The sequence below is a fragment of the Melospiza melodia genome, chromosome 25 (genome assembly GCF_035770615.1).
Source record: "Melospiza melodia melodia isolate bMelMel2 chromosome 25, bMelMel2.pri, whole genome shotgun sequence".
NCBI lineage: Eukaryota > Metazoa > Chordata > Aves > Passeriformes > Passerellidae > Melospiza > Melospiza melodia.
The window spans coordinates 12,099,730-12,220,939 of NC_086218.1; the positions used below are offsets into that span (position 1 = coordinate 12,099,730).

General features: G+C 55.5%; 9 protein-coding genes across 12 annotated transcripts; 4 read left to right on the forward strand and 5 right to left on the reverse strand.

Moving 5' to 3' along the window:
- Positions 1 to 2,395: 2,395 nt before the first annotated feature.
- On the reverse strand, positions 2,396 to 11,301 carry LOC134429305 (SLAM family member 8-like). The gene is given in 9 exon segments (XM_063176437.1): positions 2,396 to 2,611; positions 2,665 to 2,724; positions 3,312 to 3,334; positions 3,337 to 3,405; positions 3,990 to 4,108; positions 5,029 to 5,326; positions 5,967 to 6,308; positions 7,830 to 7,921; positions 10,968 to 11,301. Coding segments are annotated over 9 exon segments (1,173 nt in total). The 5' UTR covers positions 11,045 to 11,301; the 3' UTR covers positions 2,396 to 2,518.
- Positions 11,302 to 17,711: 6,410 nt separating this feature from the next.
- On the reverse strand, positions 17,712 to 45,136 carry LOC134429193 (kin of IRRE-like protein 1). Its single transcript, XM_063176308.1, has 15 exons — positions 45,051 to 45,136; positions 28,680 to 28,829; positions 27,978 to 28,127; positions 27,118 to 27,275; positions 26,681 to 26,831; positions 25,969 to 26,074; positions 24,709 to 24,857; positions 24,010 to 24,137; positions 22,981 to 23,107; positions 21,532 to 21,632; positions 20,248 to 20,446; positions 19,350 to 19,457; positions 18,929 to 19,068; positions 18,400 to 18,477; positions 17,712 to 18,306 (listed from the first exon to the last, which is right to left on the reverse strand). The coding sequence occupies exons 1-15, from the start codon at positions 45,100 to 45,102 to the stop codon at positions 17,842 to 17,844; spliced, it is 2,262 nt and encodes a 753-aa protein (XP_063032378.1). The 5' UTR covers positions 45,103 to 45,136; the 3' UTR covers positions 17,712 to 17,841.
- Positions 45,137 to 56,207: 11,071 nt separating this feature from the next.
- Positions 56,208 to 57,565, forward strand: LOC134429234 (CD48 antigen-like). Of its 2 annotated transcripts, XM_063176355.1 has the most exons (3): positions 56,208 to 56,503; positions 56,642 to 56,721; positions 56,817 to 57,565. In XM_063176355.1, exons 1-3 carry the CDS (start codon positions 56,490 to 56,492, stop codon positions 57,140 to 57,142), a joined length of 420 nt encoding a protein of 139 aa, XP_063032425.1. In that variant the 5' UTR covers positions 56,208 to 56,489; the 3' UTR covers positions 57,143 to 57,565. The 2 variants fall into 2 exon arrangements, with proteins under 2 accessions (XP_063032425.1, XP_063032424.1); XM_063176354.1 differs by having other exon boundaries at positions 56,208 to 56,721.
- An 8,657-nt stretch (positions 57,566 to 66,222) lies between these two features.
- Positions 66,223 to 69,388, forward strand: LOC134429214 (CD48 antigen-like). Of its 2 annotated transcripts, none has more exons than XM_063176331.1 (4): positions 66,223 to 66,341; positions 66,720 to 67,040; positions 67,842 to 68,093; positions 68,977 to 69,388. In XM_063176331.1, exons 1-4 carry the CDS (start codon positions 66,266 to 66,268, stop codon positions 69,069 to 69,071), a joined length of 744 nt encoding a protein of 247 aa, XP_063032401.1. In that variant the 5' UTR covers positions 66,223 to 66,265; the 3' UTR covers positions 69,072 to 69,388. The 2 variants fall into 2 exon arrangements, with proteins under 2 accessions (XP_063032401.1, XP_063032402.1); XM_063176332.1 differs by having other exon boundaries at positions 68,980 to 69,388.
- A 2,758-nt stretch (positions 69,389 to 72,146) lies between these two features.
- On the forward strand, positions 72,147 to 78,125 carry LOC134429343 (signaling lymphocytic activation molecule-like). Its single transcript, XM_063176477.1, has 7 exons — positions 72,147 to 72,225; positions 73,761 to 74,078; positions 74,546 to 74,848; positions 76,054 to 76,164; positions 77,373 to 77,461; positions 77,791 to 77,937; positions 78,081 to 78,125. Exons 1-7 carry the CDS (start codon positions 72,147 to 72,149, stop codon positions 78,123 to 78,125), a joined length of 1,092 nt encoding a protein of 363 aa, XP_063032547.1.
- A 1,591-nt stretch (positions 78,126 to 79,716) lies between these two features.
- On the reverse strand, positions 79,717 to 81,986 carry LOC134429344 (CD48 antigen-like). Its single transcript, XM_063176478.1, has 5 exons — positions 81,914 to 81,986; positions 81,307 to 81,690; positions 80,865 to 81,194; positions 80,175 to 80,285; positions 79,717 to 80,038 (listed from the first exon to the last, which is right to left on the reverse strand). Exons 1-5 carry the CDS (start codon positions 81,984 to 81,986, stop codon positions 80,034 to 80,036), a joined length of 903 nt encoding a protein of 300 aa, XP_063032548.1. The 3' UTR covers positions 79,717 to 80,033.
- Positions 81,987 to 83,262: 1,276 nt separating this feature from the next.
- LOC134429345 (SLAM family member 5-like) lies at positions 83,263 to 87,670 on the forward strand. Its single transcript, XM_063176479.1, has 5 exons — positions 83,263 to 83,369; positions 85,116 to 85,409; positions 85,618 to 85,878; positions 86,367 to 86,477; positions 87,564 to 87,670. The coding sequence occupies exons 1-5, from the start codon at positions 83,315 to 83,317 to the stop codon at positions 87,668 to 87,670; spliced, it is 828 nt and encodes a 275-aa protein (XP_063032549.1). The 5' UTR covers positions 83,263 to 83,314.
- Positions 87,671 to 94,133: 6,463 nt separating this feature from the next.
- Positions 94,134 to 103,723, reverse strand: LOC134429252 (vang-like protein 2). 2 transcript variants are annotated; one of them, XM_063176374.1, is made up of 8 exons: positions 103,704 to 103,723; positions 101,535 to 101,796; positions 100,900 to 101,020; positions 98,368 to 98,975; positions 97,892 to 98,028; positions 97,219 to 97,354; positions 96,598 to 96,829; positions 94,134 to 95,942 (listed from the first exon to the last, which is right to left on the reverse strand). In XM_063176374.1, the coding sequence occupies exons 2-8, from the start codon at positions 101,603 to 101,605 to the stop codon at positions 95,682 to 95,684; spliced, it is 1,566 nt and encodes a 521-aa protein (XP_063032444.1). In that variant the 5' UTR covers positions 101,606 to 101,796; positions 103,704 to 103,723; the 3' UTR covers positions 94,134 to 95,681. The 2 variants fall into 2 exon arrangements, with proteins under 2 accessions (XP_063032444.1, XP_063032445.1); XM_063176375.1 differs by lacking the exons at positions 100,900 to 101,020; positions 101,535 to 101,796; positions 103,704 to 103,723 and adding an exon at positions 99,548 to 99,725.
- A 9,284-nt stretch (positions 103,724 to 113,007) lies between these two features.
- LOC134429292 (helix-loop-helix protein 1-like) lies at positions 113,008 to 113,391 on the reverse strand. The gene has a single exon (XM_063176422.1). The coding sequence runs from the start codon at positions 113,389 to 113,391 to the stop codon at positions 113,008 to 113,010; it is 384 nt and encodes a 127-aa protein (XP_063032492.1).
- Between the last annotated feature and the right edge of the window lie 7,819 nt (positions 113,392 to 121,210).

Genomic DNA, 121,210 nt, shown 5'->3' on the forward strand with positions numbered 1-121,210 from the left:
TCAGTCCCAAAACACCCCCCAAAAAAATAAAAAAACCCAAAATAGAACCAAAACCAGCCCCAAATACCCTAAAACCAGGCCCCAAACCACCCCAAAAAACCTCAAAAAAACCCAAAATAGAACCAACCCCAGGGCGAAAACCAGGCCCCAATACACCCCAAAAACCCCAAGCCACCCCAAAATCCCCCCCAAAACAAAACACGCAGCCCAAACGTCACCAACATTTATTTGCTGATATTTACACGGCGGGTGTGGGGGGTGGGGGGGGGGGTCCCCAATGTCCCTCCCGGGTTTTTGGGGTCCCCCAGGTGTCCCCAGTGTCCCTCCCCAGAACCATCTCAGGCAGGGAATTGGGGACAAACCCGGAGATTTTGGGGTCAGAAATAGGGAAATCTGTCAGTTGTGGGGTCAGGGGGATCCTCCCACCCCAAATCCCCCTGGGGACCCCCCAAAAACCCCTCTGGGACCCCCCCCAAAAATCCATCTGGGACCTCCATCTTGTGTCCCCCTCCCCAGCACAGCCCCAGGCAGGGAATTGGGGTCAAACCCGAGGATTTTGGGGTCAGAAAAGAGGAAATCCATCCAGTTGTGGGGTCAGGGGATCATTCCACCCCAAAACATGCGGGGACCCCAAAACGCCCCGGGGACCCCCCAAATTCAGGCTCCACCAGCCCTGATTGGGATCCCCCTCCCCAGCACAGCCCCAGGCAGGGAACTGGGGACAAACCTGAGGGTTTTTGGGGTCAGAAACGGGGAAATGCGTCCAGTTGTGGGGTCAGGGGATTGTCCCACCCAAAACATGCGGGGAGCACCCAGGGACCCCCAAAACCCCCCAGGGACCCCCCCGGGCTTGGAGCCCCCTCCCCAGAACAGTCTCAGGGATGGAATCGGGGTCGGCCCCGCGGGTTTTGGGGTCAGAATCGGGGGAATCCGTCCATGGTGGGTGTTTTGGGTCGGGGTTTGGCACACGACGCTCTCAGCCCTTCCAGGGGTGCCGGCGCTGGGGGGCCCTGCGGGGACACCCCAAAGTTTTGTGGGGTCCCCAAAGCGGGGGAGACCCCAAAGTTTGTGGGGTTCTGGGTCCTGTGGGGACACCCCAAAGTTTGTGGGGTCCCCAAAGCGGGGGAGACCCCAATGTTTGTGGGGTCCCCAAAGTGGGGGAGACCCCAATGTTTGTGGGGTTGGGGTTCCTGTGGGGACACCCCAAAGTTTGTGGGGTCCCCAAAAGGGGACACCCCGATGTTTTTGGGGTTGGGGTTCCTCTGGGACACCCCAAAGATTGTGGGGTCCCAAAAGGGGAGGAGACCCCAATGTTTGTGGGGTCCCCAAAAGGGAGGAGACCCCGGGATCGGGACTGGGGTTAGGGCAGCCCCCTCCCCAACCCTTTAATGCCCTTTTTGGGGTCCCCCAAATGTCCCTTTTTGGGGTCAGTCCCTCCCCAGAAACCCCCTCTAACCCCGGCTCCTTTGGGGTCCGAGGTGTCACCAAATGTCCCCTTTTGGGGACACCCCAAATCCTTTAAGCCCGGCTCTTTTGGGGTCCCCTTTTTGGGGGTCAGTTCCCCCTCCCCAACCCTTCATCCCCAGCTCTTTCAGGGTCCCCCAAATGTCCATTTTTGGGACCCCCAACCCTTTTACCCCCACCCTTTTTTGGGACACCCCAAACCCTTCGTCCCTCCCTCTTTTGGGTGCCCCAAATGTCCCTTTTTGGGGACACCCCCTCCCCAAAAAAAACCCTTTAACCCTTTAATCCCAGGTTTTTTTGGGGTCCCCCAAGTGTCCCTTTTTGGGGACACCCCCAACCCTGTAATCCCAGGTCTTTTTTGGGACACCTCCAACCGTTAACCCCAGGTCTTTCTGGGGCCCCCCAAATGTCCCTGAACATCCCCATTTTTGCTGATTTTGGGGGTGGTTTTGGGTTGGTTTTGGGGTTGGGTTTGGGGTGGTGTTTGGGGTGGGTTTGGGGTGGTTTTGGGGTTGGTTTTTGGGGTGGGTTTTGGGAGGTTTTTGGGTGGTTTTGGGGGTGGTTTTGGGATGGTTTTGGGGTGGTTTTGGGGTGGTTTTTGGAGGGGTTTTTTGGGGGTTTTGGGGGGGGTTTTGGGGGGCTTTTGGGGTTGGTTTTTGGGGTGTTTTTGGGGTGGTTTTTGGGGTTGGTTTTGGGGGGGGTTTTGGGGGGCTTTTGGGGTTGGTTTTGAGGTTGCTTTGGGGTGTTCTTGGGGTTGTTTTTGGGTGGTTTTTGGGTGGTTTTTGGGGTGGTTTTTGGGGGGTTTTTGGGGTTGGTTTTGGGGTGGTTTTGGGGTGGTTTTTGGGGGTGTTTTGGGGGTGGTTTTTGGGGGGGTTTTTGGGGTGGTTTTGGGGTTGGTTTTGGGGTGTTTCTGGCGTGTTTTTTGGGGTGTTTTTGGGGTTGGTTTTGGGGTGTTTTTGGCGTTGGTTTTGGGGTGGTTTTGGGGTTGGTTTTGGGGTGTTTCTGGCGTGTTTTTGGGGTGTTTTTGGGATGTTTTGGGGTCGCTCACCTGGCCCTATGTCACCTCCTCGGCCGTGTCCTCGGGCCCTTTCTGCTCGGTGCCCCCCGGGGGCGATTTCGGGGCCTCGGGTTGGGTTTTTGGGGTGCGCTGGGTTCCTCTGGGGCCTCGGGTTTTTGGGGTTCGCTGGGTTCCTTTGGGGCCTCGGGTTTGGGTTTTTGGGGTTCGCTGGGTTCCTGCGGGGCCTCGGGGGGGCTGGGGCCCTGCGGGGCGACAACGGGGGGCCCCTGAGGTTTCTGGGGTCCCCCCACGGTTTTTGGGGTCTCTCCGAGTTTTTGGGATCCCCCTCCAAGGTTTTTTTGGGGTTTTTATGGGTTTTGAGATTTCCACAGTTTGGGCTCCCCACAGTTTTTGGGATTTCCAAGGTTTTGGGTTTTTTTATGGTTTTTGGGACTCCCGCGGTTTTGGGGTTTCACTCCTGGTTTTTTAGGACCCCTCCCATGGTTTTTCGGGTTTCTGAGGCTTTTTGGGACTCTGATGTTTCCTTGGGGACTCTCCCCGGTTTTGGGGAACTCTCCCCGTTTCTGGGGACTCTCCCCGTTTTTTGGGGCTCCCCACAGTTTTTTGGGATTTCTTTTGGGGTTTTTCTTGGGGGGCTCCCACTGTTTTTCGGGACTCCCGTGGCTTTTGGGATTCCTGCAGTTTTTTAAGGACTCCTGCAGGTTTCTTTGGGGATTCCTGCGATTTTTAGGATTTACCGTGGTTTTTTTTGGGGGGTTCTCGCAGTTTTGGGGATTCCCGTGGGTTTTTGGGATTTTGGGGTCCCTCTCGGTGTTTTTGGGGTCCGTACCTGGTCGTTGCCCTCGGGGGGCTCCTGCAGACGATGTCGCTGAAGGGCGGCGCCTCCGCCGGGCTCTCCTCGGGCGGCGCCGTGGGCGTGGCGGCTGAGGGGAAATGGGGGAAAAATGGGGAAATGGGAAAACCGGAAAAAAACCAGAAAAACGGGGGAAAATGGGGAAAAATCTCAGGGAAAGTGGAGAAAAATGGGAAAAAAAAAAAAACACGGGGAAATGGGGGAAATGGGAAAAACCGGGAAAAAAAACCCAGGAAAACGGGGGAAAATGGGGAAAAATCTCAGGGAAAGTGGAGAAAAATGGGGAAAAAAAAACACGGGGAAATGGGGGAAATGGGAAAAAAAGCCAGGGAAAATGGGAAAAAATTGGGAAATTGGGAAAAACAGGGCAACAAGAAAATGGGTAAATGGGAAAACGAGAAAAAATTGAGAATGAGAAATGGGAAAACCAGGAAAGCAGGAAAATAGGAAAAATGGGGAAACGGGAAAACTGGGGAAAGCAGGGAATCGGGGAATTGGGAATTTGGGATTGGGGATTTGGGAGTTGAGGAGTTGGGGATTCGGGAATTGGAAACTGGGAGTTGAGAGTTGGGAACTGGGGAATCGGGAATCGGGGGAATCGGGAAATCAGGGATTTGGGGAATCAGGAATTTGGGATTTGGGATTAGTGCCCACCTGCCTCGGCCGCCTTCTCACTGTTGACCCTCCAGCACCAGAAGGCGCCGCCGAGGCTCACGGCCACCAGGATGAGGGACAGCACCACATAGCCCGAGGTGGAGAACGCCGAGGGACCCCCCTGAGGGCACAGGGTGACACCCAGTGACACCGGGGCTGTGACACCGGGGCTGTGACACCCTGTGTGACACCCTGTGTGTGTGACACCCTGTGTGTGTGACACCCTGTGTGACACCGGGGCTGTGACACCGGGGCTGTGACACTGGGGCTGTGACACCCTGTGTGTGTGACACCCAGTGTGACACCCAGTGTGACACCCAGTGTGACACCCCCAGGTGTGACAAACACCCCAGTGTGACACCGGGGCAGGGTCACCCCGGGTGTGTCACCTTGGCCATGCCACCTCAGGCGTGCCACCCCAGCCGTGTCACCTCAGCTGTGTCCCCCCTGTCCCTGTGTCCCCATGTCCCCTCGGTGTCCCCAGCTCACCTCCGCCCTGGCACAGGCTCTGCAGGTCGAACACGGCCTGTCCCCATGTCCCCATGTCCCCTGTCCCCCATGTGTCCCCATGTCCCCCCCGTGTCCCCATGTCCCCCCCGTGTCCCCAGCTCACCTCCGCCCTGGCACAGGCTCTGCAGGTCGAACAGGGCAATCTGTCCCTGTGTCCCCCAGCCCTGTCCCCATGTCCCCTGTCCCCCCTGTGTCCCCATGTCCCCCCCGTGTCCCATGTCCCCCCGTGTCCCCAGCTCACCTCCGCCCTGGCACAGGCTCTGCAGGTCGAACAGGGCAATCTGTCCCTGTGTCCCCATGTCCCCTCGGTGTCCCCATGTCCCCCCGTGTCCCCAGCTCACCTCCGCCCTGGCACAGGCTCTGCAGGTCGAACACGGCCTGTCCCCATGTCCCCTGTCCCCCCTGTGTCCCCATGTCCCCCCGTGTCCCCATGTCCCCCCGTGTCCCCATGTCCCCCCGTGTCCCCATGTCCCCCACCTGTGTCCCCATGTCCCCACGTGTCCCCACGTCCCCCCGTGTCCCCCTCTCACCTCCGCCCTGGCACAGGCTCTGCAGGTCGAACACGGCCACCTTCTGGTCCGCGGGGTTGCTGACGGTGCAGGCGTAGGTGACGTTGGTGGCGGCGGGCGGCAGCGCCACCCTCAGGGTGGTGCCGTCGGGGGACAGCTGGTGGCGCCCGGGCCCCAGGTGGCCCCAGGTGAGGCTGTCGCGCCGCCAGGTGACGTTGACGGCGCCGCGCCCGCTGCCCTGGCACTGCAGGGTCAGGTTGCACCACTCGAGCGTGCTGGCCAGGAGCTGGCTGCGGGTGCGGGGGCTGGGCACGGCCTCTGCAACGGGGGTGGCACCGAAAACACCAAAAATATCCCCAAAAATCCCCTCAAAAATCCCCCGAAAATCCCCCACAAAAAAAAATCCAAAAATCCCCCCCAAAATCCTCCCAAATATCCCCCCAAAAAACTCCCCAAGGCACGGCCTCTGCAACGGAGGTCATGTGGATGGTACCAAAACCACCAAAAATATCCCCAAAAGTCCCCCCAAATCCCCCCAAAAACCTCCCCAAAATTCCCACCAAAACATCCCACCTTAACGAACGAATAATTAAATGAACGATTAAAGGAGTAATTAAATGAGTGAATTAAATTAATTAACTGTTCCCCCTCACCGTAGACGGACAGGTTGAAGGCCTGATCACCCACCAGCGTCACCTGAAACCCCACTTCCGCTCCGTGCCTCAGTTTCCCCACCCAAACCCAACTGAATCAAATGAATCATTAACCGATTAATTATTAATTAATTAATTAACCGTGTCCCCTCACCGTGGACGGACAGGTTGAAGGCCGATCACCCACCAGCGTCACCTGAAACCCCACTTCCGCTCCGTGCCTCAGTTTCCCCACGCAACCCCGAGTTCACCATACCAATAACGAAATCGTTGAATTAATTAACCAACTAACGATCTCCCCTCACCGTAGACGGACAGGTTGAAGGTCTGGTCATCCACCAGGGCGGGCTGCAGCTTGATCCTGGCCCCGAAGACGCCGCTGTCGCCCCTCTGCAGCGCCCGCAGCCGCAGCGCGGTGCCGTTCACCAGCTCCAGGCGCCGCCCGAAGCGGTCGCGCGGGTCCGGCCGCTCCAGCCCCGCCGGGCCCACCTCGGCCACCTGGATGGTGGCGCCGGAGCCCCCCGAGAAGCTCCACTCGATCTCCTTCACCGTCTGGTTGGGCAGCAGCCACGGGGACAGCAGCACGGAGCCGCCCAGGACGCCGTTCACCTGCCGCGGCGGGGACCGCGACTGCCCAAAGAGCAGCTCTGGGAGAGAAAATGGGACATTGGGGACATTGGGGACAGTTAGAGACACCTGGGGACATCTAGAGACACCTGGGGACAGCTGGGGACAGCTAGAGACATGTGGGGACAGCAGGCAGAGCCGCCCAGGACGCCGTTCACCTGCCGCGGCAGGGACCGCGACTGCCCAAAGAGCAGCTCTGTGTGACAGAAAATGGGACATTGGGGACACTGGGGACAGTTAGGGACACCTGGGGACAGCTGGGGACATCTAGAGACACCTGGGGACAGCTGGGGACAGCTAGAGACATGTGGGGACGGCAGGCAGAGCCGCCCAGGACGCCGTTCACCTGCCCAGGACTGCCTGAACAGCAGCTCTGGGACACAGGAATGTCACCTGAGAGCATCTGGGGACAATTGGGGACATCCGGGGTGCTTTGGGGACATCTGGGGACATTTTGGGGACATCTGGGGACCTCCTTGTTGGAGGGTGACAGCAGCCCAGAGCCACCCAGGGCAGCGTTCGTCTGCCCAGGACTGGCCCAAGAGCAGCTCTGGGACAGAAAAATGTCACCAGGGAGGGTTGGGGACGATTGAGGACACGTGGGGACATTCGGGGACACTTTGAGAGCATTTTGAAGATGTTTGGGGATGTTTTGGGGACACTTGAGGCCATTTTGGGAACACTTGGGGACATTTTGGAGACGTTTTTAGGATGCTTGTGGACATTTGGGGCCATTTGAGGCATTTTGGGGTCATTTGGGGACATTTGGGGACATTTGAGGATGTTTGGAGAGCATTTTTGGGGATGTTTGGAGAAGTTTCGGGTTTTTCGGATGTTTGGGGACATTTGAGGCCATTTTGGGGTCATTTGGGGACATTTGGGGATGTTTTCAGGATGTTTGGAGAAGTTTTGGGGACATTTGGGGACACTTGGGGACATTTTGGGGTCATTTGGGGAGGAAGAGGAGGAAGAGGAGGAAGAGGAGGCAGCGGCCTTGGCTGGGTCCGGAGCCGTCGGTGTCACCACAAAAAGAGGGAAAAGCAGAAATTTTGGGGTGAAAGCAGCCAAAAAGGTGAACCAATCCCAGGAGAGGGGGAATTCCCTTCAAAAAGAGAAGGAAAAAAGGAAATTTTGGGGTGAAAGCAGCCGAAAAGGTGAATCAGTCCCAGGAGAGGAAATTCCTTCAAAAAGAGAAGGAAAAAAGGAAAATTTGGGGTGAAAAGCAGCCGAAAAGGTGAACCAATCCCAGGAGGGGAATTCCCTTCAAAAAGAGAAGGAAAAAAGGAAATTTTGGGGTGAAAGCGGCTGAAAAGGGAAATATTGCAGGTCTGGAGCGGAGTGCGAGCGGGTGTGCTGAAAAAAGAGAGGGAAAAGCAGAAATTTTGGGGGGAAAATCAGCGAAAAAGGCGAATGAACAAACACGGGGGCCCTGAGCCTCCGAAGAGAGGGGAGGGCAGAGATTTGGGGGTAAAATCGGCCCAAAAGGTGAAAACAGAAACCGCCAGGTTCAGATGCGGCCCCATCTGAGCCGGGGCTCTCACCAGAACAGCGCTCCAGCAGGGACTGGGTGGAATTCCCAGCCAGAATTTCCAAAACCTCATTTTCTGCCTCAAAACGCGCTCCTGCAACAGCCCTGCGGAAAACCGAGAACGGGGGGGTTCTTTTTGGGTGGGATTTCTGCAAAAGTGGGGATTTTGGTGGAAATTCTGCAAAATTGGGGATTTTTGGGGGTAGAACTTATACAAAATTGGGGGTTTTGGGGTGGAATTTCTGCAAAATTGGGATTTTGGAGTGGAATTTCTGCAAAATTGGGGATTTTGGGTAGAACTTCTGCAAAATTGGGGATTTTTGGGGGTAGAACTTAAACAAAATTGGGGGTTTTTGGGTGGAATGTCTGCAAAATTGGGGTTTTGGGGTGGAATTTCTGCAAAAGTGGGGATTTTGGGGTAGAACTTCTGCAAAATTGGGGATTTTGGGGTAGAATTTCTGCAAAAATGGGATTTGGGGGTAGAATTTCTGCAAAATTGGGGATGTTGGGGTGGAGGAATTTCTGCAAAATTGGGGATTTTGGGGTAGAACTTGTACAAAATCGGGGATTTTGGGGTGGAATTCTGCAAAATTGGGGCTTTTTTGGGGTAGAATGCCTGAAAACTTGGTGGTTTTCTGGGGAGTAAATTTCCACAGAAAATGGAGTTTATTGGGGTGGAATTTCTGCAACATTGCGGTTTTGGGGTAGAAATTCTGTAACATTGGTTTTATGGGGCAGAATTTCTGCAGAATTGGCGGTTTTCTGGGCAGTCGAATTTCCACAAAAGTGTGGTTTATTTGGGGTAAGAATTCCTGCAAAATTGGGAGTTTTTTGGGGCAGAATTTCTGGAAAATTTGGGGGTTTTTTGGGGAGTAAAATTTCCACAAAAATTGTGTTTATTTGGGGTAAGAATTCCTGCAAATTGGGGTTTTTTTGGGGGGCTGGGCAGCTCCAGGCAGGGACAAAACCCCCAAATTTTGGGATTGGCGATTCCTGATCCCAGCCCCAGGCGAAGGCTCTGAGATTCCATTCGGGATTTTTTTGGGTTTATTTTCCCTTTTTTTTTGGCATTTCCCCGGATAAATCCCCGCCCGGTGCTGCAGCGCCTCCCCCCGCGGCCCCGGCACCGGGACCTCGGAATTATTCCGGGATTTCGGGAATTTCAGGGGTTGTCCCGGGATTTCGGGGATTTCGGGAGTTATCCCGGGGATTTCGGAAGTTATTTCGGATTTTGGGAGTTATCCCGGGGATTCCGGGAGTTATTTCGGGAATTATTTCGGGATTTCGGGAGCAGCGGCTCCACCCGCCGGGGTCGGGCCGGCCCCTGTCCGGGGTAAAGCGGGGTTAAACCCGGGCGGCTGCGAGTCCTGTTTGGGCCGGGTTTCACTCCCGCTTTTCCCTGGTTAATCCCCGCTTTTCCGGGTTTTATTCCCGCTTTTCCCTGGTTTAATCCCGCTTTTCCCTGGTTTAATCCCCGCTTTTCCGGGGTTTTATTCCCGCTTTTCCGGGTTTTATTCCCGCTTTTCCCTGGTTTAATCCCCGCTTTTCCCGGGTTTAATCCCCGCTTTTCCGGGGTTTTATTCCCGCTTTTCCGGGGTTTTATTCCCGCTTTTCCCACAGCCTCCCCGGGTTTTATTCCTGCTTTCCCCATGTTTAATCCCTGCTTTTCCCATGTTCAATTCCTGCTTTTCCCAGGATTTGATTTCCGCTTTTTTCCCCGCTTTGATTCCCGAGTTTCATTCCTGCTCATCCCAGGGTTTGATTCCCGCTTTTCCAGGATTTGATTGCCGCTCATCCCGGCATCCGATTCCCGCTTTTTCCCGGGATTGATTCCTGCTTTTCCCGAGTTTCATTCCCGCTTTTCCCGGGTCCCATTCCCGCTTTTCCGACCCGACTTCAAAGGGAATTTTCGAGCTCTCGGTGAAGTTTTTCGGGGGCCTGAAGCCCCCCCAGAGCCCAGGGGAGGATGCTGAGGGCGAGGAGGGGCCGGGAAGGGGCTTTCCCAAATCCCCCCGGGATCCAAAAACCCCTCGGGAATTCCAAAACCTTCCAGAATTCCAAAAATCCCTCAGGAATTCCAAAACCTTCCAGAATTCCAAAACCCCCCCGGAATTCCGAGATCCTCTCCCAAATTCCAAAATCCCCCGGAATTCCAAGGTCCTCTCCCGAATCCAGGATCCGCTCCCCCTCCCCAGGGTTCGCAGCCCCCCAGGGTTTCCCGGAGCTTTTCCCCGGGATTTTTCCCCGTTTTTTCCCGGGATTTCCTCCGTTTTTTTTCCCGGGATTTCCCCGTTTTTTCCCCGGGATTTTCCCCGTTTTTTCCCGGGATTCTTCCCGTTTTTTCCCGGGATTTTCCCCCGTTTTTTCCCGGGATTTTTCCCCGTTTTCCATCCCGGTCGGACGCTCGGCCCCTCCCGCGCCAAGCGCCGCCCCGGCCCTGCCTGTTTATCCCAGATTTCGGGATTTTTTGGGAGCACGCCGCTCTCCCGCAGCGCCGACAGGAGGGAGAGGGAGGAGCGGGATCCGTCCCTGCTCCCGATCCGCCCCAAAATCCCCGAAAATTCCCCCAAAATCCAACTCCAGCCTCGCCTTTACCCCCGCGTCTCTTCCCACGCTGCGCTCCCGAATCCCGGGAATTCGGGATTTTCCCGAGAATTCGGGTTTTCCCACCTTTCCCGGGAATTATTCGGGTTTCTCCCACCTTTCCGGAATTCGGGTTTTTTTCCCACCTGTCCCGGGAATTCGAGTTTTTCTTTCCCTGGAACTCAGGTTTTCCCACATTTCCCGGGAATTCTGGTTTTCCCCACCTTTCCCGGGAATTCGGGTTTTTTTTGGGGCATCACCTGTCGGCACCATCCCCAGCCAGGGCCAATTAATCACGGAGGCAAATTAACGCCGCAATTAACCTGCCCGCGCGGCCGGAGCGGATTTTCGGGAATTCTGGAATCTTTGGGAATTCCGGGGGGGATCCCTCGCTCCCCGCGGCTTTACGTAAGGAGCCGGAGAGGAGAGGGGGGGAAATAATTTTTTTAAAAAATCGCAGCGCCCCCAAATCCACATAACCCCCCCCCCCAAAATCGGGCGTGGGGGGGGGGGTCCGGGGGACATTCCAGAGCTTTCCATGGGGATGGGGGGTCCCGGGGGTCCCGACTCACCTGGGCCGAGCCCCAGCAGCGCCAGCAGCAGCGAGGGCAGGCGCGCTTTGCCCCGCGGCCATTCCCGCTCCATCCCGGCGCCTCCGGGCTCCTTATCCCGGGATGTTGCTATCGCGGCTCGCCTCGGCTCGGCTCGGCTCGGCTCGGCTCGGCTCGGCTCGGCTCGGAGCGGGATCAGCGGCTCCGAGCAGCAGCGGGAGGAGGAGGAGGAGGGGGGAGGAAGGAGGAGCGACCACCCCGGCGCCGCAGCCCGAGGGCGCGGAGCATCGCGGGCTCAGCGAGCGGGGAGCGCCATGGGGGGAGAAACAGCGGGGTTTGGGGGGAAAATGCGGGATTTGGGGAAAAACGGGATTGGGGGGGGGGGGGGGAAAGGGGAAAAAAGGGGATGGGGGGAGTGCGGGAATGGGGGGAAAATCACCGGGATTGGGGGGAAAACAAACACCGAGAATGGGGGAAAATCACCGGGATTGGGGGGAAAAACGGAGATGGAGGGAGTGCGGGAATGGGGGAAAAACAGCGGGAATGGGGGGGGGGGGGGGGGGGAAATCACCGGGAATGGGGGAAAAAAACAGGGATGGAGGAAAAACGGGGATGGAGGAAAAACGAGGATGAGGGGAAAATGCAGGAATGGGGAAAAATAAATCCGGGAATGGGGGAAAAACGGGAATGGAGGGAGTGCGGGAACGAGGGAAATGCGGGAAGGGGGGGGGGAAACACCGGGAGTGGGTGGGGAGGGAAAAACGGGAGCGGGGGTAAAAAAACCGGGAATGGGGGGGAAAACGGGAATGGGGGAGAATATGCGGGAACGGGGGGAAAATGCGGGAACCCGAAATCGGGAACGGGCAGAAGCCGGAGCGCTGCGGAGCGGGCGGAGCGCGCAGAATGGCGGGGGCTGCGCTGACCCCCGACCCTGCGGCGGCCGCGGAGCCCGGATCAGGCCCGGATCAGGCCCGGATTAGCGGCGGGCACGGCCCGGCAGGGGAAAAACGCCGGGAAAAGGGGATGCAGGGGATGCCGGGGGCGCCCCGACATTCAGGGGGGGCTCCCTCCAAAATTCCAGAGGCGCTCCCCGAAATTACGGAGCGCTCCCCCCGAAATTCCAGAGGTGCTCTCGGCCCCTCTGAGGGGTTTTGGGGTTTGAGGGGTTTTGGGGTTTGAGGGATTTGGGGTTTGAGGGATTTGGGGTTTGGGGGTATTTGGGGTTTGGGGAATTTGGAGTTTGGGGATTGGGGTTTGGAGATTTGGGGTTTGGGGTATTTGAGGTTTGGGGATTGGGGTTTGGAGATTTGGAGTTTGGGGTATTTGAGGTTTGGGGTATTTGGGGTTTGGAGATTTGGGGTTTGGGGTATTTGAGGTTTGGGGATTGGGGTTTGGAGATTTGGGGTTTGGGGTATTTGGGGTTTGGGGATTTGGGGTTTGGGGTATTTGAGGTTTGGGGTATTTGGGGTTTGGAGATTTGGGGTTTGGGGTATTTGAGGTTTGGGGTATTTGGGGTTTGGAGATTTGGGGTTTGGGGTATTTGAGGTTTGGGGATTGGGGTTTGGGGATTTGGGGTTTGGGGGTATTTGGGGTTTGGGGATTTGGGGTTTGGGGATTGGGGAATTTGGGGGTTTGGAGATTCGGGGGTTTAGGGGATTTAGGGTTTGGGGGTTTGGGGTTTGGGGGTTTGGGGAATTTGGAGGTTTGGGGGATTTAGAGGTTTGGGGGTTTGAGGTTTGGAGTTTGGGAGATTTAGGGGTTTGGATTTTCAGGGTTGGGGTTTGGGATTTGGAGTTTGGGAGTTTGGGGTTTTGGGGGTTTGGGGAATTTGGGGGTTTTGGGAATTTGGAGTTTGGGGATTGGGGAATTTGGAGGTTTGGGCGATTTGGGGTTTGGGGCTTTGGAGGTTTTTTGATTTGGGGGATTGGAGGTTTGGGAGTTTCGGGTTTTGAGGGTTGGGGAATTTGGAGGTTTGGGGATTTGAGGGATTTGGGTTTGGGGTTTGGGGAATTTGGAGTTTGGGGAATTTGGGGTTTGGGATTTGAGGGTTTGGGGAATTTGGAGGTTTGGGGGTTTTGGGGTTGGAGGTTTGGGGGTTTTGGGGCTTTGAGGTTTGGGGTTTGCAGATTTTGGGGTTTGAGGATTTGGGGGCTCGGGGATTTGGAGATTTGGGCATTTTGGGGGTTTGGGGAAGGAGATGCCGGAATTTCTCCGGGAATTCCAGCAGGAAAAGCTCTCCCAGCCGGGAATTTGGGATTCCGATTTATTGTGGGTGGAATTCCCGGCGGGAAAATCGGGAATGTGGGGAGAGGGAGCCCGCGGAGGACTCGGCATCCAAGGGGTTAATCCCAGCTTTGTTTTTCCGGGATTTTTGGGTTTTTTTTGAGGAATTCCCCAAGTGGACAGGGAAGCAGCCAGGTGTCCCAAAAAATCGAATTTTGGGACGCTCGGCGGTTTTTGGGTGCCCCAAATCCCTCCAGGATTCCCTTTTTCAGCCTCTCATCCCAGAAAAACTCCTGGAAATACAGAACGGGGCGTCCTGGCCTGGGTTAATGAACAGCAATTAAGGGTTAATGAAGGGCTGGAGGGGCGATAAAACCTCTGGAATTCCGCTGGAATTCCTGGGGCACAAAGGGAAGGGCTTGGAGCAAAGCCCAGCCCGGGATGCAGAGAATTCCTGGAAGGAAAATTGAAATTATTCCAAATCTGTCCAGGGATCCCAAGGTGAAACAGCCCAGGAAATTTGGAACGGGGAGTTTTTTGGATTTTATTGGGATCGGAGCCAGGAAAACCAGGTAAAAAAAAAAAGCAAGAAAAGCCATTCCCAGGGCCAGGAACATCCTGCATTTTTAGGGAATCCTGGAACAATTTGGCTTGGAAAGAGCTGACACGTCCCAACTCCATTGGCAGGGACACTCACATTATCCCAAGCTGGAGTTTTGAGGAATTTAAAGGAACTTTAAAGAATCGTTTTAAGGAATTAATGTTTTTTTCCCAGCCCCATTTCCTTGGATCATCCTGGCAGGCGATCTTTTCATGTGGAAATGAAGGAATCCTCAGGAATTTTAGGAAATTTTCAGGTTTTTTTTCAGGGATTTTAAAGGCCTTCCAGGAATTTTCAGGATTTTTCAGTCATTTTAAGGGATTTTAAGGAAATTTCAGTATTTTAAAGGATTTTCAGTAATTTTAAGACATTTTAAGGCTTTTTCAGGATTTTTTTCCCCACGTTAATCCCAAAATCCGGAGTTTTCTGGGATGTGGCTGTGGGGAAGGCCTCGATCCACTGGGATCCATCCCAAACCCACGTAACAGAGAAATAAATCCAGGGTTTGGGAACCCCAAATCCAGGGAAAGAGACCCCAAATTCAGGAATGGGAGCTAAAATTTAGGGATGTGGGCCCGAATTCAGGAGTTGGGGACCCCAAACCCCACAGAACTGGGGGAGGCCCCTCAAAACCCCCTTTGGGATCCTTCCAGGCCCCGGGGCTGCTCCCCGAGGATCCAGGCGTGGAAAAAAAGAGGATTTTTGGGGATTTTTTGGTTTTTTTCCCTCATGGGGTGCCCAAATCCCCTCAGGGACCCCCACATCCCCTCAGGGGACAGCGATGACGTCACGGGGAAACCACGCCCACGACAGTATGGTGGGACGGCAAATCTCGCGAGAGCTCGCGTGTTTCCCGAGGTCATAAATAGCGCCGCCTGAGGGACGCGGCTCTCAGAGCCCGCCCAGCCGGGGGCGGGCACAGAGGGGCGGGACGTGTGCTGCTCTGTGGGCGCCGCTAGGCCGCGTCATGGCGGAGTTGTGAGGGGAGAGGGGACAAACCTCGGGAATTCTCCTCGGGAATTCTTCCCTGGAATGGCTCCCCAGCCTTGGAATGGCACCCCAGCCGTGCAATGGCAGTGCTGTCCCGCTCTCCCCTGGCTGAGGGGTCTGCAAGAGCCGTGAGGGGAAACTGAGGCACGATGGGTCCCGCGTTTCCAACATTTTTATATTTTTTCCACATAAAATCCAGGACAATCCCTCCCGAGTCCTTCTTTTCTTCTTCCAGCTGCTCCCGGTTTAAAGAGAATTTCAATAAAATTAATTTATTTGAGGTGTTTTGTCACCAGGCCGGGGAGGGGAAGGAATGGAAGGTGAAATTCCGGCGCGATGGGGAATAAAAAGGGAATTTTCCTTCTAAAAGCCAAATTCCGGATTCCGTGAGGGAATCCTGATTTAATTATTGGATTAAAATCGCTTTTTTATAAAGGGAAGGATGAGGTGAGAGATTTGTGATGAAAATTCCTGGGGAGTAAATGGGGATAAAGCCAGGAATAAATCAGATAAATCCCTGGAATAAATTCGTCTGGAAGTTTTGTTCTTTTGGAATTGTGGTTGCCACGAAAATCCCTCCAGGGATTTGGGAACGCGGGAATTGCAGGAATTATGGATGGAAAAGGAAAATATTCCTCTCTCCATCCATTCGTTCCTCAATTCTCCCAGAAAAAACCATTGAGGAATGATGAAAATCCCCCCAAAAATAAAAGGAAAACTCAGAGCCGCTTTAATTTTTTTTAACCATTTATATTTATATATATATATATAAAAAAATTAAATATATATAATATATCGTGTTTAAGACTAAAAATATAGTACAGAATATTTAAAAAAAAAAGGAAAATGCAACGTAAAAAAAAAAAAAAGGGAAACGGGGAGAGATTTCGGAATTTCGGGAGGAAAAAAGAGGAAACGGGGAAGGGTCTCTAAACGAACCTGTGCTAAAAAAAAAAAGGGGGAAATTCCATGTTCCAGCCCCAAAGTGGGGTTGGAATTTTAAAGCTTCCCGGTGGCCGGGGCGGGCTCCCCCTCTTCCCGTGGGATATTGCTCTGGAGTTTGGGGTGCAGCACCTGGAGCGGGAATTCCCTCCCCCCTCTGGCGTTTTGGGGTGAATTCAGGCACCTTTGGGATCCCCGGGGGGTTCGGGCCCGTCCTGACGGGACCTTTTTGGGTGGTTTTGGGGAATTTCGGGAGGGGGAAACGGGAGGGGAGGGTCCCGCGGCTCGTACCGGGATTGGGAATTTGGGGGAATTTAAGGGATTTTGGGAATTTGGGAAGATTCCAACCCCGGGGAGGGCCCTTGAGGGGTGGGGAGGGGTCTCGTACCTAATCCCGGGGTTTTTTGGGAATCAGCTGGGAATTCCTTCCAAAATTCACTCCCCAAATCCCAAATTGGGGCTGGGAATTAACCAGGAATTCCCTCCAAAAGTCACTCCCCAAATCCCAAATTGGGGCTGGGAATCAACGAGGAAAATTCCCCTCAAAATTCATCCCACCAATTCCTCCATCCCAAATCAGGATCCCTTTGGGAATTTGGGAACTGGGGCTCGGAATTCCCTCCAAAACTCATCCCCAAAATCCCCAGTCCTAAATTGGGATCCCTTTGGGAATTTGGAAATTCAGGCTGGGAATTCCCTCCAAAATTCACCTCCAAGTTCCCCCATCCCAAACTGGGGTCCCTTTAGGAGTTCAGGAGTTGGGGCTGGGAATTCCTTCCAAAACTCATCCCCAAAATCCCCAATCCCAAATCGGGGCTGGGAATCAACTGGGAATTCCCTCCAAAATTTATCCCCCAAAATTCCCCCACCTTAAATTGGGGTCCCTTGGGGAATTGGGGCCGGGAATTCTCTCCAAAACTCCCAAATTCCCCCATCCCAAACTGGGGCCCTTTGGGAATTCCCTCCCAAACTCACCCCCCAAATCCCCAGTCCCAACCCGGGGTCCCCAGAGCCCCCCAGTCCCCGGCCGAGCTCCCAGTCCGGAAGTTCTGGCTGCTCCCGATTCCCGGGAACGCGATTCCTGCTGGATTTACATTCACAGGAGGGATCCAGGGGGATCCAGGGGGATCCCATGGAACGATGTGCGTATGGAAACCCCAAATTCCCCCCAGTCCGGGGGGATTTGGGATGGGGGAGAGCGGGGGCAGCCAGCCCCGAGGGAGGGCGGCCCCGAAATCAAGGCACAGGGAATGGGAATGGTTTGGAAGGATTTTTTTGGGATTTGTGTGTCCCCTCTGGATTTGGGGACACGTGGATCCCGACTGGAATGGGAACGGTTTGAGGAATGGGAATGGTTTGGGATGGGAATTGTTTGGATGGGGCTGTTTTTTGGGATTTGTGTGTTCCCTCTGGATTCGGGGACACGCAGAACCCTCCCACTGATCCGAATGGGAATGGGAATGGCTTGGGATGGGACTGTTTTGGGATTTGTGTGTTCCCTCTGGATTCGGGGACACGCAGAACTCCCCTGCTGATCCTGGTGGGATTGGGGAATGGAATGATTTGGATGGCATTTTTTTGGGATTTGTGTGTCCCCCTGGATTTGGGAACATGCTGATCCCAACGGGAATGGTCGGAACAGGGCTCTTTTTGGGATTTACACATCCCCCTGGATTTAGGGACACGCAGATCCCAATGGGAATGGTTTTGGACGGGGCTGTTTTTGGGATTTACACATCCCCCTGGATTTAGGGACACGCAGATCCCAATGGGAATGGTTGGGATGGGGTTTTTTTCTGGGATTTACACATCCCCCTGGATTTAGGGACACGCAGATCCCAATGGGAATGGTTTTGGACGGGGCTGTTTTTGGGATTTACACATCCCCCTGGATTTGGGAACACACCAAGCTGCTCCCTGTGAAATCTCCGGGACCAACCACAGGGCTCCAACCCCGGCAGCGGGTGGCGGTGACACCGAGGGGACAACGCGGCCTCAACCCCTCCCCTCCACCCACCGGCGGGGCTGGAAAGTACCGGCAAAACCAACGGAATGAACGGAAGCTCCAAGGAACCCGCGGGGACGGGGTCGATCGGGGCGGGCAAAGCCCTGAATATCAGGGAGCCCCGCCCGCCCTAGACGTGCGTCTGCATGCGCTGCTGGAAGCGCTGCCCGTAGTCCGAGTGCTGCGACGTGTACGAGAACCGCGTGGCGCCGCCGCCGAACTTGCCCACGGCCTCGTAGGGCTCGTAGGCGCCGCCGAAACCCAGCCGGTACGGCGGGAAAGCCGCCGTGGGGCCGGGGAACCCGACGCCGACGCCGACGCCCGCGTAGTTCTCGTAGGACAGCTGGCTGCTCGTGTCCCCCGCCGGCACCGCCGTGCCCGGGGGCGCCGCCGCCGCCTCGGCGGGGAACTCGGGGCCGCCGCGGGGGTACGAGCTGAGCTGGGCGTAGCCGCTGGAGTGCGAGAGGCGCGAGGGCGGCCGCGGCTCGAAGCGGGGCCCGCCGGGGCCGGGCGCGCGGTAATCGCCGTAGAGCACCGAGCGCGAGGCCGGGCGCTCCTCGTGGGCGCGCACGTTGTAGTAGCCGTTGGTGGGGTCCTGGAAGGGGAAAAGCGGGAGATCGGTGGGTTTTGGGGAGTGCTGGTGGGTGGGAAGGGCAGGGTTGGGGTTGAGAGGGGCGTGGGGCCGGACCTTGAGCTCGTACTCCTCGCGGGTGTCGATGGTGTCGCAGCGCAGGTCCTGCTTCAAGTCCACGTCGTCCTTGAACGACTGGAAAAGCCGCGGGAATAATTGTGGGGTTGTGGAATTGTGGGATTGTGGGGTTATGGGATTATGGAAGGGGATGGGCGGCGAGGAACCCTGAGACCCATCCCATGGTGGGAAGGGGCGGCTCCTGATAGCCCAGGTGGACCCGAGGTGGAGCCGGGAACTTCCAGGGATGGAGAATCCATGGGATCCATGGGATCATGGATGGATCCAGGACCGATCCCTAAAATCCCATTAAACTGGCCCAGGGAACGCTGGAATTCTTTGGGATGGAAAAGACCCCAAAGATCATCAAGACCTTGGGACCTTCCACCATCGCAGGTGTCTCCAGCCTGGCCTTGGGCTGGGGACACTGCCAGGTCTGGGGACACTCCTGGGCTGGGGACACTCCCAGCCCTCCCGCCATCCCAGGTGCCAGTCCCTGTCCCCACGGTGTCCCCACGTCCCCCCTCACCGAGTAGATGGCCTTCATGACGCGCGTGGCCGTGGACACGCTGGCCGTGTCCTCCTCCCGGTCCGCGTGCAGCGTCAGCGGCTCCCGGTTCACCGTCTCCACCTTGATGTCCAGCTTGCGCAGCGTGACGTCCTTGCGGCCTGACGAGTGACCACAGAGTGACCACGGAGTGACCACAGATTGACCACGGAGTGACCACGGAGTGACCACGGGGTGGCCGCTGAGTGACCCCCCCAAAGAGATCCCCATAAAGACACCCAGAGTGACCACTGAGTGACCACTGAGTCACCATGAATTGATCTCCATAGACACCCCCATGGATACACCCAGAGTGACCACTGAGTGACCACAAAGTGACCCCTGAATGACCCCTCAGTGACCCCAGAGTGACCCCGAGTGACCCCAGAGTGACCCCACTCACTTCCTTTGCGGCGCCGGTAGAGGAAGCAGGCCAGGGCCAGCAGGCAGCTGATGAGGAGGATGCTGGCGCCGATGGTGGCCCCGGCGATGATGCCCACGGGCAGCACCTCTGTGGGGACACCAGGGGACAGTTGGGGACACCAGGGGACAAGGACAGTGCCACAGCCACGGCTCCCATCCCAAAATCCCAATAACTCAGCTCGGGGTCCCATGTCACCTTTCTTCTCGAGCTGGATGATGGCCATGCCAGGCCCATCTCAATGCCACCCAGATTGTCCCCAAGGTCGCTGCCATTGTCACCTTTCTCCTGGAGCTGGATGATGGCCGTGCCCAACCCAATGCCACCCAAAGGTGTCCCTGCCATTGTCACCTTTCTCCTCGAGCTGGATGATGGCCATGCCAGGCCCATCTCAATGTCACCCCAAGCTGTCCCCAGACTGTCCCCCAGTGTCACCTTTCTCCTCGAGCTGGATGATGGCCGTGCCCAACCCAGGGCCACCCAAAGGTGTCCCTGCCATTGTCACCTTTCTCCTCGAGCTGGATGATGGCCGTGCCCAACCCAGGGCCACCCAAAGATGTCCCTGCCATTGTCACCTTTCTCCTCGAGCTGGATGATGGCCGTGCCAGGCCCATCTCAATGCCACCCAGATTGTCCCCAGGTCCCTGCCATTGTCACCTTTCTCCTGGAGCTGGATGATGGCCGTGCCCAACCCAATGCCACCCAAAGATGTCCCTGCCATTGTCACCTTTCTCCTCGAGCTGGATGATGGCCGTGCCAGGCCCATCTCAATGCCACCCAGATTGTCCCCAAGTGCGCTGCCATTGTCACCTTTCTCCTCGAGCTGGATGATGGCCGTGCCCAACCCAAGGCCACCCAAAGATGTCGCTGCCATTGTCACCTTTCTCCTCGAGCTGGATGATGGCCGTGCCGGGCCCGAAGCTGTTCCAGGCCGTGCAGTTGTAGCGCGTCTGGAAGTCGGCGTCCATGACGTTGTTGATGGTCAGCGTGGACAGGACCCCGCTGCCCGTGTTGCTCCTCTCCACCGTGTAGCGCTCCAGCGTCCCCGCTTCCAGAATGTTCTCCTTCCACGCCCACGCCTGCGGGCAGCGGCAGAAATGGTTCTGTGCGTTTTGGTTTTTGCTGTTTTGTACTGGGGTTTGTCAATTGTCTTGATAGTAATGTGGTTATCGTTATTTAATTCTGTATTATTTTATTATTTATATATTATTAGTCTTATATTATTATTTACATGTTATTAATTTCACATTATTATTTATATAATATTCATTTCCTGTTCATTTATATTTATGTGTATATATTATTATATATTTATACTATTATTCTGCTTATACATTTATATATATTTATTTATATATATTATAAATGTATATACATTTATTATATATTTATGTTATTATTCTGTTTATATCTATTTACATATATTTTTATTATAAGCCTATATTAATATATATATTACTTACAATATTTTCATTGTAAAATAATCTATTTTATATTTATAAATAATTCTATGAATATAGAGACTTATTAATATTATTTTAAATTTTATACTTATTTATTATATAAAATATATTTATCTATATTTATTTTTATTTATTATAAATTTAAATAAACATTATTACATTTTATATTTATTTATTTTGTATTTAATTTGTTTGATATTAATAAATTACATTTAATTATAAATGCATATTAACACATATTAATTGTAATGCATCTTTGTAAAATGATTTGTCTTATAAATAATTTTGTAAATGTCTTAAATATTTATTTGCATATTTATTTTACGTTATTTTATATTACTAATTTTATATGTACAGGTAATACTTAATATATAAAGATAACCCTAGGATGTACTTAATTAAAATATATATAAAAATATGTATCTATATATATTAATATTATTATATAAATATACAATTTAATAGCTAAATATCTATAAATAGAAATATATATTAATATATATTAATATCTAAAAATATATATCAACATATATTAATTCTAATGTATATTTAATGATAAAATTTGATAATATAAAACAATAATAACATTAAGATTTATTAAATTAAAATAAATAAATAACAAATAAAATAAATATTAAATGTTGCTGATATTTTGAAACGGAATAATATTTTTTTCAATTCCGGGGTGCGGCGGGACTCACGATGCGGTCGGGGGGCGGCGTGCTGCCGATGAAGCACTCGACCTTGCCGCGGTCGCCGCGCACGGCGAACTGCACGGGCTCGCTGGAGATGATCGGGGGGCCTGCGGGGAAATTTGGGGTGTCTGGGGGGGAAATTGGGATATTTGGGGTGTTCCAGGGGGGAAAATGGGGAATTTGGGGTGTTCCAGGGGATAAAATGGGGAATTTGGGGTGTTCCGGGGGGAAATGGGGAATTTGGGGTGTTCTGGGGGGAAAAATGGGGAATTTGGGTTGTTCCACAGGGGGAAATTGGGATATTTGGAGTGTTCAGGGGGGGAAAGTGGGGAATTTGGGGTGTTACAGGGGGGAAATTGGGATATTTGGGGTGTTCCACAGGGGGAAATTGGGAATTTGGGATGTTCCTGGAAGGAAATGGGAATTTGGGGTGTTCAAGAAGGGAAATGGGAATTTGGGCTGATCTGGGGGGGAAATTGGGAATTTAGGGTGTTCTGAGGGGGAAATTTGGATATTTGGGGTGTTCAAGGGGGGGAAATGGGGAATTTGGGGTGTTCCTGGAAGGAAATGGGAATTTGGGTGTTCAAGAAGGGAAATGGGAATTTGGGGTGATCTGGGGGGAGGGAATTGGGAATTTAGGGTGTTCTGAGGGGGAAATTGGGATATTTGGGGTGTTCAAGGGGGAAATTTGGATATTTGGGGTGTTCAAGGGGGAAATTGGGGATATTTGGGGTGTTCCGGGGGGGGAGAAATGGGGAATTTGGGGTGTTCCACAGGGGGAAATGGGGGATTTGGGGTGTTCCAGGAAGGCAGCTGGGGATTTGGGATGGTTTGGGGGAAATTTAGGATATTTGGGGTGTTCCAGGGGGGAAATTGGCGATCTGGGGTGTTATAAGGGGAAAATGGGAATTTGGGGTGGCCCAGGTGGGAAATGAGAGGAGGAAATTCCTGGAGCTGTGTCCAGGCCAGGCCAGGAATGAGGGATTTGGGATAAAATTCCGTGTTTTGGGTGGAATTGGGGGAACGGCTCAGGATCAGGGATTTAAGAGGGATAAAATTCCTTGTTTTAGGTGGAATTGAGGAAACCCCCCACAGGAAATTCCAGCTTGAAATTCCTGCAATTCCTGACCCCCGTTCCCATCTCCCCGGGTGTGGAAAAATCTCTCTTCAGGATTTACTCCCTTCCCACCATCCCCCTTTGCCTTTCCCCTTAAATTTTCCCGTCCCAAACCCAACAAAAAAACCCCAAATCCCGTTTTCCCCATCACAGCCTCCCCAGCCAAATTTAAAACGCAAAATTTAAAATTCCCCCTGCTTCACCCCACCAGAAGCCAACCAAAACCAGAGAATTTTTGGGACACCCGGATCCGCCCCGTTCCCATGGAACCCCAGGAGGTGTTTTTGGGTTTTTTTGGATTTTTTGGGGTTTTTTTGGGTTGTTTTGGGGTGGCTGACCGTTGACGAAGAGGGTGACCTCCCTCTCGCCCACGCCGATGCGGGGCACGATGGCCTTGCAGACGTACTGGCCGGCGTCGGCCTGCGTCACCGACTTGAGGTACAGCTGGTTGCTGTTGCTCAGCACCTGCGGGGACACCGGGGACATTTGGGGACACGTGGGGACACTCGGGAACGTCCCCCAAAAAGCTCGGCAGCCCGGCCGTAAATTGTTCCCGAGGGAATCCCAGCCAAAATTCCAGTTTTTGGGATGTTTTGGGGTGTGGAGGGGGCACGCAGGGATGGTGGGGATGTTCAGGGGACACGTTTGATGCCAATCCCAAACCTGAATCCCAAACTGAATCCCAACCCCAATCCAAACCCCAAACCCATTCCCGAATCCCAAACCCATTCCCAAATCCCAAATCCCAAATCCCAAATCCCAAATCCCAAATCCCAAATCCCAAATCCCAAACTCCAAACTCAATCCCAAACCCAAACTCAATCCAAATCCCAATTTCCCTCTCTAGGGAATTTTAGGGAGGGGACACAAAACCACAGCGGGGGCATCCAGGGTTTCTGTTTGACCCCAATTCCAAACCTGATCCCGAATCCCAAATCCAATCCCAACTCCAATCCCGAATCCCAAACCCAATCCCCAACCCAAATCCCAATCCCAGTTTCCATTTTTTTGTGGTTTTTTTGGGGGATTTTTTTGGGGATCTTTTTTGGGGAGATTTTTTTGGGGAGAATTTTTGAGATTTTTTTGGGGATTTTTTTTTTTTTTTTTGGAATTTTTCTTGGGATTTTTTTGGAAGATTTTTTTTTAGGATTTTGTTTTGAGACGAAATGTAGGATTTTGTTTTGAGATTTTTTTTTTTTTTTTTGGGGGGGGGATTGTTTTTTGGGATTTTTTGGGGGGATTTTTTTGGGGGGGATTTTTCCTGGGATTTTTTGGGGATTTTTTTGGGGGTTTTTGACACACACGGAGCCCCCCCCGACCCCAAGGGCACAAAGAACATTCCGGAACCCCCTTGGAGGCGCTCCTACCATGTTGGATTCCTTCTTGGTCCAGGTGAGGGTCAGCGGGGGGTTCCCCGACCACACGCAGGTCAGGGTGACGTCGGAGCCGATGTCGGTCACCGTGGGCTTGGGGTCCACCACGATCCGGGGGGCGACTGGGGGGACACAGAACCGGGAGGGGAAGTGTGGGGGGGGGGGGGGCTCTGGGCTTAATTTGGGGCCGTTTTGGGGTTTTGGGCCGTTTTGGAGCAGTTTTGGGGCCATTTTGGAGCCTTTTTGTGGCGGTTTTGGGGCAGTTTTGGGGCCATTTTGGGGTGGTTTTGGGACCGTTTTGTGGTGGATTTGGGACCGTTTTGATGTTTTGAGGCAGTTTTGGGGTGGTTTTGGGGTGGTTTTGGGGCCATTTTGGGGTTTTACGGTGGTTTTAGGGTGGTTTTGGGGCCATTTTGGGGCTGTTCTGGGATGGTTTTGGGGTTTAGGGGCCGTTTCGGGTTTTGGGGCAGTTTTGGGGCCATTTTGGGGTGGTTTTGGAGCGGTTTTGAGGTGGTTTTGGGGCTGTTTTGGGGTAATTTTGGGGTTTTGGGGCTGGTTTTGGGGCCATTCTATGGCTGTTTTGGGGCCGTTTCAGGGCCGTTCTGGGGCCATTTTGGGGCCGCTTTGGGACCCCTTTGGGGCAGTTTTGGGGTCATTTCGAGGCCGTTTTGGGGCCGCTCTGGAGTCACTCACAGTGCACGTCCACCAGGGTGCTGACGTTGGTGCTGCCGATGTCGTTGTGCACCTCGCAGCTGACGGGCTCCGTGAAGAAGGTGTAATCCACCTGCGTGTCGTACCTGTTCTCCTTGGCCTCCTCGATGATCACCCCGCCCTTGGCCCACCTGGGGACAGCGGGGGCACCCTGGGATCCTGATCCCAAATCCCGGTCCCCATCCCAAATCCTTGTCCTCGTCCGAAATCCCAATCCCCACCCTAAATCCTAATTTCAAATCCCCATCCTAAATCCTTATCCCCATCCTAAATCGTAATTCCAAGTCCTAAATCCCAATCCCCACCCTAAATCCTAATTTCAAATCCCCATCCTAAATCCTTATCCCCATCCTAAATCGTAATTCCAAGTCCTAAGTCCCAATCCCCATCCCAATTCCCAATCCCCATCCTAAATCCCAATCCCAAAGGTTTCCAAAGGGTTCTGGGGAGCGGACACAGAGCCATGCTGGGGACATTCAGGGACACTTTGGGACCCCAATCTCCATCCTAAATCCCCATCCTAATTCCCAGTCCCCATCCGAAATCCCAATCCCTGTCCTAAATCCTAATTCTCATCCTAAATCCTAATTTCCCAATCCTAATTCCCAATCCCACTCGCCATTTCCAAAGGTGTTTGGGGAGGGGGCACAGAGCCATGGTGGGGACATTCAGGGACACTTTGGGACCCCGATCCCCATCCTAATCCCAATCCCAATCCCCATCCCAATCCCAATCCCAATCCCCATCCCAATCCCAATCCCAATCCCAATCCCAATCCCCATTCCAAATCCCAATCCCAATCACCATTTCCAAAGGGTTTTGGGGAGGGGGCACAGAGCCATGGTGGGGACATTCAGGGACACTTTGGGACCCCGATCCCCATCCCAATCCCAATCCCCATCCCAATCCCAATCCCAATCCCAATCCCAATCCCAATCCCAATCCCAATCCCAATCCCCATTCCAATCCCCATCCCAATCCCAATCCCAATCCCAATCCCCATCCCAATCCCAATCCCAATCCCAATCCCAATCCCAATCCCAATCCCCATTCCAAATCCCAATCCCAATCACCATTTCCAAAGGGTTTTGGGGAGGGGGCACAGAGCCATGGTGGGGATGTTTGACCCCAATCCCAATCCCAATCCCGATTTCCAATCCCTGGGGGTTTTGGGAAGAAGGCTGGGGACATTGGGTGCCCCCAAATGACCCCCCCAGCCCCGTCCCGGGTTTTGGGGCTCACCTGTAGCCTTTGATCTCGGGGTTGGCCGTGGCCATGCAGGTGAACACGACCCTCTCGCCCTCCTGCACCGTCTGCGGCTGGATGGACAGGGTCACCGTCGGGGGGTCTGCGGGGACAGCGACGGCTCAGGGGGGACACCGGGGGACCCCAAAGCTCTGCGGTGGCCACCGGAGGGTCGGTGTTGGCCACCGAGTCCCGGCCCTGCCTCCCCCTCCTCTTCCTCCTCCTCCTCGTCCCTCCAGCAAATCCCGCCCACAGACACCGCTCCCACCTGCGACACCCCAAAAATCCCACAAAAATACCCCCCAAATCCCCATCCATGTCCCCATCCCTCCCACCCCTGGTGTCCCCAGTGTCCCCAGTGTCCCCAGTCCTTGTCCCTGTGTCCCTGTCCCCAGTGTCCCCAGTGTCACCCACGGAGCCGCACGGAGCTCTCCTTGCCCGCGGGCACGGCCTCGTTGGAGCTGCGGCAGGAGAAGCTGTCCCTGTGTCCCTCTGTCCCTCTGTCCCAGTGTCCCCATGACCCTGTCCATGTCCCCAGTGCCCCCAGTGTCACCCACGGTGCACGTTGAGGCGCACGGAGCTCTCCTTGCCCGCGGGCACGGCCTCGTTGGAGCTGCGGCAGGAGAAGCTGTCCCTGTGTCCCTCTGTCCCTCTGTCCCAGTGTCCCCATGACCCTGTCCATGTCCCCAGTGCCCCCAGTGTCACCCACGGTGCACGTTGAGGCGCACGGAGCTCTCCTTGCCCGCGGGCACGGCCTCGTTGGAGCTGCGGCAGGAGAAGACGCGGCCGATGTCCAGCTCCGAGGGCGTGATGGGCAGCAGGCTCGTGGTGCTCTCGCGCTTCCCGTCGGCCAGGAGCTCCTGGGGGGACACAAGGACATGGCACACGGGACATGGGGACATAGGGACAGCTCCTGAGGGGACACGGGGACAGGGGACAGCTCCAGCAGGGCTGGGGACACTGGGAGGGGACGGCCACCACGCTGCAGTGTCCCCATACCGTGCTGGTGACAGCCCCGTCCTGCTCCAGCCCGTCGCGGAACCAGGCAAAGGTGGTGACAGTGGGACAGAGGGCACAGGGGGCACACAGAGGGCACACAGGGGGCACACAGCGACAGTTTTGGTGACAGTTTGGTGACATCCATACCGTGCTGGTGACAGCCCCGTCCTGCTCCAGCCCGTCGCGGAACCAGGCCAGCGTGGCCGCGGGTTTGGCGCTCCGCGCCCGGCACGTCAGGTTGTAGGGGGTCCCCGCCCTGAGCAGGATCTCGGGGGCGCCGTCGATCGTGGGGTCCTCGGGGGGGACTGCGGGGGGACAGAGGGGACAGCGGCTCGGGGGGACGCCCTGGGACACCGGGGATGGGGAGGGGACACTGGGGATGGGGACACAGGGGTTGGGGACACGGGGACATGGGGACAGCTGGGAATGCGGAGGGGACACTTGGGATGGTGTGGGGCACAGGGAATGAGGAGGGGACACTGGGGATGGGGACACAGGGACACGGGGACATGGGGACAGCTGGGAATGGGGAGGGGACACTGGGGACGGTGTGGGGCACAGGGAATGGGGAGGGGACACTGGGGAGGGGACACTGGGGAGGGGACACAGGGGATGGGGACACGGATGTGGAGAGGGTGCACAGGGGACTGTGTGTGACACTGGGGACTGTGTAGGGCACAGGGGATGGGGAGGGGACATGAGAGGCCCTGGAGGACACAGGGGTGGGACATGGGGGACACTGGGGACCGTGTGGGACACTGGGGACCGTGTGGGGCACAGGGAATGGTGAGGGGACACAGGGAATGGGGAAGGGGACGGCGGGAATGGGCAGGGGACACTGGGGACAGCTGGGACATTGGGGGCTGCGTGGGGCACAGGGAATGGGGAGGGGACACTGGGGACGGTGTGTGACTCTGGGGACACTGGGGACGGTGTGTGACACTGGGGACACTGGGGACGGTGTGTGACAGACACTGGGGACACAGGGGACGGCGCGTGGCCCTCACTGAGCACGGTGAGCCGTGCGCGGCGCGAGCGCAGCGCGGCCTCGGTGGCCTGGCACTCGTAGACGGCGTCATCGGAGAGCTCGGCGTCGCGGATCTCCAGGTTGTACTGGCCCGAGTCGGCCGTGCCCACGATGCGGTACCGGGGCCAGGCTGGGGACAGGGGACAGGGCGGGGTCACACGGGGACAGCCACATCCCACAGGGACACCGCGATGACACAGGGACACCCCAATCCCATGGGGTCACCCCTGCCCACCCAGCGCCGCCTCTGTCCCTGGGGCACCTTTGAGGCCCTGCCCCATGCCCAATGCCAGCCCTTGCCACTCAGTGTCACCCCCAGTGCCACCCCAGGGCACCTTTAAGACCTTGCCCCATGCCCAATGCCAGCCCTCCTGACCCAGTGCCACCCCCAGTGTCCCCCCTGTCCCCGGGCACCTTTGAGGCCCCGCCCCATACCCGGGGCCAGCTCTGCCCACCCAGTGCCACCCCCAGTGTTCCCCCCTGTCCCCGAGCACCTTTCAGTCCCTGCCCCATGCCCAGTGCCACCCATCCCTGGCCAGTGCCACCCCCAGTGTCCCTCAGTGTCCCCCCTGTCCCCGGGCACCTTTCAGTCCCTGCCCCATGCCCAGTGCCACCCATCCCTGGCCAGTGCCACCCCCAGTGTCCCCCAGTGTCCCCCCCTGTCCCCCCTGTCCCCGGGCACCTTTGAGGCCCTGCCCCATGCCCAGGGCCAGCCCGTCCTTGGTCCATTGCACGATGCCGGAGTAGTTGAGCACCACGCAGGACAGGACGATTCTCTGCCCGGCCACCACCGTCTGGTCCTCGGGCTCCTCCACGAAGCGCGTCTGCACGGCTGCGGCCACGGCGCCGCGGTCAGTGCCGGACACGGCGCCACGGTCACCGGACACGGCGCCACGGTCACGGCGCAGTGCCCGGCACCACGGCACCGGGTGTGCTGCCATCCCAGAATGTCCCGAGATCGCCCTGAGATCCCCCCAGGATCCTCCTGGGATCCCCTGAGATCCCCTGGGATCCTCCGGAGATCCCCTGGAGATCCCCCTGAGATTTCCTCCAAGATCACCTCAGGAGTCTCCTGGGATCCCCCCTAAGATCCCCCCTGAGATCCCCCTGAGATCCCTCAGGATCCCCCCGGAGCTCCCCACGAGCCCCGGAGCTCCCGGGGTCCCCCAAATGCCCCCACCCCGTTCCCAATCCCGATCCCGATCCCACTCCCACTCCCGATCCCGGTTCCCGTTCCCGGTTCCCGTTCTCGATCCCGGTTCCCGTTCCCGTTGTTCCCGATCCCGGTTCCCGTTGTTCGCGGCTGTTCGGGATCGATCCCGGGGTCACGCGGCCCGCGGGAATCGAGCGGGATGTGACGGGAACGGGGACAGGGACAGGGACAGGGACAGGGACAGGGACAGGGACAGGGACGCGGCCGTGCCCTGGAGCGGGGAAGGGGCAGCGCGACCCCCCCGCCTCTCCCGGCTGCAATCCCGGGGGTTTTATCCCGGACTGTGGCACGGAATGGCACGGAACGGAACGGAACGGCGCCGAAGAGCACAGAATGGCACAGTCCCGGTCCCGCTCCTCTCCTTCCGAACCCCCCAAATCCGCGGGCTCCCGCATTTCATCCCGAAAATAAAACGCCCGGCGGGTCCAAACATCTCCAAAAATCCACACAAAAATCCCCAAAAATCCCCCCCCAAAATCACCCCAAAAATATCCACGTTTGGGGGTGATCTGCTCCCAGGATCCCCGGGATGGGGAATCCAGGGATCCACCGGATCCCCCGGTGCCAGCCCCGATGCCAGCCCCGGTGCCAGCCCCGCCCCGGGGCCGCGGGGTTTTGGGGCAAGATGAAGGAAAATCGGGATCGGGAGATCAAAGAGGGGAAGGTGCCGGGAGAGGGAGGAGGAGGAGGAAGAAAATCAGAGCGGGGAACGGGGGAGGGAGCGGCGGGGGGGACCCGCAGCCTCGGGCACCGGTGGAGGGACGGGATTTTGGGGGAAATTGAGAGGAAAACGGGCACTGGGATGGCACCGGGATTATGGGGAAAATGGGCACTGGGATTTTGGGGGAAATTGAGAGGAAAACGGGCACTGGGATGGCACCGGGATTATGGGGAAAATGGGCACTGGGATTTTGGGGGAAATTGAGAGGAAAACGGGCACTGGGATGGCACCGGGATTATGGGGAAAATGGGCACTGGGATTTTGGGGGAGATCAAGGGGAAAACGGGTCCTAGGATGGCGCTGGGAGTTTGGGGGAGGTTGAGGAGAAAACGGGCACCGGGCTGGAACCAGGCTGGCACTGGCACGGCCGGGGGTGGCTCGGGTTTTGGGGGAGATTGAGGGGAAAATGGGTACTGAGATGGCACCGGAATTTTGGGGGAGACCGAGGGAAAATGGGCACTAGGATGGCACTGGGATTTTGGGGAGATTAAGGGGAAAATGGGTACCGGGAAGGCCCCGGGATTTTGGGGAAAAAGAGCACCAGGATGGCACCGGCCCAGCTGGGAACGGTCCCGGATTTTGGGGAGATTGAGGGGAAAATGGGCCCTGGGATTTTGGGGAAAACGGGCACCAGGATGGCACCGAGATTTTGGGGGGAGATTGAGGGAAAACGGGCACCGGGATGGCACCGGCCCTGCTGGGAACGGTTTGGGATTTTCTGCCGCCATCCCGGTGTCCCCACACATTGTCCCCAACCCCGAAAGGCCAGCGCCGGCTCCCTGCAGTGCCAGTGCCACCTCCTTGGTGCCACCTCCTCGGTGCCACCTCCCCCTGTGTCACCTCCCCGGTGCCACCTCCCCGCAGTGCCAGCCGCGGTGCCAGACCTGTCACCGCCAGCGGGGCGATTGTCGCAGCCGGAGCCACCTCCTGTCACCTTCCCCTGGCAGGGACCGGGACTGGGGGGGGAGAGGTGGCGGTGCCACCCCTGCGGTGTCGCCCGGTGGTGGCGCGGGGGTGGCACGGCCCGGCTCGCTCCGGCGACAGCGCCGCGGGGCTTGTGTCGCTCGGGCGGCCGGGGTGACACCGCGCCGAGGTGACAGCGGTGGCCGCGGGCACGGGCGCGAGGTGGCGCCTCCCTCGCTCGCTGCCGTGTCCCCTCCGCGTCCGTGCCACCCCTTGTCACCGCGTCCCCTTTGCCGCTGGGACCCCCCCCCCCCCCCCGTGTCGCTCTGCTCCCCCCCTTTGTCACCACGGTCCCCTCCCGCGTGGCAGCACGTGCCTGTGCCCGCGGGAATGTCCCCTTGTCCCCAAACGAGGCACGGCAATGTCCCCAAACCCGGCTGTGCCCACGGCAATGTCCCCACGGCAATGTCCCTCTGTCCCCAAACCTGCCACGGCAATGTCCCCACGGCAATGTCCCCACGGCAATGTCCCCATGGCAATGTCCCTCTGTCCCCAAACCCGGCTGTGCCCATGGCAATGTCCCCACGGCAATGTCCCTCTGTCCCCAAACCTGCCTCGGCAATGTCCCCAAACCCGGCCGTCCCCCCTTTTTTCCTTATTCTTCCCATTTTTTCCCCATTTTCCCTTTCCTCCCCCCCCATTTTCCCCATTTTCATCCCCTTTCCCCCCGCATTTCCCCCCCCTTTTTCCCCTTTTCCCCCAATTCTCCCCCATTTTCCCCTTTTTCCCCCCTTTTTCCACTATTTTCCCCCCTTTTATCCAATTTTCCCCCTCTTTTTTCCCCCCATTTCCCCCATTTTCCAATTTTCTTCCCCATTTTCCTCCTTTCCCCCCCATTTCCCCTTTTTTTTTTTCTCATTTTCCCCATTTTCTCTCCAATTTCCCCCCTTTTCTGCCCCATTTTCCCCCATTTTCCCCACTTTCCCCCATTTTTCCCAATTTGCCCCATTTCCCCCCCTTTTATCCCAAATTTTCCCCATTTTTTTCCCAATTTCGCCCCTTCTTTTCCTCCCTCCTTATTTAATCTCTCCCTCCTCCCCTCCCTTCTCCTCCCGGCTTTTAAATTTGAAGCCTTTCCCCTCTTCCCGAGCTGCTCGCTGCTATTTTTATGTGAAACACAAAAAAAAAAAAAAAAAAAAAGAAAAAAAAAAAAAGAAAAAAAATTAAAATTAAATAAATAAAAACACCAAACCCAAAACAGGCGAGGAGGAGGGAGGAGAATTTCTAAAAAAAAAAAAAAAAAGAAATAATAAAAAAATAAATAAATTAAATAACTGAAAGCCAAACCCAAAACAGGCAAGAAGGAGGGAGGAGAATTTCTAAAATAAAAAAGAAATAATAAAAAAATAAATAAATTAAATAACTGAAAGCCAAACCCAAAACAGGCGAGAAGGAGGGAGGAGAGTTCTATAAAAATGAGATAATTATAAAATAAAAAAAATCTCTTGCCCGGGTTGGGATTTTTCTTTCTTCCTTTGGGGAAGAAAAGAGGATTTGGGGGTTTTTGGAGCGGAAAGGAGAGGCCGGGGCAGGTCCTGGGGTCGCTGCTGTCCCCTCTGTCCCCATTGTCACGGCTGTCCCCAGAGCTGGGGGTGGCACCGCAGGGTGGGGACAGCGAGGGGACCCATGGGATCCATGGGATTTATGGGATTGGATCGAATTTATGGGGTTTATGGGACCCATGGGATCAATGGAACAGGATTTACGGGATCCATGGGATTTATGGGACCCATGGGATCGAATTTATGGGGTTTATGGGACCCATGGGACCCACGGGATCCATGGAACGGGATTGATGGGATCCATGGGATTTATGGGATCCATGGGATGGGATTTATGGGATGGGATCGAATTTGTGGGGTTTATTTATGGGACCCATGGGACCCACGGGATCAATGGAATGGGATTTATGGGGTGGGATCGAATTTATGGGGTTTATTTATGGGACCCATGGGACCCACGGGATCCATGGAACGGGATTTACGGGATCCATGGGATTTATGGGACCCATGGGATCAAATTTATGGGGTTTGTTTATGGGACCCATGGGACCCACGGGATCCATGGAACGGGATTGATGGGATCCATGGGATTTATGGGACCCATGGGATGGGATTTATGGGATGGGATCGAATTTGTGGGGTTTATGGGACCCATGGGACCCACGGGATCAATGGAACGGGATTTACGGGATCCATGGGATTTATGGGACCCATGGGATCGAATTTATGGGGTTTGTTTATGGGACCCATGGGACCCACGGGATCAATGGAACGGGATTGATGGGATCCATGGGATTTATGGGATCCATGGGATGGGATTTATGGGGTGGGATCGAATTTGTGGGGTTTATTTATGGGACCCATGGGACCCACAGGATCAATGGAACGGGATTTATGGGATCCATGGGATGGGATTTATGGGGTGGGATCGAATTTATGGGGTTTATGGGACCCATGGGACCCACGGGATCAATGGGACGGGATTGATGGGATCCATGGGATTTATGGGACCCATGGGATGGGATTTATGGGATGGGATCGAATTTATGGGGTTTGTTTATGGGACCCATGGGACCCACGGGATCAATGGGACGGGATTTATGGGATCCATGGGATTTATGGGACCCATGGGATGGGATTTATGGGGTTTGTTTATGGGACCCATGGGACCCACGGGATCAATGGGACGGGACTGATAGGATCCATGGGATGGGCTGGGAGGGGATTTGTGGGACCCATCAAATGGGATTTGTGTCATTTGTGGGATGGGATGGGATGGGATGGGGCAGGATTTCTGGGGGATCCATGGGATGGGATTCATGGGATCCATGCGATTTGTGGGATTCATGCGATTTGTGGGATCCATGGGATGGGATTTATGGGATCCATGGGATGGGATTTATGGGATCCATGCAATTTATGGGATCCATGGGATGGGATTTGTGGGATCCATGGGATGGGATTTATGGGATTCATGCGATTTGTGGGATCCATGGGATGGGTTGGGATTTACAGGACGGGACGGGGTGGGATCATTGGGATCCATGGGATGGGATTGATGATGGGATTTATGGGACCCATGGGATGGGGAGGGGTCCCAAGCTGGAGACCCCGGCAGCGCCGGGAATGTGGGGTCTGATCCCAATGGGATTTGGGATTTGGGATCACGTCCTGCCGGGAATGTGGGGTCTCACCCTGCCTGGGATTTGGGATCCCATCCTGACAGGGACCGATCCCATCCCGATGGGGATTTGGGATCCCATTTCACCGGGGATCGATCCCATTTTCCCGGGAATCCCAGCCCCGTTTCCAGCCCAGCGCCGCTCCCGGCCGAGCCGAGCCGAGCCAGGCCAGGCCCTGCCCCGTCCCCGCCTCCTCCCGCTCCCGGAGCTATTTTGGGATCGGGAATTTGGGACTCTGGATTGGGAATTTGGGACTCTGGATTGGGAATTTGGGAAATTTGGGACTCTGAGATCTGGGAATTTGGGACTCTGGGATCTGGAATTTGGGAAATTTGGGACTCTGGGCTCTGGAATTTGGGACTCTGGGCTCTGGAATTTGGGACGGTGCCCCCGTGTCCCCACGGGTGACCCCGAGATCCCCCGGGTTTGGTATTCCCGAGCCCGGGTTTGGGATCCCGGCGCTGACCGAGATTTCGCGATGCCCGGAGAACATTTCCCCGCTTCCCTCCCCCCTTGCCAGAAATCCCAGCGCGGGAAATTCCCGGGACAATCCCGGGACAATCCCGGGACATTCTCCGCCCGCGGCTCTGGGAAAGCGGGAGCAGCTCTGGAGGCTCACGGGGGATCTGTGGGGAGATTCGGGGTCCTGGGGGAGCTGTGGGGTCACGGGCAGCTCTGGGGTCCCCCCATGCCATTGTCCCCCCATGCCATTGTCCCCCCATGCCATTGTCCCCCATCCCGGCGTCCCCAGCCCGGTCCCCGTTGTCCCCCCCGGCGTCCCCGGCCCCACCCCGGCCCCAATCCCGCTCTAATCCCGCAGTAATTAAACCCGGCCCTCGTTAATTCCCCGTTAATTGCGGCCCCGGCCCCCGCCCCCGCAAGGCGATGGCCCCGAGAGAGAGATGGCACTGCCACCGTGTCACCGTCACCGTCCCCCGTGTGCCACCGAGAGCTGGCACTGCCACCGTGTCACCGTCACTGTCCCCTGGCACTGCCACCGTCCCTGTGTCCCCATCCCTGTCCCTGCCATGCCACCGAGAGCTGGCACTGCCCCTGTGTCACCGTCCCTGTCACCGTGTCCCCATCCCTGTCCCCACGGTGCCACCGAGAGCTGGCACTGCCACTGTCACCGTCCCTGTGTCCCTGTCATGCCACCGGCCTGGCCGAGAGCTGGCACTGCCACCGTCCCTGTCCCTGGCGCTGTCCCCACGATGCCACCGGCCTGGCTGACGGTTGGCACTGCCACTGTCCCTGTGTCCCCTGTCCCCACGATGCCACCGGCCTGGCTGAGGGTTGGCACTGCCACTGTCCCTGTGTCCCCATCCCTGCCACGCCACCATGCCCGGTGTCCCCTGTCCCCATCCGTGTCCTTGACCCCATCCCTGTCCCCTGTCCCTTGGCTTTGTCCCTGGGCTGTCCCCGCGCTGGTGGCACCGGGCTCGGGGGTTGGTGGCACTGGGCTGTCCCCAGGGTGGTGGCACCGGGGGTCAGGGATGGCGTCCCACGGGCACGGCAACCCTGGGACATCGAACTGCCGTGGGGAAACTGAGGCACGGGTGGGGAAACTGAGGCACGGACGGGGAAACTGAGGCACGGATGGGGTTAACCCATAGGGAAACTGAGGCACGGGTGGGGAAACTGAGGCACGGGTGGGTTATTCCTTGGGGAAACTGAGGAACAGACGGGTTATTCCATAGGGAAACTGAGGCACAGGTGGGGAAACTGAGGCACGGGTGGGGAAACTGAGGCACGGGTGGGGTTAACCCGTAGGGAAACTGAGGCACGGGTGGGGAAACTGAGGCATGGACGGGGAAACTGAGGCACGGATGGGGGAAACTGAGGCATGGACGGGGAAACTGAGGCACGGATGGGGGAAACTGAGGCACGGGTGGGTAATTCCTTGGGGAAACTGAGGCACGGGTGGGGAAACTGAGGCACGGGTCCCTGGATTTCCATGGGGGAAACTGAGGCACAGATCAATGGATTGCCTTGGACGCTGAATTTCCATGGGGAAACTGAGGCACAGGTGGGTTATTCCTTGGGGAAACTGAGGCACGAGTGGGTTATTCCATGGGGAAACTGAGGCACGGGTGGGGAAACTGAGGCACGAGTGGGTTATTCCTTGGGGAAACTGAGGCACGGGTGGGGAAACTGAGGTACGGGTGGGTTATTCCGCGGGGAAACTGAGGCACGGGTGGGTTATTCCGCGGGGAAACTGAGGCACGGGTGGGTTATTCCATGGGGAAACTGAGGCACGGGTGGGTTATTCCATGGGGAAACTGAGGCACGGGTGGGTTATTCCGCGGGGAAACTGAGGCACGGGTGGGTTATTCCATGGGGAAACTGAGGCACGGGTCGGTTATTCCATGGGGAAACTGAGGCACGGGCACTTTCCCGCCCCGCTCCCCAGGGCCGGGACTGGGGCGCCTCTCCCGGGGCCGCTCACATCCATTAATTAGCGAAGTCTCATTAAGACATCTGTTAACGAGGCCGCAGCTCCGGGCGGGGGGGGATGAAACCATTCCAGTTTTTCCCCCGTTTTTTAACATTTTCCCCCCATTTTTAAACACTTTTCCCCATTTTTTGACACTTTCCCCCCATTTTTTAACATTCCTCCCCCATTCTTTTCCATTTCCCCCCATTTTTTAACATTTATTCCCCATTTTTAACATTTTCCCCCCATTTCCCTCTCGCTAAATTCACGATTTTTATTCCTTTTTTTTTTTCCCCTCGAATTTCCCAAAAAAATCCTCCCCCCCCCTTCAGCGCCCGAGCAAACAAACAAAAGTCCTAATTAGGCATTAATTAGACATTGTTCCCGCGCTAATTAACGAGCGCCGCGCCAATCGGGGCCGGGGGGAGGCAGGGGAGGATTGGGGGCGATTTTTGGGGGACCAGAAGTGAAATTTGGGAAGTTTGGGATTTTTCTGGGTTTTTTTTTGGGGAGTATTTGGGATTTTCTTGGGGACATTTGGAGGTTTTTTTTTGGGGGGAGGTTTGGGATTTTTTTGGGGTGATTCTGGATTTTTTATGGGCGGGGATTTGGGGTTTTTTTTAGGGTGGAATTCGGGATTTTTTTAGGCGGAATTATGGACTTTTTTTGGGGAGGAAATTCGGGATTTTTTTAGGGTATAATTCTGGATTTTTTGGGAACATTCTGAGGTTTTTTTTGGGGTAGATTCCGGGTTTTTTGGGGTGTCCCGGCCCTGCCGCTCCCGCTCCCCCCTGTTTGCGGCCGGGCCGCCGATGATCCCACTCTCCTGGAATTTGAGGAATTTCCTGCCAAGGCTCCCTCTGGAAAGGCGAGGAAAGGCAAAAACGCGGAGATTTTAACCCTCTGCTCCCCGGCCCGCCTCGCTTTTGGGGGATAATTCCTGATTTTTTTTATAATTTCCGATTTTTGGGACAATTTCTGATTTTTTTCCTGATTTTTCCCGGGATGGGAATCGCTGCTTTTCGCGGAAAAACCGATTTTTCGTGCCTCAGTTTCCCTCCTTGCTCCTCTCCCTGACCCCGAGGGTTCCATCCCTGCCCTAAACCCCCTAAAAACCCCAAAACCGCCCCAAAATTCCCCAAAAATCCGCCCATCCCAAACTCCCTTTTCCCCCAACTTGATTCAATCAAATCCTCCCGGAATTTTCCTTTTTTTAAAATAAAATTTCACCAAAATGGGGAAAGGAGCAGGAAAAAGGGGCCCCAAAAGCGGCCCCAGCTCCGGGATGTTCCCAATTCCAGCCCCAAGGAGGGGAAAAACGGGGAAAAATGGGAATTTTGGGGAAAATCCACCTGAAAAAAAGGGAAAATGTGGATTTTGGGGGGAAATCCAACTGGGGAAGGGGGAAAGTTTGGATTTTAGGGAAAGTTCATGAGAAGAAAGGAGGAAAAAGTGGAATTTGGGAAAAATCCACGTGGGGAAGGGGAAAAGTGTGGATTTTAGGGAAAATCCACGTAAAGAAAGGGGGGAAGTGTGGATTTTGGGAAAAATATACCTGAGAAAAAGGGGAAAAATGTGGATTTTGGGAAAATCCACGTGGGGAAGGGAGGGAAAAAGTGACAATTGGGAAAAGTCCACCTAGGGAAGGAGGGAAAACATGAATTTTGAGGGAAAAATGTGGATTTTGGGAGGAAAATGTGAATTTTGGGGGGGAAATGTGAATCTGGGGGGGAAACGTGGATTTTGGTAAAACCCTCACGTGGCTAAAGGGGGAAAATGTGAATTTTGGAGGGAAAATGTGAATTTTGAGGGGAAAAATGTGGATTTGCGGGAGAAAAATGTGGATTTTGGTACAACCCCCACGTGGCTAAAGGGGAGAAAATGTGAATTTTGGGGGGAAAAATGTGAATTTTGGGTGTGAAATCCCCCTGGGCACGGCTCCCACGGGACACCCCGAGGCTTTGGGGTGGTGCCGGCCCCGGAGCCTTCATCCCGCTCCTCCTCCTCCTCCTCCCCGATTCCCGTTTAATTAAAAAAAAATAAAAAAAAAAAAAAAAAAGAAAAAAAGAATAAAAAAATGAAATTTTCCCCCCGTTGCCACGGCAACGCCCGCAGCCGCTCTCGCCTTGGAAATAAAAGTTGTTTTTTCCTTCCCCCTCCTCCTCCTCCTCCTCCTCCTTTTCCTCCTTCCCTTCCCATCCCCATCCCGAGCCCCCCCCCCGGATTTTGATTTCCATTTGGATCATAATCCGCCCGTTGCCATGGCAACGCCGCCAGCCCTTTCTGGCCCGGCCCTTGCAGAAAAGGCTCCTTCCCCTTTTCCCCTTTTCCCCCTTTTTCTTCCCCTCTTCTCCCCGGTTTTCCCCCCATTTTCCCTCTTTTTCCCCCTTTTTCTTCCATTTTTAGTTTTTTTTCCCATTTCCCCCCTTTTGCCCCCCATTTTTCCCGTTCCTCCCTCCCATCCGGAGGTCCCTGGATGCTCCTCTGGATGCATCCCGGAGATCCCAAATCCTGAACCCCACGCCCCTGATCGCAGATCAGATCCAAACCCTAAATCCCAGATCCAAAATCCCAAAATCCCAGATCCCAAATTCCAAACCCAAAATGCCAAATCCCTGATCTCAAATCTAAAATCTCAAATCCCTGATCCCAAATCCCAAACCCTAAATCCCAGATCCAAAATCCCAAAATCCCAAATCCCAGATCTCAAACCCAAAATCCCAAAATCCCAGATCTCAAACCCAAAATCCCAGATCTCAAATCCCCAATCAGTGATCCCAAATCCCAAACCTCAAATCCCTGATCTCAAATGCCACATCCCAAACCCAAATCCTAAATCCCAAACCCTAAATCTCAGATCCAGAACCCAAAATCCCCACATCTCAAACACCAAAATCCCAAACCCCAGATCTCAAACCCCCGATCCCAAATCCCAGATCTTAAATCCAAAATCCTTGACCCCAACCCCAAAATCCCAGATCCCAAATCCCCAATCCCCATCCCCAAATCCCAAAATCCCAAAATCCCAAAATCCCAAAATCCCAAATCTCAGATCCCAGATCCCAAAATCCGAAATCCCAAAATCCGAAACCCCAAAACCCCAAAATCCCAAACCCCAACCCCAAATCCCAAATCCCGACCCTTTTCCCGCTGTTCCCTCTGGATCTGCCCCGGTTCCGTGGGGTCTCTCTGGGCTTTTGGGGGGGATTTTGGGGGGTTCTGACCCAATGGGGAGATTTTTGGGGGGGTTCCGTCCCCCCCTGTCCCGGATCCGGGTTTATGCAAATGAGCCGCGTGCCCCGGAGAGCGCAATTAGCGCCGAGCGGAGCCGGAGCGATTAATTAAGAGATAATGAAGGGAAGAGGAGCTGGGGGGAGGGGGGAAAGGCCTGGGGGGAATGGGGGGAAATTGTGGGGAGGGGGCGGAACTGCCAAGAGACCCCAAAATCACCGAGAGACCCCAAAATCACCGAGAATTCCCCCAAATTATCGAGAATTCCCGATAAAATTCCCGATAAATCCCGAAAATCCCAGAGAATTGTTGAGAATTTCCGAAAATCCCCGAGAACTGCCGAGAATTGCCGAAAATCCCCGAGAATTGCCGAGAATTGCCGAGAATTGCCGGAAATTGCCGAAAAATGCCCGAAAATCCCCGAGAACTGCAGAGAACTCCCAATAATCCCCAATAATTCTCAAAATTTCCCCCAAATACCCCAAAATCCACGATAATTCCCAAGAATTCCCAATAATTCAGGATATTATCTCCTGATAATTCCCCTAAACTCCCAATAATTCCTGATAATTCCCCAAAATCCACAATAATCCCTGAGAATTCCCAATAATTCTTGATAATTCCCAAAAACTTGGATATTAATTCCCGATAATTCCCGTAAATTCCCAAAGATTCTCAAAAATTCCCCAAAATTCCTGAGAATGCCCCAAAACTGCTGAAAGTCCCCGAGAATCCCCGAGGGCCAACCCAAGCTGGGCATTCCCAGGGTTTGTCCAGGTGGGCAAAACTCGGGATTAAATCAAGCCTGGATTAAAGGAGAGGGGATTAAATCAATAAATCATGAATGAATGAATAAATTAATGCATTATTGAATAAATTAATGGATTAATTAATGAGCTGGGACAGAGGTCACCTCAGGGACACAAAGGGAACCAGGAGGAGGTTCTGAGGGCTCTGGGGTTGGGGTTTCCCACCCCAAATCACCCCAAAATCACAGAAAATCACCCCAAAATCCACCTGAAATCACCCCAAATCCCATTCCTGGCCCTGGCCCTGGCCCTGACCCTGCCACGAAATTTGGGGTCAAGGGGTAAAATCCCATGGGATCCCAAATCCTTCAGGACCCCAAATTCCTTGGGGTCACGTCCCTGCTGCTGTCACCTCTCCCATATGAGGGAAGGAAGGGAATAAAAATATAAAATAAAATAAAAATTAAAATAAAAATATTTAAAAATATATAAAATAAAATAAAATAAAATAATAAATATAAAACAAAATAAAACCAAAAAATATATTTAAAATATACACAATAAAAGAAAAAATTAAAACATATAATAAAATTTAAAATATAATACAATATAAAATTAAAAAAGAAAATGACATAAAGCATAAAATAAAATAAAGAAAAAGCCCCGCAGAGAGGAGAAGAAGGGCCCAGAAAATGAATAAATATTTCAATTTGAGGCGCAATCACGGCGAGTGATTGAAACGGGGAAGAATAATGGCTTTCATTTAGATAAGATACAGAAAATTATTTAGTGAGAAATGAAGAGTGATGAGCCCCATTCAGCGCCAGGCCCGAGCGCCCCCCACGGCGGGAGGGACCACAAAACCGCCCAGAATTACCCCAAATCCCAGCCTGCTCCAGGGTGAAACCCCACGTTTTATAGAGAACCCCATGTTTTACAGAAAAAACCCCACATTTTCCTGAGAACCCCCCACGTTTTCCAAAAAAACACCCCAAATTTTCCATAAAAGCCCCAAATTTTGACCTGGCATTGGGGGCAAGGCTCTTCTGGGAGGTGACGGTGGAGGAATGGAATGGGATTGGGATGGGATGGATTTGGGATGGGATTGATGTGATTGGATTGGGGCGGATTTGGGATGGGATTGGGAGTGATGGGATGGATTTGGGGTGGGTTTGGGGTCACTGGGATTGTCACAGGGATGTGAGCCTTGATCCCAAACTGGAGCCATTGATCCCAAACTGGAAACATCCCAACCAGAGCCATCCTAAACCGGAGCCATTGATCACAAACCAGAGCCATCAATCCCAAACTGGAACCATCCCATCCCAAACTGGAGCTGCCCCATCCCAAACTGGAGCCATCCCATCCCAAATGAACCATCGATCCCAAACCGGAGCCATTGACCCCAAAATGGAACCATCCCAAAACGGACCTGTCCCATCCCAAACAGAGCCATTGATTCCCAACTGGAACCATCCCAAACTGGAGCTGCCCCATTCCAAACTGGAGCCATTGATCCCAAATCAGAGCCATCCCAAACTGGAGCTGCCCCATTCCAAACTGGAGCCATTGATCCCAAATCAGAGCCATTGATCCCAAATCAGAGCCATCCCAAACTGGAGCTGTTCCATCCCAAAATGGAGCCATTGATCCCAAATCAGAGCCATTGATCCCAAATCAGAGCCATCCCAAACTGGAGCTGCCCCATCCCAAACAGAGCCATCAAACTGATACTGGAGCCATTGATCCCAAAATGGACCCGTCCCATCCCAAAATGGACCTGCCCCATCCCAAACTGGAGCTGTCCCATCCCAAAACGGAGCCACCAATCCCAAACTGGATCCTTCCCATCCAAAACTGGAACTGCCCCATCCCAAACTGGAACCATCCTAACCTGGAACTGCCCCACCCCAAACTGGAGCCATTGATCCCAAACTGGAGCCATTGAACCCAAAATGGAACCATCCCAAGACAGACTTGTCCCATCCCAAACTGGAACCATCCCAAACAGAGCCATCGGTCCCAAATGAGCCATCAATCCCAAACTGGAACCATCCCAAAATGGAGCTGTCCCATTCCAAACTGGAGCCATTGATCCCAAAATGGAACCATCCCATCCCAAACAGAATTGTCCCGTCCCAAACAGAGCCATTGATCCCAAACCGGAGCCCTTGATCCCAAACTGGAGCCATTGATCCCAAACCGGAGCCATTGACACCAAACTGGAGCCATTGATCCCAAACCGGAGCCCTTGATCCCAAACTGGAGCCATTGACACCAAACTGGAGCCATTGATCCCAAACAGAACCATCCCGTCCCAAACAGAACCATCCCGTCCAAACTGGAGCTGTCCCATCCCAAAACGGAGCCACCAATCCCAAACCGGATCCCTGCCATCCTAAACTGGAACCGTCCCGCCCCAAACCGGAGCCGTTTCACCCCAAACCGGGAACATCCCACTCCACGCCGGGGCCATCCCACCCCAAACTGGGACCAGCCCATCCCAAAGCGGGTCCCTCCCGCCCCAAACCGGGACCGTCCCGCCCCGCACCGGAGTCCACCCATCCTAAACCAGAGCCATCCCAAACCGGGTCCATCCCATCCCAAATCGGATCCTTCCCGCCCCACACCGGAGCCGTTTCACCCCACACCGGAGCCATCCCATCCCACACCGGAGCCGTTTCACCCCACACCGGAGCCACTGAATCCCAAACCAGATCTCTCCCATCTCAAACCGGATCCCTCCCGCCCCACACCGGGGCCGTTCCTCCCCGTTTCACCGGGACCGTTTCCCCCCGTTCCACCGGTTCCCTCCCGCCCCACACCGGGGCCGTTTCTCCCCGTTTCACCGGGACCGTTTCCCCCCGTTCCCCCGGTCCCTCCCGCCCCACACCGGGGCCGTTTCTCCCCGTTTCACCGGGACCGTTTCCCCCCGTTCCCCCGGTCCCTCCCGCCGCTCCCCGCGTGGCCCCGGGCGGCAGCGCGGCCGCTTTTGTTCCCGGGGGACGCAGAGCCCCCGGCGCTGCCCCGGAGCTGCCCCGGCCCCGCGGGGGTCCCGGGGGTCCCGGAGCTGCCCCGGGGGTCGCGGCCCCACCGGCGCCTTCCTCCCGCTCCTCTCAATCCCCCGCGCTCCAGGCGCGTTTTTTGGTTTTATTTTTGGGGCTTTTTTTTTTTTTTTTTGGTTTTTCCTTTTTTTACCTTTCCCTTCCCCTCTCTCCTCTCGGCATCTTAGCAACGCCGCCCCCTTAATTAAAAATTAGATTGGATTTTGCAGCTGGGAAGCGCCGGAGGCCGCGCTGGGGCAGAGCCCGGCCCCGGCCCCCCCCCCCCAAAATTCCTGGGGCGATGGGGGCGCCCCCTCCCCTCCCCCCGAGGGTTTTTGGGGGGTTTTGGGGACCCCCAGCCCCCCCCCCCGGCTTTTCCTCAGCGTGACCTTGGCACAGCAGCTCCCCCCGTGCCTCAGTTTCCCCCGGGAGGGTTTTGGGGGGTCCCGGGGGGGGGGGGGGTCGGGATGTTCCCCACCCCGAGAGGCGGCTCTGGAGGGGGTGGGGGTGGGAAAAGGGGGGGGAAAAGGGGGGAAAATGTGGGAAAAGGGGGGTCCGGGCTCCCCCAGCCCCTTCCCCAAGCAATGCCGGGATTGGGGTCCTGGGGTGCCCCCGGAGGCGGCCCCTGCGCTCCCCACGGACGGACGGACGGACGGACGGACGGACACACGGACAGACCCCCCCAGGCCGGGTCAAGCCCCCCCATCACCCTCAGCCCTGACCCCCCCCCAGCCCCTCCCGGGGATCCCGTTTGACCCCAGGGCCCCCGAACCCCCCGAACCGGGACCGGGACCGGGACCCACATGGGGGGGGAGGGCAAAACCTCGGTCCCGGGGCTCCAACAGGACCGGAACCGGGGGAACGGAGCGGCGCCGGGGAGGCAGAACCGGGCCCGGTTCCGTCGGGACAGCCCCGGTACCGGAGGGGGGTCCAGGAGAACCGGGCCCGGTTCCATCAGGAGCCCCCGGTACCCAGGGGGGGTGCACGAGGAGCAGTCCCGGGACCGAGGAGAACCGAGCCCGGTCCCACCGGGATCCCCCCGGTACCGAACGGGGGATCCACGAGAACCAGCCCGGGGGTTCGGGCGAACCGGGCCCGGTCCCACCGCGATTCCCCGGTACCGAACGAGGGATCCACGAGAACCAGCCCTGGGGGGTTCGGGAGAACCGGGCCCGGTCCCACCGCGATCCCCCGGTACCGGGAATCCACGCGAACCCACGGCGGGATTTGGTCAAACCGGGCCCGGCATTGAGCAGAACCGGCCGCGATTCCATCCGAACCCTCCGGTACCGCCGGCGCCGAGCGCGGGCCCGCCAGCCCCGCCAGAACCCCGCGGGACCCCTCGGAACCGCCGGTACCGGCCGGAGCCGGCTCTCATCCCTCCGGGAACGGGCGGCGCGAGCGGGGCTGGAGCGCTGCCCGCGGAGTTGGGAACGGCGCTCCGGGGCGGCCGCGCTGCCCGCTCCCGGTGCCCCCGAGCCGCCCGCTCCCGGCGCCCCCGGCGCGGCGCCCACCTTGCCCGCGGGTCCCGGCGAGAGTCAGCAGGCACAGGAGCAGGATCCGCATCTCCCGTCCCGTGGCGGCGGCCGCGCTCCGGGGCCGGGCCCGCCGGGGGGCTCCGCTTCGGGGGCTCCGCTCCGCGATCGCCGCCCCGCTCGGCCCCGCGCCGCCCCCCGAGCCGAGCCGAGCCGAGCCGAGCCGAGCCGAGCCGAGCCGAGCCTGGCCCGGCCGGGCCGGCGCCGGGCAGGGGCCGGGAAGGGCCACGGAGCTCCGGCGGCTCCGCTGCGAGCCCCGAGCGAGAGCGGCGGCGGCGGGGGCGGGGCGGGGGGCGGAGGGGGCGCCGGGAGGGGGAGCGGGAGCGGCGGCGGCGGGGGGGGGCGGGAGGAGGAGGAGGAGGAGGAGGAGGAGGGAAAGGAGGGAGGGGGAGAGCGGGGACGTGCGCGCGTGTCACGCGTGGGGCTGCGCGGGGGAGCGCGGGGTTTGGGGCGGGAGAGCGGGATTCGAAGGGAATTTGGGGTGTGCGAGAGGGATTTGGGGCGGGAGAGCGGGGTTTGGGGAGTAAATGTGCGTGGTTTGGGGTGAACAATGGGGATTTGGGGCGTGCGAGCGGGATTTGGGGCCGGAGAGCGGGACTGGGACGAGAGAGGGGGATTGGAAGGGGATTTGGGGCGTGCGAGAGGGATTTGGGGCGGGAGAGGGGGATTCGAAGGGAATTTGGGGTGTGCGAGAGGGATTTGGGGCGGGAGAGCGGGGTTTGGGGCGGGAAGGAGGGATTTGGGGAGTAAATGTGAGGTTTGGGGTGTCCGAGAGGGATTTGGGGCTGGAGAGGGGGATTCGAAGGAGATTTGGGGCGGGAAGGGGGGATTTGGGGAGTAAATGTGAGGTTTGGGGTGTGCGAGAGGGATTTGGGGCGGGAGAGGGGGATTCGAAGGGAATTTGGGGTGTGAGAGACGGATTTGGGGAGGCAGAGGGGGATTTTGGTATGGGAGAGGGTGATTTGGGGTGTACGAGATGCACTTGGGGCCAGAGAGCGGGATTTTGGGGTGGGAGAGCAGGGTTTGGGGCGGGAGAGGGGGGATTTGGGGTGTGGCAGTGGGTTTTGGGGTGTAAATGTTTGGTTTGGGGGTGTGCACACGTGTTTTGGGGTGTAAACGTGTGGTGTTTTGGGGGTAAATGTGTATTTTGGGGGGTAAACGTATGTTTTGGGGTTTCCACACACACGTTTGGGGTGGAAATGTGTGTTTTGGGGGGTAAATGTGTGTTTTGGGAGGTAAATGTGTGTTTCGGGGTGTGCACAGCTGTCTGTGTGTTTTGGGGTGTTCGTGCACCCCTGTTCTCACACCTCGCCCATGTTTGCACACGTGTCGGGTGCACATCTGCCTTTTGGGGCTCACATCTGCATTTTGGGGCTCACATCTGCCTTTTGGGGCTCACATCTGCATTTTGGGGGTCACCTCTGCATTTCGGGGCTGTGCTCCCCTGTGTGCACACCTGGCCCAGCCCGGGACCCCCGGGCACACCTGGCTGTGCCCACCTGGCGCTGCCGGCGCGCACATCTGGCCCGGCCCGCGCACATCTGGCCCCGCGCGTGTCTCCCTCCTGTGTGTGTGTGTGCCCACACCCGCGTGCGTGGGAGCTCCTCCATTTCCCGGGATTCTTCTTTTCCTCAGGGCTGGAATTTTTTTTTTTTTACTCTTTTTTTGAGCTTTTGCTTTTTTCTCCCTCTCTCCTCCTTTTTTTTTTTTTTTTTCCCCTTTAATCTTAAATAGAATTTTCTTTTTTTTTAAATTTTTTTTTTCTCCCGCCTGGAGGGATTTGGAGGAAACCTGGGAAAAACGGAGCTGGGCCAAGGGGGTCGGGGAGCACGGGGACCAGAGGCCGCCCAGCCCCTCCTTCTCCTTACCAGAGTTTTTTCCATGGAAAACGCAATTTTTTTCCCATTTTTTCCCTTTCTCCCGGGGATTTCCAAGCTTTTTTTTCCCTTTCCTGGCAGCGATCCCGGGCCTTGTCCCATACCGGGACACACCAGGGGCTCCCTCCTTTTTCCATGGATCCCCCAGCCCAGGAATTCCCAGATTCCAGGAGGAACCAGAAGATTCCAGTTCCAAGGCGCCCGAGCTGGGCCGCAGCAAAAAGGGGTGAAAAAAAAATCGGATTTTTGTTAAAACCGATCACGCGAGCTGGGACGGCGCTCCCGGACACCGCCAGGCCCGTGCGGATTTTGGGGTTTTTTGGGGTTTTCTCCCGAATCGGCCCGAATTCTCCGCTCGGTGCCGGAGGGTCCCGAGAGCGGGGGAGGCCCCGGAGGTGGCAGGAATTTGAGGAGGAGGAGGAGGAGGAGCCGGGAATTCGCTGACGGGCCGGGAAAAGCCGCAGTGTCCACACTCGGGAGCCGGGCAGGGGCACCGGGGGGACGGGAGAGGCAGCGGGGACCCCAAAATCTGGGAGGGCGAGGAGGAGGAGGAGGAGGCGTCAGGGCCTGGACAGCTTGGCTGCAGCTTTAACCCGGAGGTTGGTCCGTTATCCTGGAGTTTGGTTTGTTATCCTGGGTTTTTGGTCTGTTATCCTGGAGTTTCATTTGTTATCCTGGAGTTTGCTCAATTATCCCAGAGTTTGATCTGTTATCCTGGTGTTTGGGCCATTATCCCGGGTTCTGTCTGCTATTCTGGTGTTTGGGCCATAATCCCAATGTTTGGCTCGTTATCCCGGTGTTTGGTCCATAATCCCAGTTTTGGGCCATTTGCCCAGTATTTGGTCGATTATCCCGGTGTTTGCTGTGTTATCCTGGGGTTTGATCCATTATCCCGGAGTTCAGTCTTTTATCCCAATGTTTGGTCTGTTATCCCAGAGTTTGACCCATAATCCCAATGTTTGGCTCATTATTCCAGTTTTGGGCCATTTTCCCAGTATTTGGTCCATTATCCCGGTGTTTGCTCCGTTGTCCTGGGGTTTGGTCCATTATCCCAATGTTTGGCCCATTATTCCAGTTCTGGGTCCATTTTTCCCAGTATTTGGTCCATTATCCCGGTGTTTGGCCCATTATCCCCGCCTTGGCTCCCAAATCCCATCACTGGATCCCAAATCCCAGCCTTGGATCACAAATCCCAGCCTTGGATCCCAAATTCTGACATTGGGAAGTGTCCCCCAGCCCAAAATTGGGGATCCCCAATTGGGAATTTCTCCCCAGTCCCAAAATCCCGGAGCAGCTGGGAGGGCATGGGCCCAGAAGAGACAGACCCAGGACTGACACCCCAAATTCTGGGATGGGCGCCTGGAATTCAGGATTGGCACCCAAATTCTGGGATGGGCACCCCAAATTCTGGGATGGGCACCTGGAATTCCGAGATTGGCACCCTGAATTCGGGATTGTGACCCTGAATTCCGGGACTGGCACCGTGAGCTCCGGGCCTGGCACTGGCCCCGCGTTCCTCGCGCCGCGGCGCCAGGAGCAGATGGGGTCTCCGCTGGGCCGTGAAATCCCAATCTGTGCCGGAATTCCCGGGATATCCATCCTCAGCTCGGGGCTGTGAAATCCCAATCTGTGCCAGAATTCCCGGGATATCCATCCTCAGCCCGGGGCTGTGAAATCCCAATTTGTGCCAGAATTCCTGGGATATCCATCCGGGGCCGTGAAATCCCAATCTGTGCCGGAATTCCCAGGATATCCCAATCTGTGCTGGAATTCCTGGGATATCCATCCGGGGCCGTGAAATCCCAATCTGTGCCGGAATTCCCGGGATATCCATCCGGGGCCGTGAAATCCCAATCTGTGCCGGAATTCCCGGGATATCCATCCAGAGCCCGCGGCTCCTGGCCGATCCCAGAGCCGGCTTCACCCATTCCCGGTGCCCGGAAATGTTTGGGATGGACCAGGAGGATCCTTGGGGTGGATGGGGAAAATATTTGGGTGGGCGAGGAAGATCTTTGGGATGGCCAAAAGGATCTTTGGGGTGGATGAGGAAAATATTTGGGGTGACCAAAAAGATTTTTGGGGTGGCCAAGGAAGATATTTGGGATGGATGAGGAAGATTCTTGGGATGAATGCGGGAAAGGTTTGGGGTGGCCAAGGAGGATCTTTGGGGTGGATGAGGAAAATATTGGGATGGACCAGGAAGATCCTTGGGATGGATGAGGAAGATATTTGGGATGGCCAAGGAGGATCTTTGGGGTGGCCAAAGGATTTTTGGGGTGGCCAAAGGGATCTTTGGGGTGGCCAAGGAAAACCATCCTGGTCAGCCCCAGGACGTCCCTCGGGATTCCCTGGGTAGCTGCTGTCCTGCAATTGGGATAAAAAGGAGAAATTTCACCATGTCCATGGATTTTTATATTTTGGGAAGCGTTTCCACAGGGGAAACGAGCTGCCAGGCCGGGGGCTCCAGCCCTTCCCATCAAAATGTGCTCTTTATGATCCCTTTTTAAATACCTTTCATTTTTTTTTTCCCCCCAGAAATCAATTCCCAAATCCCTCCCTCCATCCCGCGGGAATTATCTCCCTGCCGGGGATTTGCAGGAATTCCATTTCCCAGGAAAAGCCACTCCAGCCCCAAAATAACTCCTGAGCTCCGCGGGGATCGCGGCCAAACCCCGGCACTGGGCAAGGGCTGGGGGGGACTGGGGGGCACTGGGGGGTACTGGGGGGCACTGAGAGGTGCTGGGGGACACTGGGGGACACTGGGGGGGCACTGAGAGGTGCTGGGGGACACTGGGGGACACTGGGGGGCACTGGGAGATACTGGGGGGCACTGAGAGGTGCCGGGGGACATTGAGGGGCACTGGAAGATGCTGGACGAGACTGGGGGACGGGGTGCTGGACACTGGAGGACACTGGGGGGTTCTGGTACATACTGGACACTCGTGGTCACTAGTGGTCATCGGTGGGTGCTGGACACTGGTGGACACTGGTCACTCTCTGCTGGTCACTGCTGGACACTGGTTGTCACTGCGGGTGCTGGACACTGGTGGGAGCTGGACACTGGTGGACACTCGGGGGTGCTGGTGGACCCTGGTCACTGTGGGTGCTGGACATTGGTGATCACTGTGGTACCTGGGGGTCATTGCTAGGTGCTGGACACTGGTTGTCACTGTGGGTGCTGGACACTGGTGGACACTGGGGGTGCTGGTGGACCCTGGTCACTGTGGGTGCTGGACACTGGTGGACACTGGGGGTGCTGGACACTGGTGGACACTGGTCCTCTGTTTGCTGGTCACTGCTGGACACTGGTCACTGTGAGTGCTGGACACTGGTGGTCACTGGTGGTCACTGGTCACTGTGAGTGCTGGACACTGGTGGTCACTGCTGCACACTGGTCACCATGAGTGCTGGACACTGGTGGTCACTGCTGCACACTGGTCACCGTGAGTGCTGGACACTGGTGGTCACTGGTGGTCACTGGTGCCCCATCATTCCCACTCCCACCCCATCCCATCCCCCCATCCCAGAGCTCCTCCTCAGCCTGATCCCGAGCCAGGGTGAAATCCCCAATCCCAAATCCCCAGTCCCAAATCCCCAATCCCAAATCCCCAGACAGCTCCTGGCCCCAATCCCGGCTGCTCCGGTGATCCCGGCACTCCCGGTCCTGCGGAGCTCCCTGGGTGCCGCCAGTGGGGCCCTCCGTGCCTCAGTTTCCCCAGCTCCAACCTGAATCCTGCTGCCCTGTGGCCAAGGGGTCTCTGAATTCCAGAACCCCAGAATACTGGAATCCCAGAATCACAAAATCCCAGAACCTCAGAAACCCAGAACTCCAGAGTTCCAGAACGCCAAACTACCAGAATTCCGAAATCCCGGATCCAAGAATCCCAGAATCTCAGAATCCCAGAATCCCAGAACTCCAGAACACCAGGAATCCAGAATCCTGGAAGCCCAGAATTCTTGAATTCCTGAGCCCCAAAATCCCAGAATTCCAGAATCCCAGGATCCAAGAATCCAAAGATCCCAGGAACCCAGAATTCCGGAATCCCAGCAAGCCTGACTTCCAGAACCTCAGGAATCCAGAAACCTGGAATCTCAGAATCTCAGAATTCCTGAATTCCAGAACCCCAGGATCCCATAATTCCAGAATCCAAGGATCCCACAATTCCAGAACCTCAGGAATCCAGAATCCTGGAACCCCAGAACTCCTGAATTCCAGGGCCCCAAAATCCCAGAATTCCAAAATCCCAGGACCCCAAAACCCCAGGATCCCATAGTTAAAGGATCCCACAATTCCAGAATCCCAGAATTTACGAGGTTGGAAAAGCCCACCAAGCCCAACCAGAATTCCAGGAACTCCTGGGACCTCTCCCAGGGCGGCCCCTCCAACCCCCCTGAGACCCTTCCCACAAAATTTGGGAATTTTGTGCCACAATTCCCTAAATTGCTCTCCAGAGTCAGGAATTCCTCCGAAATCCCCTGAAATTCTGGAATTCTGGGATTTTGGAGAGAAAATTTAGGAATTGTGGCACAAAAAGGGACACAAAGCCCCTTTGTGGAGCAGCTCCGGGGTGTGGCTGTGCCTCGGGATGTTCCTCCCCTCCATTCCCTAATTAATCCCTGATTAATCCCCTAATTAATTCCCTAATTCCCCAAATCTCCCGCCTTTGTCTGGGGCTTTGTTCTGGGGACAGAGGGGGCACCCCGGGGGACATCTGCCACCGCCACCGGGATTAGGGCACGCCCTCATCACCAATAATCAATCGAAATTAATTAATTAATTAATGAAACCGCCTTAATGAATCCCCGGATCGACAATTAACCCGAACATCCCTGGCGGGGTGGACGGAGCCGTCCCAGACTGGAAAAATTTGGATTTCCGCCCCCCCCCCATCCCCCATCAAACCCCTCCAAGTTTGGAATTCGCGTTTTCCAAAATCCCTTCCCAAAATTCCCATTCTGGAATCCTGGAATTCTGGGATTTTTGGGGTTCTGGCATCCTGGGATTCTGGGATTTTGTGGGTCCAGAATTCTGGGATTCTGGCATTCAGGAATTTTGGGATTTTTGGGTTCTGGGATTCTGGGATTTTGTGGTTCTGGGTCCCGGGATCTTTGGATTCTTGGATCCTGGGATTCTGGAATTCTGAAATCTTGGCGTTCAAAAATCCATGAATCCTGGAATTCTGAGATTCTGGGATTTTGGGGTTCCAGAATTCCAGAATTCTGATATTCAGGAATTCTGGGATTCTGAGATTTCGTGGTTCTGGGGTCCGGGGATCTTTGGGTTCTTGGATTTTGGGATTCTGGAATTCTGGGATTTTGGTGTTCCAAAATTCAGGAATTCTGGGATGTGGGGTTCTGGATTTCAGGAATTCTGGAATTCTGGATTTTCGGCTTCTGGAATTCTGGGATTTTGGGATTCCGGAATTCTGAGATTCTGAGATTTCATGATTCTGGGGTCCGGGGATCTTTGAGTTCTTGGATCTCGGGATTCTGGAATTCTGGGATTCTGGGATTTTGGTGTTCTGGAATTCAGGAATTCTGGGATTTGGGATTCTGGAATTCTGGGATTCTGGGATTTTGCTGTTCCGGAATTCTGGGATTTTGGGATTCTGGAGTTCAGGAATTCTGGGATTTTGGGGTCCCATCCCGACCCTTTTCCCAGCCCGGACACGGCTCCAGGATTTTATTTGGGGCTGGGGGAGGCGCAGCCGGGTCCCGGTTCCTCTGTTCCCCGGAGGGATTCGGGATTTTGGGGGGCGGTTCGGGGACCCCCCGGCCGCCCGCGGTCTCCTGCTGCCACCTCCCGGCCCCGGGATCGAACGGAATTCCCGGGAATTTCGCTCCCTGCCGGCTCGGGAGGGCGGGATGGGGCTGCAAATCCCATAAAAACCGCGAGTCCAGAAAGCGGGGAGGGTTTGGGGCTGGAACGGGGATTTTGGGGCTGAAACGGGGAGGATTTTGGGACTAGAATGATGAGAATTTGGGGGCTGGAATTAGATGGATTTTGGAGGTGGAACGGGATGGATTTTGGAGGTGGAACGGGCTGGATTTTGGGGTTGGAACGAGAAGGATTTTTTGGGGATGGAACTGGGAGGATTTTGGGGCTGGAACAGGATGGATTTTGGGGTTGGAACCGGGAGGATTTTGAGGTTGAAACCGGGAAGATTTTGGGGTTGGAACCGGGAAGATTTTGGGGTTGAAACCGGGAGGATTTTGGGGTTGAAACCGGGAGGATTTTGGGGTTGAAACCGGGAGGATTTTGGAGTTGGAACCGGGAGGATTTTGGGGTTGGAACGAGAAGGATTTTTTTGGAGTTGGAACAGGGATTTTGAGATTGGAAAGTTCATTTTGGGGTTGGATATTCCTCCCCAAAGCTCCCGACCCTGCGGCTGCACGGCTGCCGGAGCTGGGGACAGCGGAGCCACCGCGATGTCCCCAAGCGTCCCCGGCGCTCGCTGCAAAGGGAAAGCAAAACCCCCCAAAACACCCCAAAATTGCCCTCCCGGGGCGACTCAAATCAGTTCCCTGCGAGCTTTGGGGCTGAGAGCGCCGCGCTCCGGACACGTCCTTGTCCCATCTGCCACAGGGGCGGCCGCAGGAGGAGGAGGAGGAAGGAAGGAGCCGGGGCAGAGGAAGGAGCAGGAAGGAGCCGGGGCAGAGGAAGTCCCCGGCGGGCGCTCGCAGCCCCGAGGGGTCCCCGCTCCGCTCCGCGATGTCCCCGCTCGGGGGTCGCCGCTGTCCCCCCGCGCTGCTGGCGCTGCTGCTGGGCCTGGCCGGGAGCCGAGGTGAGGAGGGGGCGCGGGGGACCGGGGGGGCTGCGGGAATTGGGGAATTGCTGCGGGGATTGGGGAATTGCTGCGGGGATTGGGGAATTGCTGCGGGGATTGGGGAATTGCTGCGGGAGATTCGGGAATTGCTGCGGGGAAAAGCCGGAGCGGCGCTCGGGGGGATGGAGAGGGGCTGGCTGCGGCTTTGGGGGGATTCTCCTCGCTCCTCTCAAACCCCCATTGTCCGGGCAGAGCCGAGCCGGGCCGGGCCGTGACGCGGGGCCGGTTCCCCTTCCTGGGCAGCGTTTCGGATGTGGACTTTGCCTGAAAGTCACGACTTCTCTGTTCCCACAGTTTCTGAACCGCGGAGCCGGGACCTTTCCCCGTTCCCAAACTCTGATCCCTCTGCCGAACCAGCCCCGTTCGCTCTCCCGGGGTTTTGGGGCAGCTGGGGGTGACCCAGGGTCTTTTTTCCCCTGAAAGCGGTGATTTTGGGGTGTGGGGAGCAGAAAACCAGCGGGATTTGGGGGATGGATTGACCGTGGAGCATCTCCAGGTGCCTGGAGCATCTCCTGGCCACACCTTGGCAGATTTTGGTGTCATTTTCCTGACAGCTCCAGGGTTCGCAGAATCCCAGGATTTTTGAGGCTGGAAAAGAGCTCCGAGGTCACCAGGCTGGCACCAACCCCCTCCTGGTCCCTCCAAAGTTCCAGAGATTCCCCGAATACCTCCAAGGATGGAGATCCAACCCTCCCCGAGCCCCTTCCACGGCCTTTTCACTTTTCCAGGCAGAATTTTCCCCAAAATTTCCAGCCCTGGTCCTGCCCCATTCCCGGGGATCAGATCCTAAATCCCCCCTGGGATCAGACCCCAAATCCCCCCTGGCAGACCCCAAATCCCCCCTGGACCCCCCTTTCTCCAGGCTGACCCCCTGAACCCCCCTGGCAGCTCCGGAGCATCAGGAAAAGACAATTCCTGAGTCCTGCAGGAATTCGGGCACCTGGAGCAGGGGGAAATCCCTTCCCAATCGCTCCCGCTGCCCCAGGGAAGGATTTCCTGCATTTCCCGAATTTTCCGAATTTCCCGAGCCCCGGGGGTGCCCCCGCACCTGCAGCTCTGCCCTGGAGCTCCCAGAAAAACTCTGGATGCAGAAAAACCCCCGGGATGGCTGGGATCCGCTCAGGAGGGTGGAAAGGGGGGATTTAGGGCGGATTTTGGGCGGATTTAGGGCAGATTTAGGGGAGCTGGGCCGTGCACAGGAGCCCCCCAGAGCCGCCCTGACCACACGGGGCCGCAGGAAGCGCCGTCGGCCCTCCGGATGTTCCGCGGGTTTTATTTTGGGGGCCTCCGGCATCCGGGGCTGCTCTGAGGAGAGAAAACCGAAATTGAGGGGAGAGGGGGCTGGGGGGGGGAAATTCACCGGGGTTGGGGAGGGGGAACGGGCGCTGGGAGGGTGTGGGGAGAGGGGAACCCATGGAAGGGGGAACGGACCCTGACCAGTGTGGGATAATGGAAATTTGGGATGGGGAATGGACACAGAACCAGTTTGGGATAATGGGGAGAGAGAGGAACCCATGGAAGGGGGAACGGACCCTGACCAGTGTGGGAAACTGAGAGAAGAGGGGAAATTTGGGATAAAAAAGGGAACTTGACCAGTTTGGGATAATGAAAATTTGGGATGGGATGGGGAATGGACGCAGAACCAGGTTGGGATAATGGGGAGAAAATGGAACTTTTGGGATGAGGAATGGACACAGAACCAGTTTGGGATAACAGGGAGAGGGGAACCCATGGAAAGGGCAACGGACCCTGACCACTGTGGGAAACTGAGAAAAGACGGGAAATTTGGGATAAAAAAGGGAACTTGACCAGTTTGGGATAATGGGGAGAGAGAGGAACCCATGGAAAGGGGAATGGATCTTGATCAGTCTGGGATAATGGAAATTTGGGATGGGGAATGGACACAGAGCCAGTTTGGGATAATGGGGAGAGAGGGGAAATTTTGGAACGGGGATGGGGAATGGACATAGAATCAGTCTGGAATAATGTGGAGAAAATTGAACTTTTGGGATGGGGAATAGACACAGAACCAATCTGGGAAAACGGGGAGAGAGGGAAATTTGGGATAAGAAATGGACCTTGACTAGTCTGGGAAAATGAGGAGAAAATTGAACTTTTGGGATGGGGAATGGACACTTGGCCAGTTTGGGATAATGAGGAGAGAGGGGAAATTTGGGAATGGGGAATGGACACACAACTTGTTTGGGAAAACGGGGAGAGAAGGGAAATTTTGGGAACGAGATGGGGAATAGACAGAACCAGTTTGGGATAATGGGGAGAGGGGAAATTTGGGGTGGGGAATGGACACAGAACCAGTTTGGGACAATGTGGAGAAAATTGAAATTTTGGGATGGGGAATAGATGCAGAACCAATTTGCGATAATGGGGAGAGAAGGGAAATTTGGGGAATGGGATGGGAAACAGATGCAAAACCAGTTTGGCGTGTGTGGAGAAAATGGAATTTTTGGGATGGGGACGGGGAATGGGCCCTGGGGCCAGGAGTGGACGCTGCAGGTGCGGCCCAGGGGTGGCCCCAGCAGTGACCGTGTCACCTCCAGACTGCAGAGCCCCTCCTGGTGTCACAGCCTCACTGGGGCTCCCCTGGCTCTGGTTTAGGATCCCCGGAATGCCAAAATCCGGCTGTGTCCCGCCCCGTGACCGCGGGAGCATCGCTGTGCCTGGTGCCGGAGAAACCCCCGCGGGAGTGGACAGAGATGCAGTGGAAATGGTACATTAATTCAGGAGAGCGGCAGAAGATCCTGACAGCCCGCAGGGATGGAAGTGTCTCCTATCCCAGAGGTCCTTTCCATGGGAGAGTGAAATTCCATCCAGGAAACCTCTCCCTGTGCATCTTCCCGGTTCGCAGGGAGGATAACGGGGTCTATTGGGCCGAGTTTGAGAATTCGCGAGTGATTCCATCCCGGTGCATCCGAGTGTCCGTGTGGGGTGAGTGGCTGGGTCCTTGTGTCCTTCTGTCCCTCTTTCCCCATGTCCCCCTGTCCCTGTGTCCTCTGTCCCCTCTCACCCCGCTGTCCCCGCAGACCCCGTCCCGCAGCCGGAGCTGAAATCCCAAATCCTGCAGCGGGATCGGGGCCGGTGCCACCTGTCCCTGCTCTGCTCCAGCCCCGGGAACGTCTCCTACAGCTGGGCCTGTGCCGAGGATGGCCCGGAGCCGGTCCCGGGGCAGATCCCGGGGCAGATCCCGGGGCAGATCCCGGGCAGCTCCTCCCGGCTGCTCCGGAGCCTCCCCGAGGGCGCGGATCCCCAAATCTGCCTCTGCAACGTCAGCAACCCCGCGGGGTGGAGCGCGGCCCGCGCCGCCCTCACCTGCCCAGGTGAGCTCCCCATGGGACCGGGGTGCGGCTGAGCATGCCGGGGTTTACAGGCCATAAATGGGGATAAATGGGGGAAAATACTAGGTAAAAATCGTTTATGGAGGTGGAAAATACTGGGTAAAAGCCTGCTGGAATATACTAGGTGAAAACGGAAAATATGGAAAATATTAGCTGGAAAATATTAGGTAAAAACCTGCTGAAATATATTAGGTGAAAATCGAAAATATGGAAAAGATTAGCTGGAAAATATTGGGTAAAAACATGCTGGGCAATATTAGGTAAAAATAAAAAATATGGAAAATGTTAGGCAAAAACCTGCTGGAAAATATTAGGTAAAAATAGAAAATATGGAAAATGTTAGCTGGAAAATAATAGGTAAAATCTGCTGGAAAATAATAGATAAAAATCAAAAATATGGAAATTATTAGCTGGAAAATCTGCTGGAAAATATTAGGTAGAAATAATGAATAAAGACATAAATTATATAGTTTCTAATTTAATTGTTATGTGTAAGATACGCAATTTTTGTGTATGTGTTCAATGTAAAATCTATACTTATATATATATAAAATAAATTCATAAAATATATACTTACATATATAATGTATACTGTTTATATAGTACACTTATTTATATATAAAATTTATGCTTATTTTTATCTATAGAAATATACTTTATATAGATATAAAATATACTTATTTTTACATATAAAATCCATACTTATTTTCTCATATAGCACACTTATTTATCTGTAAAAAATGGACCTTTATCTGTATAAAATCTACATGTATTTTTATATAAAATATGTAATTATCTATATATATAGATATAATTGTACTTATTATTATTTTTTATACCTACTGAATGTTATTTTTAAAGATGTAATTGTTTACATATAAAACATAAAGGTATTAACCTTTAATCCATATTTTTTTATACATTTTTTTATTCCATATAAGTGAAAAATATAAATTTTTATGATTAAGGGAATCCTGGGATGTTTTGGGTGGGAAGGGACCTCAAACCCCAGCCCGGTTCCAGGATTCCGGGATCCTTTTCCAGAAATTTCAGGGAATTTCAGCCTCTGGACACTGCTGGCCGGGGTCGGGGCCGGGGCCGTGGGGCTGATCCTGCTCCTCGTGGGCTTCTGCTGCTGGTGGAGGAAGAGGAGGAAAAATCCCCGGGAAGGTTTGTCTGGAATGTCGGGGCAGGAACCCGAATTTGGGGGGTCTGACCCCAAACCGGCCCTTGGAACCCCAAAATCTGGGAGTTCTGACCCCAAACTGACCCTTGGAGCCCCAAAATCTGTGAGTTCTGATCCTGCATTTACTCTTGGAACCCGAATTTAGGAATTCTGATCCCAACTGACCCTTGGAACCCCAAATTTTGGAATTCGGACCCCACACTGGCTCTTTGAACCCAAATTTGGGAATTCTGACCCCAAACTCTCGGAACCCCAAAATCTGGGATTTCTGACCCCACACTGACCCTTGGAACCGCAAATTTGGGAATTCAGATCCCAAACTGACCCTTGGAACTCAAATTTGGGAATTCTGACCCCAAACTGACCCTTGGACCCCCAATTTGAGAATTCTGACCCTTGGAACCCAAGTTTGGGAATTCTGACCCCGCAGGGACCCCCAGAACCGCCCCGGAGCAGGCGCTGACCGTCTACGCCACGGTGGGAGAGAAGAAACGCCGCCAGGACCCCGTGAGTGCCGGGATTGTCCCTTCCCACCCCAAATCCGGGAATTTTGGGGTCGGACAAACCCCCCAAGGTCACCGAGTCCGCCCTGGGGCCGACCCCAGCCTGGTCACTCGGCGTCCGGTCACTCCTCGGACACTCCCCGGGCTGGGAACCCAAACCTTGGGCAGTTCCACGGCCTAACCACACTCCCTGTGGGGAAATCCACTCCGGGTGGGAATTTTGGGAGCCCCAAGCTGATACTTTTAACCATTTCTGCCCTTTTTTTGTGTCCCCAGGCCAGGACGGGCGAGGCCACCCAGGAAGGAGCCACCATCTACGCTGTGGTCACTCCCAGGACAGTGGTAGGGTCATTCCCATGGGATCCCCAGGCTGGATCCACTTTTAATCCCAAAATTTCCCGTTTTTTTTATCCCCAAAATTTCCCAGTTTTTATCCCCAAAATTTCCCAATTTTATCCCCAAAATTTCCCATTTTTAATCCCTAAACTTTCCCATTTTTATCCCTGAAATTTCCCAGTTTTTATCCCCAATATTTTCCTTTTTTTTATATCCAAACTTTCCCTTTTTTATCCCTGAAATTTCCCATTTTTTATCCCCAAAATTTCCCATTTTTTGCACATCCTGACCCTTTTTCCCCGCAGGAGCACCCCAGGCACCACGAGGAACCCGTGAATTTCACCATTTACTCCACGGTCCAGTTCGACCACGGGGTGAGGCTGCCCTGGAGTGTCCCCAAGCCTTGGGGACACCAAATCCGTGTCCTCTTGAGGACACCAAATCCGTGCCCCCCGAGGTTTTGGGATCCCGCTTTTTCCAACAGGAATTTTCCCCCTTTTTTCCCCACAGCCTTCATCCATCAAGAGGAAGAGGCTGGACCGATCTTTGGTCTCCACCGCCTACCTGGAGGTAATGGAGAATCCATCGGGTTTTTAGGGATCAAAAGAATCCCCAAAATGCCCCAAAATGTCCCAAATCCCACCCATTTCCTTGCAGGATAACGGGGGTTACAGGCGCTTGGGGTTCCCAAATCCCGCCGACCACCAGCGCCCCTGAAACCCCGGAATTCCCATCCCGGTGGAATTCTCCTCCTGGAAACTCCAGCGGCCACTGGGACCCATGGAATAGAAATATCCAGAAATATCCAGAAATTCGGGGTTTTCCACCCAAGATTCAACCCCCGGCTGCGCCTCGGAGCGAAGATTTGGGGATGGAAAATTCTGGAAGGGATGGATTTGGGATTGGGCAGGCGGGATGGGCAGGGTGGGAATTCTGTGGGGTTTTTAGCGTTTGGAAATTTGAGAATTCTTTATTTTTTATTTTTCTTGATGAAGAGCGTGAAGAGGTTTGGGTTCACCAATCCGAGTTTTTGGCCAACGCACCAATTTTGGGGTGGGTTTGGTGCTGGCGCTCACTTGTTTGCTCGTTTCCCGCTGAGGGATTTTGATTGGGAGGAGGAGGAGGGCAAAAAAAGGCTCAAAACTTTAAAAGGTTATTAAAAAAATCTTTATTTACTGAGCTAAAAATAAAATAATAAGAAAATCACAATAAACCTTTGGATTGCTTATTCCCCAGCCCCTCACCACCGTTTTTTATTTCCCACTGTCAATGTAAAGAGTCCCAAAAGGTGGGACTTTCAGTCAATTTATAAACTCAAAATATCCTTTCTTCATTCTCTTGGGTAGACAAGTCTCTCCTGCCATGCCATGGAGACGTCTCCCCAAGAAACCATTATTTCCTGGCTTTTAATTTTAATTTTAATTTTAATTTCCATGAAACGAACAAAGTCGTGGTTGCATGGTCCGGCCGTGAGGATTTTGGCCGGACAATCTCGGCCTCGTGGTCACTCTGGATTTTGGGGCCACCTCCAATGCTGGCCCCATGGACAGTCCTGGTGGCCCCATGCCAACCTGGCCGCATGGGGCTGGTCAGTAACCCGTCCCCAGGCCGGAGGAAAAAGAGATTTTCTTGGGCTTTGTTGGTTTTTCAAAAATCTGCTTTTCCACAGAGGCGTGGTCAGCTCCTCCCTGTGGTGTCAATCTGCAAACCTAGCAAGATGATTGGCTCTTCGGACCTCGCCAGTGGATTGGCTCCGCCCCACAGGGAACCAACCCCGCAGCTCTCCTCCAGCTAAAAACCTGTCAAGATAAAGTCAGGAGAACCCCAAATATACCCCAAATCCACCCCAAATCAGCCTCAAATCCAGCCTCAAATCCACCCCAAATCAGAACCCCAAATCCACCCCAAATCCACCCAAATCTGCCCAAATCCACCCCACCCTGGCTCTGTCCCCCTCCCAGGTCCCACCTCCTGCTCCTCAGGGCTCCAGGGATGGTTTTCCACGCTCACCTCTGGATTTACAGTAGGCCACGAGGAAAATCGATAAAAGCGACGTGATTTCAACCCCGGCCACGACGCTGATCCTGATCCAGCTGCCGGAGCGGGCGCCTGGGAAAGGAAGAAGATCCCGAAATAAATCTGGCTCTTCCTGGCATTGGGGCAGAGGGGATTTGGCCTCAAATCCCGCCCTGATCCCTCATTCCAGGGGATCTCACCCCAAGGCAGGGCAGAGGCGGCGCTCTCAGGGGATCGGGATCAGCCCATCCCAACCCCAAATCCCAGCTTTTCCTGCTCTCAAGGATCGGGATCAGACCATCCCAACCCCAACATTCCCGCGTTCCTCAGGGGATCCGAATCAGCCCATTGGGATCTGTCCCCAGCTCTCACCTGCGCAGAGCTCCCCAAGGTTGGTGACGGTGACGTTCCTGCTGCTGACGGGGTTCCGTGCCGTGCACGTCACCGGCTCCAGCCCATCCTGGGATGTTTTCTTCACCAACAGCACCACGAAGCTCCCCTCCATGTTCTGATCCCCCACCCTCCAGGTGTAGGAGACGTTCCCGAGGCCGGTGCCGGGCGCGGAGCAGCGCAGGGAGGAGCTGCAGCTCCCATCCAAGCAGTTCTGGTCCTCGCAGGTCACCGTGGGCTCTGCCAGCTCCTCTGCGGTCACAGCGGTGTCACAAACGTCTCATTTAGTGTGAAAAACCCCAAAACAGCACTGAAAGCACCCCCAAAACGGCACTAAAAGCACCTACTGAACACCTGCAGGGTGAAGGTGGATGTTTCATACAGAATGGTTACAGAGTAGGTCCCGGCATCCTCCATCCTCAGCTGGGAGATGGTGAGCGCACGGCCGTTCTCGGAGACAGAAAAACGGGTTTTGAATTCCTCTTTGTGAAATAAGGGTCGAGGAGGATTCTCAAACGCCACAGTCAGTATGGGTTCATTCCCAAAATTCCAGAATGCAGGATTTCCATCTGGGTTGTGGGTGCGGAAGGTCACGGACTTGCCCAGGACCCCAATCACCTCCGTGGGGTCGCTGGCACTCACTGGGGAGAGAAAATGGGGAGAGAACTTGAGATGGGGGTGGGAGCTCAGGGTGGGATGGAGACAGGATGAAGGTGGGCTCAGGGTGGGATGGAGGTGGGACGGAGGTCGGTTGAAGGAGGGTTGAACGGTTCAAGGAATAAGGGTGCGATGAAAAGCTGGAACGAAGGAGGGATCAAGGTGGGATGGAGAGATGAAGGTATGCTGAAGGTGGGCTGGAGGTGGGAGGAAGCTGGAATGAAGGAGTGCTGAGCATGGGCTGGAGATAGGATGAAAGGGGGAAATGAAGGTGGCATGAAAAGCTGGGATCAAGGTGGGACCAAGGATGGATGAAGTTGCAGAACCCAGAGCATGAAGCCCATCAGGGCTGGGGGTGCTTGAGGGCTCATGGAAGGGTCCCTGGGTGAAGGAAGAGCACGAGGGCACCCCCAGGCCGAGCCCGGAGGGGAACTGAAAGGGAAAGGAGAACGAGGAGTTGGAGACAGCCTGGCCCTGGACACTGCCAGGGGTGCGTGGGGCAGCTCCAGCACGGCTTCTCCTGGCTGAGCACTCTCTGTGGCCACAGGGAACGGCCTCTGTGAAACGTGGACTGGCTCCAACAGTTCCATGAACTTCTCATGCTGGGAGCACCAGACCTGATGGGATCTGGAGATTCCAGACTGGATCTCACCACTCCAGGTGGACTCCCACCATTCCAGGTAGGATCTCACCATTCCAGAGGTGAGACCCCTTCCACACTCCTGGACAAGGTCCAGGATCCCTCTGGACCCATCCGTTCCCTTCAGTGGCCATACCATGGTGTGTGACCTTGGCTCACCAATTTGAGGAGGAAGGAGCTGTTCTTGTTATTTTCGCAACTTCCCATTTCCAATGAACCGTGCCACCCCATTTATACCGGGAATGGAGTTCTCCTTCCCAGTTTTCCCAGCAGGGAACTGATCCTGGCCCAGCCCTGAGGTCAGGCTTGGCATCAGCCTCAGCCACCCCTGTGACATGGACAGAGGAGCCCGTGGAAGGAAAAAGCTGCTGGAGGAGATAAACTCGCAGGAATAACGAAACCGAGGGATGGTTCACATGATAAACCCCCCTCAGAGCGGGCAAGGGCTGAACCTTGCCCAATTTCCCTCTTTTCAGCCAAAAAACACCCCAAGATGAGACCCCCAAAACCAGGGAGACAACGTGGAGAGGAGCAGGAACTGAAGGCAGAGCAGGATGTCTGGAGAACATCTGGAGCAGAGGTTGGATCAGAGATGGACACCAGGGATGGACACAGAGATGGACACCAGACATGGGCATTAGAGATGGACCCCAGAGATGGACACTAGAGATGGACACCAGAGATGGACACAGAGATGGACACAGAGATGGGTACCAGAGATGGACACCAGGGATGGGCACAGAGATGGACACCAGAGATGGACACCAGAGATGGACACCAGAGATGGACACAGAGATGGGCACAGAGATGAGCACCAGAGATGGACACAGAGATGGGCATCAGCCCGCTACCAGCAGGAGCTCCACGGCAGCCTTGGATTCCAACACTGGGCACGAACCCACCCCATGGAGCTGCTCTGGTGCTCCCAGCCATCCCTTGAACCCAAAAACCCCAAAAACCCCAAAACCACCCCAAGATCTCCTTCCCAGGGGACCTGGCACTCACTGGTTTGGTGGAGCAGCATGAAGGTGACGAGATGAGGGATCCAAAACACGTCCATGGATGTCCAGAAATTGAGCGGATTTTGGGGCACCAACAGGCAAAAATTCGAGCCAGAAAGAGGAAGAAGAAGGAAGAAGTGCCCTTGTGGCTTTTCAGCATAGAGGTGGAGGGGAGGTGGCTTTGGATGTGGTTTGGGACAAAAATAAAACATCAAGGAGGGACAATTCACGCTCACACGGAAACCTGAGGTGTTTAAAAGAAAACCACTCTGTTTTCAAGGAAAAAGGAGGAAACTCGAGGCGTTTAAAACAGAGCCCAACTCTGTTCCCGAGGAAAGATGAGGGTGGGACCAAGAGTGTCACCGTGGCCGTGTGTGACAAATGACTCAGGTTCTCCATGGGGACCAGCCTGGAGAGCGTTATCCCAGAGAATGTCATGGTGCCCATGGAATTGGTGCCCATGGACTGGGGCCTTCAGGGCATCCCTGAGGAGTGAGGCTGAGCCCAAATCATGGAATGGTTTGGGTGGGAAGGGGCCTTGAAGCTGATCCTGTGGGCAGGGACAGCTCCCACCAGCCCAGGCTGCTCCGAGCCCTGTCCAGCCTGGACTTGGGCACTCCCAGGGATGGAGAATCCATGGAACAACCTCAGTGAGGGAAAGATTGATCCCTGAAATCCCATCTAAACCAGCCCAGGGAATCCTGGAATGGTTTAGGGTGGAAAGGAACTTGAAATCCCAAAAAATCCCACCCCAATTCCATGGGCAGGGTCCTCCCCCTATGCCAGGTGGGTCCAGCCTGGCCTTGGACACTCCCAGGGGTGGGGAATCCATGGAATCACCTGGGACCCTCACAGGGAACAATTCCACCCCAAAATCCCACCCAAATCCCCCCTCCCCATTCCCCCTGACCCCATTCCCCCTTTTCTGGGGAAAATTCTTGGGAAAATTCTCCTTCCATTTGTCCTGAAGCCCCCCCAGGTCCTGCAAGGCCACAGTGAGGTCACCCCAGAACTTCCCCTCTCCAGCTGAACAGCGGAACATTTGGGGCTGGAAACTGCACAGCCCCGTTTTCCCAGGATTTTGGGGCAGCTGGTGGTGACCCGGGGTCTTTTTTCCCCTAAAAGCAGCGATTTTGGGGTGTGGGGAGCAGAAAACCAGCGGGGTTTGGGAGATGGATGGCAGCTCCAGCCCCTCCTCATCCCAAAGGACGAGCGCGGATGCCTCCGTCGGCGCGCTCTAATTTATTCTAACGACCCTCATTTGCATGCCGGGGTTAATTCGCAGCCCTCCAATCGCCCTTCCCGTCCCTCCCCTCTCGGTTTCGGCGTCACCGCAGCCAAGGCGACACCGGAGGGGACGGGGACAGCCCCGGGCCGGCCCCAAGTGGGTCAGGGCGCAGCGGGGGTCGCGGGGGTCCCTTTGTTCCCCTTTGCTCGCAGACCCCCGCCCGTGGGAAGACGCCGAGGGCCGTTTGTCCCCAGCCAGGGGACAGCGAGGGGACAGCGGGGGTGGCCCGAGTGTGGCCGGGCGGGGGAGGGAAGAATCGGGGCTGGAATTGTGGAATAGTGGAAGAGCGGCGACCCCGGGAAATCCCGTGGGGATGGGGGAGAATCCCCGGAGGGAGCTGGGGTCGAGCGCGCCTGGACATCCGGTGGTCATCTGGTGTCCATCTGGTGTCCATCCAGTGGTCATCCAGTGGTCTTCCAAGGATTCCCCTGGGATCGGATCCCAAATCCCCCTGGGTTCAGATCCCAAATACCCCTCTGGAAGATCCCAAATCCCCCTTGGCTGCCCCCAGGCTTTGGGGTCACTCTGGTCACTCACAGTGACCCTTGGGGTCGGTGTCCCATTGACCATCAGGTCATTGGGGTGGTCCTGGATGGATTTGGGGAGATTTGAGGCATTTTGGGGAACCTGGGTAGATTTTAGGGTGATTTTATGGATTTGGGGGGATCTGGGTAAGTTTTGGAGGGGATTTGAGGGACTTTGAGGGGTCCCAGGTGGTTTTTGTTGAGGATTTGATGGATTTGGGGGGTCTGGGTAGCTTTTGTTGAGGATTTGAGGGGCTTTGGGGTCCCTGTGGTGGGGATTTGGGGGATCCATGGGGCGCTGCGTTTCTGTGAGTCTCAGGGGCCGTTCGTAGCGCCCTGATGACCTCATGTCCCACCCCAAACTGCGGCTGTGGGCCCGGAAGAGGAACAGGAACCTCCATCAGGCAGTTTCTCCGCCTGCTTTCAGAACCCCCCCAGCCCCAGGTTTTGGGGAGTCTGGGGGGTTCCAGCCTTGGGGGTCCTTGGGGAGCAGCTGCCCCGTGAGGGGGGTCCCAACTCGAGGGGTGTCCCGCCCTGGGTGCGGCCATGTCCCACCCTGTGAGGTGACGCGGGTGAGGTGACGCGGGTGACAGAAAATGGCGCCAGTGCTGGAGCTGAACCTCATCCACTTCCTCCTCTTCTTCCTCCTCTCCCTCCTCTTCGCCACGCCAGGTACGGGGCTGGATGAGGGGCTGGGGTGGGCACGTGGCTTTGGGGACATTTGGGGACCTTGTGGTGAACCCGCCCAGTCCCCACAAGGTGCCACCACCGGGTCCCTCCAACGGGAGCCACCGCGCCCTGGGGGGATGGACTGTCCCCACATGGAGTCCCAAAAAAATTTTAAATTTTTGGGGATTTGGGGCGGGAAAATTCAAAATTCTGGTCCTGCCCCCTCTTCATGCAAAGGGCTCCAGAAAGGGCGGAGTTATTTCAAGTTTATTTTTAGTATTTGAGTTATTTCCGTTTGGAACGTGTCTGGAATTCCAAGTGGGATGAGACCTGGGGAAGGACGACCAACCCAACTCCACCATCCCCAATTTTTTTTGGCAGCCCGGGCACAAGAACCCCAACCCTCGGAGGTGGCCGGAGCCGTGGGCGGGGTGGCACTTCTGACTCCCCAAACGCCCCAAAATCCCTCAGAATACTCCCAAATCCACTGGCGATGGCAAACCCAGCTGAGGATCGCCATCCTGAAGAGGGGGGAGACGGCCAGTTACCCCCACACCCGCTTTGAGGGACGCCTGGAGCTCATGGAGAACGGCACCCTCAGAATGAGCAACCTGAACCTCGAGGACAGCGGCGAGTTCCGGCTGTACCGGGAGGATGACACGGGCAGGGAGAGCGTCCAGAGGGTCCTGCTGACGGTCTACGGTGAGTCTGGGGACAGGGGATTGTCCCAGGGGGTGTTGGGGACATTGTGATGGCCTGGGGATTGTCCCAGAACTCCAGAGGGTTTGGGGATCGTCCCAGAGTGTCCAGAAAGTTCTGCTGAGCATCTACGGTGAGTCTGGGGACAGGGGATTGTCCCAGAGTGCCACGAAGGGTTTGAGGATTGTCCCAGAGCATCCAGAGGGTCCTGCTGACGGTCTACGGTGAGTCTGGGGACAGGGAATTGTCCCAGGGGGTTCTGGGGACGTTGTGATGGCCTGGGCATTATCTCGGAGCTCCAGGAGGATGTTGTGACATCCTGGGGGTTGTCCCAGAGCCCCACAAGCGGGTTGGGGATGTTGTGACATCCCGGGTGTTGTCCCACTGCCCCACAGGGACACTGTGAGACCCTGGGGTTGTCCAAGAGCCTCATGGGGGCATCGTGACTTCCTGGGGGTTGTCCCAGAGCTCCACAGGGGTTTGGGCACATTGTGGTGTCCTGGGGGATGTCCCACTGCCCCACAGGGACTTTGTGACTTCCTGGTTGTCCAAGAGCCTCATGGGGGCATCGTGACATCTTGGGGGTTGTCTCAGAGCTCCAGGGGGACTTTGTGCCACCCTGGGCACTGTCCCACAGCTCCAGGAGGACCTGGTGCCATCCTGGTTGTCCAAGAACCTCATGAGGACAGTGTGACATCCTGGGGGTGGTCCCAGAGCTCCACAGGGGTTTGGGGACGTTGTGCCACCCTGGGCACTGTCCCAGAGCTCCATGGGGACTCTGCGCCACCCTGGCCTCTCCTGCAGACCTGGTCTCCAAGCCCCGCGTGACGGCCACCCCCAACGGTGACCCCCAGGTGTGCAACAGCACCCTGAACTGCTCCGTGGCCCTCCAAGGGGTCACCTACGAGTGGATCCTGCCCCAGAAGGCCCCGATGAAGCAGGGCCCCATCCTGGAGGTCTCCAACCCCGCGGCGGACACCTACGTGTGCAAGGTCAGCAACCCCGTGTCCTCCAGCAACGCCTCGCTGACCTTGCGGCGGCCCTGCAGCTGGACAGGTACGGCCACGGCCGGACACGGCCCCGGCCAGGGCTGGCCTGGCCTTTGGGGGGTCCCCAGAGGGGTTTGGGGGGGATCTGGGGACTTTCAGAGCGATCCCATGGAACTGTTGGGGTTGGGAAGGAGCTCTGAGGTCGTCGGTCCAATGTGGGGCTGACCCCTCATCCAGGGGGATCTCCAGGGGTTCCTCAGACACCTCCAGGGGTGGACACCACAAACCTCCCTGGGGCTGACCCCATCCAACGTGAGACTGACCCCTTCTGGCCATCCAGAGGGATCTCCAGGGGTTCCTCAGACACCTCCAGGGATGGACACCCCGAACTTCCCTGAGCCCCTTCCAAAGCCTTTTCCACATTTCCAGGAGGAATTTCCCCAAATTTCCCACCCCGAGCCTCCCCTGGCACAGCTCAAGCCCATTCCTCTGTCCTGATTTTTGGATTCCACCCCAAAATTGACTCTGGTGTTGGAAGATCCCTGAACCCCAAAACTGAGCCCAGAGGGGCTCTGGAGATCCCTGAACCTCAAAAATAAACCCATGGTGTATCAGGGGGTCCCTGAACCCCTAAAATCAGTCTGGGAGGGATCAGGGGGTCCCTGCGCCCCCCAGATGATCCCTGGGAGCAGATCCCAGTCCCAAGGTGGGTCCCAGGGCCGGGGGATCCTTTTTCCCTCCTCCTGTGGGTTTGGGGTGGGATTTGGGGACCCTCCTGGAGCTCCTGGATCCCTCCTGGGTTTGGGGTGGGATTTGGGGACCCTCCTGGAGCTCCTGGATCTCTCCTGGGTTTGGGGTGGGATTTGGGGACCCTCCTGGAGCTCCTGGATCCCTCCTGGGTTTGGGGTGGGATTTGGGGACCCTCCTGGAGCTCCTGGATCTGCCTCCAGAAGAATCCTCCTCGTCCTCCATCCACACCACGCACAATGCCCTGCTGGCCCTGGGACACCTCGTCCTCCTCTTCCTCCTGCTCGCCGTGGCTTGAGGACCCCGCGGGCGGCACCTCCGGTCACCTCCTCACCTTCCACCACCACGGGACCAAGGTCCGGATGAAGATCCCAAAATCCTCCGGGCGCGGAAAAACCGCGGGCGCGCGAGGGAACGGAATCAGCGGGATCATCCAGTTTGGGGTTCATCTGGAAATCCTCCTCTTCCTCATCCCCAAATCTGTGGGGAGACCCGACCTGAGCCTTTCCCGGGCTTCCCTGGGATTTTGGGGGTGCCCTCTGCCAGGGAGGTCTTGGGGTTCATTTTGGATTTCCCAAATGTTTGTTTGCACATTAAATTCCATCCTGGACACGACATTTTGTTTTGTTTTGTTTTATTTTATTTTATTTTATTTTATTTTATTTTATTTTATTTTATTTTATTTTATTTTATTTTATTTTATTTTATTTTATTTTATTTTATTTTATTTTATTTTATTTTATTTTATTTTATTTTATTTTATTTTATTTTATTTTATTTTATTTTATTATTTCCCAATTAATTCCATCCTGGACACCACATCTTTGGGATTTTCTGGATTTTTTCCCTGGCCTGGGACATCCCACGGCTCAGGGATGGGAGATGTTTCCCCCCAGCCCCATTTTTGGGGACAAAATCCCTTCTTTTGTCCCCCAGAGCGGGATCTGACTCCGGAGGGTGGGACACGGATCCAGTGGGGTGGGAAGAAACCTCGGGAATGACGGAGATGATCCCTCAGCCTCAAATAAAAAACCTGGAAAAGTCTGGGACAATTCCAGCTCCACCAACCCAGCCCAAAAAAGGGGAAAATTGGGGATTTCACCTCCATAAATCCCAAAAAGTTCCACTTTGGGCAAAAATTCCCAAAGATTCCTTGGGACCATCCAAGGGTCCATGGGGACCTCCTTGGAAAATTCCAGCCCCACCTGAGGAGCGGCTCGGGACAATTCCTGCTCCTTGGGTGATGATTTTGACACCAAAGTTGATTTTTCCAGTGAATTTCCCCCCTTGGAAATATTTTTTTGGGGTCTTGGTCCATTCCCATGTGGAGATTTCGATCTTTTATTCCACTTATAAAATCCAGGATGTCAAAAAAACCTCTGGAAATTAATAAACATTCATTCTGCTGCTGAGTTTCCAGCTAGAAAATTCCGGGATGAGTTGATGGGGAGAAGAACGGATTTGGGATCATTGTTTCCACTTAAAAGAAGTTTTTCCCACCATTTTTCGTTCCTTGTTCCCGAAAATGCTTCCCCAAAGGAATTTTCCTCTGGATGATTTCGCTTCATTAATTTTTCCCTGCCTGATGCCAGCCAATCCCAGGTGGGGAAAACTGTGTTTTCTTGGGGGGGATTTTTTGGCTTTTCTGGACCATTTCCAGGTTGAAAATTTTCCTTTTGGGACCTGGGGGTTGAACTGGTGGAGAAATCCATGGAGAAATCCAGCCTGGCCGTGGGAATTCCAGGTGGGATTTGTGCTCTAAAAACATCCCAAAAAACACCAAAATACCCCCAAAAATCCCCAAACAGCCCCAAACACCCCAAGACCAACGACTTTGCCACGCCAAAATCCTTCCAAGCTCCCATTCCAGAAGTTTCCAGGACTCCACCGCTGTTTTTCCCGGATTAATTCATCTTGCGATTCCCCGTCTGTATTTTTTCTGTAAAAGTCTGATTTTTGAGAAATGGTGGCTTTGGGTTTTTACCTATCAGGTGCTTTCTGAGCAAGGAAGGAGGAGGAGCCTCCCAGGAGGTTCCGGGTGGGTTTTTTTGGGTGGTTTTGGGTTTTTTTTGTCATTCAAAAATCATTTCCCGGCAGCAAAACCTCGGGGAAAACTCTGGGTTGGGCGTCCCTGGAGAGCAGCGGGATGTGATCCAATCCCAGGATTTGGTTTGGGTTAAAATCCTGGAATTTTCATCCCTGGAGGTGTCCATGGAACAGCAAGGTGGGACTTGGTGACATCTTGGATTGTTGGATCCCGGAGCTCTTCTCCAGCCTCAGGGATCCTGGAATTCCCTCTCCATCCACACCCTGAAAATTTGGAAAAGTGGTGAAATTTGGAGAAAGAAAAAGGAAAAAAACCTTGGATTTCAAAGCTTTTCCACCAAAACCAGTCAGGATTTTCCAGCATCAGATCCACAACTGGATTTTCCCAGCCTTTCCCAGCCTTTCCACCAGGAAGGACCATCCCCATCCCCAGCTGATCCCAAATCCACCCAAACCCACCCAGAACGAGGATTTGGCTTCTCCCAGGTGAGTTTTCGGGACCTCCCGTCCCTCTCCTCCTCCTGTGGATCCCATGGAGCTCCAAGCTGGGATTTTCCCCAGAAATCTGGGGATTTCTCACCTTTCAGGGCAGTCCCACCCCTGGGGGATGGAGCAGATGTTGGGATGCTCCAATGAATCTCCCACGTCCCTTAGTGGGGTCGCTTTGGAGCTTCCACCTCTCCAGAGCTGGGAAAACTCCACGAAATTCCTCCAAAACTGGATTTTTCCTCTTTTTTTCAGAGCCGTTTGAGGACCCCTCAGCAGGATGATGGAACTCTGGCGGAAAAACCAAACCCGTTCTCTGCTTCCTTCTGCTTTTTCCTCTTCCATCTCCGGGGCGCGGAGCACAGCCTCCGTGCTTTGAATAATTTCCGAGCGAAGGGGATAAAAGGCAAAGGTTTAGCTCAATCGGCCCCAAAAACAGGAAATGAGAGGGCCGGGGGTGAAGCTCTTCCTGCCAGCACCTGCTCCGAGCCCCGGAACCGCGGAGGCTCCGTGATCCCGGCATGGGCTCCGGGGCTTGGCTCCGGCTGCTCCTCACCCTCGCCGCTCTTGGGGGTATGTGGGGTTTCCTCACTGATTTTTGGGGGTTTGGGTGGTTTTTCATGGATTTTGGGGGTTTTTTTTGGTGGATCTGAAGGGGTTTGGGCCTTTGGGGTGGAGGTGCTCCAGGTGGGATGGGAGGGGTGTCCCCAAAAGTCTCCCAAAGGGAGGAGGGGAGTAAAATGTTATGGGAAAAGTTCAGCGGGAGAAGTGAAGGATTTGGGTGAATTTTAGCAGGTTCTGAGAGCCCTGAGGGATTCATTCAGAGCCAGAGGGAGTTGGGATGTTCCAGAGGGAGATTCCCAGTGGATTGGCTCAGATCCACGGGCTGGGAGATTCTCAAGGAATAAAATCATGGAATGGTTTGGGCTGGAAGGACCTTGAGGATCCCAACCCTTTGCCATGGGACAACTTCCATGAAAATGGGGCCAATCCCTGTTTTTGGGGGGTCTGGAGAGCCAAAATTCCCTCCAGACTTCCAGCCAAAATTCCAGGTTCCACCAGCATGAGGTTGTTTCCCTTTTCCTTTATTCTTCCTTTTTTCTTCCTTTTTTCTTCCATTTTTCTTCCATTTTCCTTCCTTTTTTCTTCCATTTTTCTTCCATTTTTCTTCCATTTTCCTTCCTTTTTTCTTCCATTTTTCTTCAATTTTTCTTCCTTTTTTCTTCCATTTTTCTTCCATTTTTCTTCCCTTTTTCTTCCTTTCCTTTTTCCTTTCCTTTTTGGGCAAAAACCCATGGAAAAAAGGCTTTGGGAAAAGTGGGGGTGGCATAATGGGGTCCCTTCTGCGCTTTTGGGAGCTCCAGATTTGGCTCCTCCTCCTCCTCCTCCTTCTCCTCCTCCTCCTCCTCCTCCTCCTTCTCCTCCTCTCACAATTTCCTACAAAAACAAAATTTGTTTGCCCAGAAATGAGGGAAAATCTGAGTCGAGGAAAATCCAAATCAAGGAAATTCTGAATCATTGGCCTGAAATAAAGAACAACAAAGGGAGTTTGGGGGAAAAATCCTCCCACGGGAATCCCGGGCCGTGGGAGATGAAACCCTTCAATTTTTTTCCAAAAACCCCAACCTGGGACCACCTCAGGCAGAAGGAAAATGTGGGATTTGTACCAGAGCCGGCTCCCAGGTGGCTGCAATTCCCAAAATTCCAGGATGTTTGAAGCTGGGAACGAGACTTCTTTGGATTTGGAGTCTCTCCTTTAGATTTGGGGCCTTTCCCTTTGGATTTGGGGTCTCTCCTTTAGATTTGGGGCCTTTCCCTTTGAATTTGGGGTCTTTCCTTTGGATTTGGGGTCTTTCCCTTTGATTTGGGGTCTCTCCTTTGGATTTGGGGTCTCTCCTTTGGATTTGGGGTCTTTCCCTTTGGATTTAGCATCTCTCCTTTGGATTTGGGGTCTCACCTTTAGATTTAAAGTCTTTCCTTTGGATTTAGGGTCTCACCTTTGGATTTGGGGTCTTTCCCTTTGGATTTGGGGTCTTTCCCTTGGATTTGGGGTCTTTCCCTTCAATTCAGGGTCTCACCTTTGGATTTGAAGCCTTTCCCTGGGATTTGGGGTGTTTCCCTTGGATTTAGTGTCTCTCCTTTGTATTTGGGGTCTCACCTTTAGATTTGAGGTCTCTCCTTTGGATTTGGGGTCTTTTCCTTTGGATTTGGGGTTTCACCTCTGGATTTGGGGTCTCACCTTTGGATCTGGGGGTTTCTGTCTTGGATTTGGGGTTTCACCTCTGGATTTGGGGTCTCTCTCTTGGACCTGGAGGTTTCTCCTGTAGATCTGGGCTCCTGTGTCTCCCCAGGCCGGATCCAGCGCCGCCCCTGCCCCGATCCCAGAGGATCCCTCCGGGATTGGGATGGGGACGATCCCTGCGAGCCCCAACCCTTCTCACTCCCCTCTTCCCAGGGATCAGTGCCCGGGTGACGCAGCTGGGGACTCTGGGGGAACGGACGATCCTGCGGATCCCCCGCAAGCTGTGGGAGCCCACCAAAGAGTTCAAGGAAGCCTCCTGGAAGAAAATCACCGAGGAGCCGCTCAAGAAGAAACTCCTGCTGAAGATTTCGGGCGAGAACCACACGGAGTTCGAGCCGGAGCGGATGCGCTTAGGGGAGAACTTTTCCCTGGAAATCCTCAACACCAGCCGGGATGACAGGCGGCTCTACGAGTACAGCGTCTACCGGGGCTCGGACGAGGAGGTCTGGCAGATCCAGCTGGAAGTGCTTGGTAAAAAAATCCCCTGGGAATCGCCAGGATGGTGATCCCGGCCTTTTCCTGGGTGTTCCAGACCTTTCCTGAGTGTTCCAGGCTTTTTTTTTTGGATGTTCCAGGCCTTTTGTGGATATTCCAGGCTTTTCCTGGTTGATTCTGGCATTTTGGGAGCAGGTCTGGGAGGTGTGTGGTGGTCAAGGGGATGGAAATGTCCATTTTGATGTCCAAAGAATCCTGGAATTTCCATTTCTCCTTTTTCCAGAGCTGGAGGTCAATCTCAGCATTTTTGCCGGAACCTCTCGGCAAAAAAGCTGAAATTTTGTTGGACATTCCCAGCCTTTTCCTGGAATTTCCTGCTGTTTTCCTGGATTTTTTCCTGGGTGTTCTCAGCCTTTTGGGAGCAGCTCTGGGATGAGGGAGGTGGAAACCACCAACCTCCATGTCCTCCAATTCCAAATCCTGGCATTCCCGTCTCTCCCCAGAGCCGGTGGCCGTTCCCAGCATCCGGATCCTGCGCCAGGAATCGTCCAACGGGAGCTGCTGGCTGGAGCTGAGCTGCTCCTCGGAGCGGGGGGACGAGGTTTCCTACAGCTGGGACAGCGGGGACAGCGGGGACAGCCGGGACAGCAACGGCACCGGGACTCTCTGCCGGGCCAACGGCAGCGTCCTGAGGCTCCGGTTCCCGCTGCGGAGCGCGGCCTTTGGCTGCGTCTGCACCGCCCGCAACCCCGTCAGCTCCCACAACGCCACCTTCGACACCGACCAGTGCGGATCCCTGCACGGGGGTAGGAGCTGGGATCCCTGAACCCTGGAATTCTGGAACTCTGGAATCACAGAACCCTGGAACCCTAGAATCCCAGAATTCTGGAACCCCATTATCCCAGAATCCCAGAACCCCAGAATCCTGGAATCATGGAATCCTGGAATTCCAGAAACCCAGAACCCCAAAATCCTGGAATCCCAGAATCCTGGAACCCCAGAATCCCAGAATTCTGGAACCCCAGAATCCTGGAACCCCAGAATCCTGGAATTGCAGAGTCCCAGAATCCTGGAACAATGGAATCCTGGAATTCTGGAATCAGAGAATTCCTGAATCCCGGAATCCCAGAATCCTGGAAATCCAGAACCCTGGAATCCCAGAATCTTGGGATCCCATAATCTCAGGACCCCAAAATCCCTGAACCCTGGAACCCCAGAATCCCTGAATCCCATAACCCCATAATCCTGGAACCCCAGAAACCTGGAACCCCAGAACCCCAGAATCACAGAATTTTGGAACCCCAGAATCTCAGAATCCCAGAATTTCAGAACCTCAGAATCCCAGGGTGGTGGGGTGGGAAGGAAGCTCTGGAGACGTTCAGATGGTGGGAACTTGGTGGATTTGGGCGGAAAATTGAGATATTTGTGTGGGAATTTTGAGAGATTTCTATGGATATTTGAGATATTTCTGTGGATTAATGGGATCCCCCTTTAGACAGGAGATTTTTTACAGATATTGGAGATATTTCTTTGAACTTTCAAGATATTTCTGTCCCTCGAGCCCCCTCAAAGCCACCAGGGATATTTTAGGGTTTTTTCCGACCCCACATCCAGCCCCCCAGTGGGTTTTTATCTCAAATAAGGCAAATCAAGAGAGCTCAGAGGCATTTCCTGCCCTTCGCTTCCTGTTCTGCAGCAAATCAACCCCAAATCAGGTGACAGAGGTGACAAAATCAGCCTCCGAATCCAGTGACAAAGTGACCAAATTCAGGCCCAAAATTAGAGTACAGCGGTGAGAAAAATCCGCCCCAAAGTCAGGGGAGAAAGTGATGGAGATCAGCCCCAAAATCAGGTGACAGGTGACAAAAATCAGCCCCCAAAATCAGGTGACAGAGGTGACAAAAATCAGCCTCAAAATCAGGTGACAGATGACAAAAATGAGGTGACAGAGGTGACAAAGGGCTCTGGGTGACCCGGGGCCACCTCCCCTGTGTGTCCCCTCCTGTCCCAGGTGTCCCTGGGGTGAGGACAGAGCTCCTGGTGCCTCTGGTGGTGCTCGGTGTCATCGTCATCATCGCCATCGTGGTCATTGTCACCTGCAGGGCCACCCGCTCGGCCAAATGTGAGTTTGGGGGGTCCTGGAGCGGGTGGGGGTCCCCAGAATTCCAGAGGTTGGGAAAGAATTCCGAGGTCATCGAGCCCTGGCTGGGATTGGTCCCCTGTGGTCACTTGAGGAACGGGGGATGGGACTGGGATCTCTGGGATCGCTGGGATCACTGGGATCTCTGGGATTGCTGGGATCAATGGGATCACTGGGATAACTGGGATCTCTGAGATGGCTGGGATCACTGGGATCTCTGGGATCTCTGGGATCACTGGGATCTCTGGGATCACTGGGATCTCTGGGATTGCTGGGATCACTGGGATCTCTGGGATCACTGGGATTGCTGGGATTGCTGGGATCTCTGGGATCACTGGGATTGCTGGGATCTCTGGGATCTCTGGGATCTCTGGGATCACGATCACTGGGATTGCTGGGATCTCTGGGATCTCTGGGATGGCTGGGATCTCTGGGATCTCTGGAATTGCTGGGATCACTGGGATCTCTGGGATGGCTGGGATCTCTGGGATCACTGGGATTGCTGGGATCACTGGGATCTCTGGGATCTCTGGGATCACGATCACTGGGATTGCTGGGATCTCTGGGATCTCTGGGGTCACTGGGATCGCTGGGATCTCTGGAATTGCTGGGATCGCTGGGATCGCTGGGATTGCTGGGATCTCTGGGATCTCTGGAATTGCTGGGATTGCTGGGATCACTGGGATCGCTGGGATCACTGGGATCGCTGGGATCTCTGAGATTTCTGGGATCACTGGGATATCTCAGATCTCTGGGATCACTGGGATCGCTGGGGTCACTGGGATCCTCTCCCAGCTCAGCTCTGAGGGACCCAGGATCAGTTCCTGGCAGAGAAAATCCTGGAAGGAGAATTCCTGAGGGATCTGGAAGGGGCTGAGCCTGGAGAAAAGGGGGATCCAGGGGGAATTTGGGATCTGCCAGGGGGAATTTGGGATCTGATCTCAGGGAATGGAGCCAGAACAAGAGGGAACGGCCTCGAGCTGTGCCAGGCCTGGAAATTTGGGGAAATTCCTCCTGGAAAAGGGAAAAGGGCTTGGAAGGGGCTCAGGGAGCTTTGGAGTGTCCAAGGAATTCCTGGAGATTCCTCGGGATGACCAAGAGGGGACCGGACACAGGTCGGACTCGGAGACCTTGGAATTCTCTTCCAACCTGGCTGATCCTGGGATTGTGTGACCCCTCCCACCCCACAGGTGACCCGGACCCCTCCCAGGTGACCCCGGACCCCTCCCAGGTCACTCCGGCCAGCGCCACCATCTACGCCCAGGTGCAGCGGGTGCAGGTGAGGGGGAAAAATGGGGAAAAATGGGGGAATTGGGGAAAAATGGGGAAAATGGGGAAAAAAGGGGATAAGGGGGGAAAAGGGTAAAAGTGAGGGAAAAAATAGGGGAAAACGGTGAAGAAAAGGGGGAATAAAGCCGTCACAACACAACTTGCTGAGTGCCCAACATCCCACGGTGGCTTTGGGGACAAACTCTGGGATTTTCCCCCTGATTTTCCCCCTTTTCCGAGACCCGTTGGGCACAATCCTGTCCGGAAAACGTCCAGCAGGACCAGGGTGACCCCGTGGGGACCCTCGTGTCACTGCCCACCCTTTGTCCCCTCCCTCAGAAGCCCAAAGGCACCGTCCCCAACGCCACCCCCGTGTCCTGCACCACCATCTACGCCGCCGCCACCGGGCCACCCCCGACCCCCAATGGAGCCCCCCGGTCCCCGGCTGTGTCCCCAACGCCGCGGGGACGTCCCCCGCTGTCCCAGGTAAGGGGAACATCCCCAACCCCCCCTTTGTGGGGCACCCCCTACCCAGCCACCTCGCTGACCCCTTGGTGTCCCCATTTTGTGACCCCTTGGTGTCCCCATTTTGTGACCCCCTTGGCGTCCCCATTTTTGTCCCCCCCAAGGAGCCCACGACGGTTTACGCCAGCGTGACCCATCCCGTGGCCTGAGCCTCCCTGGGATCCGTGTTCCCAGCTGGAATCACCTCTGATCCCGGGGGATCCTTTGGGGATCCCTGAGCACCCCCGGAGCCTCCCTGGGATCCATTCCTGGCTGGAATCACTGCTGATCCCAGGGGATCCTTTGGGAATCCCAGGAAATCCTTCAGGGATCCCATAGCAACTCCAGAGCCTCCTTGGGATCCGTTCCCAGCTGGAATCACCGCTGATCCCAGGGGATCCTTTGGGGATCCTGGGGGATCCCTTGGGGATCCCATACCAACTCCAGAGCCTCCCTGGGATCCCTTCCTGGCTGGAATCGCTGCTGATCCTGGGGATCCTTTGGGGATCCCCGAGCACCCCAGAGGATTTGGGGGCAACTCTCTGGAACGAACGGTGTGTCTGGTGTGGGACGGTCAAACAAGGGCTGGACACAGGGAAGGAATTCCAGGCTGTGCTTGGAGGAATTCCAGCCGGATCCTGGAGCCGTGGGAGAAGGGAGGGAGGCTCTGGATGCAACTGGGGCTGGGAATGATGGAGGATCCAACGGGAATGGTCATTCCCAGACCTGTGGAACCAGGAATGGTCATTCCTACACCCGTGGAACCTGGAATGGTCATTCCCACACCTATGGAACCAGAAATGGTCATTCCCAGACACGTGGAACCAGGAATGGTCATTCCCAGACCCGTGGAACCTGGAATGGTCATTCCCACACCTATGGAACCAGGAATGGACATTCCCACACCCAGGGAACCTGGAATGGTCATTCCTACACCTATGGAACCAGGAATGGTCATTCCCACACCCGTGGAACCAGGAATGGTCATTCCCAGACCCGTGGAACCTGGAATGGTCATTCCCACACCCGTGGAACCAGGAATGGTCATTCCCAGACCTGTGGAACCTGGAATGGTCATTCCCACACCCGTGGAACCTGGAATGGTCATTCCCACACCCGTGGAACCTGGAATGGTCATTCCCACACCTATGGAACCAGGAATGGTCATTCCCACACCCGTGGAACCAGGAATGGTCATTCCCACACCCAGGGAACCTGGAATGGTCATTCCCACACCCGCGACATCAGGAAGGCCGTCGGGATTTGGACTCCGACCTCATCCCTGTGGAATTTCAGGATCTCATCCCCGTGGTCCTGAATTCCCAAGGGAATCCACAGGGACTTCAAAGAGGAAGAACAAGGGTTTATTTCCTGAGCTCTGGAATGGGTTAAAAATCCCAAATCCGCTGGATTTTGGCCCAAGGAATGAGGGATTTTGGCGACCCCTCTGCGGCAGGAGCCAGGTCACACCAAACTTCCCCATTCCCATCCTTTCCCACCGGTCTGAGGGATTTTATCATCCCAAAACATCTCAGGTGTCCCTCGGTCCGAGCTCGTGGATTGGGGTGGAGGGAAAGGAAAATAAACTTGGAATTTAAAAATCCCTTGGAACTGGATTCTGGAGAGGTTTCCCAGGCTGGACCTGGATTTGGGGGAAGAAAACCAAGGTGAGAATCGGGGGGTTTCCCTCTCTTCCTGTGCCCGAGGTGTAATTCAGCCTCTAATCAGCCAATTAATTAATTAAACAAGTTTATTTTGCAGCTCAGCTGTATTTGCACCAATAAAAAAATTTAATAAAAAGGATTCTCAGATTTCCAAACCCTAAAATCCCCACAGAATCCCCACCCCTGCCCAATCCCAAATCCATACTTTCCGGAGTTTTCCATCCCCAAATCTTCGCTCCGAGGTGCAGCTGGGGGTTGAATCTTGGGGGAAAAACCCGAATTTCTGGATATTTCTATTCCATGGATCCCAGTGGGTGCTGGAGTTCCCAGGAGAAGAATTCCATAGGAATGGAGATTCTGGAATTTTGGCGGCGCCGGTGGCTGGTGGGATTTGGGAAGCACCTGTAACCTCTGTTATCCTGCAAGGAAAACGGGCGGGATTTGGGACATTTTGGGGATTTTTGATTCCAGAACACCCAGATTTTGGGGTTCCAAGGGCCGGTTTGGGGTCAGAACCCCCAGATTTGGGATCCTGCCCCCACATTCCAGACAAACCTTCCCGGGAATTCTCCCTCCACCAGCAGGAGAAGCCCACGAGGAGCAGGATCAGCCCCTCGGCCACGGCCACGACCACCGGTCTCCAGGGGCTGAAATTCCCTGGAATTACTGGAAAAGAATCCCAAAATCCTGGAACTGGGCTGGGATTTGGGGTTCCCTTCCCATCCAAATCACCCCAGGATTCCGTGAATCTCTAAATTTATAGAGAGATTACAGAACAAAAATGGCCTTATACAGAACAAAAATTTCCTAGATAATTATGCATTAAGGATATAAAAAGAAGTATATATATATATATATATATATATATATATATATATAAAACAAGTATATTTATATAGAAAAATGAGTATATATTATATATAAAAATAAGTACCCATTCTATATAAAAGCGTATTATATAAATACCAGTACATATATATTTTATAGATATTAATTTATATATTTTATAGATATTAATAGATATAAATAATATTTTATATATATTAATATTATATATATTAATATATATATAACTATAGTTTTTACACAGAATGCATACAAAAAAGTTAAATTTGAAATTATATTATTTACATCTGCTTAAACGAATTTTTTTAATATTTTCCAAAATTTCCCCCATTTTTTCCCCATTTAAGGCCTGTAAACCCCGGCATGCTCAGCCGCACCCCGGTCCCACGGGGAGCTCACCTGGGCAGGTGAGGGCGGCGCGGGCCGCGCTCCACCCCGCGGGGTTGCTGACGTTGCAGAGGCAGATTTGGGGATCCGCGCCCTCGGGGAGGCTCCGGAGCAGCCGGGAGGAGCTGCCCGGGATCTGCCCCGGGATCTGCCCCGGGATCTGCCCCGGGATCTGCCCCGGGATCTGCCCCGGGATCTGCCCCGGGACCGGCTCCGGGCCATCCCCGGCACAGGCCCAGCTGTAGGAGACGTTCCCGGGGCTGGAGCAGAGCAGGGACAGGTGGCACCGGCCCCGATCCCGCTGCAGGATTTGGGATTTCAGCTCCGGCCGCGGGATGGGGTCTGCGGGGACAGCGGGGTGAGAGGGGACAGGAGGACACCCGGACAGGGGGACAGGGGGACATGGGGACATGGGGAAAGAGGGACAGAAGGACACAAGGACCCAGCCACTCACCCCACACGGACACTCGGAAGCACCGGGTTGAAATCACTCCTGAATTCTCGAACTCGGCCCAATAGACCCCGTTATCCTCCCTGCGAACCGGGGAGATGCACAGGGAGAGGTTTCCTGGATGGAATTTCACTCTCCCATGGAAAGGACCTCTGGGATAGGAGACACTTCTATCCCTGCGGGCTGTCAGGATCCACTGCAACGCTCCTGAATTAATGTCCCATTTCCAGTGCATCTCTGTCCACTCCCGCGGGGGTTTCTCCGGCACCAGGCACAGCGACGCTCCCGCGGTCACGGGGCGGGACACAGCCGGATTTTGGCATTCCGGGGATCCTAAACCAGAGCCGGGCAAGTCGCGACTTTCAGGCAAACTCCGCACCCCAAACGCTGCCCAGAAAGGGGAACCGGCCCCGCGTCACGGGTCGGCTCTGCCTGGCCAAGGGGGGGCTGAGAGGAGCGAGGAGAATCCCCCCAAAGCCGCAGCCAGCCCCTCTCCATCCCCCCGAGCGCCGCTCCGGCTTTTCCCCGCAGCAATTCCCCAATCCCCGCAGCAATTCCCCAATTCCCCAATTCCCGCAGCCCCCCCGGTCCCCCCGCGCCCCCTCCTCACCTCGGCTCCCGGCCAGGCCCAGCAGCAGCGCCAGCAGCGCGGGGGGACAGCGGCGACCCCCGAGCGGGGACATCGCGGAGCGGAGCGGGGACCCCTCGGGGCTGCGAGCGCCCGCCGGGGCTTCCTCTGCCCCGGCTCCTTCCTTCCTCCTCCTCCTCCTCCTGCGGCCGCCCCTGTGGCAGATGGGACAGGGACGTGTCCGGAGCGCGGCGCTCTCAGCCCCAAAGCTCGCAGGGAACTGATTTGAGTCGCCCCGGGAGGGCAATTTTGGGGTGTTTTGGGGGGTTTTGCTTTCCCTTTGCAGCGAGCGCCGGGGACGCTTGGGGACATCGCGGTGGCTCCGCTGTCCCCAGCTCGGGCAGCCCAGCAGCAGCAGGGCCGGGAGGTTTGGGGAGGAATGTCCAACCCCGAAATGCACTTTCCAATCTCAAAATCCCTGTTCCAACTCCAAAAAAATCCTTCTCGTTCCAACCCCAAAATCCTCCCGGTTCCAACCCCAAAATTCTCCCCGTTCCAGCCCCCAAATCCTCCCGGTTCCAACCCCCAAATCCTTCCTGTTCCAACCCCAAAATCCTTCTTTTTCCAGCCCCAAAATCCTCCCGTTTCCAACATCAAAATTCTCCTCGTTCCCACCCCAAAATCTTCCTCGTTCCCACCCGAAAATCCTCCTTGTTCCAACCCCAAAACCCTCCTTGTTCCCACCCAAAAATCCTCCTTGTTCCCGCCCCAAATTCCTCCTGGTTCCAGCCCCCAAATCCCCTTTTCAACCCCAAAATCTTGTCCTTAAATTCCCTTCCACCCCAGACCAGTCTGGGTCAGCAGCTCCCAGTTCCTCACTGGGGCAGAGGAACCTGGGCTTTATTTAGGATTTTTAATCCATTTTAAAAGAATATTTTTAGAACATGTATGACAATTTTTTAATCTGCCCCAGCTCACTTCCCTCTCGCCCCAAAGTTTCGCCACAACCGTCTGCATGTGACGTTCCCTGAATAATCCTGACTGGGAAGCGATATTTCAAAAAATTGTCATTGTCCCGTGTTTGGGGTGGCTTTTGGGGGGGGACAGAGGGGACTGGAGCTGTTCCTTTATGGCCAAGGCTGAAAGAACCACGGAAAACCTGAGCCACTTGTCCCACACGTGGTGGTGGTGGGACACAGCTTGGTGCAGGTGACGCTTTTGGTCCATCATCTTTTCATGGAAAACACAGTGGTTTTGGTTTTTAACACCTCAAATATCCCTTTTTGGGGTGTGAATTGCCTCTCCTTGATGCGTCATTTATGATCACAACCACTTCCCCCCCAGCCAGGCACTAAAAGCCGCGCAGGCGCTCTTCCTCTTCCTCCTCATCGTACGCATTTTTGCCCACTGGTGCCCCAAAATCCGCTCGATTTCTGGACATCCATGGACGTGTTTTGGATCCCTCATCTCACCATCCTCATGCTCCTCCACCAAACCAGTGAGTGCCAGGTCCCCTGGGAAGGAGATCTTGGGGTGGTTTTGGGTTTTTTGGGGTCAAGGGATGGCTGGGAGCACCAGAGCAGCTCCATGGGGTGGATTTGTGCCTAATGTTGGGATCCAGGGCTGCCATGGAAACCTGCTACCACAGAAACCTGCTGGAGGGCTGGTGTCCATCCCTGTGTCCATCTCTGGTGTCCATCCCTAGTGTCATCTGTGGTGTCCATCTCTGCTGTCCATCTCTGGTGTCATCTGTGGTGTCCATCTCTGTGTCCATCCCTGGTGTCCATCTCTGGTGTCCATCTATGCTCCAGATGTTCTCCAGACATCCTGCTCTGCCTTCAGCTCCTGCTCCTCTCCACGTTGTCTCCCTGGTTTTTGGGGGTCTCATCTTGGGGTGTTTTCTGGCTGAAAAGAGGGAAATTGGGCAAGGTTCAGCCCTTGCCCGCTCTGAGGGGGGTTTATCATGTGAACCATCCCGTGGTTTTGTTATTCCTGTGAGTTTATCTGCCCCTGCAGCTTGTTCCTGCCATGGGCTCTTCTGTCCATGTCGCAGGGGTGGCTGAGGCTGGTGCTGAGCCTGACCTCGGGGCTGGGCCAGGATCAGTTCCCTGTTAGGAAAACTGGGAAGGAGAACTCCATTCCTGGTATAAATGGGGTGGCACGGTTCATTGGAAATGGGAAGTTGCAAAAATAACAAGAACAGCTCCTTCCTCCTCAAATTGGTGAGCCAAGGGCATGGTGTGGTCACTGGAGGGAAGGGACGGGTCCTGAGGGATCCTGGACCTTGTCCTGGGCTGCACCCAAAGGAGTGTGGAGGGTTCTCATTGCTGCAATGGTGAGATTCCACCTGGAATGGTGAGATCCAACCTTCGGTGGTGAGATCCAAACTGGAGTGGTGAGAATCCACCTGAAATGGTGAGCGTCCACCTGGAATGGTGAGATCCCACCTGGAATGGTGAGATCCCACCTGGAATGGTGAGATCCCACCTGGAATGGTGAGATCCCATGTGCAATCTCCAGATCCCGCCAGGTCTGGTGCCCCCACCATGAGAAGTTCATGGAACTGTTGGAGCGAGTCCACCGTTCCAAAGTTCCCTTCCCTGTGGCCACAGGGAGTGCTCAGCCAGGAGAAGCCGTGGTGGAGCTGCCCCACACACCCCTGGCAGAGTCCAGGGCCAGGCTGTCTCCAACTCCTCGTTCTCCTTTCCCTTTCAGTTCCCCTCCGGGCTCGGCCTGGGGGTGCCCTCGTGCTCTTCCTTCCCCCAGGGACCCTTCCATGAACCCCCCATGAGCCCTCAAACACCCGCAGCCCTGATGGGCTTCATCCTCTGGATTCTGCAACTTCATCCCAACCTGATCCCACTTTGATCCCAGCTTTTCATGCCACCTTCATTTCCCCCTTTCATCCCATCTCCAGCCCATGCTCATCACTCCTTCATTCCAGCTTCATCCCAGCTCCAGCCCACCTTCAGCCTACCTTCATCTCTCCATCCCACCTTGATCCCACCTTGATCCCACCTTAATCCCAACTCCATCCCACATTTTCATCCCAACTTCAGCCTACTTTCATCCTGTCTCCAGCCCAAACTCAGCAATCCTTCATCCCAAATTCATCCCACTTCCATTCCACATCCATCCCACCTCCATGCCCCCTTAAACCGACCTCCATCCCACTCTGAGCCCACCTTCATCCTACATTCCCCCCACCCCCATCTCAAGTTCTCTCCCCGTTTTCTCTCCCCAGTGAGCGCCAGCGACACCAAGGAGGTGAACGGGGTCCTGGGCAGGTCCGTGACCTTCCAGAGCCGCAACCCAGACAGAATGACAGCACTCTGGTTTTTTGGGAATGAAGCCATAGTGACTGTGATATTTGACGGCCCTCCTCGACCTGCATTTCATAAAGAGGAATTCAAAACCCGTTTTTCTGTCTCCAAGAGCGGCCACGCGCTCACCATCTCCCAGCTGAGGATGGAGGATGCCGGGACCTACTCTGTAACAATCAACGGAAAAAGATCCGCCTTCAGCCTGCAGGTGTTCAGTAGGTGCTGTTAGTGAAATTTTGGGGGTGCTTTTAGCGCTGTTTTAGGGGTGCTTTTAGTGCTGTTTGGGGGTGCTTTCAGTGCTGTTTGGGGGTGCTTTCAGTGCTGTTTTGGGAGTGCTTTTAGTGCTGTTTTGGGCGTGCTTTTAGCACTCCTTTGGGGGGTTTTACACTAAAAGAGAGGTTTGTGACACCGTGGTGCCCGCAGGGGAGCTGGCAGAGCCCACGGTGACCTGCGAGGCCCAGAACTGCTCGGGCGGGAGCTGCAGCTCCTCCCTGCGCTGCTCCGCACACGGAGGGAACGTCTCCTACACCTGGAGGGTGCGGGGTCGGACTTGGGACGGGAGCTCCGTGGTGCTGCTGGTGAACCAAACATCCCAGGATGGGCTGGAGACAGTGATGTGCTCGGCACGGAACCCCGTCAGCAGCAGGAGCATCATTGTCACCAACCTCGGGGAGCTCTGCGCAGGTGAGAGCCGGGAACAGATCCTGATGGGCTGATCCTGATCCCCTGAGGAACATGGGAAAGTTGGGGTTGGGATGGGCTAGTCCCGATCCCTGAGAACAGGAAAAGCTGGGATTTGGGGTTGGGATGGGCTGATCCTGATCCCCTGAGAGCCATGGGAACATTTGGATTTGGGGTTGGGATGGGAAAGTTGAGGTTGGGATGGGCCGATCCCACTTCCTGTGAGGGCCATGGAAAGGTGGAGGGAAAGGTGAGATGGACTGATCCTGATTCCCTGAGAAACACGAAGGGTTGGGGTTGGGATGGGATGGGAATGGGAATGGGAATGTTGAGGTTGGGATGGTCTGATCCCGATCCCCTGAGAGCAGGAAAAGCTGGGATTTGGGGCTGGGATGGGCTGATCCTGATCCCCTGAGGAACATGGGAATGCTGGGTTTGGGATGGGCTGATCCCGGTCCCCTGAGATCTTCTGCATGCTCTCCCTTTTCCAGGCGCCCTCTCCAGCGGCCAGGTCGGGGTCAGGGCTGGGGTCGGGGTCATAGCCGGGATTTTGGTCCTGGTCCTTTTGTTGATTTTCCTCATGGTCCTGTGGAAATCCAAAGGTGAGCATGGAAAACCATCCCTGGAGCCCTGGGGAGCAGGAGAGGGGACCTGGGAGGGGGACAGAGCCAGGGTGGGGCAGATGTGGGGTGGATTTTGGGCGGATTTCGGGCTGATTTGGGGTGGATTTGGGGAGGATTTGGGGCTGATCTGGGGTGAATTTGGGGCTGATTTGTGGTTCTGATTCTGTCGCATCTCCCCCAGGCTGGACGAAATTCCCCCTCTCCCAGCCCAGGCCTGCAGACACAGGTGGGATTTTGGGGCAGTTCCCGGCCCTTTTCCTGGTGGCAATAACCAGGGAAATGCATTTAGGATCAGGGGAACCATCCCCGGTGCCGTGATTTGGGATCGGAGCTGAAGGACCCCGACCCCTCTGTCCTGGTGGGGAGAGGGAGGGGATGATCCTGGGGGATGATCCCAAATTCCTGAAATCCCATTTTCCACCAATTTCTGCTGGAAAACTTCCTCCCAGACCACCAATGGGGAGCTGGGAGTGCAGCTGTGGGATTATGAAAAAAAAGAGAGAGTTTGGGGTAAAATAAACTAAACTAAACTAAACTAAAATGGAAAAAAAAAAAAAAAAAAAGAGACATTTAGGGGGAAAAGTCAGGAATTCCACTTGGGAACTCAGGGTCAGTCCAGCCAAGAATTCCAGAATCCCTGAGGCTGGAAAATCCCTCCAGGACCATCCAGTCCAAGCTGTGCCTGATCCCCACTTGCTCACCCAGGAATTCCAATTGGAAATTTATCCCAAAAATGGGATTTTAAGGATTTAAATCCCCTTTCCTCACTCTGTTCGGTGAGCAATGAGGGACAACATGAAGGAGAAACAAAAGGATTTTGTCCTCCAAAAAAGCAGCCAGGAATTTGGGATTTAAACCAAAACCGGGCGGATTTTCCCTGTCCTTGGTGCTGGAAGTTCATCCCGACCCCGCGGCACCAGGGAGGGTGGGATGCGGAGCAATTCCCACCTCCAGCAGCTCCGAGGGGCTTCGGGGTCGGGGTTTTACCCAAGCCTGGACTCCTGAGGTTGGGATTCCCGCATTCCCTGCATCCCAAAACCCCAAATTCCTGCTTTTTTCCCCCAGTTCCAGGGGCCACAAACGACTACACAACCGTGTACGCCGAGGTGGGACCTTCCCAGCAGGTGAGTCTGGGGATGGGAACACCTTGGGGACACCCTGGGGCACTCTGAGGACACCTTGGGGATGGCTGGACAGCCCTTGATTCCTTTTGAGAATTCCAAGTGGGAAGTGCCATGGCTGGAGGTGGCCCAAGGGCACCTGAACTTGCCCAAAACTCCATGCCCAGCCCCAAAATCTCGGTTTTGGAGGGGATCAGAGAAAAATGGGGGTTTCAGGGCTGGGAGTTTAAAATTGTCCCCTTTTGTGGGTGAGGACGCTTCCCACTGTCCCAGGATGATCCAACCTGGCCTTGGGATGGGACAACACCTCCAGAGGTGGCGCTTTGTGGGGTTCCTGGATTTGGGATAATTTTTCCAACACCGAGCCCTAAAAATTTTTAAAATTCTTAAATTTTTTTTTTAAATTTTCAAAATTTAAAAATCTTTTTCCCCCCAGCACGTCCCTGATGGAACTAAAGCCAAACCAGCAGAGGGGGGACCCCCCTCAACCGTTTATTCCCTGGTCAAGCGTCCAGAGCAGGTGAGCCCGGGCTGGGATATGGAACCCCTGGAGCTGGGACGGGCACAGAGGGGTCTCGAGCCCTCAAACCAAACCCTGGATCAGCCCCCAGGACCCCAAACCGAGCTTGTGTCCGTCTGTCCTTGCAGGCGGATGGGGGGACAGCAGAAAATGCCACCGTGACCGGCCTGGAGCTGATGTAGAAGGACCCAGAACTGGTTTGAAGATCGAGAGACCAATTTAAAGGGACTGGAACTGGTTTCAGAACATGAAACTGGTTTAAAAACCTGGAAGTGATATAAAGATTTATTTTAATGAAACTGAGCCTGGTTTACAAGAAACCATAACTTGTTTTGAATCAGAACTGATTTATAAGAAGATGGAACTGCTTTGAAAGGACCTGGAACTGGTCTAAAAGGACCTGGAACTGGTTTAGAAGGATCTGGAACTGGTTTAAAGGACCTGGAACTGGTTTAAGAGGTATCCACTCCCTGATCAGACAGATGGACACCACAAGGTGGCTCCAGAACAGCTCCAACATCCCCAATGCCACTCCAAACCTGGATCTCATGGATCTCCCCCTTTTGTCATGTCCCTTCCCCTCCTCATCTCTGCTGCTTCAGTTTCCCTCTCTTTGGGATTTCAGGGAGGATTTTTCATGGGGAATTTCTCCGTGTTTTTGGGAACTTCACATTTTTGGCATCTCTGTGGGATTCAGGTTCCTTTCCCCAACCTTTCCCACTGGAATTCGGTACCAAAACTCTGCCAAAGCTGCCGGGACTCCCAGGCAGGCTGGAGGAGACTCTCCAAAGGGTTTTCCCATGGAATCCTGAAATTCCCGAGGGTGGAAAAGCCCTCCAGGGCTGTCAGTCCCCATCCTGATCACCCAGACAGGCATCCAGTGGGTTCTTTGGAGATGTCCAGGGAAGGCTCCAAACCAGCCCCTTTTTGCACGGAAAAGTCATTTTTTAAAGCTCAGGGATTTCTTTTATAAATAAAAATTTACTTTATTTAAAACTTTTTTTCTTCTGTTGTATTTTGAGCCTTGCAAAAGCTTCAGCTTCTCGCAGGGCTGAAAACCACCAAAACCAACCAAAAATAACGCCAGGAAGTTAAAGCGGAACAAGAAATGACGCCTCCCGTCAGAGCTTGTGTGGTTTGAGCACCTGCTCCCTTTCCCCACCTCCGGGACATTCTAAATTTTACAGCACCCAGCCCCCCAAAAGAACCCCCAAAACCTCGGCCCCACCAATCCCTGCAGGGCCAGGGTTCGGGATTGGGGATCCGGGATTTGGGGTGGATCTGAGGGAAAACGGGACACGGAGAGCGACTCTGGGATGGAAGAGTAAACCCATGGCAAGGGGAAACATCCATGGGGTGGAGAGATGAATCCAATGGGGTGGAGAAATAATTCCATTGGATTTCTCCATGGAATGGAGAAGCAATCCTATGGGATGGAAGAGTAAACCCGTGGCAAGGAGAAACGGATCCATGGGATGGAGAAATGAATCTATGGGGTGAAGAAATGATCCATGGGGATGGAGAGATGATCCATGGATTGGATAGACGATCCATGGGGTGGAGAAATAAATCCATTTGATTTCTCCATGGAATGGAGAAATTCTATGGGGTGGAAGAATAATCCTATGGCTAGAAGAAACGGATCCATGGGACGGAGAAATGAATCCATGGGGTGGAGAGATGATCCATGGGTTGGAGAGGTGATCCATGGTGTGGAGGAAGGACCTCGGGATGGTTTTTGCCCGTTCCTCCCCCGATTTCACCACCTTTGCTCACCAACCGCCGCTTCCTGCGCCGAAAGGGGAAGGGAGGCGGCTCCGAGGGGCCGGGCGGGGCAGGATGGGCCCGAGGGGCTTTGGGGGGCTCTGCCTCGCCCTGCTCTGCTCCGGGGCCGGTGAGTGGGGCCGGGGGGCTCGGATCAGGAGGATGAGGAAGAGGAGGGGGCTGAAGGCAGCGGGAGCAGCGCAGGGAGGTCCCCGGAGGGCTTTTCCTGGGGGTTAAGCTCAGGTTTGGGTTGAGCCCGGCTTTGCTGAGCGTGCTTTGTGTTCCCATGAGGGTTTTGGGGTCTTCTGAGCTGTCCCAGCTCCCCAGATCCATCCCAGAGCATCAGGAGGGGCTTTTGGACTGTTTTGGGTTGGTTTTGTTGGTTTTGATCTTAGCAGGGCCACGAACGGGACTTGGATGATCCTGGTGGGTCCTTCCACCTCACATTCCCCAATTCCATGCCCCAAACGGGATATTTTGGGGTATTTTGGGATATTTTGGGATATTTGGGGGTATTTTGGGATATTTTGGGGTATTTTATAATTCCCTGCTGGTGGCACGACCCCAAAACCCCCTGGGTTTCGGAACGGCCTCAGCTCAGCCCCAGCCCCCATTTTCCACTGTGCGAACCTGACAGATTTGGGGTTTTCGTCGTCGGGGGTGAGGTGTGAACCCCACAGGATGTGGGGCCGCTACTCCGCTTGAGCTCAGCCCCCTCGGAGAGCTGTGGGACCTCCTGAGGTGGAAAAACCTGCACGGATCACCCAACCCAGCCTCAGGCCATCCCAAAATCCCCAAATCCCCAAAAGCCCTGAATCCCACCTGGTGTCTGGGAGCGTTTTCCAAACCCTCCTGGAGGTTTTGGGGTTGGGATCATCCCTTGGAGCTGTTCCAGAACCCCAAAACCCTCTGGGGCAGAATTTCCTGGATTTCCACCCCAAATCCCACCTGGAACATCTCCGGCCATTCCTGGGATCCCATCCCCGCTCCCTCAGAATTCCCGGGATTTCTTTCCCTCTCCTCTTCCCCAAAATTTCCTTCTGGGGCCCTCCTGACCTGTCACCCTCTGGCGCTGTCCCCAAACCCTGTCCCACGTCCCCTGAGGGGACACTGGGGTGGACATTCCCGTTCCTGACCCCGGAATTTGGGGCAGAATGGACAAATCCCAAACCCCACAAATCCCCAGCCCTCGGCTTCCAGGAAGAGGAGTCGGGGAACGGGAACAACGGGAATGTCACCGAGGAGACCCCGGAGGGGACACGGGACCCCCTGGAGCCACCAGGACACCCCAGCGCGGCCACCGGGGACGGGGACGCGGTGACAACGTGGCCGAGGGTCACCACGAGCCCTCCTGGGAGCCTCGGGGACCACGCGGTGACATCGGCGGGGAACCAGAGCCGTGAGTTCCGGGGGAAGGGAGGGAGGTGGCACTGTCCCCAGGGATGTGGTATTGTCCCCAGGGAGGTGGCATGGTCACCAGGGAGGTGGTATTGTCCCCAGAGAGGTGGTGCTGTCCCCAGGGAGGTGACATTGTCACCAGGGGATTGTCACCATTGATTGGACATGGCACTGTCCCCAGGGAGGTGGCATTGTCCCTAGGGACCTGTCACCATCATGGGGAGGTGGCACTGTCCCAAGGGTTTGTCACCATTCTGGGGAAGTGGTGCTGTCCCAATGGGTTTTGTCATTGTCCCCAGGGGTTTGTCACCATCATGGGGAGGTGGCATTGTCCCCAGAGGTTCATCATTGTCCCCAGAGATTTGTCACCATCATGAGGAGGTGACGGCACCCCTGGAGGACTTGTCACCCTCTTGAGGGGTGTGTGCCACCCCCGTGGGGACTTGTCACCCTCCTCGGGGACATGTCACAACTCTGGGGGCTTTGTCACTGTCTCGGGTGACTTGTCACCCTTATGGGGGATGTGTGACAACTCTGGGGGACATGTCACCACTCCAGGTGATGTGCCACCAACCTGGGGCCCCTGTCATCTTCTTGGGGGATGTCCCCCCATGTCACCTCTGTCCCCACAGGAACCTCCTCGGGTGTCTCAGCCCGGTACTGGTCCCCCGTCATCTTCGTGGTGCTGGCCCTGCTCGTGCTCTTTGTCACCTACCAGAGGAAAAAGGACAAAGGTCAGACCCAAAAACCCAAAACCCCCAGAGGCCACAATCCCAAAACATGCAGAAATGCCCCAAAAAGATCCAGAAGTCAAAACCCCAAAAGCCCCAAAAGTGCCCCAAAATGTCCCTTTTTGGGGTGCAGCACCATCAGGGGGATCCTGATCCCAAAACCGTCCCGTGGTCACAGCTCAGGGCTGGGAGGTTCCCCTGTGCTCCAAAATTCCCCAAATTCCCCAAATTCATCCCAAATTTCCCATTTTACCTCAAATTTCCCTCCTTTGGGGTCACCTCTGCCCTTTTCTTCTCCACAATTTTTTGGGGTTTTGGGGTTTTTTCCCGCTCCAAACCCAAACTGGGGCTCGGCTGCTTTTGGGGTTTTCCAAAGGGGATTTGGGGTGGAAAATTCAGATTTTGGGTCTGTTCTGGTCACAGGGATCCTGGACAGGGCCACGAGCGGCAGCGACTCCTCAGGTGAGCCCTGCAGGGTAACTGGGGGAACTGGTTTTACTGGGAAGTTTGGTTGTATTTTATTTTATTATATTTTATTTTATTATATTTTATTTTATTTTATTTTATTTTACTTTATTATATTTTATTATATTATATTTCATTATATTTTATTTCATTTTATTTCATTTTATTTTGTTTTAATTTTTTGGGGTATTTTTCTAATTGGGTGTTTGATTTTATTGGGGTATTTTGACTTTACCGGGATATTTTCTTTTATATTTCATTTTATTGGGATTTTATTTCTGGGATATTTAATTTTATTGGGATATTTCATTTTTCCTTGAATATTCGGTTTTATTGAGATATTTAATTTTTTTCTGAGATATTCAATTTTATTGGGATGTTTTATTTTTTCTGGGATATTCAGTTTTTATTTGGATATTTTCTTATCCCATCCCTGGAAGTTTCTAATTCCAGTTTGGGATGGTGGCAATGTCCCTTCCCATGGGATCGGGATGATCCTAAAGCTCCTCCCATCCCAAACCGCTCCAGAATTCCCAAATCCCGGAGATTCCCAGAATTCCCAAATCCCGGAGATTCCCAGCTCTCATCCTGACCCTTCCCTTGCAGATCTGGGAGCTCTGGTCCAGCCCCACGTCCACGAGCCCATCCCAAAAATCCCAGAGGAGACCGAGACCCCCTTGGACCAGCCAGAGCCCCCTCAGCCCCTGGTACTGCTGGGCAAAGGGAAAATTCCTGGGGAAATGGAATTCCTGGGGAAATGGGAATTCCTGGGATAAGGGGAAAATTCCTGGGATAAGGGGAAAATTCCTGGGGAAAAAAATTCAATATTTCTGGGATAAAGGGAATTCATGGGAAAAGGGAAAATTCCTGGGAAAAAGGGACAATTTCTGGGAAAAGGGGAATTCCTGGGCTAAAGGGAAAATTCCTGGGAAAATGGGAATTCCTGGGGGAAAAAGGGAAAATTCCTGGGGAAAAGGGAAAATTCCTGGGATAAAATGGAATTTCTGGAATAAAGGGAATTCCTGAGAAAAAGGGAAATTCCTGGCATAAAGGGACAATTCCAGCCCCTCCCAATTCCCAATTTTCTCCTCCCCAGCCGGACTCACCCCCGGGAGGCTCCTGAGGGTCCCGGGGTGGCCCCAGCCCCACCCTGGGGACACGAGGCCACTCCGAGGCCCCTCCGGTGTCCCCTGCACGAGGAACAGCACAAAAAGTGGGATTTTATCCCAAAAAATCCTTGGAATTTGTCTGCCAGGACACGCAGTCCACTCTGATGTTCTCCTCCGTGGTTTTGGGGTGGTTCTAGGGGATTTGGAGGTGGGATGAGTGCAAGAGGGGTTGGGCATCGACCCCAAACCATCAGCCCCAAAATCCCAAGGTTTTGGCCCCAAAAATCCCAAATTCTTTGCCCCATAAATCCCAAATCTCTGCCCTTTGGACCCCAAATCCTTCACCCCACAACCCCCAAATCCTTGTCCCTACAGACCCCCAAACTTCACCCCACACACCCCAAATCCTCGGCCCCACAAACCCCAAACTCTTGGCCCCACAGCCCCCGAGCCGAAATAAATTTAAAAAAGAAAAAAAAATTCAAAACAGATTTATTTTATTAAAAAAAAACAAAATTGTACAATTTTAGTTCCTCTATGAAAAAAAAAAAAAAACAAAAAAACAAAAAAAAAAAAGCCCAAAAAAACAACCAAACACCAACGGAAAAAAAATTCCTACCACTGCCGGAACGCTCCGATCCACTGCAAAAACTCCGGGAAAATCCAAGCTTTCTTTATATATTAAAAACCATTAATTTGACATTTTACAACTTTCTACACGCATGCACAGAAACCTCGGCTCTGCGGGAAAACAAAATCCAAACCCGACCCCGAAAACGGAACCAAAAAAAGGGAATTTTGATCTCCCAAAATTCCCAAATGGAATTGAGAACTCCCCACCCCTCACAGGAAGATCCATCCCCGCCCTTTTTTTTTCTTTTTTTTCAGGAAAATGGCCCAAAATGGGCTCCCAGTACAAATTGCCCAAAAAATTTCTCCCAAAACTCCCCAAAAACCCAGAAATTTCCTGGAATTCGGGTAGGGGGTGGATCCCCCCCATTTTGCTACTGATGCTTACTGGGGAAGCCTCCCCTGGCTCCAAACTCCCCCTTTTTTAGTGCTTAGGACAAAATCGACCCCAAAACCCGACCCCAAAACTCCTGGAATGAAATCCGGCACTTCCGGCCCCACGAGAGTGGAGGTGGGAGCTGGAGCGGGGAGAAAAACCAAAAAAAAATTGGGAATAAAATCCCAAATCCATCCGTGAGGTATTTGCGACCTTAGAAACAAAACCAGGAGAAGGTGAAAAAATGAAATTTTTTCTTTTTGCATCCCGATGGGAATTCTGTGGGATCGCCTCATTTGAGGGACGTTCCTGAAGGATCTCGCTGAGATCTCATGGAGCTCCTCAGGGTCACGGATCCAGGATTGCTCCAACGGCACCGGGAAGCTCCCGCTGGAATTTGGGATGTGGATCCCCCCAGGAGCAGCAAAACCCACCCAAAAAAAACCCTCCCAAAACCTCAATTCGACCTTCAGCTCCTCCAAAAAAATCCCAAATTTCCTTAAAAAAATCAGCAGAGGCAAGGAGGGCACTCCCAAAACCTTCAGCTCCTCAAAAAACCCCAGATTTCCGCTCGTTTTTCCTAAAAATTCAGCAGAGGCGAGGAGGACGCTCCCAAAACCTGGGGGTGCACCAGGGGGAGCCTTTCCATAGCAGCCACGGATTCCTGGAGACGCTTCCAAAATTCCCTTGGGATCCCAAGCTGGGAAGTGGTTTAAGGCCAGAGCCAGGACAGATGTCCAGGAGAACACGGACGGGAGGAGCAGGAGGTCGGTGGGACCCCAGAGCTGCTCCAGGACGCTGGTGAAGAAGGAAGTTGGGAATTCTTGGGATTAGCCCTTGAGTTCCGGCTCCAAAAGGATCCAGATTTCGGGAATGAGGAGGAAGAGGAGGAGGAGGATGAGGAGAAGGCGCTCAGCCGCCTCAGGAAAGGACGAGTGGTCATGATCCCAGCAAGGCGCCGAAGCCGGGAGCGCTTCTCCCGGTTTTCCGCGTCCCGGCGGCGCCGGAGGAGCCAAATTTGGGAGATTCGGAGCCGGAAGGATTCGGGAAAAATCCCAACGCGGCCCAATCACACCGAGGTCTCCGACTGCAGCCTCATGATGAACTTGTGCGACTTGGGGTCCACGAACTCCTCGGAGAGCTTGAAGAACGGGATCTTCTTGGTGGACACCACCAGGCTGAAGTCCTGGCGCTTGAGCACGAAGACCACGCCGTCCTTGAGGCCGTTGGTCACCGGCTCCTCGCTGACCAGCGTCCACTGCTTGGCCAGCCAGCGGTCCTTGTGGTACTGGATGGTGGGGCCGGCCGTCAGGTACCGCTCCAGGAAGGCCTTGGGAGAGGGCAAGGACATGGGGATGTCACCTCCAGGTGGCCCGGATCTGGTTTTGGTTTGTTTTGGAGGGAGAATGGCCCCGTGGTGCTGCTTTGGGGATTTTTGGGTATTTTTGGGAATTGTCCAGGTTGGGAAAGAGCTCTGAGGTCATCGAGTCAGAGCTGGGGGCAATCCTCACCTGGTCCCCCAGAATTCCAGGAATTCCTTGAGTGGTCACTCCAAACCTCCCTGAGCCCCTCCCAAGGCCTTTCCAGGAGGGATTTTCCCAAATTTCCCACCCTGAGCCTCCCCTGGCTCAGCTTGAGGCCGTTCCCTCTTGTCCTGCCCCATTCCCTGGGGTCAGATCCCAAATCCACCCTGGCAGATCCCAAATCCCCCCTGGATCCCCCTTTTCCATGGGATCAGATCCCAAATCCCCCCTGGCAGACCCCAAATCCCCCCTGGCAGATCACAAATCCCCCCTGGATCCCCCTTTTCTCCAGGCTGAGCCCCTCCATCACCCTCAGGATTCTCTATTCCCTTCTCCAGCAGCTCCAGTTCCATCCCCAGATCCCCACGAGAAGAACCCAACCCCACCTCACTCCAACCCCTCATTTTCCCATCAGGATGATCCCAAACGGGATAAATCCCACCCAAACCCCCGTCTGGGCACCTTGGGGGTCATGTCGTGGGTGATGCAGAACTCGAGGTGCTGCAGGATGCTCTCCATGGTGTGGTAGGGCTGCTGCTTGGTGGTCCTCAGGTACTTCTGCATGGCGCGGGCCATGGAGGCGAAGATGGCCTGGGCGGCCTCGCGCGGGTCCATGATCTCCCGCGGGTTCTTCTGCTCCTCCTCCTGCAGCCGCTTGATGTGCGTGAAGGCCTCCTCCACCGCCACCACCAGCCTGCGGGAGAGGCGGGGAACCCGGGGGTTTGGGATGGAAAACTTTGTGGATTTGGGATAAAAACCCCGTGGATTTAGGATGGACACTCCCTTGGATTTAGGTTAGAAAACTGCTTGGATTTAGGATGGAAACTCCCTTGGGTCTGGGATGCGAAACTCCCTTGGATTTAGGATAGGAATCTCCATGGATCCAGGATGGGAATCTTGCATCTGCTGGGATTCACTCGGATGAAAGAACCCAAATTTCAATCAACTCGGCTGACAACCCCTCCAAACCACTGCCCTTGGGTTGATCTGGAATCACCAATTGGAACATCCCCATCCATGAAAAACCTGGAAAGAACCCACCACAGCATTCCCAAATCGGGGAATCCGTGGATTTTTCCTCACCTGGCACGGCGTTTGCGCACCCGGCGCTCGTGCTCGGCCTCCTCGTAGTAGAACTCGTTGTGGCTGTTGTCGCGCCGCCGCGCCGCCGCCGCGATCACCGCGCGCGACTGCCCCGTGGAGTTGTTGGTGGAATTCTCTGTTGGTGGAGCCATCCAGACCGGGGATGAGCTCGGAAAAAGCAGCCGGAGCTCCCCCCCAAAAAATTCCAGAGAGGAAGGGAGGAAACCCCTGGAGCTCCCTCCAAAAAATTCCAGAGAGGAAGCACCCAGAGCTCCATCCAAAAAATTCCGGAGAGGAAGGGAGGAAGCACCCAGAGATCCCTCCAAAAATTCTGGAGAGGAAGGGAGGAAACCCCTGGAGCTCCCCAGAAAAATTCTGGAGAGGAAAGGAGGAAATACGCAGAGTTCCCTCCAAAAAATTCCAGAGAGGAAGAGAGGAAATCCCTGGAGCTCTCCTCAAAAAATTCCAGAGAGGAAGAACCCAGAGCTCCCCCAAAAAATTCCAGAAAAGAAGGGAGGAAATCCCCGGAGCTCCCTCCAAAACAATTCCGGAGAGGAACACAAGGACAGGGATGGAGAAACATCCACGAGAGCGACCGCGAGGATGAGGATGGAGGAACGGGAGGAGAAGGAGAAGTGGAAGCCAAGGGGGGAAAGGGGGAATGGAACCTCACCCTCGCCGAGGGAATAGACCTTAAAGCCGGACATTTTCTTGGAGAGGACGGATTTTGGGAGGTTGAGCAGGGCGGGGTTGTAGACCGGGAAGTCGTGGTAGTAATTCTCCAGGATCCACACGGCCGCTCGCTGGATGCTGTGGGGGGAACATCGGGAACGTGGGGCAGGGGGAGAGCGGGAATGCGTGGGGGGGACACACACCGAGGGACAGCAGGGGCTGGGAGGGAATTCCCGGGAAAAAACGTGGCTGTGCCATCCCTGGAGTGTCCAAGGTCGCGTTGGAGCCACCTGGGATGGTGGGAGATGTCCCTGCCCATGGATCTGTGAGGTCCTTCCAACCCAAACCATTCCGCGATTCCATCAATTCCCAGAGAAAAGAGCTCCCACCACGAGAACACCCACCAAGCCCACGTTACAAAATCCCCATTCCCACCACGAGAACATCCACCCACGCCACCACCGCGGCCAAACCCACCTGAGGTGGCCGACGTTGTAGAAGCGGCTGGCGCCGTCGGCCGAGCGCACGGCCTTGAGCGTGAACTGGGGCTGCAGCTGCCGCAGCTCCAGCAGCACCACGGCCAGGTAGTGCACGAAGAGCAGCGCGTCCACCAGCGACACGGCGAACTGCACCACGCCGCGGTAGTTGCGGTCCCGCGAGTCCAGGATCCGCACGCCGTAGAAGAGCCAGTAGGACACCACCAGCAGGAACACCAGCACCATGAGGAGCGCGCGGAAGACGAAGACGCGCGGGAAGAAGGCTTTGGGGCGGCGGAAGAACAGGGCCCAGCTGCCCAGCAGGAGGATGAGGAGCTTGAAGGCCACCGAGATGAAGAGCCCCTCGCAGGGCGTCCCGCAGGGCTCCAGCTCCTCCCGCCACAGCAGCTGCGGGAGGAGGAGGAAGGCCAAGGGCGTGAGGAAGGCCAGGAGCGCCAGGGCCGCGCCCAGGGCCACGCCCAGGTGGCGGGAGCAGTCCAGGTGGGCGCTGTCCTCCATGTCCTTGGTGATGCGCGTGAGGTCATCGTGGGAGATGCTGTGCTCCGACGTGCCCGTCACCACCGTGGTGGTCTCGCCCCAGTTGTCGTCCTGGGGAGGGGATGGGACGTTTCAAGGGGTGGCTTTGTGTCCCACCTGTCCCACCTCACCTGCAGGACCTCCCTCTGACCACCCAGGTGTCGCCCTGAGCTGGGGACATTTCGAGGAGTGGCTTTGTCCCACCTGTCCCACCTCACCTCAAGGACCTCCCTCCGACCACTCAGGTGTCGCCCTGAGCTGGGGACATTTTGAGGGGTGGCTTTGTCCCACCTGTCCCAGGTGGCCACCTCACCTCCAGGACCTCCCATCCTTTACACCATCAAACCAAGAGTGTCCCCATTGTCACCCTCGGGAGGAGACAGGGAACATTCCAAGGAGTCCCACCTGTGGCCACCTCACCTCCAAGACCTCCCATCGACCACCCAGGTGTCATCCTGACCAGGGGACATTCTGAGGGGTGGCTCCGTGTCCCACCTGTCCCACCTGACCTCCAGGACCTCCCACCCACCGCATCTCCAGGAAATGCCAGCCCGGGGAGGTGACAGGGCACATTCCAAGGGTTGGTTCCCGAATTCCCTCAATCCCAATTCCTTCATTCCCTGTTCCCCAAACCCCCATCCCACCTCCACGCCGGGAGCGCTGCCCGGAGCCATCGCCCTCCTCAGGGTGGAGGAACCTCAGCCCGGGCCTGGGAATTCCGCCGGGAATTCCGCTGGGAATTCTCCCTCCGGGAAAGCTCCGGCTCCGCCAGGAGCAGCTTTGGGATCGGGAAAGCTCCGGCAGGAGCAGCTTTGGGATCGGGAAAGCTCCGGCAGGAGCAGCTTTGGGACTGGGAAGCTCCCGGATTTCCTGGCCAACCCTTCCTGGCTGGCAGGACCAGCAGGAACACGCCCGGCACGCCCCCGCAGCGCTGCCCGCGCCGGGAAGGCTGGGAATGCTTGGGAATGCTTGGGAATGCTTGGAGCGGTCAGGAATCGCTGGGAATTGTCAGGGATTGTCGGGAATGGCTCCAGACAGGCCCTTCCCCGCTCCAGAACCCCCTCTCCCAGCCAGAGAGGTGCCAAAATTCCTGGATTCCTTCCCAGCCGGATTCTTTCTCCCACCCCTGTCCGTGTGTCTTTCCCTCATCCTGGTTTTGGGCACTCGGACATTCCTGGAATTTGGGGTTTGTTTTTCGTTTTCCGTGTCGGAATTTTCCCCACAGATTCCTGCCAGGAAAACTGGGAGATTCCTCCCTGTTTTTCCATGGATCCCTGGAAAATTCCAGTCCAATTCCTGTTTTTTCCATGGATCGCTGGAAAATTCCAGCCCCAATTCCAGCCCGGAGCGCCCTGGGATGTTGGGAGGGGTCCCTGCCCATGGGATGATTCCCATCCAAGCAATTCCAGAGCTCCATGGATTTCATTCCGAGGGGCAAAGCGAAGACTGGGACGCTCCAGGGCGGCTCCGGGACCCCCATTCCCAGAAAAATCCCTCATTCCCAGGAAAAGCCCCCATTCCCAGGAAAAGCCCCCATTCCCAGAAAATCCCCCATTCCCAGGAAAAGTCGCCGCAGAGGGAACATGAAAAGCGCCGGAGCCGCCGCCGGCGTGGGCGGATTGGGACAGGATGAAAGGCCGGGATCGAGCTGGAGAAATTCCAAAATTTGGGAACGAGGGGCACCAAGGGCGGGGCAGCTTCCCCTGTCCCATCTGGGCAGGAATTTGGGGCAAATCCTCAAAGTTTGGGTTCACTGGGGATCAGATCCCGGGGGCGTTTTCCAGCCCTGGCGCCAGAGCCGCGTCTCCTTCTCGTTTTCTCATTTTCTCGTTCTCCCCACAGGACCGGCCCGACCGGCCGGACCGCTCGGCCGGGAAATCCCGCCGGGAGGAATTCCGACGGGGAAAATTCCGCCGGGAAAAATTCCAACGGGAAAAATTCCCTCATCCCTCGGTGGGGGGGGGGGTCCAGCCCTGTGTCCCCCCACCACGCTCACCCTCTCGTCGCCCCGCGTGGATTCGTTGTCCAGCAGAGGCTCCCCCGGTGCTTGGATTGTCACCGATTTGTCCCCGCGCGTCCCGTCCCGGCTCTTGGAGCGGTGCCGCTCCCGCCGGTCCCTGGGGAAAGCGGGGAAAATGGGGAAAAAAGGGAAAAAAAGCAGGAATAATGGAGAAAAAAAGCAGGAAAAATGGGGGGGAAATGGGGGGGGGGAAATGGGGAAAAATAGCGGGGAAAATGTGGGAAAAACGGGGGAAAATGGGGAAAAAAGCAGGAAAAAAGCAGGAAAAAAGCAGGAAAAAAGAAGGAAAAGAGAAGGAAAAAAGAAGGAAAAAAAAGAAGGAAAAAAGAAGGAAAAAAAAGAAGGAAAAAAAATAAGGGAAAAAGTGGGAAAAATCAGGAAAAATGGGGGGAAATGGAGGGGAAAATGGGGACAAAATGGGGGGAAAATGGGGGAAAGAAGGGAAAATGGGGAAAAAATGGGGAAAATGGTGAGAAAAAAGCGGATAAAAAGTGGGGAAAAAGCAGGAAAAATGGGGGAAAAAGGGGGGAAAGTGGGACTGGGACTTCCCTCGGGACTGGGGCCATGGGGACACCCTCCAAGGGTGGGGACAGGGGGGGCGGGTCCCTCACCTGTGTTTGCGGGAGCTGCGGGAGTGGCCGGATTTGTAGGAGTACCCGGAGTACTGGGACTCGTTGTCCATGGCGTCGGAGCGCCGGGGCTTGTGCCGCTCCAGGATTTGGGCTTTGGGCTTCCCCGGGAGGGCGGCCAGGGCCTCCTTCAGCGGGGGCTTCTTCAGGCCCAGGGGCACCTTCAGGAGATCGACCGTCACCTTGAGGGGCTCAATTTTGTCACCTTGGGGTGGCCTCGCTCAGGAGAAAAGGACGCGCCCACCTGCGGGGACACACAGGGAGTGTCACCGGGGCCGGCCCAGGATGGCCCAGGATGGCCCAGGATGGCCCAGGATGGCCCAGGATCGCCCAGGATGGACCAGAGCCCCTCCTGTCCCTGCATCCCATTGCCTGGTGGGAAATGGGGCCAGGAAAGGGAATTTGGGGTCAGGAGGGAAAGGGGATTTGGGATGGGCAGGGAGAGGAAATTCGGGATGGGAAGGGAAAGGGAATTTGGGATGGGCAGGGAAAGGGAATTTGGGATGGGCAGGGAGAGGGAATTTGGGGTCAGGAGGGAGAGGAAATTCGGGACGGGAAGGGAAAGGGAATTTGGGATGAGCAGGGAAAGGGAATTTGGGATGGGCAGGGAGAGGGAATTTGGGGTCAGGAGGGAGAGGAAATTCGGGATGGGCAGGGAAAGGGAATTTGGGATCTGGGGTTGTGCCCCCCCGCCCTTGGGAATCTGGGAATTTGGGATCCCCTCGGGATGATCCTGCCAAACCTTTCCCCAGGGTTTTGGGGGAATCTGGGCGCCCCAACCCCGCAGTCCGGGAGGCCCCAGCTGCCTCTGGGAGCCGTCGCAGCCTCCCGGGTTTCCATGGAAATCCCATTCCCACCGAATCCACCCCAAAACCCCCTCGGGCCCCTTTTCCAAGGCCCCGGGAAAGGGGGAAAGGGGTCAGGGAGGCGCAAAGGGGGAAGGGGGGAATTCCTTTGTCCGGAATTCCGGATGATCCCGCACGGATCTCCATGGAAACCGAGGCCGTTCCCGCTGCCGCCGTCGCCCGGGAGACGGGAACGGGGCCGGGAGACGCTGGGGGGTCCCAGTATGGCCCAGTAAGCCCAGTAAGGGCTGGATCCTGTCCCAGTAACCCCAGTAAGGGCTGGATCCTGTCCCAGTATGTCCCAGTAATGGGCTGGATCCTGTCCCAGTATGTCCCAGTAATGGGCTGGATCCTGTCCCAGTATGTCCCAGTAACACCAGTAAGAGCTGGATGCCAGGCTTCCCGTCCTCCCAGTAACCCCAGTAAGGGCTCTCCAGTAACCCCAGTAAGGGCTGGATCCCAGGCTCCCAGTAACCCCAATAACGGACGGATCCTATCCCAGTATGTCCCAGTCCCTCCAGTAATGTCTGGATTCTGTCCCAGTAACCCCAGTAACCCCAGTAAGGCCTGGATCCCACCCCAGTATCCCGAGTTATCCCAGTAATGGCTGGATCCCATCCCAGTATCCCCAGTCTCCCCAGTAGTGGCTGGATCCCATCCCAGTATCCCCCAGTAATGCCTGGATCCCATTCCAGTATCCCCAGTAATGGCCGGCTCCCATCCCAGTATCCCCAGTCCCCCCAGTATTGGCTGGCTCCCCTCCCAGTGTCCCCAGTCCCCCCAGTATTGGCCGGATCCCATCCCAGTATCCCCAGTGGTGCCCGGCTCCCCTCCCAGTATCCCCAGTAGTGCCTGGATCCTGTCCCAGTATCCCCAGTAATGGCCGGATCCCCTCCCAGTATCCCCAGTAATGGCCGGCTCCCATCCCAGTATCCCCAGTGGTGCGCGGCTCCCCTCCCAGTATTCCCAGTAGTGCCTGGATCCTGTCCCAGTATCCCCAGTATTGGCCGGATCCCATCCCAGTCCCCCCAGTGGTGCCTGGCTCCCCTCTCAGTATCCCCAGTCCCCCCAGCAATGGGGTGGATCCTGTCCCAGTCCCCCCAGTATCCCCAGTGGTGCCCGGCTCCCATCCCAGTCCCCCCAGTCTCCCCAGTACTCCCAGTATCCCCAGTGATGCCCAGCTCCCCTCCCAGTATCCCCAGTCCCCCCAGTCCCCCCAGTCTCCCCAGTACTCCCAGTATCCCCAGTGATGCCCAGCTCCCCTCCCAGTATCCCCAGTTTCCCCAGTCTCCCCGGGCTCCCTCACCGGGCGGCTCCGGCGGCGGCTCCGTCCCGGCGCTCTCCGAGGCCTTTGGGGCGTCCGGAGCCTCCGGAGGGGCCGGCATGGACCACGGGCCGGGCATGGGGGGCTGCTCACGGCACGGGCACGGGGGGGAGCTGCGGAGACAAACAACGGGAACTCGGGAGCAATTCCCAAAATCCCGAACTCCCAGATTCCAAAATTCCTAAATCCCGAATTCCAAAATTCCCAAGGTCCGAACTCCCGAATTCCCAGATTACCCAATCCCGCCAATTTTCAAATCCCATCGATTCCCAACTCCTGCCAATTTTCAAATGCCGCCAATTTAAAATCCCACCAATTTTCAATCCCATCGATTTCTGAATCCCCACCAATCCCACCAATTTCCAATCCCGCCAATTTTCCACTCCCGCCAATTCCCAAATTTCCAACTCTCGCCAATTTTTAAATCCCGCCAATTCCCCAATCCCGCCAATTTTCAATCCCATCAATTTTCAAATCCCGCCAATTCCCCAATTCCGTCAATTTTTAAACCCCGCCAATTTCCAACTCCTGTCAATGCCCCAATCCTGCCAATTTTCAATTTTCACCAATTTCCGAATCCCGCCAATTCCCAGATCCCGTTGCCCAGGAGTTCCTTGGGAGCACCACAGAAAAGCGATTGGACATTCCCCCACCCCAGGCATCCCAAAATTTTTGGGAATTGTCCCTCTGGATAATCGGCCGGGATAGATTTGGGATTTCCCAGGAATTCCTGAGTTTTCCCAAAATCCCAGTGTCTGCAGCTGGAGTGAACTTGGGATTTTCCAGAAATCCTGGGGTTTTCTACAAATCCTAGGGTTTCCCATGAATCCTGGGGTTTTCTACAAATCCTAGGGTTTCCCATGAATCCTGGGGTTTTCCAGAATTCCTGGGGTTTTCCATGAATCCCGGGATTTTCCAGGAATCCCTGAGTTTTCCCGAAATCCCGGTGTCTGCGGCTGAAGTGAACTTGGGGTTTTCCATGAATTCCTGGGGTTTTCCACAAGTCCTGGGGTTTTCCAGAATTCCTAGGGTTTTCTACAAATCCTGGGGTTTTTCAGAATTCCTGTGGTTTTCCATGAATCCCAGGATTTTCCAGGTGTTCCAAGGTCTCTTGTCCCCAGCCTGCGGATTCAGCCAAAATAAATTCGGGATTTTCCAGGAGTCCATGAGTTTCACAGGTATTGTCCCCATCCCAAAGGGAATTTGGGAATTCCAGCAGGAATCCTGGGTCCTGGAGCTCCTCATCCTCTCGTCCCAGCAGTGAAAAACAACAAAAAAGGGATTTTTCTTGGAATCTTTTCCAGCAGAGCCGGTTCCACAGCCCAGGAAAAGCCGGGAATGGGTTCCCGGGCTCTGGGAGACGCCGGGAGCCAGAGCCGGATGCAAAAGAGGAGGAGGAGGAGGAAAATTCCCATTTTTTAATCCCGGGATGATCAAAGCTCCCCAAAAAACCCCCCCAGGGCCGGAGAGGCTTCGCCATTCCCGACGCCTTCAAGTCCAGGCTGGAATTTTTCTGGGCATCAAAGTCCTGGAACCTCAAATCCAACGTTTGGGATTCAAATGTTCCCCAAAAAAGCAAAAATTAAATTAAAAATAAAACCGATAGATCCAAAGCATTTCCTGATGAAAAAGCTTCTTCCCGACGGCTCCAGAGGGAGAATTCCAAGCGGGAAATCGGCTCCTTCCTGATCCGGGGTTCTGGGAAAGCTGGGAATGAGATTTCCTGGGAAAATCCCACTTGGAGAGGAGGAATCTGATGGATGAAGGATCCGGAATTCCCATCCTGGAGGAACTGGGGAGGGCTGGGAATGATGGGGGTGGGAATCCCAGAAAATCCCGGGAAAGATCTCCGAGGTCACCGAGTCCGAGCTGGGATGGATCAAATCCGAATTCCAGGGATTCCCTGCGGGGATGGGGATCCAGCCCCGCCTGAGCCCCTTCCCGACCCTTTTCCCATGGAAAAACCATCCCAAATTTCCAGCCCTGGCACAGCTCGAGGCCGTTCCCTCTTGTCCTGCCCCCATTCCCTGGGATCAGATCCCAAATCCCCCCTGGATCCTCCCAAGTTCCCAGCAAAATATCCCAGGATTCTGGAATTCCCACCCCACATCCCTAAATCCCCCCATCTCAAATTCCTGGGGAACACTCAGGATTCCCTGGAGAAATCCCAAATTCCCAGAGAACGCTCAGGATTCCCTTGAGAAATCCCAAATTTCTGGGGAATTCCTCGGGATTCCCTGGAGAAATCCCAGATTCCCGGGGAACACTCAGGATTCCCTGGAGAAATCCCAAATCTCATTTTTCCAACAATCCCAAATCCGCTTCCAGGTGTCTCCATGGGATTTGGGAAGGACCATCCCATAAATCCATATCCTTGCTGGGAATTCCGATGATTTCTTCAGGAAAAACCCCAAAATCCCAATTCCTGCCCCCAAAGGACGCTGGGATCTCCCAGGATTTGGCTTTGGATCCATGAGAACTCTGCTCCAGCAGCTCCCGATCCTTTGGGATCCCCCCGATTCCATTTTCCACCTCCTGGATCCCAGAAAAGCGGCGCAGGGTCGGGATCCGGCGGGATCCAGGAGCGCCGCGACGTTCCCACCACATCCAGGGATCCCGCGGGGCTGAACCTCCTCGGCTTGGGCCGGAATTCCCAATTTGGGAATTCCCGAATCCCTTCCCAGGCCTCGGCACCCGCGCCCGGACAATAAATCCATAAAAACCTCTCGGGAATCTCATCCCGAATCCCGAACCGAGCCGGATCCGGGGCTGCTCCCTCCGGCCCCATTGTCTGCCGGCAGCCGTGGGGGGAAAACCGGGAATTCCTTCCTGCCGTGGGATCGCTCCGAGGGCCGGGATTGTCCCCAAGCCCTCTGGAATTGGGGACGCGGGGGCACCTCGGGCCCGCCCCCCGCTCCCCGCCGCCCGCTAATTGTTAATTGTTCATTAATTAAATCATCCGAGCTTCACAAAGCGCCGGGAAAATCCTCGGGGTCCCGTCTGGGTCCCGGCCCCAGCCTCGGATTTCTGCCGGGGGCTCCTCCAGGAGGAGATTTGAATTTTCCCGAAATCTCCTCTTTTTTTTTGTTGTTGTTGTTGCTGTTTTCATTTCTTTCTCGTTGTTTTGTTGCGTTTTCACCTCCGCCCGCGGGGGGAAGAAGAGAATCCCAAAGGAAAAACAACAAAACATCCCAGGCTGGGATCCGGGAACCGGCTCGGGGATCCGGGAACCGGGTCAGGGATCCAAGAACCGGCTCGGGATCTCCGGGAACCGGCTCGGAATCCGGGAACCGGCTCGGGATCTCCAGGAACCGGCTCGGGGAACCGGGAACCGGGTCAGGGATCCCAGAACCGGCTCGGGATCTCCGGGAACCGGCTCGGGGAACCGGGAACCGGCTCAGGGATCCGGGAACCAGCTCGGGATCCAGGAACCGGCTCGGGATCCGGCCGGGGCTGTCTCGGAGCCGGGGGGCACCGGGCACGCCCGGCACAGGGGGCCCCGGGCACCGGGCAGGGCGTGGGGACACCGGGGGCGACAGTGGGGACACGGGGGGACAGCGGGGGGGACACCCCAGGGACACCCCGAGAGTGACGGGGACACCCCTCAGGTGACGGGGGGGACACACAGGAGACACCGGGGGACACCCCGAGGGTGATGGGGACACCGGGGACCCCGCGCGGGTGGTGGGGGGGACACAGGGGACACCCCGGGGACACCCTGGGGACACCTTGGGGACACGCCGGGGACGCCCCGCAGGTGCCCCCGCGATGGGCACAAAGCGCCCCGAGGCCGCCGTGCCAGCCCCGCCGCAGCCCCGGGCACATCCAGGGGGTCCCGGGGGTGGCACCGCGCCCCGAGGGGGTTCCCGGGGGGTCCCATCGCCCCCTCCCCGCCGGGGCTCCCGCAGCCGCCGCCGCCGGAGCGCAGGAAAAGCCGCGGCCGGCGGGGCCCTTCCCGCACGGAGCGCGGCCCCGGCCCGGCCCCGCTCCCCGCCCAGCCCCGGGGATCGGCTTCGGCAGCCCCGGATGCCCCCGGGACCCCCCCGGAGCCCCCCACTCACCATCGCCCCCCACTCACCATCGCCCCGCACCTTTGTGCGCGTCCCCCCCGCACCCGGAGCCGGCGGCGGCGGCGGAGGAGGAGGAGGAGGAGGAGGAGGAGGAGGAGGAGGAGGAGGAGGAGGAGGAGGAAGGGGAGGAGGAGGCGGAGGAAAGCCCGGCTCCCCCCGGAGCGCCCCCGCGCCCGCCCCATTGTCTGCGCTGCGCGCTCCCGGCGCCGCTGCGGGGCCATTGTTTGGGGCGGGGGGACACCCGCGGACCCCTCCCCGATATTGGGGACCCCTCCCCGAACACCCAGGGACACCCCCCCCCAGGCCGGGGGGATTTGGGGTGAGGATGCGCTGTTTTGGGGGAGGGGGCGTTATTTGAGGAGGGTCCCCCGTTTTTTGAGGAGGGTTCCGCGTTTTTGGGGAGGGGGCGGCGTTTTTTGGGGATGAATCTCCGTTTTTAGGGGGGGCAAGGAGGGTTGAGTCCCCCCACTTGGTGTCTCCCCAGCTCGGAGCTCCCCCAAGCGGTCTCCGCACCCCAAAATTGTCCCCAAAGGGGTCTCAGAGCCCCAAAACCGCCCCCTCCAAGGAGGTCTGAACCCCCAAAATTGCCCCCAAAGGGGTCTCAGCCCAGGGTGGGGCACAGCCCCGCTGCTCCCACCTTGTTTTGGGGTTGGGGTTGGATTCTGAACCCCATAAACTCCCCCACAAAAAAACGGGATCTGGGGTCCTGGGTCCGCCCGAGCCCCCCTCAGGGTTTGGGGTGTCCTGGGGAGGGGTCCGGCCGAGCCCCCCCGGGTTTGGGGTCACCCCCGACCTTCAGCCCCAGCGGTTCCGGGGTGCTGGAAGACCCCAGCCCCATGTCTGCGTAAAAGGGGTGCCCGGGACACACCTGGGGTCACACCTGGGGTCACACCTGGGGACACACCTGGGGACACACCTGGGGTCACACCTGGGGACCCCCGGCCTGCAGTAGAGCCGGGATTTTTGGGGGGCTCAGGGCCAGCAGCAGCCCCCGAGCCAGTACGGGTCTCTGGGGGCACACAGGGGTCTCCAGCACCTTCATTTCCCCCAATGGGAGCGACCCCAAATCCCCCCGAGCCCCCCAAACCCACCCGGGGGTCCCCAAAGCCCGCGGAGCGCGGGGGGGGGAGCGGCCGATGCCCGGAACAGCCGGGCGCTCAATGGGCGAGGGTGGGAACGCGCTGGCCACGCCCCCGAGGGCGCTGGCCAATGGCGTGAGGCGGGCGCAGAGAGCCGCGCTGCCATTGGTGGGATTGAAATGCGTGTGTGGGGCTCAATGGGGAGGCGGGGCCGGGTGGGGATTAGGGCGGGGGGCGAGCGGGAATTTGGGGGAATTTGGGGCATTTGGGGCATTTGGGGCGGGGGGATTTTGGGGGGATTGGGCGCGGGAGGAGATCTGGACTTTGGGGGGATTTGGGGGGGTTGGGGGCATTTCGGGCAGGGGGATTTTGGGGGGATTTGGAGCGAGGGGAGATCGGGATTTGGGGCAGGGGGATTTTGGGGAGAATTTGGGGGGATTTGGGGCATTTGGGGCGGGGGAATTTTTGGGGGATTTTGAGGGGATTGGGGGAGAGGAGAGATCGGGATTTTGGGGGATTTGGAGAGCGGCGTGTTTCGGGGTTAGGGGCTATGGGGCAGGGAGATAAGGGGGGAATTATGGGTCGGGGGGCGATGGGCTTATGGGGCAATGGGCGCAGCGCCCCCCACCCCATTATTTCACACCCTAATGAGCCGAACCCCCGGCCCCACTCCGAGCTGCGATCCCAAACCCCAAACCCGGCCATTGTTGTGTGTGGGGGTCCCAGGTGACCCCATTGTTGTGGGGAGGGGTCCCTGGTGACCCCATTGTTGTGGGGTCTGTGCTGGGGGTGTCCCAGGGCCGCCCCCGCAGCTGCCCCGGGGCGCTCCCGCCCCGCTCGGGGATGATTTATGGGGCCGGGGTCGTTCCCCGGGATGATTTATGGGCTCGGGGGTCGTTCGCTGCCAGATGGGGCTGCGGCAGCTGGGAGGGGGCGCTCGGCCCCACCCCGGCCTTTGTGGGGCCGCCCCTCCCCTCGAGGGCTGCCGGAGGGGACACGGCCCCAAAGGGAATGGGGACAATGAGCCCTAAAGGGGTTTGGGGACAATGAGCCCTAAAGGGGTTTGGGGACAATGAACCCAAAGGGGTTTGGGGACAATGAGCCCCAAAGGGATTGGGGACAATGAGCCCTAAAGGGGTTTGGGGACAATGAGCCCTAAAGGGGTTTGGGGACAATGAGCCCTAAAGGGATTGGGGACAATGAGCCCTAAAGGGGTTTGGGGACAATGAACCCTAAAGGGATTGGGGACAATGAGCCCCAAAGGGATTGGGGACAATGAGCCCTAAAGGGGTTTGGGGACAATGAGCCCTAAAGGGGTTTGGGGACACGACCCTAAAGGGGTTTGGGGTTCCCAAATTGAGGGGGGAGTGTCCCCAAAGTAAGGGGAGGTGACAGGGGGAGATGTCCCCAAATTGGGGGGGCGGCAGAGCTGGAGGGACCCGGCAGGGGGCGCTGCTGCCCCGGCGGCGTTTGGGGACATTGGGGACACTGGGGACCATCCCAGGGGACATTGGGGACACCCCAATGGAAGGGAGAGGGACAATCCCGGGGAACACTGGGGACACCCAGGTGCAATTTTCTGATTTCTATCCCCAAACCCAGATGGATTTTGCCCAGAAATGGGATTTTCCAGAGAGATGGAGAGGATGGGAGGGCTGGAAATAGGGGGAAAATGGAAATAGGGCAAAAAATGGGAAATCGGGGAAAAATGGGAATAGGAGGAAAATTGGAATGGGGGGGGGGAAAGGAATAGGGGGAAAATGGGAATTTGGAAAAAAAAATGGGAATGGGGGGAAATGGGAATAGAGAAAAGAATGAGAATGGGGGGGAAAATGGGAATGGGGAAAATGGGAATAGGCAGAAAATGGGAATGGGGAAAAATAGGAAGAGGAGAAAAATGGGAAATAGAGGGAAAATGGAAATAGGGAAAAAATGAGAATGGGGAAAAATGGGAATGGGGGAGAAAAGTGAACAGAGGGAAAAATGGGAATGGAGAAAAAGGGAATGGGGGGGAAATGGTAATGGGGAAAAGGGGAACGGGGGGGAAATGGGAATAGAGGATGAAAATGGGAATTGTGCCGGGAAAGGCTGGGAGAGGCCAGGACAAAGGGCCGGAATTCCCAATCTGTCGGGCCGGAATCTCAATGAGAGCCGAGGGTTCCCATTGTGACGGGGACAATGGGGCCAGATGGGGCCCGGGCCCCAAAGGGGTTTGGGATCTGCCGGGATGGGAAAAATGGCCCTGAAGGGGATTGGGATTGGGGAAAACCTAAAAGGGTTTGGGAATAGGAAAAACTGATCCTGAAAGGGATTGGGGAAAACCTAAAAAGGTTTGGGAATGGGAAAACTGACCCTAAAACAGTTTGGGAATGGGAAAACCGACCCTAAAGGGGATTGGGAATGGGAAAACCTAAAGGGGATTTGGGATAGGGAAAACTGATCCTAAAGGGATTGGGAATGGGGACAGGGCCCTAAAAGGGTTTGGGAATGGGGAAAACTGATCCTAAAAGAGTTTGGGAATGGGGAAAACCTAAAAGGGTTTGGGAATGGGGAAAACTGATCCTAAAAGGGTTTGGGAATGGTGACAGGGTCCTAAAGGGGATTTGGGAATGGGGACAGGGCCTTTTCCTTCTCCCCCCAAAAGTGCACAAGGACACAGTGGATAAATTAATAATAATATTAATATTAAGTAATGATAGTAATAAATAATAAATAATAATAATTCTCAATAAATAAATTAATTCCATAAATATCCTCATGGCACAGGGACAGGGGGGAGGGATGGGTTTGGGGGGAAAAGGGGGAGCCAGGCCCAGGAATTCCTGCTCCAGTTCCCTGGGAATTCTGCTCCCAGTTCCTCTGGGAATTCCTGCTCCAGTTCCTCTGGGAATTCTATTTCCAGTTTCTATGGGAATTCTGGCTCCGACCTTTTGGGATTTGCTGTCCCAGCTCTCTGGGATTTCCGGCTCCGTTCCTCTCTGAATTTCGGCTCCATCCCTCTGGGAGTTGCTGCTCCAGTTCCTCAGGAATTGCTGCTCCAAACCCTTGGGAATTGCGGCTCCACCCTCTGGGATTTGCTCTTCCAAATTTCAGGGATTTGCTGCTCCGACCTTTCGGGTTTCGCTGCTCCAACCTTTTGGGATTTGCAGTCCCAAATCCCCGGGATTGGCTCCTCCATCCCTCCGGAATTGCTGCTCCAGTTCCTCCGGAATTGCTGCTCCAAAGGCCCGGGAGCAGGGCCGGGGCTGGGGGGCAGGGTGGGCACACGGATGGACGGACACAGGGATGGACAGACAGACACAGGGATGGACACAGGGATGGACAGACGGACACATGGACGGGTCACACATTCAGGACGTGGTTCAGGCAGGAGATGCAGCAGATGGCCAGGTGGACACAGGGATGGACAGATGGACACGGGGATGGACACACAGAGACCTCAGATGTCCAGGATATGGTTCAGGTAGGAGACGGCCAGGTGGACACACGGACGGACGCACGGACAGGTCACACGTCCGTGGTTCAGGTAAGAGATGTAGCAGATGGCCAGGCAGACACACAGACAGACAGACAGACAGATGTGTCACGCATCCAGGATGTGGTTCAGGTAGGAGATGGAGCAGATGGCCAGATGGACGGACACAGGGATGGACATAGGGATGGACACATGGACACCGCACACATCCAGGACGTGGTTGGCCAGGCGCAGGATCTCGATCTTGGATGGGGGCAGCAGGGACAGACACACGGACCCAGGGACGGACAGACGGACACCTCAGACATCCAGGGCGTGGTTCAGGTAGGAGATGTAGCAGATGGCTGGATGAACACACGGACCCAGGGATGGACAGATGGACAGACGGACAGTCACACGTCCAGGACGTGGTTCAGGTAGGAGATGCAGCAGATGGCCAGGCGCAGGATCTCCATCTTGGATGGGGGCAGCAGGGATGCACAGACCCAGGGATGGACACACGGACACAGGGATGGACAGACGGACAGTCACACGTCCAGGACGTGGTTCAGGTAGGAGATGTAGCAGATGGCCAGGCGCAGGATCTCCATCTTGGATGGGGGCAGCAGGGATGCACAGACCCAGGGATGGACACACGGACACAGGGATGGACAGACGGACAGTCACACGTCCAGGACGTGGTTCAGGTAGGAGATGTAGCAGATGGCCAGGCGCAGGATCTCGATCTTGGACAGTTTCTTGTCGGGGGGCAGCGTGGGCAGCAGGCGCCGCAGCTCGGCGAAGGCCACGTTGAAGGCCTCGACGCGGATGCGCTCGCGGGTGGCGTGCGCCGTGCGGTACTTGGCCGTGGCCCGGCGCCGGCGCCGCCGCTCCTCGCGAGTCAGGGGCTCCGCGCGGCTCAGGGGCTCCGTGCGGGGCGGGGGCTCCGCGGCGGAGCCGGTACCGGCACCGGAACCGGCACCGGAACCGGCAGCGGCGGCCGGGGAGGGAGCGGGGTCGGGGCGGGATGAGGGGATGGAGAGGGACGGGGGCTCAGAGTTCAGCATCGTGGTCAGAGGGACAGGGGACGGTGACAAAGTGACCCTGGGACAGCTCTGAACTGATCCTGGGGACTTGGGGACAGATCCAAAGGGATCCCGGGCTTTGGGGACAATTCCAAAGGGATCCCGGAGACAGTTCTGAACTGATCCCCGGGTTTGGGGACAATCCCAAAACGATCCTGGGGATTTGGGGACAGCCTTAATGGGATCCTGGGGACAATTCCAAAGGGACCCCAGGGACAGCTCTGAACTGATCCTGGGGACTTGGGGACAGCCCCAAAGGGATCCCAGGGTTTGGGGACAATTCCAAAGGGATCTCAGAGACAGCCCCAAAGGGATCCCGAGGACAACTCAAAGGGATCCTGGGGACAATTCCAAAGGGATCCCAGGGACAGCTCTGAACTGATCCCAGGGTTTGGGGACAATCCCAAAGAGATCCTGGGCACTTGGGGACAGTTCTGAACTGATCCTGGGAACAATTCCAAGAAGATTCCAGGGACAATTCCAGAGGGATCCTGGAGACAATCCCAAAGGGATCCTGGGAACGGCAGCCAAGGGACCCCGGGGACTTGGGGACAATTCCAAACTGATCCTGAGAACTTCAGGACAGCTCTGAACTGATCCCGGGGACTTGGGGACAGCCCCAGAGGGATCCTGAGGATTTGGGGACAATTCCAAGCTGATCCCGCGGATCCGGGGACACCTCCAAGTGTTTTGGTGTCACCTCCGAGCTGGTTCCAGCGTTGTGGGGACGCGTCAGGAGAAGCTGGTCCGGATGTCTTGGGGTGACCTCGGAGCTGCTCCCGGTGTTTTGGGGTCACCTCAGCAGGAGAAGTCCCCGGATTTGGGGTTCCCGTCCCCGGCTCCCAGCGAGGCCCGTGCGGATCCTCCTCCTCCTCCTCCCCATCACATTCCAGCCGGGAATTGGGGAGTTTCCCTCGGGAATTCCGCGGGCCGGCAGGACAAATGCGGAGGCATAGAAACGGGATCGAGCTTTTCCCGGGGGCTTTGGGGATTTTGGGGGTTTTGGGGTCAGGATGTGGCTCCGGAGCCCTCAGGGGTCAGATCCCGACGGGTCTGGAAAAGAAGGATGGGGAATTTCAGCTCAGGGTGGGAAAGGAGCCGGGAGAGGCATCAAATGAAAGAATAAAATGAAATAGTAGTAATAGTAGTAGTAATAATAATAATAGTAATAATAATAATAATAATAATAATAATAATAATAATAATAATAATAATAATAATAATAATAATAATAATAATAATAATGTTGTAAAACATGGTAAGATCAAATAATGAAATGAAAATGAAATGAAATGAGATTAATAAAATAAAATAAAATAAAATAAAATAAAATAAATAAAATATATTAAAAATAAAACAAAATATATGAAAAATAAGATAAAATAAAATAAAATAAGGTAAAATAAAATATAAACCAAAATATATTAGAAATAAAATATATTAGAAATAAAATAAAATAAAATAAAATAAAATAAAATAAAATAAAATAAAATAAAATAAAATAAAATAAAATAAAATATTTTCCACAGCTCTTCCCAGTCAAATCCCGTCTACTTCTGGGAAACAAACTCAGGGAATTCCAGCTCCCGGAAGGAAAAGGATCCGCCGGGAAATTCGGGAAATTTGGGAAGCCAAAAAAGCTCCGGGAATTGGGGGAATTGGGGAGGTTCGGGGGAATTGGGGGGTTCGGGGGGATTTGGGGGGTTCGGGGCCGGAGCGCGGCGGGGGCGGCAGGTGGCGGCTGCGCGGGGGGGCGGGGCGGGCTTTGTGTCGCAAATGGGCCCCGTCTGTCCCCAAAGCTGTCCCCGCCGCTGTGTCCCTTTCACTGTCCCTCTGTCCGTCCCTCTGTCCCTCTGTCCGTACCGTCTGTCCCCCCCTTGCTGTCCCCCTGTCCCTCCTGCCTGTCCCTCAGTCCCTCTGTCTCCCCGTCCCTCTGTCCCTCTGTCGCTCTGTCCGTCTGTCCCCTCTGTCCCCTCTGTCCGTCTGTCCCCGCGGGCTCCGTTCCCGGCAGGTGGAGCGGCCGCAGCTGCTCCCGGGGATCCGCGGGGAATCCCGAGCGCCGCGCCCCGCCCCCCGCTCATCTTCCTCATCACCCTCATCCTCATCATCCTCATCCTCATCTTCCTCATCACCCTCATCATCACCCTCATCCTCCTCCTCTTCTTCCTCATCATCATCATCTTCCTCATCATCCTCATCCTCTTCTTCCTCATCATCATCATCTTCCTCATTCTCATCCTTATCTTCTTCATCCTCATCATCCTCCTCTTCTTCATCCTCATCATCCTCCTCACCATCATCCTTATCATCCTCTTCTTCCTCATTTTCATCACCCTCATCCTCCTCATTCTCATCCTCTTCTTCCTCATCATCCTCATCACCCTCATCCTCGTCGTCTTCTTCCTCGCCCTCATCATCCTCATCATTCTCATCCTCATTCTCATCATCCTCATCCTCTTCTTCCTCATCATCCTCATTCTCATCCTTATCTTCTCCGTCCTCATCTTCTGCATCTTTATCCTCATCCTCCTCCTCCTCATCTTTATCTTAACTTCATCCTCACCCTCATCTTCATCCCACTCCTCATTCCCATCCTCATCCTCCTCATCTTCATCCCCGCTGCCGCTCCTGGGAATCCGGGAATGCCGCGGGGAAAAAGGGGAAAAAACTTTGGAATGGGAAAAGCGGCCGGGAACGGATCCCAAATCCCAGCGGGACAGGGCAGGAACGGCCCCGGTCCCGGTTTTTTTTAAAGGCTGGAATGGTGGGAATTTACCCCAAAAAAATGGGGAATAAAATTTCTCCCCAAAGCTCCCAAAATCGCTTTGGGAGAGGGGCGGGAATTTCCCCGCTGGCTCTCCCGAAGAAATTCCCGGGAATTTTGGATGTTTGTGATCACTCCCAGCTCGATTTGGGAAATTATTTGGGAATTCGGGAATTCGGGTATTTGGGAATTGGGGAATTATTTGGGAATTTGAGAATTTGGGGATTTGGGAATGTGGGGATTGGGGAATTAGGGGATTGGGGAATTTGGGGATTTGGCCCCTTGAGTTTCCCTGCGGATCTGGGATTCCCGGGAATTCGGGGTGGATCCCTGGATGGGAAGCAGGGGATTTTTTTTTGGGAAACCCCAAGTTTCATTCCCGCATCCAAACCAATTCCCGGCCTGGGTTATCCCGGAGCTTTTCCTCAGCGTGCAATTCCTGCTCCCAGCGCCTCTTTCCCGAGGTTTTTTCGGGGAAAATCGCCCAATTCCCGAATCCAGGGATTCCTGGTCAGCTTCTGCTTTTCCCAGCAAAACCCCGGGAATTTTTCCCACCTCCTCCCTCTCCCTTTTCCTTCCATTCCTGACGAAATTCCCAATTTTCCCTGGAAACCAAACGGATTCCAGGCGGGTTCTTTTCCTTTTCCCCGCTCCCAAACCCTCCCAGGAAAATCCCTCTTTCCAAAGGGATTTGGGACCCAAACCTGGCAGCGGGACCGAGGCATTTCCCGGGAATTTGGGGCAGAATTCCCGGTTTTGGGCCATTCCCGATGCCTGGAAAAGCCGCCTTACCCCGAGTCCCGCACCATCCCCGGGCTCCGCGCGTTTCTCCTCCGGGAATTCCCAGGATTTCTGCTCATCCATTCATGGAGAAAAGAGGAAAAAACTTTCCCTGGATTCTCCCGAGGTCCCGCGGATGATCCGGGATGGGAATCCGGGATTGATCCCGAAATTCCCGGGGAAGCCGCTCCGGAGCCTCCGAGGAGGAAATTTCGCCGCTTCTCCCCCAAAAATTCCCAATTTATCCACGCCGGGCCCGACCCCGGGAGCCTCATTGGCCTCTCCGGTTCCCCCCCCCCTCCCTTTTCCCTCATAAATATGGAAAAGCGGGAATTCGGGATTCCATTGGCTGCGCGGGAAGCCCCGGGAGGGGCGCGCTGGATGCGGGCCGGGAAAAGGCGACAGCTGCTCCCGGGGCTGCTGCCCAGCGGGAATTCGGGAACAGCGGGAGAAGGGCCCGGAGCGGAACTCCCGGGGCCGAAAATCGGGGAAAGGGAGCTCGGAGAGGAATTCCGGTCCCTGAAAACTGGGAAAAGGGAGCCTGGAGATTGGGAAAAAGGGAGCCTGGAGCGGAATTCCCGGTCCTGAAAATTGGGAAAAGGAGCCTGGAGATTGGGAAAAAGGAGCCTGGAGCGGAATTCCCGGTCCTGAAAATAGGGAAAAGAGCCTGGAGCGGAATTGCCGGTCCTGAAAATGTTCCCGTCCCCGCTCTGTCCGCGTTGTCCTGGCTCTATCCCCGCTCTGTCCCTGCTGTCCCCGCTGTCCCCTCTCTATCCCCACTCTGTCCCTGTCCCCGCTCTGTCCCCACTCTGTCCCCTCTCTATCCCCGCTATCCCGGTTCTGTCCCGGTTCTGTCCCCCGCTGGCGCTGTTGGCGCTGCCGCCCTGGCTCTGTCCCGGCTCTGTCCCCCTCTCTATCCCCAGCTGTCCCGGTTCTGTCCCCGCTATCCCGGTTCCTGTCCCCGCTGTCCCCCGCTGTCCCCGCTGTCCCGGTTCTGTCCCCGCTGTCCCGGTTCTGTCCCCGCTGTCCCCGCCGGCGCTGTTGGCCCTGCCGCCCTGGCTCTGTCCCCGCTCTGTCCCCTCTCTATCCCCACTCTGTTCCTGTCCCCGCTCTGTCCCCCACTCTGTCCCCGCTCTGTCCCCGCTGTCCCGGTTCTGTCCCCGCTGTCCCCGCCGGCGCTGTTGGCGCTGCTGGCGCTGCTGGCCCTGGCTCTGTCCCGGTATCCCGGTTTCTGTCCCCCGCTGTCCCGGTTCTGTCCCCGCTGTCCCCGCTGGCGCTGTTGGCGCTGCTGGCGCTGCTGGCCTGGCTCTGTCCCCGGTATCCCGGTTCTGTCCCCGCTATCCCGGTTCTGTCCCCGCTGTCCCGGTTCTGTCCCCGCTGTCCCCCGCTGGCGCTGTTGGCGCTGCTGGCGCTGCTGGCGCTGCCGCCCTGGCTCTGTCCCCGCGCTGTCCCCGCTCTGTCGCCAGCTGAGCCCCGCGTGTCGCCGCCCGCGGCTCCGGGGGCCGTTCCGGGAGCAGCTGCGAGCGCGGCGGGCACCGGGCCCGGGCGGGAGGGGCCGCGAGGGGACGGCGACGGCGACAGGGGACCGGGACAGGGACGGGGACGGGAGAGGGGGACAGGGACATGGGGGACAGCGACAGGAGAGGGGGACAGGGATGGGAGAGGGGGACGGGAAGAGAGGGAAAGGGACAGACATGGGACAGGGACAGGAACGGGGACAGGGACGGGGACGGGAGAGTGGGACAGGGACAGACGAGGGGGACAGGAGAGAGGGACAGGATGGCAGAGAGGGACAGGGACAGCGGCGGGAGAAGGGGACAAGGATTGGGATTGGAGATGGGGACAGGAGAGAGGGAAAGGACAGGACTGGAGATGGGGACAAGGACGGCGACAAGGGACAAGGACGAGAGATGGGGACAGTGACGGGGACAGGAGAGGGGGAACAGGAGGAGGGATGGGAGATGGGGACAGCGACAAGACAGAGGGACAGGACATGAGGACAGCGACAGGAGATGGGGACAAGGACAGCCACGGGAGATGGGACAGGGAATGCAGCGCGGAAAGAGCCCGGAGCGGCTCCCGGCGCAGCCGCATCCCAAATCCCCATCCCTCACTCCTGAATCCCCTCCCCGCCACCCCGAGGGGATTTTTTGGGATCGTTCCCGCATCCATCACTCCCCAAATCCCGAATCCCAAATCCACATCCATCATCCCATATCCCACATCCCCAAATCCCACATCCCAATCCACATCCGTCTACCGAATCCATCACCCTGAAATCCCAAATCCCGAATCCCAAATCCACATCCATCATCCATATCCCACATCCCCAAATCCCACACCCCAAATCCACATCCATCATTCCATATCCCACATTCCCATCCCAAATCCCAAATCCCGAATCCCAAAATCCACATCCATCACCCCCCAATCCCACATTCCCATCCCGAATCCCAAATCCCACACCCCCAAATCCACATCCATCACCCCCAGTCCCACATTCCCAATTCCCGAATCCCAAATCCACATCCATCACCCCCAATCCCACATTCCCAATTTCCCGAATCCCAAACCCACATCCATCACCCCCAGTCCCACGTTCCAGCCCCGGTTCCCCGTCCCCTCCTCCCCGCGGGGATTCTTTGGGATCGTTCCCGGCGCTGGCCGCAGCTGATCCCGGCGGCTCCGGGCGCGATTCCAGCCGGGAACGAGCCGGGAACGAGCGGAGCCGTCCCCAGCGCTTCCCGCCGGGAAATTCCGGGCGCTCCTCCCGCCCTGGATCCGCTGGAATGGGGAACGGCGGGCTCCGGGCTGATCCCAAAAAGGGAACCGGATCGGAGAAATTCCCGGAATTCCCTTCGGGATGCTCCCGGCTCAGCTTTTCCCCCTTTTTCCCTGCCGGGATTCCCGCCTGGAATTGCCGGGAATGGGGGATCCCAGCCAGGGATGTGCCCGGACCCCAAAAATCCCAAAAATCCCGCGGAGCTGGGAAGGGTCTGTGGAAATTTTGGTCATTCCCAGTCCCGGGAATTCCTGGGATTTCGGTCATTCCCAGTCCTGAGATTTCCCAGGATTTTGGTCATTCCAATCCTGAGAATTCTCGGGATTTTGTTCATTCCCAGCCCCGAGAATTCCCGGAATTTTTGGTCATTCCCAGCCCTGAGAATTCCCGGAAATTTTTGGTCATTCCCAGTCCTGCGAATTCCCGGGATTTTGGTCATTCCCAGTCCTGAGAATTTCCAGCTCAATATCCCAAATTTCCAGGCCATTGTCCCGAATTCCTGGCCCATTATCCCGAATTTCCAGCCCAATATCCCAAATTTCCAGCCCATTATCCCAAATTTTGGCTCCGTCCCTTCCTTCCCATTCTGTTATCCCAAAGCTTTTTTTTTTCCCAACCTGCTCCTCCTTTTCAATGAATTATTTGGGATCCAAATCCCATCCCCGTTATCCAATCCCAAATTCCCCGGATTCCCAGCGTTTGATGGAAAAAACCTGGAAATAAAAAAAGTTTCCTTGGGAATTCCACGGATTTATTTATAATATTTACAAATCCCAGGGAAAAAAAAAGGGAATTTTTCTATCGGGACATTCCCGGACCCTTTGGAATTCCTCACGATTCCAAAAAGCTCCACCCTGGGAAACAGGATGGGTCCAATTGGGAGTTCTCGGAAATATTTTGGGAATTTCTCACCGAGGGCATCGAATCCAAATGAGAATTTCCCACTCAGGCATCGAATCCAATTGGGAATTTGGGGAATTTCCCACCCAGGACATCGATCCCACCTGGAATTTTGGGAATTTCCCGGGAACACCTCTGGCATTTCCAGCTCTGGGGGAATTCCCTGTCGAGGATTTTCTGGAAGTTTCCCCGATTTTCCAGGAGGTTTTTCCCCACATTTTTCAGGTGGTTTTCCCGGATTTTCCTGGAGGTTTTCCCGGATTTTCCTGGAGGTTTTCCCCAGATTTTCCAGGATGTTTTTCCTGAATTTTCCAGGAGATTTTCCTGAATTTCCCAGAAGTTTTTCTGGGATTTTTTCCAGGCGGTTTTCCGGGATTTTCCCAGGAGGTTTCCCTGGGATTTTCCCGGAAGCTTTTCCTGGATTTTTCCAGGCGGTCTTCTGGAATTTTTCAAACAGGTCATCCCTGAACTTCCCAGGATGTTTTTCCTGAATTTTCCAGGTGGTTTTCTGGGATTTTCTCCGGGATTTTCCAGGCAGTTTTTCTGGGATTTCCCAGGCAGTTTTTCCTCAATTA

Bases quoted from the DNA above. Each gene is read 5' to 3' on its own strand.
- LOC134429343 (XM_063176477.1), top strand. From the start codon at position 72,147: ATGTTCCAGAGGGAGATTCCCAGTGGATTGGCTCAGATCCACGGGCTG. The intron at 74,849-76,053 runs GTAGGAGCTGGG...CTCCTGTCCCAG, and splicing joins GTGCGGATCCCTGCACGGGG to GTGTCCCTGGGGTGAGGACA. The intron at 77,462-77,790 runs GTGAGGGGGAAA...CCCCTCCCTCAG, and splicing joins CCCAGGTGCAGCGGGTGCAG to AAGCCCAAAGGCACCGTCCC.
- LOC134429214 (XM_063176331.1), top strand. From the start codon at position 66,266: ATGGCGCCAGTGCTGGAGCTGAACCTCATCCACTTCCTCCTCTTCTTC. The intron at 67,041-67,841 runs GTGAGTCTGGGG...CCTCTCCTGCAG, and splicing joins GGTCCTGCTGACGGTCTACG to ACCTGGTCTCCAAGCCCCGC. The intron at 68,094-68,976 runs GTACGGCCACGG...ATCTGCCTCCAG, and splicing joins GCGGCCCTGCAGCTGGACAG to AAGAATCCTCCTCGTCCTCC.
- LOC134429344 (XM_063176478.1), bottom strand. From the start codon at position 81,986: ATGTCCCCGCTCGGGGGTCGCCGCTGTCCCCCCGCGCTGCTGGCGCTG. The intron at 81,195-81,306 runs GTGAGTGGCTGG...CTGTCCCCGCAG, and splicing joins CTTCCGAGTGTCCGTGTGGG to ACCCCATCCCGCGGCCGGAG. The intron at 80,286-80,864 runs GTGAGCTCCCCG...ATTCTTTTCCAG, and splicing joins CGCCGCCCTCACCTGCCCAG to TAATTCCAGGGAATTTCAGC.
- LOC134429234 (XM_063176354.1), top strand. From the start codon at position 56,490: ATGCAGTGGAAATGGTACATTAATTCAGGAGAGCGGCAGAAGATCCTG. The intron at 56,722-56,816 runs GTGAGTGGCTGG...CTGTCCCCGCAG, and splicing joins CATCCGAGTGTCCGTGTGGG to ACCCCGTCCCGCAGCCGGAG.
- LOC134429193 (XM_063176308.1), bottom strand. From the start codon at position 45,102: ATGCGGATCCTGCTCCTGTGCCTGCTGACTCTCGCCGGGACCCGCGGG. The intron at 26,075-26,680 runs GTGGGTGACACT...CTGTCCCCGCAG, and splicing joins CGTGCGCCTCAACGTGCACC to ACCCCCCGACGGTGACCCTG. The intron at 20,447-21,531 runs GTGAGTCCCGCC...CGCTGCCCGCAG, and splicing joins CGCCGCCCCCCGACCGCATC to GCGTGGGCGTGGAAGGAGAA.
- LOC134429252 (XM_063176374.1), bottom strand. From the start codon at position 101,605: ATGGACAACGAGTCCCAGTACTCCGGGTACTCCTACAAATCCGGCCAC. The intron at 101,021-101,534 runs GTGAGGGACCCG...CGCTTTCCCCAG, and splicing joins CGCAGCTCCCGCAAACACAG to GGACCGGCGGGAGCGGCACC. The intron at 95,943-96,597 runs GTGCCCAGACGG...CCCTCTCCCAAG, and splicing joins CCCACGACATGACCCCCAAG to GCCTTCCTGGAGCGGTACCT.
- LOC134429292 (XM_063176422.1), bottom strand. From the start codon at position 113,391: ATGCTGAACTCTGAGCCCCCGTCCCTCTCCATCCCCTCATCCCGCCCC.
- LOC134429345 (XM_063176479.1), top strand. From the start codon at position 83,315: ATGGACGTGTTTTGGATCCCTCATCTCACCATCCTCATGCTCCTCCAC. The intron at 83,370-85,115 runs GTGAGTGCCAGG...TTCTCTCCCCAG, and splicing joins CATGCTCCTCCACCAAACCA to TGAGCGCCAGCGACACCAAG. The intron at 86,478-87,563 runs GTGAGCATGGAA...TTTTTCCCCCAG, and splicing joins GGTCCTGTGGAAATCCAAAG to TTCCAGGGGCCACAAACGAC.